Source organism: Salvia hispanica, chromosome 6, assembly GCF_029641045.1.
Source record: "Salvia hispanica isolate PSC_SH4W2 chromosome 6, Shi_PSC_v1, whole genome shotgun sequence".
Taxonomy (NCBI): Eukaryota; Viridiplantae; Streptophyta; class Magnoliopsida; order Lamiales; family Lamiaceae; genus Salvia; species Salvia hispanica.
Genome location: NC_142697.1, coordinates 37473577 through 37617358, shown reverse-complemented (window position 1 = coordinate 37617358; position 143782 = coordinate 37473577). Strand labels below are relative to the sequence as shown.

Sequence of the window (143782 nt, the reverse complement as noted above, 5' to 3'; positions counted from 1 at the left end):
AATGAGACTCCCAAATAACAATATATAGTATATTTTTTGAAATTATTTAGTATATGAAAAATGAAAATGATAAAAATAAACCACATACCATTCTTATAATATTTTATTAAATTGTTGTATATTTTTGAAAAATGAGAATGATTTGATTTCACCAAACAGAATAATAATTTTTATTATCATGGGCTAAAGGTCCAATTCTCTTAGTGCTCAATCAGAATAATAATTTTTATTGGAATCGTGTCTTGACACGCTTTGAATCTCAAATAAAAACTCTCTTAATAGTGTTTCTAAAAGTAGTGCGTTAGTAATTATTTTCCTAAATATAGTACTTAATTAACTCAATCCAAATAAATCAGGACTCCAAATCAAAAGCCAAAAGGAATACTCCTTCCCAAGTAAATCGATATAATTGTTTAAAACCCGGTATTAAGAAAATCGTGTTTTGCCAGTTAAGTTGTGAGATACTACTATGTTTGCGAGAAAATAATTAGGGGTGGGTAGGTACGGTATACCTTACCGAAACCATCATACCGTATACCTTACCGTAAATACGGTATGCGAAAAAGTCATACCTTTACCTTACCAAAGTTTTCGGTATACCGAACTTCGATATACCTTATTTTCGGTATGACGAATTTCCATACCAATACCGTATTTCATTTTCGGTATACCGTAGCGAAGTTCGGTATACCTTACTTTTACAGTATACCTGACTTTCAACATCAATTAAAATAAAAAATTAAAGTTTCTAGAATATTATTTATATTTTATAATTTTAAAAATAAATTAAATATAATGTATTCATAATTATATTTATATTTTATGATAGATTTTATAATTTAAAAATATATAAAATATATTTTATATAATTGTGTTTATATTTTTGTGGTATATACCTTAGTTTACGGTATATACCTTAATTTACGGTATATACCGAATTTCGGTATGCAGCGGTATACCGGCGTATTTGAAAATTCATACCGTTACCTTACCGGAATCTTTCGGTAAGGTATCATGCCGTACCGAAAGTCACGGTATACCGAAAATTCGGTATTTTCGGTATTTTTTCGGTACGATAAGGCCGGTATTTCGGTATTTCGGTATTTTTCCCCAACCCTAAAAATAATGTATGAGTGAAAAACATCTTTTAATTAAAATAAGTTAACTCAACGTGCGTTTTATAATTATTTTTCCATATAAGCAGACACACTCACGTTGAGCATCCAATTAAATCAGAACTACAAACCACACGGAATATTTTTTAGTACAAAAATTAAACAATTATAAGGTGTAATATCACCTCCATTATTCAAATCTCAAAGACAAACAAAGAAAGTGATAAAACCCTAAAATTTCTCAAAATCCATCGTCATTATAACATACAACTTAGAAATTCAATTAACATTGCAATATCATAACCTAAGTACTATACTACTAGTATAAATTAATAAAAATCACAAAGAAAAAAATACAGGGACTAATTAACGCCCTCCACAAAAACGAGACTGCATAATAACTCTTGTTTGTATATATATAATTAAAACTAACATAAATAGCAAAATTTAGTACAAATAAAAAAGAGTGCATGAAATCAATGAAGAAAAATACTCATGGAGTATGCAACTTGGAAAGAATCTGCAAAACACTAATCTTGAGCTTGAGAAGCAATATATATAATCCGTCGTTCTAACAAAAAGCTCGTCCGAATCCAACCCTTCGCCACCGGGAATGATTTTCTGCAGCTTCTTCACCTTCATTTGCACCTCCACGCCTTCCATTTTCCGACCACGTGCACCACTTCTTTTACTCGATGATGAACTCAATATTCCTCGTCCATGTCTCATGATTATGCAAAGAAAAGATGAAAATCAATATGAGAATGAAAATATTGGAGGAAAATTGAGGTATAAATGAGTGTGGAGTTGGGGGGTGGGAGGGGGGAGGGGTCATGTGGGCTTATCCAAATTTGGTTATGTGACTTTTCGAACACTTGAACTGTTTCAGTTGATAAACCATTTTGTCGTTTAAATTAGGCCTATTCTATTTAAATTAATTTTTGAATATTTGGTGTTAATATAAAAGTATATAATAATTCTTATTTTCAAATAGTATCGAGGAGTAGTATTTATTTTTTATTAGACAAATTTTTTGTTATTAATGAATTGGATTTGTATGATAACTAACAAATGGGGCTGAAACTTGATTTTATGCTCATATTTCTATTTGTTATGCGCATATATACCATATGCATGTAAGCAATGACGGACGCAGAAATTGAAACTCGTGGGGTCGAATATAATTAATAGTATAATATATATATATATATATATACATATAATATTTAATTTATTGTTTAAAAATATGACTCTCTTCACTTCTAATTTGAAATCGTTTATTTTTCAGCTACAATTGAAATCGTTTATTTTTCAGCTACAACTGTATGATACGTGAGTTGAATTAAATAACATAACCTAATTCCCATTTTAAAATAATAGAGTATTAATTAATAATAATATATGGTTTTATAAAACCTTAGAATATAAGGTGATTCTAAGGTCTGCTTATTGTTTTTAACTTTTAATAATAATAAAATGAGACTCCTATTAGTAAAAATATATAAATGATAAAATAATTTTTTGGATGGAGATTGTAGAATTTTAGTTGTTTATCTTTTAACTTAAATATGTATTGATAAAACACTTTTAAATAATCATTTGATGATTTATCATAAATTAGAATAAAATAAAATAGAATGGAACTATTGTTTATAAAATGATATTATAAACATAACTATACTTAATTAATTTATAATCAAATCTACCACTTATTTAATAGAGGAAGCCCACAAACTTATGGCCCATATCATTAATAAGCAAAGAAGTAGAAACGTGTCTTCTTCTTCCTCAGTGAGAATCTGAATTCGGTTCTTCTTCCCGGCTTCCCCTCCCTATGACCTTCCCAATGATTTTCTCCATCACTCCTTTTATTTTCCAGCAAACTCTACTGCGTGAGGTCAAGACAAAGTTGCATGGGGTCGGAAGGTGAAGTTGCAGAGGGTCGGAGGTCTATGAATGAACTTTTCGGCGACGCTCTCGTCGGACGACGGTGGGGTCGGTCGACCCCACCTGGGTCCGTCAGTGCATGTAAGATTCAACCACAGCAGGATTTTATATCTATGGATGTAATTATTATTAGTACTACTAGACATTAGAGCATCCACAGTGCCGGCTAGCCGATTCGCGGCGCTGGCCGAACCATTGCAATCGGCCAGCGACGAATCGGCTAGAAAATCGGCGTGGGCTAGCCGATCCAGGGGCGCTAGCCGATGCGCTGGCCGCCATTGTGGCGTGCCGATCGGTCAGCGCCTATTTTCTTCTCTTTTTTTTTTTCAAAACCTATATATACGCGATTTTAGTTTCATTTTCATTTGCATCACTTGTTTTAACGAGTTTTCTCTCTCTAACTTTCTGCACAAGAGCATCATCGAGGGATGAGTCACGCGGGTGGTAGTGGTGGGGATGCTGAGGAGTAAGAACGACAGATGAACGAGGCTATGGAGGCCTACATGAACCGCGAGATGGAGCGGTACATGCGAAGGGTGGAACAACAGGCGGTCCCCCGCCCTCCACCGGTTGTCCACCGCCGAGCAGTGATTGATCGGGATCACGTAGCTGCACATCAGCGGCTATATGACGACTACTTCGCTCCGGACCCGCGGTTTCCAGCAACCATGTTCAGGAGGCATTTTAGAATGCGCAGGGAGTTGTTTATGCGTATCGTTGACGCTTTGGAGCGTCGATATCTTTATTTCCGCTTCAGGCACGATGCGGCTGGCAGACCCGGCCACACCCCTATCCAAAAGTGCACGGCAGCAATCAAACAGTTGGCCTACGGAGGCGCGGCAGACATGTGGGATGAGTACCTCCACATCGGTGAGACGACTTCTCTGCAATGTCTGAAGTATTTCTGTCAGGGCGTGATAAACATTTTCGGTGAGCAGTACCTTCGAAGCCCTACTCCCCAAGATTGTCAGAATTTGATGCAGATGCACGGGGAGCAACATGGGTTCCCCGGGATGTTAGGAAGCATAGATTGTATGCATTGGGAGTGGAAGAACTGTCCGACTGCCTGGAAGGGGGCTTACACGACCGACTACAAGGGAAAGAATCCCACGATGATCCTCGAGGCCGTAGCTGATTACCGGCTGTGGATCTGACATGCGTATTTTGGGGTATCCGGGTCGAACAACGACCTCAACGTCCTCAACTCGTCGCCCCTCTTCAACGAGAAGTGTCAGGGCATCGGTCCAGCCGTCTCATTTGTGGCCAACGGCAACCGGCATGATATGGGCTACTACTTGGCGGATGAGATATACCCTAGGTTGCCTGTCTTTGTGAAGACGATCAGGCACGCAAGTGATGAAAGGAAGGCCTACTTTGCGGAACGACAGGAGTCGGCGCGCAAGGATGTGGAGCGCGCATTTGGTGTGCTCCAGTCTCGATGGGCGGCAATTAAGGGTCCAACGCGTTTGTGGGATGTCAAATGCGTTTCCCAAATAATGTACGCCTGCATTATCATGCACAACATGATCGTCGAAGACGAAGGCGTACAACTGACTAGTTGGGCCAATGACGATGAAGCCGGCCCAAGCCACGGAACTGCCACCCCTAGCGTACGGCGTGGGGTACCTCTCGATGAAGTCGGCCGCCTCAAGGAATTTGCCGACATGCGCCAAGTGGATGCTCATATTCAACTCCAAAATGATATAATTGAAGAGTTGTGGGCACAGAAGACATTGCAGAGACGATAAGTTTTTTTCCTTTATTATGTAATCTATTTTTTTAAATGAATGTAATTTTTTTAATGCAATTAATGAATTTTCCTGTATATGTCTCGTACATTTAATTCCGCAATTTAATCGCAAATTTAATTCCGTAAATGTAGTTGTTTTTGAATTATTTTTATTGCGGCTGGCCTATGGCTGGCCTAAATCTGATATGGCAGGTGGATTTTTAGTGCTGCTAACGTGGCAGGGAGAGAGAGTGGCTGGCCTATGGCTGACCGATTTCTATTGTGGATGCTCTTATAGACATGTTTATGTATTATTAGTAACGCAATTGGTAACATCACAAGTTTATAATTAATGTCAATTAATAGATTATAAATTAAATTTTTTAGAGTAGATATACAAATTTTATAATTAATGTCAATTAACCATCTTTTGTTTATTTAATCAAGATATAACCTAACAAATTAATTTGTTTTTTTGGCATTCGATCCCATTTTAGACTGATTTTGTGTAAATGTTATGCTATGTAATGCTTTGTGTGAGCATTGTAAGCGAGCTCCGTACTCGTTTAGTTCACATCCGCATCAGTTTTTCGTTTTTATTAATTTAATTTATTTCTAATACTTTTTAAAAGTCATTATCGATCGGTGTTACTAATTACATAAAAACCAAAGCTCAATCCGTCAATTTTTTTTATAATTTCAGAAAAAAGAATAAAAGAACAGATTGACCTTTAATTTCACGTCATTTGTAAATTAATGACTCCAATATTTTTTTTGGTTTTAAATCAAATCAAATTTATAAGACAAAAAAATAATAACAACATGGATTAAAAGAGAACTGTGGTCACATATAATACTCACATAAAGCATAATATTTGTCTTGATTTAGTACAAAATATCCTTATATACAAACAAATTAATAACACCAGAGCACCACTCATAATCTCAAATAGTACAAACAAATAAAGAGATAATATCATATATACCATTTTCCTTCTAAAGACAAAAGAAGAGATAAAAGTAGTAACATACATAAATCTTAGTAATTCCAATTAACAAACAACATAATGTTCTAAATAATAATACCAGCACCACTCATATCTCCAATACAAACAAAGAAAGAGAAGAAGAGATAAAACCGTAAAAGATCTCATAATTCATGGTTACAAGTTACAACATAAGTAAATCTTAGTAAATCCAATAAACAATGAAACAAAACAGCATAATATTCAAAGTAACTCAAACACAGTAAATTAGGGTTCATACAATGAAACAAGCTTGATAACGCAATATAATGCATGAGATGAATATGGTAGAGCTAATGTGTTACAGACGTTGTCCGCAACGTGACCGGTTAACTAACTTCTCGTGAGACGCTCGAAGGAGATTTCACGGACGTCTTCCGTTGGAAAGCAAGAAAGAGCGTGAAAAATATTCTTGTTGCACAAGTTAAGTTTAGGGAAAATATTTCATTGAAAAATAGTAACGGCGATGAAATACCCTATTTTATATGACTAGGGTGGTTCGACTTAGCCTAGACATTCGGGAAAGAACCACAAAGAAAACCCGAACGGTGGCCCGACTAAACAATATTTAAATAAAAGTCTCAAAATAAAAATAAAGTTATTGATCCTTTAGTTCCTGGATTTGCTCGGCTGCTTCAACTTGTCTCCCTGATCAACCCCTGCTTCACAATCACCTGCATCCACCTCTCCGTGTATATGCTGCTTCGCTTCAGTTACTGGGGTGCTCGTATCATTCTGCTGCTTCTGGAAGTACTCTATTATCTGGTTGATGTAGCAGCATGCAAAGCAGAGGAGGACGATAAAGACACCCCCGACAGGTAAGCCTACCATGGCAGCATGTGGAAGAGCCCCTTCAGGTATAGGAGGCATTTTGGATTTGTTTTGCTGAATCTAATATGTATATATTGGATTGGACTGAGTTTTTAGAAATGCGATCACTCGCCCCTTTAAAAGCCCATTTCTAATATGGGATGGATGGTAGTTTCCATGAAAGTTTGATTTTCTTAATTTCTTAGATAGTAATGTTTTGTGTTTGGTTCAATAATCTGAAAAATAGATAGTGATGTTACCATGATTTTTGTTGGATTTTAGTGATGGGCTTAGCTATCACCGGGTCATTTCTCTTAACCGGTTGGAAGACAAAAGACTTTTCTGCAACCAAACAATGTGATAGTTCTAAAGAATATTTGTGTATAGCAATTTTGTTATTTTAAATTAACAAAATCAGTTTAAAAATTATGTTTTAGACCGTTAGAAAATGTCAGCAGATGACAAAATAACTGATGAAAGAAGAAGAAGAGCTAGGAGGAGATAAAACCCTAAAAACTTTATAATTAATCGTCTCAACATACATACTACTACATCTCAGTAAATTCCAATTAATAATGAAATAGGAGAAAGAAACAACATAGTAATATCCAAAGTAATTATAGTAAATTAGCTAGGGTTGGTACGTTGAAGCAACATCTCTAGATCTAAGTAAGGCAATGTATGAGATGAATGAAGCAGTGAATGCAGAGGTGGATCGAAGAGCTACTGCTGCCTCGCGTCTAGTATTGATATGAGGTATATGAAAAACAACGACAACGAGAATTGCACCAACGACAACTCCAACGATATATTATGAGAATTTCTACTTTATAATTTGTTTTCTGAATCTGAATTGAAGAGAGAGAGATAGAGATTGACTGAGTTTTTGTTGAATATTTTGAAATTAAACAAGTGGCATAGTAATTTCCATGAAACTTTGATTTTCTTTATTTCTTATATATATAGGAGGAGTTAATGTTTTCTACTCTTTAATCTGAAAAATAGATAGTGATGTTACCTCCATTTTTGTTGGATTTGAGTGATGGTTAGCTATCAAGAGAAGGAGCCCACCGGGTTCCTCGTATACCGAGTGCAAGAAAAAAAGAAAAAGAAAAAGAAAAGACTTTTTTGCAACCAAACAATGTTGAGCTTTCTCTATTCTATTTCTACCATTCCATACGAGTACCACTACATCATATCGGCCGTATTTCACACTTTAACTAATTTATTAATGCTGGAGAAAACAAAAACGTACTAAGAATAAAAAGGTTTTTTTTTTATATTTCTTCATATAATCCAAGTAATTTAAACTAACTACGTATTTTTATTAGAGCATCTCCATCCGTGCTCCTAGCTAAGAGTACGGAGGTGGGCCCGGACACACTTTTACTCCTTGTCCTTAACTAAGAGCACAATACCCACATCCGTACTCTTAGCTAAGGACAAGCTCAAGAGTCCCACTATTCTATGATTCAATTTAAATACTCTAATTATTAAAAACATTTCTACATTATAAAAATACATTAAAAAATAAAAATTACATAATTAAAATCCTAAAAAATAAAAATTACATAATTAAAATACTAAAAAATAAAAATACATAATTAAAATCCTAGAAAATAAAAAAATATATAATTAAAATCCTACAAATTAAAAATTACACACGTGGAAGACTACTCATCTAACCCCAATTGCCTCTTGAGACCCCGGATCATTTGCTCATGTGTTGCAAATTGCTCCGGAGTCATCTTAGACGTATCGTTCAAATAGAGTTGGCCCAAGAGGGTCCACAACGAGTTGTTCAGGGGTGGAGGAGGCACAAAGGGAGCGGGAGCGGGGGCGGATGGAGTCGAGGCGCGGCGGCGGGTGGTCGTCGCCTTCTTCTTTCCGACCGGCCGGCGGGAACTGCTCGGGCCAGCATCGGGGCTACCCAAGTTAGCTCCGGCAAGCTGGGTAGCCACATCATCGGAGGCGCTGTCGGATAGGGCTACCGACCTGTACCGTTTGCTGGAGGAGCTGGAGGAGGATGCTACTATGCCGCCCCTATACTTCGGATGTAGGCGCCCCTCCTGCCAACAATCGAGGTACTTGAACGGTTTGAACTCCTCCCGTTGGTAGGTCACCAAGGCGGCAGTGATGATGTCGAGCTCGCTCGTGCCGCTCCCCACCGACCGCTCTTCATGGAGGTAAATCCCCTGGAACTTCTCGATTGCCTCGTTGCATCTGAAGATGCAATTGCGAACCATACTATCATTGCAATAGATGGTTCCCCCGGGCCGGGTTTCATTGTAAAGACGAGTGATGCGCCACCAATAAGTTTCCCCAATCTGGTTCGTGCCAACTTCCGGATCTTTGGAGACTGCCAAGTAGGCTTTGAACATCGCCATCATCTCACCCGGAGTGTACGGGGTGCGGGTGCCACGAACAGGAGGAGTAAGAGCAGAAGTAGGAGTAGGAGTAGAGCTGCTGCTCCCTCCCGATCCGGGTTCAGGTGCCCACCCGAACCCGGAGGCGTTTAGGTCGTGCACCGGGTAAGGACGGTAGCCACCCGGAGCTTGCGAACCTTGGGTTTGAGGAGGGGCCGTAAATTACATTTCCGGACTAAATCCGGCCTCGGAGTCGAACCAATCATGGTTCAACCGCGATTGCCAGAGGGGTGATCGCCGGAGCCGGACATTGTGTAGTGTGGTGAGAATTTAGATGAGAGAGTATGAGGAAAAAAGATGAGAGAATGTAGATGATGATAGAATAGATGAGAATGCGATTTTTTGTGTTGAAATGGGGGTATTTATAGATGAATATGTGAATTTTGGGGAAAAAAATTGAAAAATAAATTAAAAGTGGGTAGAAAAACGGATATAATTTTTTGGGAAGTGGGAACATATTTTTTTAAATAAATTTTGAATTTTTAAAAAAAATAATAAAAAAACGAATTTGCCAACAGTTATGCCGTTGGCCAATCAGGGCGTGCCACGTAGGGCTGCTCAGCGGTACGGACGTGCTCTTAGCTAAGAGCAGCGCCATGCCGCTGGCAAGGACGGACGAGCTCCATCAGCGGACGGACGGCATCGTGCTCAGCGGCACGGACGGACGAGCACCGTCCTCTTCACCGCTGCGGATGCTCTTATAGTATAAATAGAGAATAAGAGAGAAAAGAGATGTTGTATTCAAAGGGTTTTTTTATGCCAAATATACTACACTTGTTGTCATCTTTGTAGTGGTATATTAGGAAATACTATTGTACTAGGTGATTCATTTAATTCCCAGTTTCGATTTGATATGTACTCCCTTCGTTCCATAATAGATGTCACACATTCCTTTTCAGTTTGTCCCATAATAAATATCATATTTTCATTTTTAAGAAAAAGTTCTCTCTTACATTAATATAAAAATTACTCCCTCCGTCCCACTCAATATGGCCACAAGAATTGGCACGAGATTTTAGGAAGTGTGTTAGGTGGAAAAAAGTAGAGAGGAAAAAAGTAGTTGAATATTTTAATGAAGAGAGAGGAGGGGGGAGGTTATTTCTAAAATTGGAAAGTGGTCATCTTGATTGAGACAAACGAAAAAGGAAAGATGACCATCTTGAATGAGACGGGGGATTATATTTTCTCTCGCTATTTAACACACAAAACAAAACCTCCTAAAATCTCGTGTCGTCCCACAAATATGTCATCTTTTATATAACGGAGAGAGTACTTGATTTCTTTAAAAAATAAGAATTCTCATTTTACCAAATTAATACATTTAGTGCTCAATCAGAATTGGGCCTTTAGCCCATCATTCTTGCCAGCTCGTCTCCTTCATTTTCCAGTCTTAGAGTGTCCACAATATGGAGCCGCAGTTCCCGCCTAAGGGCTTGGCTGAGCCGCGGCTTCCTATAGCTGCGGAAACGGAAGGCCGCGGCGGAGGGGACGGACATGGGCACGCCACCAACTCGGCGCGGACACGGCTCGGGGGAGCAGCGGCTCTGCCCGTGGCTCTCTATCGCAGGGCACTCGGAGCCGCGGCTCTGCCCATCGATTTTTTTTTTGTTTTCAAAGTTTTCTATAAATACTACTCTTTCCGTCCCATAATAGATATCACACTTTCCTTTTTAATTTGTTCTTTTGGAAAAAGTACCCTCTCACATCAATTATAAAATTATATATTCTCTCACCACACAAAATAAAATCTCCTAAAATCCTGTTCCATCTCCCAAGTGTGACATCTACTATGGGATTGAGAGAGTACATTTTGCACATTTTCACCTCACACACATTTTACACCCTAATTTTCACTCTCTATATTTTCATTTCTATGAAATATACCAACAATTGAAAAAATAATTAGATTTGTGGTTGTGGCTTGTCCACTATTTGGCTAGACAAGTTTTTTTGTGGCTTTTGTGGCTTGGCCTTGGGCCTGGGCTAGCTATTGTGGACACTCTTATTAGTCATCTATATGGGCGAATTGTTTTCTACTTAGTGCCGACACTAAAAAAAACTTAGAATGTCCACAATAGAGTGGACATGGTGTTAGAGTTTGTATACTAGAAATCACGTTTCGAGTGATTGAATACTGTAAAACTCTTATTTTATTTTCCAATGAATAAAACAGATTATTTTTGTCATAATGTTGTTATGTTTTACATTTAATGGATGTTAATGCATGTTTAAATGTATAAGTTAACTTAACAAAGTCTAAGTCTTTGTTTTAGTAGACCGGTTGTGGGCGTCGTCCACTTTAAGGTAATACGGTCAGTTCTAAACAAAGAAAAATATGAATTTCACAACCTAGATGGAATTAGACTACCCATCGAGAAAGGTTGCAATGTCAGTCCGTATATTTCTAAGCCTTACTGAAATAAGATGACATTGGTGTGGTATAGCACTGAACGGATCTAACAGCAAGACTTGCCTTGGGCTATCTACTGAAAGGCGAGGTCTTGATAAATATTTATTTCTTAATCAATGTAGGTTAGCATTGAGCATACGGTATTGATTATGCATTGCTTTGACTTATCAAATGGTGCGGGTTTTTCGTAACCCAATTATCCTGATATATTGGGCAGTGGTGATCGATATCTAGCGGTGCTAGGATTGCTATTATATTGAATCGTGCACGAGCTGAGTCTCGTTTGATAATGTCCTCAAGAGGAGCGCGAAACAAGGTTTTATTATTCGGAACCTAGCTAGTTGGAGTTTGATTACTCTATGAATAATAAATAAGTGTTTCATGCTGAGTCCACTCTTGGAATTAATAAGAAGTTAATTAATTAAGTCAATAGCAGACATTAATTAATTAATGGACATTTTAATCTTAAGCGCGGGAAATGAAAGATAAACGGAAACCCGGATTACTTGTAATTTCGGATTTGGATGGGGAGAGTTCAATATTACTTCTGTAGTGGCTGCTCGTAATATTCCAATTATAACTTATATTAAATTGTGGGTTCAATTTAATTAGTAAAAGTAAATTGGATGAGCCCATATCCAAAGCCTTCCATAGATCCCTGTCTGGGCCCAAAAGGAACTTAATATAAATAGGAGAATAAAGGAGACAGAAATAACACAATTTTATTTGCTAAAATTTTCGAAAATTTCAGCTCTCACAAGCTGTAGGAATTTTCGAATTCCTCTCCTGTTTCAAAAAGGATTTCTTCTGTCTTCTTTATTTAAGTCCTAGTATTCTAGTAAGATCAGCCCACACTGATATTAGAGTACAGTTCGGGAACCAGAGAGAAGATTTGTGGTCTAGTACTCAAAGCATCACGTGGAGAAGTCGCTAGCCATCTTCAATTCTTTGGAGAATTAAACAAGGTATTTTTCCTGCTCCGTAGAAAAGCATGTTTTAGGTTTTCAATATTCTTAAAGCATGATTGATTCAAGTTATGAGCATGATACATGTGAAATTTGCGCGAATAGCTTTTGTCTAAATAATCTGCTAAATAGATCTGATAATTATGTGATTTGTTTTATGCACCCGCTTCCGCTGCCAGCTCCATCAATTGGTATCAGAGCCAGTCTTTGGCTCTGATTATTTGGATTTAAATTTCGCGAAATTCATGTATGCATGTCTTATTTGATTACGAAGCGTGTTCTTGTTTTATTATTTATGTTTATGCATGTTGAACTCAAGAACATTCGAATCATAGAACTTGAATTATTCGAACGTACGAGATGTGCGATTCGTCGGCGCTTGCGCCGGGACGAATCGCACTACGTGCAATCGAAGTAGGGTTGTCGAATTGAGTGGGAGCCGAGGGAGTCGGGCATCGGGCGACGCGCCGGCGAGCAAGGGCTCGCGCGCGCCGCCGGCGAAACCCGTGCAAACCCTAGCCGGCCCCGATTGAACTCGACGCGACAGAAAAAGGAGCCGAAGGGATACGATCAAGCGGCGACGCGCTGACGAGCAAGGGCTCGTGCGCGCCGCCGGTCTCGACCGCATGCCCAGGCCGGAATCGACTTCGTCGCTGGAGAGGAGATGAGGCACGGTGGCTCGTCCGAGAACCACCGAGGTGCCGAAGCTCTACCGGATAAACCCTAACCCTAGAATCCCTAACCCTAGTCGCCCGTCACCGGCGATGCACGACCGAGAGCAGCTGCGCCTAGCGCCGCAGCTGCTGGTTCGCGCGAGGCCGTCGGTTGAGTGGAAGCTCGCCGGAGCATGGCGGTCAGTGGCCGCGGGATGCTCGGCAAGACGGAGGGAGTCGCGGCATACGCTCGCCGCGAGGGAAGGAGGAAGCGCGCGCCTTCGGGCGCGGCCTGCCGGCGGCGGTCGGGCGGCGAACTTGCCGCTCCGGCGAGCGTCTCCGGTGGGAGTCTTCAAATCTTCGTCGTGTTGATTCGTGCGAACCTCGAATCACTAGATATCGACGAAAGATTATTTTAATGATTATTTAATTTATTAATTAATAGATATCATTAAAAATAATATTATTTAATGAAATAAAATATTTTGGGAAGATTTCCCTAGATTTTAGGAATATTTGGATTATTTTCTATATCTATGAATATTTTATATCCTAGATGATATAGATAAGAATAATTTAATAGTTTCCTAAATATATAATATATCTTGAATCTATAATAAGATAAGATATATGTAAGATTACATTAAATAATATAATTAATCATCTTCCTAATCTTGAACTTGGAAATTATATGAATTTAATTTTTCATGTCTAATTAAGATTATAAATAATGTACTTTATTTTAGATATATCTTATAGTATGACATGAATAAGAATTAAATTCTAGAATAATAATTCCTAAACTAAGATACTAAAGATAATGAAAGATTTAATTATCCAGTCAATTAAATGCCAACAGAATTTAATTAGTCTTAATCTGCCTTAAGGCTAAAGGATAATTAATGAAAAACCATAACTAAAATATCTAAGCGATAATTATGAACTAAATGTTTATATATGGTCTCCATCGGTTGGACTGCCAAATTTTGTGAAGCTGATTTTCTAATATTATCGCCACCTACAGAGTAGGGACAATAATCCTACGAAAACAGTAAATTCATAAGGGCGGACTTCTCAAATAATAAATAGAATGAACTAGAAAGTGATTCCTAATATTATCGCCACCTACAGAGTAGGGACAATAATCCTAAGGAATTACAAGTTTCAGGGTTCAATCAGAATTTATGAGATAGCTTGGTTTTATTATCAGCACATAAACATTGTTATGGGAGTGTGTTGTAGAAATAAAATTCTGTAATGCTAAATCTGATGGTCATGCTTAGGCAACATTAGGCGTGTTGACCTCCAGAGGAGGAAGATATTGATGCGTCGGTGCTGTGACCAGTAAAATTGTCAAAATTTTAATGCGTATTTACCTCCAGAGGAGGGTACAATTTATTAATTTGGCTGTTGTAAGATTTTGAAAAGTTTTATGGTTAATCTACTCAATTTCCTTACATAAGTTTATGACAAATAGTAAAATCTTCTGTTTGCAGTGCAATAAAATTCGTCAAGATGTCTTTTAATCCTCTTTCTGCCATTCTCAAAGAAAACAAACTCGAAGGCCAAAATTACATCGAATGGAAACAAAACTTGGATATCGTTCTCACAGCAGAAGAGTACAAGTTCGTACTCACTACTCCACGCCCAGCTGTCCCGGCTGCTAGTGCCAGCCAAGCATTGCGAGATGCGCATAGACGGTGGCATAAGGCGAATGAGATGGCTAAGTGCTACATGTTGGCTTCTATGTCATCAGTACTCAAGCATCAGCATTCTGCCATGGAAACTGCCGCCGAGATCATGACAAATCTCGCAAATCTTTTTGGTACTCAGAATCGAACGGCTAAGTCTCAAGCCTTTCGGAGTATCATGACGAAGTCTATGAAGGAAGGCTCGTCTGTGAGGCAACACGTCCTCGAGATGATGAGTCACCTCAACCAGATTGAGGTATTGGGAGGGACGATCGATCCCGAGTCCCAGGTTACTATAATCCTTCAGAGTCTTCCCCCTAGCTTCCAGCAGTTCAAGCTCAACTTTGAGATGAACAAACGGAATTATACTTTAGCAGAGTTGCTGACTGAACTTCAGTCGGCGGAGGACCTTATGGTTCAAGCTAAAGTAGCTATGATGAGTATCGCGCCTAATTCCTCTGGCTCTAAGGCTAGAAGAGGAAAGAAAAAGGCACCGAACCAAGTAGCAGTCAACAATGCTAAGGGAAAGAAGAAACAGCGGGGTGACAAGAAGCAAACTGGAAAATGCTTCAAGTGTGGAGAGAAAGGTCATTGGAAGCCAGATTGTCCTAAAAAGGGCAAGGCTACAGGTATGCACCATGCTCTAGTAGTCGAGTCATGTTTGGCTTTGACATCTACTCATACTTGGGTTATTGATACTGGAGCAACTGATCATATATGTTTTGATCCTGACTTGATGCAGGTGACAAGACGGCTACATGATCGTGAGATAGAGGTCCAGCTGGGCGACGCTACGAAAGTGGCGGCCGTTGCAGTGGGAGACGTTTATTTACGTTTTTCTAGTGATAGATTTTTGATTTTGAAGAATGTTTTGTTGATACCCTCTTTTAGAAGAAATTTAATTTCAGTTTCTAAATTGTCTTATGATGGATATTCGATTTCTTTTAATGACAATTGCGTTATTAAGAAAGATGGTTCTTATATCTGTCGCGGTATCATGGAAAACAATCTGTACACGATCACTTCTACACAATTTAATCAACGTAAATCAGAACTCAATGCTACATCGAAAATTTCTAAGAAAAGAAAAGAACCTTCAACTTCAATGAATGAAACGTACTTATGGCACCTTAGACTTGGTCATGCCAACGAAAGAAGGATTCATGCGATGGTTGATCAAGATCTTATTAAAGGTCTTGAGAAGGAACCGTTTTCGAAGTGTGAGTCCTGTCTCGAAGGCAAGATGACTAAGAGATCTTTTAGATCAAAGGGGAATAGGGCCAAAGAAGTACTTGAGCTCATTCATACTGATGTGTGTGGACCAATGTCAACCGAGGCAAAGGGCGGTTTTCGATATTTCGTCACCTTTACAGATGACTACTCGAAAATCGGATACATCTATTTGATGCGCTACAAGTCTGAAACTTTTGACAAGTTCAAGGAGTTTAAGGCTAAAGTAGAGACGCAACATGGTAAGAGTATCAAATGCCTGCGATCTGATCGCGGAGGCGAATACCTAAGTGCCGAGTTTTTGGACTATTTATCGGTAGCTGGGATTGAATCCCAAACGACTGCGCCGGGCACACCCCAGCAGAATGGCGTGGCTGAAAGAAGGAATAGGACCTTATTAAATATGGTCAGATCGATGATGAGTTATGCACGGTTACCTGTTTCGTTTTGGGGTCATGCTTTGCTTTCTGCAAACTATCTCTTAGACGTCTTACCTTCTAAATCTGTTCCTACTACCCCATATGAGTTGTGGAATGGGCGTAAGCCCAATCTAGAACATCTCAGAGTATGGGGGTGTCCGGCTCATGTATTGGAAAAGGATCCAACTAAGCTGGAATCAAGGACTGAGGTTTGCGTGTTTATAGGATACCCTAGAGGAACGAAAGCTTATGAATTCTATAGTCTCAGAGATCAGAAAGTGATTGTGAGCACTCATGCCACATTCTTAGAGGAAGACTATGTAATGAATCATAAGTCCAGCAGTGAGATTGCTCTAGAAGAGCTAACTCAAGTTTCAACTTCCATTAACCAAGAACAATTACCAAGTGTAACAACAATTCCAGAAACTTCAACTAATACTCCAGATATTGTAGTGCCGCGCCGCAGTGGGAGGGTCTCTCATGAGCCCGATAGATACATTGGTTTGGGAGAGTGCATGGATCACTCCTCGGACAGCAATGTACTCGATCCCTGGAATTTTGCAGAGGCGCAGGCTGATGTCGATCATTGCGAATGGGTGAAAGCAATGGATTCGGAACTACAATCTATGTTAGACAAAGACGTCTACGATTTGTCTGTCCTACCCGAAGGCTGTACTGCCATTGGGAGCAAGTGGATATACAAACGTAAACGTGGACCCGATGGACGAGTTAAAGTCTTCAAGGCAAGACTAGTGGCTAAGGGGTATACCCAAAAGGAAGGTATCGATTACGATGAGACCTTCTCCCCAGTGGCCATGCTCAAATCGATCCGTATACTTTTGTCTATAGCAGCTTACATGGATTGGGAAGTATGGCAGATGGACGTTAAGACTGCGTTTCTAAACGGGAGTCTTGAGGAGACCATCTACATGGAACAACCCGAAGGCTATGTAGTGAAGGGCAAGGAACACATGGTTTGGAAGCTTAAGAAGGCCATTTATGGTCTCAAGCAAGCATCTAGATCATGGAACCAGTGTTTCGATCAAACTGTTCAAAAGTTTGGATTCGAAAAATGCCCTAATGAAAGCTGCGTGTATAAGAAGGTTGAAAAAGGAAATGTTGTGTTCTTAGTTTTGTATGTAGATGACATTCTTCTAATTGGAAACAATAAAAAGATGTTGTCATCAGTGCGAACTTGGTTGTCCAGCCAGTTCGAGATGAAAGATATGGGTGATGCGGGACACATTCTCGGTATCAAGGTTCTTAGGAACCGAGGTAAGAAAATGTTGTGCTTATCCCAAGAATCTTACATCGAAACGGTACTTAGACGCTTTAGCATGCAAGATGCCAAGAAAGGTTTCCTACCTTTTAGACATGGCATCCAGTTGTCTCAAGAGATGTGTCCTAAGACAGCATCTGAGATAGCAGAGATGAGAAGAATACCATATGCCTCGGCAGTTGGTAGTCTCATGTATGCTATGCTTTGTACTAGACCCGATATCTGCTTTGCTGTTGGCATGGTAGCAAGATATCAATCAAATCCCGGCCAAGGACATTGGACTGCCGTAAAGAACATACTCAAGTACCTTAATCGGACTAAGGACTATGTTCTAGTTTACAATGCAGCCGAGCTCTGTCCTTTAGGATATACAGATTCAGACTTTCAGGCTGATCTAGATTCGAGAAAATCAACTTCCGGATATGTGTTTACCTTAGGAGGTGGAGCCGTAATTTGGAAGAGTGTAAAGCAGAAATGCATTGCAGACTCTACCATGGAAGCCGAATATGTGGCCGCTTCGGAGGCTGCAAAAGAGGCTGTTTGGCTTAAGAATTTCCTTCTGGACTTAGGTGTGGTTTCGAATATGCCCAAGAGCATCACCATTTATTGCGATAATTCTGGTGCTGTGGCAAATTCGAGAGAACCACGGGCTCATAAGGCGAGCAAGCACATAGAGAGGAAGTATCATATCATTCGAGATATAGTGCAGAGAGGAGACATACAAGTGGTCAAGATTGAGTCAGAAAACAACCTGGCAGATCCTTTCACGAAGGCGTTAGCGGTAAAGCCGTATGAAAGCCATGTTGAAGGAATGGGAGTTCGACTAATTCAAGACCTCAATCCGCTTTCAGTATAAGTGGGAGATTTAGACGTTAGCACATTTTGTATACTCGAAAGTGTTTTGAGTATAAGTGGGAGATTGTTAGAGTTTGTATACTAGAAATCACGTTTCGAGTGATTGAATACTGTAAAACTCTTATTTTATTTTCCAATGAATAAAACAGATTATTTTTGTCATAATGTTGTTATGTTTTACATTTAATGGATGTTAATGCATGTTTAAATGTATAAGTTAACTTAACAAAGTCTAAGTCTTTGTTTTAGTAGACCGGTTGTGGGCGTCGTCCACTTTAAGGTAATACGGTCAGTTCTAAACAAAGAAAAATATGAATTTCACAACCTAGATGGAATTAGACTACCCATCGAGAAAGGTTGCAATGTCAGTCCGTATATTTCTAAGCCTTACTGAAATAAGATGACATTGGTGTGGTATAGCACTGAACGGATCTAACAGCAAGACTTGCCTTGGGCTATCTACTGAAAGGCGAGGTCTTGATAAATATTTATTTCTTAATCAATGTAGGTTAGCATTGAGCATACGGTATTGATTATGCATTGCTTTGACTTATCAAATGGTGCGGGTTTTTCGTAACCCAATTATCCTGATATATTGGGCAGTGGTGATCGATATCTAGCGGTGCTAGGATTGCTATTATATTGAATCGTGCACGAGCTGAGTCTCGTTTGATAATGTCCTCAAGAGGAGCGCGAAACAAGGTTTTATTATTCGGAACCTAGCTAGTTGGAGTTTGATTACTCTATGAATAATAAATAAGTGTTTCATGCTGAGTCCACTCTTGGAATTAATAAGAAGTTAATTAATTAAGTCAATAGCAGACATTAATTAATTAATGGACATTTTAATCTTAAGCGCGGGAAATGAAAGATAAACGGAAACCCGGATTACTTGTAATTTCGGATTTGGATGGGGAGAGTTCAATATTACTTCTGTAGTGGCTGCTCGTAATATTCCAATTATAACTTATATTAAATTGTGGGTTCAATTTAATTAGTAAAAGTAAATTGGATGAGCCCATATCCAAAGCCTTCCATAGATCCCTGTCTGGGCCCAAAAGGAACTTAATATAAATAGGAGAATAAAGGAGACAGAAATAACACAATTTTATTTGCTAAAATTTTCGAAAATTTCAGCTCTCACAAGCTGTAGGAATTTTCGAATTCCTCTCCTGTTTCAAAAAGGATTTCTTCTGTCTTCTTTATTTAAGTCCTAGTATTCTAGTAAGATCAGCCCACACTGATATTAGAGTACAGTTCGGGAACCAGAGAGAAGATTTGTGGTCTAGTACTCAAAGCATCACGTGGAGAAGTCGCTAGCCATCTTCAATTCTTTGGAGAATTAAACAAGGTATTTTTCCTGCTCCGTAGAAAAGCATGTTTTAGGTTTTCAATATTCTTAAAGCATGATTGATTCAAGTTATGAGCATGATACATGTGAAATTTGCGCGAATAGCTTTTGTCTAAATAATCTGCTAAATAGATCTGATAATTATGTGATTTGTTTTATGCACCCGCTTCCGCTGCCAGCTCCATCACATGGCTGGTGGCACAACCACAAAAAGTTGTCCACAACCATAAAAAAAAGTTGTCTGGCCCAATAGTGGACTTGTCCACAGCCACAAATCACATTATTTTATCAATTGTTGTTATATTTTTGTTCAATTGAATAAAAATTATAGGACGATAATAATTAGAAAGAACACATAATTTAATTTTAAAAAAATTAAAACCAAATCATCATTGTATTATAGATACAGGAAAATTATAGAGAGTGGAATAAGGCCGGTGTAGATGTGTGCGAATGGGCGTGAAATGAGAGTGAAATAGGGAGTATTTATATATATAAAAAAAGCGGTGTCCACGTGCCGCAGCCCTCCCGGTCGTGCTATAGGCAGCCGCGGCTGTGAGTCCACAGCCTCGTCCCCGCCACCGACTTGGCCCGCCCATGTCGTACCCTCCTCCCCTCGGCTGCCCATGTCCAGCATTATAGAAGGCCGCGGCCGCCGAGGCTCCCCTATAGTTGAGTGTTCATAATAATGTGGACACAGCCGGTGGCACAACCACAAAAAAGTTGTCCAGCCCAATAGTGGACTTGTCCACAGTCGTAAATCACATTTTATTTATCAATTGTTGGTATATTTTTATTCAATTCGAATAAAAATTATCAGACGAAAATAATTAAAAAATATATAATTTAATTAAGAAAAATTAAAACTAAATCTTCGTTGTATTATAAAAAGATACAAATTATACAATGAAGGGTGGAGATTGGAGTGGTGTGAAAATAATGAGGGAAAATTCCGTTGCCGCCGCGGGCATAACTGCGGCCTCGGAACCACCGCCCCGTCCCCGCCACCTACATGGTGCGCCCCCGTCATCATCCATGCGTCGCGGCTGGAGGTCTCCATGAAGGAACTGACAGCGGAAGCGTGCGTCGAGTTATCATAATTTAAAAATTATTAATCGAACAAATAAATCACATGATAATCTATTTAGCAGATTATTTAGACAAAATCTATTCACGTAATTCTCACATGTATCATGCTCATAACCTGAATTAATCATACTTTAAGAATATTGAAACCTAAAACATGCTTTTCTACGGAGCAGAAATAATACCTAATTAATTCTCCAAAGAATTGATGATGGCTAGCGACTTCTCCACGTGACGCTTTGAATACTAGACCACGGATCTTCTCTCTGGTTCCCGAACTGTACTCCAATATCAGTGTGGGCTGATCTCACGGGAATACTAGGACTTAAATAAAGAAGACAGAAGAAATCCTTTTCCGATTTGGAGAGAAATTCGAACTCCTCTTACTAGAGGGGGACAAAAATTTTAACTGTAAAAACTTATGATTTCTGTCTCCTTTATTCTCCTATTTATATTAAGTTACTTTTGGGCCCAGACATGGATCTATGGAAGGTTTTGGATATGAGCTCATCCAATTTACTTTTTACTAATTAAATTGAACCCACAATTTAATATAAGCTTTAATTGGAATATTACGAGCAGCCACTACAGAAGTAATATTGAACTCTCCTCATCCAAATCCGAAATTATAAGTAATCCGGGTTTTCGTTTTAACTTTCATTTCCCGCGCTTAGCATAAAAATATCTATTAATTAATTAATGTTTGCTATGGACTTAATTAATTAACTTCTTATTAATTCCAAGAGTGGACTTAGCATGAAACGCTTATTTATTATTCATAGAGTAATCAAACTCCAACTAGCTAGGTACCGAATAATAAAACCTTGTTTCGCGCTCCTCTTGAGGACATTATCAAACGAGACTCACCTCGCGCACGATTCAATATAATAGCAATCCTAGCATCGCTAGATATTAATCACCAATACCCAATATATCAGGATTATTGGGTTACGAAAAACCCGCACCATTTGATAAGTCAAAGTAATGCATAATTAATACCGTATGCTCAATGCTAACCTACATTGATTAAAAAACAAATATTTATCAAGACCTCGCCTTTCAGTAGATAGCCCAAGGACAGCCTTGTTGTTAGATCTGTTCAGTGCTTTACCACACTAATGTCATCTTATTTCAGTAAAGCTTAGAAATATGCGGACTAACATTGCAACCTTTCACGATGGATAGTCTAATTCCATCTAGGTCGTGAAATTCTTCTTTTTCTTTGTTTAGGACTGACCGTGTTACCTTAAAGTGGACGGCGCCCACAACCGGTCTACTAAAACAAAGACTTAGACTTTGTTAAGTTAACTTATACATTTAAACATGCAATTAACATCCATTAAATGTAAAACATAACAACATTATGACAAAAATAATCTGTTTTATTCCTTGGAAAATAAAAATAAGAGTTTTACAGTATTCAATCACTCGAAACGTGATTTCTAGTATACAAACTCTAACACTCCATCACTATAGGGAGCCACGGCGGCCGTCGAGGCTCCCCTCTAGTGGACACTCTTAAGGCTATGTGTGAGAACATGGAATTGGAGGTGTGGAATTGGAATTAAAACCTTCAAATCCAAATCCAATGTTTTGTTCCACAAAAATGTTTGGATTTGGAACTGAATTGCAATTCCAAATCTTTCAATTTCACAATTTGAATTCAATATCAAAAGTAGAAAATTAGAATTCCAAATAGTTACTTATAAAATTACATATTTTCACTATATATCCACAACACATACTTCACACAATGCACACATTTCACACAATACACACACTGCACGCATTTCACAGACTTCACACACTATACTCATTTCACACACACTATGCATATTTCACACACTTCACACAATACACGCATTTCACACACGCTACACAAATTTCACACACTACACAAATTTCACACATACTTCACACACTTCACATATTACACACGCTACACGCATTTCACACGATGCACACGTTTCACACACACTACATACAATTCACACACTTCGCACACACTACACTCATTTCAAGCATTCGAAATAGTGAGTCTGTAATGTGTGTATTTTGTGTGTGTAGTGTGTGTATTTTGTGTGCAGTGTGTTTATTTTGTGTATAGCGTGTGTATTTTGTGTGTAGTATGTGTATTTTGTATATAATGTGTACTCCCTCCGTCCGTGAATAGGAGTCCTGTTTTTCCATTTTAGTCCGTCTGCGAATAGGAGTCCCGGTTCACTTTTACCATAAATGGTAATAGGGTCTCACCTTCACCTAACTCATTCAACTCACATTTCATTTAAAACTAATATATACAAGTGAGACCTCTATTCCACTAACTTTTTTTCCACCCACTTTTCTTAACATTTCTTAAAACCCGTGCCGCCAAGGAATGAGACTCTTAATGGCGGACGGAGGGAGTATATTTTTTGTAAAATGAGTGTAGTGTGTGTTTTGTGTGCAATGTGTGTATTTTTTGTATAGTGTGTGCAATGTGTACTTTGTGTATAGTGTGCGTATTTTGTGTATAGTGAGTGCATGAGTGTATTGTGGGTAGTGTGTGGATTGTGTGTATTTTGTGTATGGTATGTGTGGTGTGTGTATAGTGTTTTTGTAATGTGTGTAGTGTGTTTATAGCATGCATTGTGTGAAGTAAGTATTTTGTGTATTTGTGTGTATAGTATGTGCATTTTGTGTATAATGTGTGCACACAATTTCTTCAAGTTCAATTCAATATTATTTCATTTTACCCAACATAGGATTTGGAATTGAATTAGAATTCAATTACTTCCAAATCAATTCCGTAGAATTTGAATTCCATTCAATTTCAATTTCGTGTACCAACGGATCCTAAGAGTATTTTTTAAATATACAAAATTGAGTTCTAATTGTTTGTGTTGAATTTTTTCAAAAATAATACTCTCTCCGTCCTTGATAATTTGTCACTTACTTCCATTTTTGTTTGTCCCAAAAAATTTGTCACCTTTTATTTTTACCATTTTTTATAGTGGACCCTATATTCCACTAACTCATTCTCATTCTCATTCTCATTCTCATTCTCATTCTGTTATAAAACTAATATATAAATATATGATCCACATGTGACTAACTTTTTCAACCCACTTTTTATTACACTTCTTAAAATTCATGCCGGGTCAAATGGTGACAAATTATAAGGGACGTAGGTAGTAACAATTAGCATGTAAAAGAAATAATTTTTAAATTAAAGACAAATTAACTTAATCTTTTACTCCTTGTTAATACGCTTTCTTTTGTGTCCTCTAATTTTTGTTGGAAAACCAACAATAAGAATGCATTTTTAAGCATTGGCGGTATATTTAGAAACACAAATTAGTGTTCTTAATTAACGTGTTTTTTAATTTATTGCAGCGCGATTTGTATCCAACCTACTCACGTTTATTAATTTTTAGTAAATAGTACTCCCTCCGTCCCACTTTAGGAGTCCCGGTTGAGTTCGGCACGGGTTTTAAGAAATGTAAGGGAAAGTTGGTGAAAAAATATTGTGGAATGTGGGTTCTACTTTTTTATATTAGTTTTATAATAAAATGTGAGCGGAAAAATGTTAGTGGAATGTGGGGCCTAATACCATTTATGGAATATTCCAACCGAGACTCCTAAGACTACGTTTATCTGCAACCACTCAACCCAACCCAACCATTCACTTTTACAATATTTAATTAATTTCTATCTCCTCCACATCATCTTCCATATCATCAATATTCATCCAACCCAACATACATTTTTTATGGTTTATCAATGACCATCCAACCACACCATTATATATTTATTTCTATATTGATTTTAGATAATAATATTATTATGGAAATTATTTAAATATTGCACAATAAAGTTCATAAAAATAAGACATTAGTATATCAGAGAAAAAGAATTATATGCAGTGTGAAGATGATATTTTTTTGTGTTCAAACTATAACAAATGTGGTCTTTATTTGTAGAGGATGAAAAATTAAAAAATTTGATATAATTTTTAATATAATATATAAAAGTATATATTAACTTTTAAATAAAATATTTATCAGCCAATGAGATTGTGCCATTTGGCACAATCTCATTGGTTGATGTAATAAATGAGAAGAGAAACCTTGGGTCGGTGGTCTTGCTGCAGGTGACCGATGGTTGAAGAGAGGGGGAGACCTTCGTTTAATTTTTTTTTTTATAAATTCTCAATATGACATGGTAGGAGACTGGATCGCCGATAAATGTAGTCTAAAGTAAGACACCTAAAAATGGTAAACCGAGACTCTTAAAGTGGAACAGATGGAATACTAATTAATTATTGTTATATTTTTCAGAATAATAATTTTTATTGGAATCGTGCATCTGCACGCTAATAGAGTTTGAATCTCAAATAAAAAATCTCTTAATAGTATTTCTAAAAGTAATGCGTTAAAACATCTCCAAGAAAAAGGGTAAATGCAGAGGTAAAGAGAAATAACTATCATATTTACTTCTTCTTAGGAGGTATTATACCTTCTTTCATTTTGAGAAGATATCTTTATCTCTTCTTGATAGAAAAGGTAAAAAGTTAGTTATTTTGTTTGTCTTTTTAATTTACTTTCTTTCCTTGGAGTCCATCGCATTTTAAGAAGGTAACATTACCTTTTTGGGAAGATAAATGAGAAATATATCTTCTCAATATATCTTTTCCCCTTGGAGATTATCTCAGTAATTATTTTCCTAAATAGAGTTCTTAATCAACACATACTGAACAACATCCAAATAAATCAGGACTCCAAATCAAAAGCCAAAATCGATATAATTGTTTTAGACCCGCGGGTATTATAAGAAAATCGTGTTCGGTTAAGTAATTATGAGACGCGAGAAAATAATTTATGAGTGAAAAAAAATTCTTTTAATTAAAACAAATTAACTCAACGTGCGTTTAATAATTATTTTTCCATATACGCAGACACACTCACATTGAGCATCCACTTAATCAGATCAAACCACACGGAATATTTTTTAGGACAAAAATAAAAAAATTATAAGGTGTAATATCACCTCCATTAATTCAAATCTCAATGACAAACAAAGAAAGTGATAAAACCCTAAAATTTCTCAAACTCCATCTTATAACATACAACTTAGAAATTCAATTAACATTGCAATATCATAACCTAAGTACTATACTACTAGTATAAATTAATAAAAATCACAGAGAAAAAAATACAGGGACTAATTAACATCCTCCACAAAACTAATTAACGAGACTGCATAATAACTCTTGTTTGTATATAGTATATAATTAAAACTAGCATAAATAGCAAAATATATAAATAAAAAAGAGTGCATGAAATCAATGAAGAAAAATACTCATGGAGTATGCAACTTGGAAAGAATCTGCAAAACACTAATCTTGAGCTTGAGAAGCAATATATAATCCGCCGTTCTAACAAAAAGCTCGTCCGAATCCAACCCTTCGCCACCGGGAATGATTTTCTGCAGCTTCTTCACCTTCATTTGCAGCGCCACGCCTTCCATTTTCCGACCACGTGCACCACTTCTTTTACTCGATGATGAACTCAATATTCCTCGTCCACGTCTCATGATTCTGCAAAAAAAGATGAAAATGAATATGAGAATGAAAATATTGGAGGAAATATGAGGTATAAATGAGTGTGGAGTTGGGGGGTGGGAGGGGGGAGGGGTCATGTGGGCTTATCCAAATTTGGTTATGTGACTTTTCGAACACTTGAACTGTTTCAGTTGATAAACCATTGTGTCGTTTAAATTAGGACTATTTTATTTATATTTGTTTTTGAATATTTGGTGTTATTATAAAACTCCATTTGTATAGTGATGGTGTATATCTGACAGCTATATTTGTGGGATGACAACGATGTCTTAAACTGCAACTAGTTTGGGGTGTTGTAAAGCTATGAACATGGCTGCAGCTGTTAAGATCAGCCGACGTTACAATCAGTTTCGATAGTGTCCCACACTTTAATTTCGTCGGCAATATAAATAATCAAATTTAGTGCCAATCACAGGAGTAAGATTTTAAATGAAATATTAAATCACGATTTTCAATTTTTGTAAAATTATTTTATACTCGATATATATGTAAACAATGTATTTAATGGCACTCAGTACAACACAAGTATTGTTTAATTCAAATAAGTATTTAAGTTAATGAAACAATGTTGTTTTGTATATTATCAAAAAATATTGTTCAAAGAACTGAGAACAATGAAAGTTCTTGATTTATATTCTATTTTTCAAAGTTATGGAACTAACCATAATCTAACTAAATCAAATTTAGTGATTTAAGTAGCTACTAGTATTATTCTTATAGTATGCGCATACTTTACGGAGTATTAAATTCAAGATTGGTCATTATAAACCAATCCAAGAAATTATGAAACCATGGAAACATTATATGATTTTATCAATCTATATTGTTAACCTATATACCTGAAATAATAGACAAACTTTTCTTTTTGAAAGATCATAATAATATAGTAAAAAAATGAGAAAAACAATTATCGGCAAGAGTGTTTATGCATTTGTCCCGTGATAAATACTGTGCGTGTGTATCATTAATATATATACTACTCCATATACTTTACCATCGATGCAAAGCAATAGATAGTGTTTATATAGGGGGTGTTCGGTTTGCAAGATTGTATCACGTGATTAAATATGTAGTGTGTTTGATTCATGAGATTCAATTCCACAACTCAATCATAGATGGATAATCATAAGATAATTAGTCATAACTTAACTCCCTACAACTAAAATAATCTCACAACTCAATTCTAGATTGTTTCTTGGTACTATTTTATCTAGGAAATCGAACACTATCGTAATGAACTAAATTAGAATACTAAAATTGAAAGTTAGACGACACCGTAATTTCAATAAAACTTAGTCGATTTTGACTAAAAAGGCACAAAAATATCTTAAATTTTTCTCTTCCATTTTCAAATCATTCCTCTTTCTAAAGTGTTCATCAATTTGAATATACTACTATACCATTTCTAAAAATGTAAATGCAATTTTATTCCCAATACATAATTTATTGAAAGTAAGTTGTTGGCCAATTTTCAGTGTCTTAAATTGTTCAAAGAGAGATAGGGCCAATGATTTAATGTAGGTGGCAACACCACATGTCACAGCTAAGAGCTAAGTGCGTAACATATTTGTAATGCTTTTTGTATTCTGTTTTTCAAAAGATCACATTTCTATATCACAATTCGATTAATATAGCAAATCTTGCAAATTAGCTGGCATACAAATTCGAGCTCCGAATTCCAAAATCTTGATATACTATTAATCAGCAACTATTTAAATTGCAGTACTAGATATTGCTTCTTCTTTTTTTATATATCAAACATTAATCAGTATAGACGCTTTACTTAAATAAAGCAATAATACCACGTTGTGTATTCTTAAATTATCTTATATAATTCTCTATAATCTTTTTACAACAATTTAAACATTTAATATATATGGAGTACTATGTTTTACCTTTTTCATAAGAAAACTTCTTATCTTAATGCGTAAAAACACCAAGGAATAGAAGCTTTAACGTAAATGCAAGTAGAGAAGTATGGTTCGTAGATTAGTTAGTAACATAGTAAATTAGAATGTTTCAACATGATGACTCATTCCTGAATAAATATTGTGAGAATGAGAATAATTATTTTTTATCGTTGATTTCCTTTATAGGCGAAAACCCTATTTTTTTAGTGCAATGAATTTCACTATGAATGCAATAACGTTATACGTATATATTCAGTATTACTAATGTCGGATATACGAAGGAGATTAATTGCATGAATGGAAGATGATGAGATTGTTATGAAAGCGATGAACAACGTGGAGTGATAATAAGGAAAGAGATTGGTGATAGAGTTATGTGAGCATGTGCATGCATTGCATTGTGTGGTGAAAAATGAGAAGAAAAAGAATCAAAGATCCCCACACCAAAGAGTTGCTAGACATTCCAACACAATCCCATGTGACTCTTCATTTCAGGTTTTCATAGTTGGTCCAGCATGTTAAGAATAATTTAATTCCATCGACTCATATAAATTCTATAAATTCACTAATGTGTACCTCATTAACACCTTAATATCAAACTCATATAGAGATAATTAAAGGTCACATGATTTTTCGAAATCACATACAATAACATATTCTATTTTGAGCCCTCAATTAATTTTTTTTTAATGGTACGTGTCTCTTTCCAAAAATGAAATGTCATTAAAAAAAAGAGAGAATATTGATGAAAGTAGGACATTTATAAAGAGTTAGGGCAAACACATTAAATGGTAATAATAGGAAAGTAGTGCGTCCATGCGTGCGTGTTTTTTCTATCTTAATAATTGATAAAAGCGCACCCCTCGTGAACACGTTTAATGCGTAGCGGTGACAATCAACACCACCACCTCATCCCAAAATAATTGGTCTATGTTTCATCCAAAATAAGAAAAAAGACTAGTTCTACATTTCAAATCACATAAAATTTTATGTATTTATATTTTCTAAGCTGCTCAAATACCGATATTTAATTGTTGTTCATCATTCTTGATGTTCATGCTATACAATTAGCTCGATAAAATAAGTTCAATTTACTTAAAATTCACATACCATGATAACTAGAAATTAAAAAGGAATGATATTGAAGAATAATAAGTACCCTTAGCTAGACATAGGTAGTAAATAGTAAATAGTTTATAGTATTAAATTATTTTATTGCTTGAATCAATCACTATTATTTTTGGGATGGATTATTTGTGGGTCACACTTTCCGCATTGCACGCACACACACTAGTTCTACTCTACTCTATATAGTGGTTATATTGATCAAATCATGTCAATTCAAATCTTGCACTAGTATATTTTATAACTCAAGATAATATAAGAAAGAGGTGCAAAGACTTCAATCTTGATTCTTGATTGATATTACAATTATGATAAATCCCTTAAAAAATTGGCCCATGCACGAACAATAATTCCTCTTCACAACTATGTATTGATTGAAGCATTTAGGAGGCGTAAGTTTGAGGTTATAAATTTTTATGTGATAGTTTCAGTCCATAAAATTTTAAAGAATTCATAGTCATGACATTAATTATTCTAATTAAGGAGTTCACATTCTAATTTGTTTGTTGCTGAACTTGAAGTCACTCTTTTCTTTGCATTGACCCACTATTCAATTATGTTGATTTACACCCGTCAGCCCATACCCAAGCATGTGGTATGCCAACTATCTCATCATCATATATACTTAAGTTCCTCAATATTAATATTTTTATACTACCTCCGTCCTTAATGATAGAAACTTTTGAAACGATACGAATTTTAATGCACAATTGATGAACTAATTAAGAAAGAGGAAAAGAAAAATGGATAAAGTAAGAGAGAAAAAGAGAAAAAATAGTAGAAGTAGTGTTAATGGAGTCCACATCCTAAAATAGAAAGATTCAAAAGTTTCTAATCTTAAGGGACAGACCAAAATGGAAAAGGTTTCTATTTTTAAAGGACGGGTGTAGCATATAAATGAATCCACATATATACTGTTAAAATGAAAATAATCTCTTCGTCTCGACTAAGATGACACATATTTTAGTAGGCACGAGATTTTATGAGTTGTTGGTTAATATAGTTAATTAAAAAGAAAAATAATGAGTGTAACTATTAAATAGAGAGAAAGAGAGTTGAATATTTAATTAAGAGAGAAATAACAGAAAAGAGTGATATAAAAATAAATTAGATATGGTCAATTTGCCTTTTAGGACAGTAAAATTGTAAAATGGGACAAAAAAAGTCCTCAAAAATGAAAATTTACTTCAAAGGAATTAAAATCTTAGTCCCAATTTATTTTCAAATGAAAATGAAAATGCAATTTATTATGGTTCTCAAATGAAAATGTACTTCAAATGAACTAGTCCTCAAAAATGAAGATGTACTTCAAATGAAAATGCAATTTGTTTTCATAAAGTACTACAAATAAGATTGTATTTGTTCATTAAATACCAATTTGCATTTCACTCTTTTAACTATTATGGTCCAATTTTTTTTTTTTAGCTATGATAATTTACATACGTATAGGGGGGTTTATATAATGTATGGGCCACTGCAAGATATGGTTTGTCTGTGACTAATGGGCCAAATCGGTTCTACATATTTCAGTTGATAGGTTTCTGTAGCTTCGTTTTTTTTTGTGGTATTTATAACGGCCTGATACACAGCAACAAAAATATGAATATTTGGGCCGCCATTTTTTTTTTCGAATTTTGTAGCCCACATTTCTCTACTAATTTCTACTCGTTATATCATCAATTTTGTAAAAGGCAAAATAAAATATGATTTTTACGTTATTTTATGAAAGCATATGCACTAAGAGTATCCGCATCGCGTCTCGATGCGGACCCGATCTCGTCTCAAGCATATGCACTAAGAGCATCCATATCGCGTCTCGATTCACTCCGAGACGAGACCGCATCAAGACAACGATGCAACTCCCATCTCGTCGCGCGGCTCGTTCGGGAGAGGAAGCTGGCGAGCCAGCTCGCCACGCGCATTGGCCACGTGGCGAGCTCCCATTCGTCCGTGATGCCCACTCGCCGGCCCGCGAGTGGACGTCGTTTATATCCGTTGAAAATATTTTTTTTTTGTTTTTTTTAAAAATTCCGAAATATATAAAAAATTAATAAAAAAAATTCCAAAAATTACTAGCCGTTTATAGCCGTTTTTTTCAAATTTTTAATTTTTTTAAATCCCCCAATCACTTCTATAAATACCAAATCATTCCCACAAATTATCCACCATAAAATAATTCTCTATTCTCACTCAAACACTCTACATTCTTCATCTTAAAACATTATGTCTTTTTTTTAAAAAAATTTTTAAAAGATTTTAATTATGTGTTTTTTTATTTTTTTAGGATTTTAAATTTTAATTTTCATTTATTTAATAAAGTGTGTTTTTATTAATTGAATTTGTTGGAAATAAAAATAAAAAATGAAATTGAATGAATAGTTAAGGGATGAGATGGTTAAGAGATGGAGGGATACATGTGTTGTCTCTTAGTTAAGAGATGAGGTGAAAAGTATAATGTGGCTCATGAATAATGAAGAGATGAGACGGTATTGAGACGGTTAAGAGACAGGGATGCGGATGGCTTAACGCTGCAAAATGACATCATTTGCAGCCTTAGTGCGAGGAAAAGTTATGGCCCCCACAACACCAGCAGCTGCTGCCTAACCTGATGGCTGAATTTTGCTACTAAAAATGCGGCCTTACTGCATGTTGCATTTTGCGTTCAGTTCTATTTTTGTTATGGAGTGAACTATAAAAATGGTCCATGAACTATGGATTTATCTAATCAATAATATCTGAACTTTTAAAATATCTACAACAAGGGTTTATTTCAAAATCGGTCTGTTTGCATTTTTTCACCCGAAAATACCCTTTTGGGGCTGGGTAATTTCGTCTTACACAATTTTCACTTTTTCATTCTGATATCATTTCAACGATGTATTAAATCTGATATTATTTCAAATTATCTTCTTCTTCTATTTGTCATCCTTCATTTTATATCTTTATTTAAATATCAAATTTAATTTTATAAGATTAAATTTAAAATTTAGATTTTTAAATATTAATAAAATATTTAAATTAAAATTATTAATATTTTTTTAATTTAATTTCACTTTGCATATACTTTGTTGTGGGGATCTTTGATTCTTTTCCTTCTCATTTTTGTTAAGTAGTGCAAAAAAGAAAGGGGTATGAATTGAGTCAACGCGAGTCAACAGCAGCAGATAGTATGGCTCGCAGTCAAAATTCCGGCAGTGGAGAGCGGAGGCGCCGGAGCATTCCGTGGCGCCGTATTTGGGAATGTTGCTGGCTTCAACGGCGCAAGTACGGCTGATTATCATCAGCAACTCCAGCTTCCGGGATGATTAATTACATCTTCGTCGCTTACTCCAATGCCCTAGCCGCCCTGATCCTTCTTCCTTTATCTCTCCTCGTTCACAGTTACCTCTCTCTCTCAATTGATCAGTTCTTTTATTCAGGGCTGGGTGAAAAAGGGATTTTTTTGCAGGTTAGCGAATCGCCCGCCGCTGACATTCTTGATTTTCTGTGGGTATCTTTAGGAGCTATTGCGCAAGTTTATTGATCCCTTATTCGCCTTAATTTGAAATAACTGACAATGAATTAATTTATGAAGTAAAGATTGTATCTTTGATAGATTTTCTTCAAAATAGATGCATGCAGAGAGAGATTCTAGTTCAAGACTTCCATGAGTCCATCCAATTGGGAAAGAATGATGTTGTAATGAGGCTTTTGGTTTTGCATATCTCTGTTTTCAGATGACATTGTGTGTTATTTCTTGATGTGGATTGAGATTCTAGTTTAGGGTTGTATTTAATTTTGATTAAGTTGGATTTGAGGAAAAATCTTGATTTGTGTTTATTTGTTGTGTTTTATAATAAAAATGTCTAGTTGTTTTGTTCAGCTGACTGGACACACTGTAATCAGTTACAGTTTTGCTGAATTTTTATCAGCCATGCTTAATCTCATTCCCGGATTTACCTTCGTGTTTGCTGTTGTTTTCAGGCTCTTGATTATGCCAAATGTCGTGCTTAAATTGATCAGTGGCTTCTCTTTCATAAGAAGGAAATGGCAATTTCTTAAACTTTGATTGTGCGGTGTTTCAACTTTCAAATGGCAGTGCTAAACTGTAGGAATTCAAAATTATTAGGAACGCTGGTCTTCATTTCTGGTGCCTTTGTTGTCACTCTCTACAAAGGCCCCGAGAGCCTGACTAATCTGTTGTCTCCTAAGTTGCATTATGAGTATATTGGTGTAGTAGCAGTCAAGTTGGATTTTAGGAGGGTTATTCCTTGCTGAAAACTGTGTCGTTGCTTCAGCCTGCATAATTGGACAGATATAACTCCACTTATAGAAATGAAGAGAAACCAGACAAGTTAGGAATGGAATCTTTTCATATTTATATTCATTTTGCAATTGTCGATTCTCTAGAAATACCCAGCAGAGCTGGTTATAGTATTCCTTTACTGCTTCTCTGCTGCCATTCTGTCCACATTTGAATCTGTGATCTCTGATTGAGACCTTAGTGCTTGACGGTTGCAACCATGAACCTGACTGATTGTTGTTCTGTATTCAGTAGGTGATAGATGAGCTGTTTCATATCGAAAGTCACAGTTGATACTGAACTTCTATCTCAATGCTAGACAATGGTTGGATCAAAACCAGTTTGTTATGTTGAAAACTATGTTTGGAAAATCACCTTATCCATATTTGGCTGTATAATTTGCGCAACCTCGCTTCTTCATAGGGAGTAAATGGCTCTGCATTCCAAGTGTAACTGCATGGTGCCTGCACAAAAAAGGTTCCCTTTTCATTCCAATGTTTCATCCGTTAGGGTTCATGATATCTGCTGTTATTGGTATTATCTTCTTGGGAGATATTCTGTATCTTGGAAGGTGGGGTGCGTTCACTTTGTTTGAAGTTATTCAATTGAAAATGAGTTATTTCTGTCACTAATTATGTCATAGCGATGACTAAAATTTTGAGTTTGCACAAAAGCTTGGATTCTTTTATAGCTGTTATTATTCTTATGGTATTTGTTTTTGTTCATAGATTTGAATTTTGTGCAGTTTGCTAGGGTCAGTTAATATCGTTGTCGGGTTGTACTCAGTGATGTGGGGAAAGGCAAAAGAAGTTAAGGTGATTGAGAACAGCAACAACCGACTTTCTGCAACCATTAGTGTGAATGCTCCCATTGAGGATGAGCAGACTGTGTCATTAGACAAGAGCATGACGCCATTCACTTGCTAATATACGGAGGTTTGTCGCTTTCTTTTGAGATGGAAGTCAATAAAAATTCATTTTCTAGGTTCAAGAGCTACTACGTCTATTCAACTCCCGCCTCACTATGCTGCTCAAAGATCATATTCCTATCTATTTTCTTAAATTTATTTATTTTTCCTGGCTCTTTTATTTGACTTTGCGCTACAAATAAACTAACTGTTGCTGATAAATGTTCAATAGATGCTAAAAAGAACTGTTGACGCTTAGCGCATAACTTATTATCATCTGAAAAAGTCAGTCATATTGGCTCAAGGAATGATGACCCAAGACCTATGATAGTAACTTCTAGCAAGAATTCTTTGCATATACTTTGTAGGAATCGAAAGGTCAACAATGTTCTTTGTATATTTTTATGTCTGCAAGCTTAGGCAAAACATAGAATGACCAGAATTTATAATTATGTAGTAAATGGAAAAACAAAGTTTGTTTCTGAGACAAGTTGATAAATTTTTTTCTGGTTACAACAATTCATGATGATGATTACACAGCATATTTCGTACTGTTTCTATTGTTCTCTACATTACTTAATCCTCTATTATCATAGTTTCCTTGTTATTATTGTGATATTTTTTAAAATTGAGCTCAAGAAAATCTCTGATACATTAACATTAGATGTCACAATTATCCTCTACTCTTAACATCATCAGTGCGTGGTATATAATTTAATTCGACTTTTATCCTTGTCAATGCCATCACTAAGACAGTGAAATCAGTGTTATATCCTGGAGATAGGAATATAGGATACAATATGGTTAGAATATATGAAGAAATTTAGCTTCAAAGTTTGGCCTCTGGAATTTTGAGTTGAAGATGAAGTTGTTCTTTTAGGCACCGCGGAAGCCATATCCATTTTCTGGCCTTTCTTGTAGAGGTCAACAGTCTAATGCTGGAGAGGATCGACGTCTCTTTGAAGGAGGAGACATGTTTGACAAGTATCTTCCTTCCTATCCTTTCACACACATGAAGTGTACATGCCTCCTCATCCTATACTATATGTTTTTTTCTTGTACAATGTCAAATCTCACTCATTCTTTCTCTTTATTATCCGTTGACACTCGTGCATGAGCTGCATCCTGTTTTATACAATATGACTATTTTTGGTGAATAGCTGACCAGTCTTGGCTGCAGGTGGAAGAAGTCAGAATAGTGAGACATTGTCTAAACATGGGAGGCATGACCTTCAAATTCTAAGTTTTGAATGGATTCAAATGTTGTATATTATTCTTATTTTGTAAAATACAGCACAGAAACTACTGCTGAATTTTACACATGCATATGTTACTACCTATGACTGTAAAAGTTGAGCATTGTTGGTGATGAGAAGTTTATCACTTCAAATGTGTGTAATGCATAATTGGATTTTCCATCCTCTGAAATATGTATTGATATTGCCTGGGGCATTTTTCTTAGTTGTTTTGACTGTTCTCTTTGACAGATGGTGTTTTGTTTTTTGATTTTTCACTGCAAGAGATGTCTTGTAATGGCTTGATTTAGTGTGGTGAGCTTTGTTGAAGAATGCCAGAGAATTGGAGTACATTTAATTGTTCAATTTTTATACAGTTTTCACTATTATTGAATATTTGACCAGTGTATTATTGGATGACATATGTGACATAAATTGGTTGAATGAAAGCAAAATTAGAAAACATTTTAAAATACTCTAAAATTGTACTCTACACTTATATTAGACGAAGAGCTTTAATTTGTTTTACAAAAGTTTAGATTTTTCTATTACACACTTTTCAGTTTTCAATGATCATTTTAGTAATTAGAGAAGTGTGTGTGTATTATAATTTGATTCTACCTGATAAAAATGATAAGAACTACATCTTATTTTGACAGACAAATTAATAAATTACCTAAATGGAATACTTATACGTGCGTTCTCACGTATCTTGAAATTTTAAATTCTAGACAAAATTGAGCTTACTTCGCTTATTATAAGTCTAAAGAGAGTGACTAATGAGGATATAATGTGGAGTATAATAATACTTGACGTAATTTACCAAACATGATCAAACTTTTCTTCAATAATTAAAATATTCTCCCCGTTCTATCTACAGTACTTATTATAAAAGGATTCCAAGAAAAGAGACAAAAGATTAGATCATCAAAAAAACATTAAATTAAACACAAATCCACGTACTTACTAATCCCGATCGCCAGCCAAGGACGTGACAGGAACCAATTCCGCTGATGCAAAACAAAACAAAAGGGCATAAGACTAATTAACTAATTAATTAATCAGCACTAATTAAGTCTCAAGAATTTTATAAACTAAACAATCAGATTACCAATCAAGAGGCAGAAACAAATTGCGATTGCGTACTTAGTTATTTAATTAGACACTAGATTACCCATACATGGTTGAAATTAATTAACAGTAGGAAGTTGCGATTTGTGAGACACATAATCATAATTAGAGGGACCCTTAGTATTAATTATGGTTGATGGTGGGGCCTCAATTAATATAAACCACGAGGTTGAACATCAGATTGCTCTAACGTCATTATTCATGAAAATATCTTTTTTTTAATAAGTATATTTACATATTAAAAAAAAAAAGATATTTTTACTAATAATGACGTTTATGTATGTATATACGAACAAACCCTATTTGTACTTAACATAAAAACTACCCTAGTGGGCCACACATACAATATATTTATGACTTATAACACATCATATAAATATAAATGTATAGCATTTATTAAAAATATAAATAAAATGTGAATATATGGTCTTCCCTTAGTATGCATGGGGCAGCACCCGAGTTGCTTAGTCCACTATAAGTAGCTTCACACTTTCTTGAAAGGTTACGCTCCATTTTTTCTTCTCTCCCATCCTATCATTAGAATCACCAAATTTTCAATAATAAATATACAGGAAGAGATCAAAAGAGACCAAAATTAATCACAAAACTATCTAGAAGAGAGAGAGATGGGCGGCAACGGAAGCGTGAAGGCGGCTATGGTGGAGGCGGCTCCCTGTGCCGCTATGGTGTTGGTGGAGGGTTCGATTATAGGATTGACGATAATGGCTAGCACGGCCATGGCTAGAGGAATGAGCCCTTTTGTGTTTGTAGTCTACACAAATATTCTTGGATCAATTCTCCTACTCCCTTATTGCTTCTTCTATCAAAGAGAAAGGTTTCTATTTTTCATGTTCACACCAACAAATATGACTTCTTTTGTAATTGCGACATTAATTAAAGACCGTGTCACGATATACTGATGTTATGATTTTTTTCTTTTGGTAGATCGGAAGATGCGGTATTTACCTTGAAGTTTATGGTGCGAGTGTTCTTGCTTGGTTTGATAGGGTTTGTTTTCTTTCTTGTGATTGTGATTATCAAAATCTCAGAAATTTTCTGTAATAATATTTATTGGTGTAATTTGCAGGATAACTATAGCTCAGAATCTAGCATTTGTTGGATTGAGTTACAGTTCTCCAATAGTGGCATGTGGAATGGCAAACCAGATTCCTGCTTTCTCTTTCATTCTAGGAATCATCCTCAGGTTCTCTTGATTCTTCTCTCTCTCTCAAATTATAAACTTGAGATTCTTGATTTTTTTATATTATAATAATTTAAGAGTTTAGTTATTGTTATCTTAGTCATCCCACTTGCACCAAATATATGTAGCCAGCTAACATGATATGACTCAAAAAGTTTAAGTCCAACCAAATCATCAATGATTCATTCATTGATTCTCTATGCTTGAAATGAAATATACGTATACGCGCTTATATTCGACGTTTATTATTTTTGTTAATTGTATATATAAATTGATCATCAGATAGTGTTAGAAAAATAACCAGATCTTAATGCATAATCAAGTAATTAAACATGGAGGTTATTTTTAAATACTCCAAGATAGGTCAGTTTTATATCGTTTTATGGGTTCATACCCGGCCCCTTGTATATATGAACTAAAATGGTCTTAAAATGACTTTCGTGTTTTAATCGCATCCTTCCATTTCTGTCTAATGGTTGAGAGTTGATTTCTAGTTATACAGTTATTTTTTATAAACTCATACCTATTAAGTTTTTTAACCAATTACTAAGTTTTTGTGTATATTATTTTCCATCTAATAAAAAGAATTGGAATCTGTAGAGTAACTAGAAGCACAAGAGGGAATCAGTTTTTTATTCCAATTGTCCAAATTAAGTGTGTGCCACACATAAATTCTTGGGCCATGTTAGGTTGGAATCTGGTCCACTCGTATCTATTGGATCTTGGATTTTCTATTTATTTTTAAATAAATTAATAGTACACAGCTACCATATATTGACGGTCCTATTTCGAACATCGGCACGTCCTAATAATGCGAAATAGAAAATTTTTTATTTTACCACAATTCCAATATTCTACTGTTTTTGGGCTTTCTGTAATTAGGAGCCACTAGTTGAATAATACTACTAAAGACTAATTGATTTCCAAAGGGTCCACATATTTTGATTGCAAGTTGAAAAATCTATATCTATCTTGGTTGTGGATGCTTTTGTTTTCTTAACTTTTTCTAGTCATTATTTTTTTCTAGATTTATTATACTCAACATAAATATGTGATCTGAATTGTAACGCTATTTGATTTGTTGTCACTTTCACTACGCCTGCCTCTATTAATAATTTCAATGTATGAGTTGGATATTTTTCACGTAATTTATTGATGCTTGACGATTCATGTATTATTATTCCAGTATAGTAGTACATGGTAAAACCCTCAGGTTTATCTGTTGTCTATTTTGTTTGGTTCACGTCTAGTTAAAAAAAAAGGGGACATATCCTCTTTCTTTTAAGAAGTTATATAACTCGACCAATTATTTTTATGAAAAATTTATCTTACTAAAATTAGGCTACTATACAATCATGGATTCAGAAAAGGTTGTTTGACTAAGTTAATAAATTTGTATGGTGTCGGTGAGTGCGTGTGTGGAGTGGATGTAAGAATTAAAAAATTAATTAATTAAAATATAATTATAAATGATTTGATATTGTATATTGTTTCCATATTAAAAGGGCCAGTTATCCTTTTTCTAGACTTATATGAACTATTCTTGGAAGCTTATTTTATGTCATCAATTAAATCCGGCTCCTTATCAATCTGCTTTCTTGACTTCAACGTTTACTAAATGTGAAGTAGGTTTCCATTTCTATTAAAGAGGCCAATTTACAAATTATTTTAATCCAAAACTTTTCATTGATTGATCACTTTATACTAATAAATATTTGTAAATAAATTTCAGGACGATAAAATTCGATTGGAAAAGGTCAGGCAGCCAAGCAAGAGTAATAGGCACCTTGATATCTTTCGCCGGAGCAATTTCAGTCACTCTCTATAGGGGGCCCACCATCAGAAGCCACTCCTCCCCTTCTCTGTCGGCCGCGCCGCCGCGCCTATTCGTGTTCTTAGCACCACATGAAAACTGGGTTCTTGGCTGCTTGCTATTTGCAGCTTCTTCTTTCACTCTTGCCATTTGGAACATCCTTCAGGTACCAAAAATCTTCCACTAATAATTACTTACTACAAAATTATTGGAATATTAATTTGTATTTTATTAAATATATATGGTCTAAAAACAGATATTGAATATTCTTTTTATTTGCATTGTTATTCTATTTTTGAGTCAGGTGGGAACAGTGAAAATGTGCTCCAACGTTATGAAAATAATCTCTTTTTATAGCTTATTTGGGACGATGCAATCAGCTGTGGTTGCCCTTTTCTTCGAGAAAAATCCTAGTGCGTGGAGGCTCGAGCTCAATTTTGAACTCTTAGTCATCGTGCTCACGGTAAATTTATTTATAAAATCACAAATTTTGTTTTTTAGTGGACACTAATTATAATTTGTTTAAATTACATAGGCAATTTTCAGCAGTTTGATACGTACAAAAGTATTGATATGGTGCACGAGATGGAAGGGCCCTTATTTTGTGCCCGCATTCAAACCATTTGGAATTCCGTATGCAAGTACCTTCGGTTGTTTGCTCTTTGCGGACACTTTCCATATTGGGAGGTACGTTTCTCGATCCAATTTTATAATGAATTAACTATATACGAGTATATCGGTATGTCAAATAAAAAATCATCACCTTTTCATTATTTCTTTTGTTTTTGACATTTTTTATCAATAAATGAACAAAATTTTAAAGTCTTAATGCATATCAAAGGATTCATTTTTTTTTAAAAATCTTAATAAATGGCGTAAGACTGTATAATGCAATTTAATTGGGGGAGGTAATTGAAATTGTGGTAACTAATTAATGTAGCATGATTGGAGCATTCCTGTGTGGTATGGGGTATTACACCGTTTTATGGGGAGAGATCAAAGAGAATGAAGCACAGCGGTTGGATGATAGTCGCAATGGCTCATCAACGGCCGAGAAGGTCCCTCTTCTTCACGATAAAGATTCCGGCGAAGTATGAGATTATGAAGATGAAGATTTTTTCTTTTCCTTTATTTGTGAATTAATTTTCACATAACTTTCTGTGATTGGATTGAGAAGGATTAGTTTTTTAGGATCCTCCATATTTTTATATGAAATCCTTTTGTATTGTTTTGTATGTGTATAATATCATATCGTAAGTCTTGTTGTAGTGCTTGAAATTAATTTTCAATCACAAGTTGTATATAGAGCTATTGTTTGTAGCAAATCAGATCGACTATTGTACTTTTGAATAATATACTAAATCATTGTGAGTTGCAAAGTTGTTGTTATTATTATTATTATTATTATTATCATTATTATTATTATTATTATTATTATTATTATTATTATTATTATTATTATTATTATTATTATTATTATTATTATATTCAGATATGAGCGATAGAAAAACATGACAAATAAATGTTCAAACAAATACTGCAAGATTGTCCACTACTTTTACATTATTTTCAGAAAATTCTTGTAACACAACAACAAGGTTTGTCAAACACAAATTATTACTATTTCCTTTATTTTAGTAAAGCAATACATATATGGAGTCATGGGCTACACCACAATCAAAAAACATCTATATTGAGATATGTAATCTACATTGGCAATTTTTTATTTAATTTTATTTCTCTTAAATATCATAACTTATGACCGGACCACCAAACTCACAAAATTAAAGTCTATATTTTTCTCCCTCATTAATTCAAAGAGGAGGAATTAAAAAGCTATAGACTAGAGTTTGATTGTAAAATTGGTGATTCTGGTCACATAATCAATGAGACATAAGAAAAAAAGAATACCAACATAATTATATTATATATCAACGATAGATGCTCAACCTTAATCTTGAAGAAATCATGCCTTGAGAAGATAAGCATCAACATCCATGTAAAGTTTAACCACAAAAGCCTTGTAGATATCAAGATTAACAACCACATTTTCATTTGCCTTGTTAAACTCACCTGTATATTTAACCAAAGCACCATCACTTTTAGGGCTGCTGCCAACATATACTACCACCTTGAAATTCTTGTAATATTCCAAGATATCACCTTCCAAAATACTATAACCCAGTATCTTCTTCTCGTCGTCAACAATATCAATCCTCTCCTTGATGGTCGAAACCACGGGGACCATCTCTACATATAGAGGATATCAAATAAACGACGTAGTTGATAGGGTAATTAGTTACAAAATAAGTGAACTAATAGAGTGGAGCCTTTTTATATACCTGTGGCCTTCGGAGTAGACAAATACACTGTTCCGACCGATCTTCCATCGCCCTCGATCACATCGATCCTTTCGATTGCATCGGGCATGGCTTTGGGAAAGAGTGTGATGAATTCTTTTAGGTTTTTCCATAGCTTTTCTGGAGAGGTTTTCAACTCAATGTCTATCTCAAACTTGTGAGTAGCCATTGTTGCAATGCTTAATTAGTGTGATGTTTGTGTTCATGTAAAAACATCTATATATAGGCCAATAATCGAGTTTGGGAATTGATGAAAAATAGGTAGATTGTTTTATTTTCTAGTAGTACTATTTATTAATTGTTAGGTTAGACAGCTCTAAGCTATCTCTAGTGCTGACAACTTAATTTTTTTTTGTTTGATCATATATAGCTGTTTCGAATCCGTTTTTGGCGGAATCCGACTAATCGTGCTCGACCAGGTTTACAGATTAAGGCCGAGAGTTTCTCAGCGGATGGCGGGGTTTGAACCTATGACCTCAAGTCACACAGGCTGTGGCAGATCCAGGATTCATAAATGGAGGGGGCGAAATATATATTAGTAGGTTGGTTTAGGCGAAAATGACAATTTTTTTATTTTTGGGGCGACGTCGGGGCAAACGGAGGGGGTGGACATGATAATTTTACGTCGGATAAGAGAAAATTAGTCGCACGGAGGAGGCGACCGCCGCCTCCTAGATCCGCCACTGACCACAGCTCTACACTACCAGCTACACTACAACTCTAGTTGATTTGGTAAGATAATTAATAGAGATGACATCCAAAACTCCAAATTAACTCTCTCTTGGCCTAATCCTAATCCTATCCTCCTCCATCCTCTCAAACACAAACCAACTTTCTCATTCAACGCTTCTAGAAACTTCTCCCCTACCCTAAAGGCATACCACACCGAACTTTCCAAATCACATCCATTTCACTCTCTCTATCCATTATAGTACGCAGTCTTAAATGTTTTATAGTATAATTGTGGCAATATTGACAACTCAAAACGACTTCGTTTAGTGATAAATCGCCTGAGTGTAAGAGCATCCGCAATGGTGATCTCGGGTCACCGATGGATGTTGTTGTAGTGAGTTCGTCGTAGAGGGCCGCCCTCCGCAGAGGACCTATCCCGATCTAGCGGGACACGTGTCTGGGGTGACGTGGCAGTCCCACTGCCCCCCAGTAGGCATCGTTTTGACCATTGGGAATTTTGATTTTTGATTTAAACAAAAAAACAAAAATAATCGAAAAAATTATAAAAAATGAAATTTTAACACTTCCTCAAATATTGTCATTCTATTATCTCCTTTTTTACTTTTTAATTTATTTTTTAACTTCTAGTTCATCCATAAATCATTTATAAATAACTCATTCATCCTCCTTTTTTTTTTTTTAATTTTAGAAAAACTATCCCTCACTCATTCTTGTCTCCCAAAATATTTATTCATACTATTTCAATTATGTAATTTCGATTGTTATTTTAATTTAATGTTTAATAATTTAATATTATTTTTAAAATTAATTTCCTTTTTATAATTTTGAATATAATGTTTAGTTGAAATTAAATTGATTGAGAAATAAAATAAAATTAAATGTGTAGGTGATTGGGTTTGTATCTGTCAAGGTTCTAGTTAAAGTAATCGCGAGATAGTTAACTTTCCCGACGAGTCCCTGAGTATACATTCAGCGAGTCGTTGGGACTCTTCTGTATTCCATTTCGTCTTGTACATCTTCTCACTCGTTTTTCACCTATTTAAGCTTATTTTTTTCTACACATCTCAAACTAAACAGTCAAAATACCGAAATAGTAGAGAACATGATATAATCATGTGGATTCTTGGCCAAATATAAACAATTACAATCAAATGTCGTCTCTAAACATGAGCAAAAGCGCGAGCATATCAGTAGCTAAGGTTTCTTTGTACCTTGTGCTTATAATTGAGTTATTATTTTGTACTTGGTATATTATTTTCTAGAGACTGACCATCTCTTAGTGTTTGACCAAACAAAGTCTTGATAATTAGTGAATCTTCGACGGTCTTAACCATTTTACATATGGAGTGAGCAAGACCCTCCAATATTACCGAATACACCACCATTATTGTCTATCACTCTCTACTCCCGCCGATTACACCACCACTCAAATCGACGACCTTGGACCTGGAGTGACTAACCAGCTTTAGATGAAAATAAATGTTATAGTGATCAATTGTGCATTAAAACATGCGATATTTCGAACTTTCTATTTTTATTTAAACGTCTCGAATTTTTAAGTGGAATAGTTGAGCGTGAGACAACTTGAATAATGGTCAATAAGCATTCTTTAATTTAATCAATAATCATTCAAACCCTTATTATTAAACGAAGGAGAAGAATATTAAAAATTGAGTTGTATTTTATTCTTATCGTTGTTTGTTATTTGATGTTACAAATATTCCCATTAACATTAACTATAGTGTCGCTACAACGTTTAGAGCATCCGCAACGATGTTGAAAACGGCGTCCATCCGTCCGTGCCAACGGTAAGGACGAGCTCGTCCGCCGCTGCAAGCCGTCCATCCGTGCCAGTGGCACGACGCTGCTCTTAGCTAAGAGTACGTCCGTGCCGCTCTTTGATTCGCCAACGACATAGCCGTTGGCATATTCAAATTTTTTAATTTTTTTTAAATTTGAAATTAATTTTTAAAAAAGTTTTTAAATAAAAAAAAATATTTTCCCACTTCCCAAAAAATTATATCCGTTTTCTACCCACTTTTAATTTATTTATCAATTTTTTTCCCCAAAATTCACATTTTCATCTATAAATACCCCTACTTCAACAAAAAAAAAAATCATATTCTCATCTATTCTATCATCTACATTCTCTCATCTTTTTTCTCATATTCGCTCATCTAAATTCCTACCACACTACACTACACAATGTCCGGCTCCGGCGATCACCCCTCCGGCAATCGCGGTTGGAACTACGATTGGTTCAACTCCGACTCATTCCCTAGTCTGGAAACGCAATTTATGGCCCCTCCTCAAACCCAAGGTTCGCAAGTTGCGGGTGGCTACCGCCCTTACCCGGTGGACGACCAAAATGCCTCCGGGTTCGGGTGGGCACCCGAACCCGGATCGGGAGGGAGCAGCAACTCTACTCCAACTCCTACTTCTATTCCTACTCCTACTCCTCCTACTCGTGGCACCCGCACCCCGTACACTCCGGGTGAGATGATGGCGATGTTCAAAGCCTACTTGGCAGTCTCCGAAGATTGGGACGTTGGCACGAACCAATCCGGAGAAACGTATTGGTGGCGCATCACTCTTCTTTACAATGAAACCCGGCCAGGGGAACCATCTATCGCAATGATAGTATGATGCACAATTGCATCTTTAGATGCAACGAGGCAATTGGTAAGTTCCAAGGGTACTTCCAACAGGAAGAGCGGGCGGCGGGGAGCGGCAAGAGCGAGAGCGAGCTCGACATCATCAGTGCCGCCTTGGCGACCTACCAAAGCTTGGAGTTCAAAGCGTTCAAGTACCTCGCTTGTTGGTAGGAGGGGCGCCTTCATCCGAAGTATAAGGGCGGCATAGTAGCATACTCCTCCAGTTCCTTTAGCAAACGGTCGAGGTCGGTAGCCCTATCCGATGGCGCCTCCGATGATGTGGCTACCCAACTTGCCGGAACTAACTTGGGTAGCCCCGACGCTGGCCGGAGCAGTTCCCGCCGGCCGCAAGGAAAGAAGAAGGGCCGTCGCGCCCCGACTCCATCCGCCCCCACCCCCGCTCCCGCTCACGCTCACTTTGTGCCTCCTCCACCCCCCGAACAACTCGTTGTGGGCCCTCTTGGGTCAACTCTATATGAACGATACATCTAAGATGACTCTGGAGCAACTTGCAACACATGAGGGAATGATCCGGGATCTCAAGAGGCAATTGGGGATAGAGGACTAGTCTTCTACGTGTGTAATTTTTAATTTGTAGGATTTTAATTATATATTTTTTTATTTTCTAGGATTCTAATTATGTATTTTCTGGGGTGGTGAGGGTATAATGAGAAATTCTGGATGAAATCAGCTCTGGTCTGTAAACTATAGATGAATCTTCTTGCGGTTCACTCAAATCCGGCTGATTGAATGCAGAAGAGTGAATTTCTCTGATCTTTATGCCAAGTATAAACAACCAGGATCTGTTTGCGGACTTGTAGTATCTGCTGATAGAAGAAAATCTTATTTTTATCATTTAGAGAGATTTTTGTTTGGTTTCGAGAAATCAAATGAAATTCTATTACAGATATGTATTCTTTGTTTTCCTTTGGACATACGGACATGTGCACACTTCCCCCTTATATAGTCCATGTTGATCTCTGCAAACACAACCTGCGAGATCGTACCTTGGCACCCTTTTGTCATATAATCACCATCAACTTCGCGCCTATCACACTCTTCTACTTTTCCTATCAACCTGTTTCTTCGCAAAATATTAATGTTGTTTTTATGCATCCAGGCTCCCTGTTCGCTGGGATAAAAGCACGATTGTTGTTATGAACGAGGTCAGAGTTAGCAGCCCTCATCTCCCTGATCAGTTACCGGAGGAACTCCTGCTGCCAATGAACGTGTGCCACAATTTCTGCACCGCCTCCCCCGCTTCCTGCTCTCCCGAAGCGCCTGCATTCCTTTTTCTTGAACAGCCGCGTCGCCGGCGTCAGCTCTCTTTCTCTTTCCTCTGATGTTCTTCTCCGGCGGTATAGATCGGATCTTTGAAGTGGCTGCTGGAGATGCCATGTTAGGGAGGCTGAGAGGACGCGAAGGACGGATATGACAGGAGGAAATCAGAGCTATCGCCTGCACTGCCTAGCCGCCGCCACCCGTCGGAGCTATTGCCTGATTCCAAGAGCTCTGCAGTGCAGCAATCAACAATCAAAAATCAAAATAATCAGTCCACAACAATGCACATTCACTCTTTAGTCAATGGTTTGTTAATATAAGTGTTTAATCTTTCTTTGAGAAGCCAATGTTTCATTACATCAATTTTTTGTCCAATCATATTTGCCTCCCTCTCTGTCTAACTTGTCTCCATCTCTCTCTTTGTTTAGAATCTCCACAATTTTATTAAAACAGGTACAATAACAATAAAAAAAAATATTACACATCAGCTTCTCATTTTCCCTCCAAAAAGGTTATTGCAGTAATTTTAACAAAATGCCACTTTTAAGTAGTATAGATATAGATATAGATGAAGTAGGTTTCCATTTCTATAAAAGTGAGCCAATTTACAAATTATTTTAATCCAAAACTTTTATCACTTTATACTAATATATTACTAATAAATAAATTTCAGGACAATAAAATTCGATTGGAAAAGTTCGGGCACCCAAGCAAGAATAATGGGCACCTCGTGATCTTTCGCCGGCGCAATTTCAATCACTCTCTACAGGAGGCCCACCGTCAAGAGCCACTCCTCCCCTTCTCTTTCGGCGCTGCCGCCGCGTCTATTCGTATACTTAGGACCACATGAAAACCTGGTTCTTGGCTGCATGCTATTTGCAGCTTCTTATTTCACTCTTGCCATTTGGAACATCTTTCAGCCTAAGTTTAATATGTTAAAGTATTATCTATATATATAGATATATGCATACAACGGACGGAAGGTTTGTTTTAGGCAGTAGAACTTGTCTCCAAGAAACAGAAATAAAGAAAATGATAGAGTATTAAGAAAAAGAAAATATCAGAGAAAAGAAAGAAAGAAAAATTGAAAGAGCAGTTGATGATGGAGAAGGGGAAGTTAGAAGAAATACATGGAGATATTACCGCAGAAGATTTTAGCGGAAGAAATAAAAGGATTAAGGAGGTAGCTAGTGGAACCTGGAATTCAATTAAACTACTTAGTATAAATCACACTTTTAATTTTACACGTGTTATGTGCTTCTTTGCTAGGTGTTAAATAAAGTGAATAATTTGATTGTATGATGTGACTCTGATATAATTATGTGTTATTTGATATAAATGGTGGAATATGGTATGGATATGTGAAATGATTATATGATAGAAATATGTGATTAGTGCAATTGATATGTTTGCACATGGTTTTGGAATTATTTGAATCATTGGATTACAAAGGATCTGTGACAGTCATGCCCTGGGTCTGATATCAATGGCAATGGACCTACGGGTCATATACAATGGCAATTACCTACGGATCTTATATACAATGGCAATGGACCTCCAGGTCATATATATGTATACAATGGCAATGAGATCTACGGGTCACATATACAATGACAATGGACCTTCGGGTCATTTATATATGTACAATGGCAATGAGACCTTCGGGTCAGATACAATGGAATCCCGGGCAGATGGCAGACTTGATTTGTCACAGAATAATAAACTGAACAAAGTGGCATATGCATATCTACATTAAATTGTTTCTAATATTTGTTGGTTATTGTTATATATATTGGTTAAAGAATGTGTTTGATATCTGGGATGTGGAATTAAAGGTAAGGTTTATATACACTGAGTTGTGGCTCATATAAACCACTAATAATTTTCAGGAATAAAATATCAGTGAAGTTTTTTATTGACATGGGTCGTAGGAACTCCACATGTTATCAGGGTCGGCGGCTGACGCATTTTTGGCAATCTTCTCCTCCTCATCATTTTTGCATGTAGATAAATGTATAACATATAGAGTGGTGAGAGAGTCCCACTACAGTTTAGAATGTTTGAAATATGTACTTGATAAATAGTGGGTTTTGAAATGGTATAATATGTGCGTTTTATGTACTTGAAGCGTGGGTTAATTTATTTAATATTTAAAATTTATATATAGTAAGTGCATATGTCATAAGAGTTGAGGTGTGACAGTGCTCAAGGTAAATTTATTTATAAAATCACAAATTTTGTTTTTTAGTGGACACTAATTATAATTTGTTTAAATTACATATATAGGAAATTTTCAGCAATTTGATACGTACAAAAGTATTGATTTGGTGCACAAGATGGAAGGGCACTTATTTTGTGCCCGCATTCAAACCATTTGGAATTCCGTATGCAAGTACCTTCGGTTGTTTGCTCTTTGCGGACACTTTTCATATTGGGAGGTACATTTCTCGATCCAATTTAATTTAAAATGAATTAACTATATATCGGTACGTCAAATAAAAAATCATCACCTTTTCATGATTTCTTTTGTTTTTGACAATTTTTTTTTATCAATAAATGAACAAAAATTTAAAGTCTTAATGCATATCAGAGGATTAAAAAAAAAATTTAATCTTAATAAATGGCCTAAGACGGTAAATGGAGGATGATTATTTATTTGTCTATTGAGGGAAATAATTGAAATTGTGGTAACTAATGTAGCATGATGGGAGCATTCGTGTGTGGTATAGGCTATTGAAAACTATTTTTTTTTTCTCTTTTCACAAGTAAATTTTAAAGCACGTAGCCTGATCAAGTTAGAGGACCTGTTCAAGCTGAGCGACTTCCACGATCGTTGTGTGTGAACAAAGACGAAGAGATTGTTCAAAACCTAAACCCCACTACACTATTAAGCTAGCAAAGGGAAGTAAGGGTCGAATCCCTCAGAGATGGATGCGGGTGGAGTTGAGAACGTGTAACACCCCGACTTTTTTTTCTAGTTTCTTAGCTGTTCTCGCAACAATGTCGATTGTGTAGCCAAAATTTTTATTCAATAGCTCGAGTTCTTTTTACATTTGAAGGACTCAATTAGGTGATCATTTTTTTTTTTTGACGATGCAACCCGAATGAAGAAACGAATGTGTTTTATTGAAGATAGAAAGAAATTTTAGATTTTGTAGATGGTGTACCAAGTCTCAAAGTTTACAAATAAATTAACATCTCTCTTTGGAAGCCCAAATTCTTTTGTTGAGAAATTATTTTGTTTAAGAGCCCAATCCATTTATCAATATGTCTGTTGAGCCCAATTTTGTATCTATAGCACAAATAAGATCAATCTGATCAGCATCACGTTCTTCCCCCACTTTTATTTTGTTACCGGGAAAAGAGGAAACCGAATTATTTTATACACTCACAAATCACTGCCAAATACTGAAACAACCTCAGCCTATATGTACGCTTACCATTACTCAGTTCAGTTATGCACATCATAATTGACAAACCAAGAGCAAAAAGAAGAGAAGAAATGCGTTTACTTTGTTTCTGGAATTGGTAGCTGCAAAAGAAGAGAAATCAATACAACATATACTTTCATCAGTGCAGCAAGCATCGTTGGAATTCACGAAAATCGAGCGGCACCGACAGAGCAGAATTTATCGGGAAGGCGGCAGCACTGCTAGGCTGCTCGACGAGCAGCGGAGTCTAGGCAACGGAAATTTGCAGCAACCGAACAACGAACGGATTGACGGCACCCTGTGCTGAAACTGATTGAGAAGGAGAGTCTGATGAGACGGCAGCAATCTTGAGACCGGGCTGGAGCACGGTGGTCTCAAATTGAAGACAGAGCGAGCTTGATGCTGAACGGAGAAGTCGGTGGTTGGGATGCGAATCGAAAGTGGCAGCGGCGAGGGACATTGAGAGAGGGAGAGAGAGATAAAGCTGCTTTGAGAATTTGAGAGATGAAGATAGAGGCAGTTTTTGAATTGTGGAAGGAAGAAGGAGAGAGGATGAAGGAGACAGAGGCAGCGGCAGACTTCCGAGCAGGCCCAACCAGCGACGGTGACGGGAGCAAGGAAGGAGACGGCGGCGTGTGAACGACGGCGCTGCGGGAAAATTCAAAGCAGCGGCGAACTTCCTTTGAGAGGCCGAGATGGAAGAGGATGAGAGATATCTAGAAGAGGGAGACATAGTTGGGTTTCTCTGATTTTGGAACAGCAAATGGCGGTGGCTCGGCGAGTGCAGGGCAGCACTGAATCGCCACGGAAATGAACAGAGCAGACGTCGTTGAACCGTCTGGAGAGAAGAGGAGTGAAATACCGGCGAGGAGAGAGAAAGAGAAATAGTGTGATATGAATTTGGGATCCCATGATTTTACGCAAGAAAGTGAAGAGAGAAGAGAGGGATTGGAGTTTCTGATTTTGAAATTTCAAATGGGCGACTCCTGTTTTGGCATTTGCTATTGAGGTTGAGGGAGAAGCAGTAGAGGAGAGAAGTAGTAATTGAGAACTGAGAGAAAATGGAGATATGCATTGATCGAGCATTCCTTTCCTCTAGGAATGGGGCTAATTTAATGGATTGCTGGAGCATCTAATTCATTGTTGAGCACATGGAAATGGAGTGGATGAGTTCTCTTTTAGATTTTCGAGCTCGTTTGATAAGAATATTTATTTTATTACTCTCAAGCAGTATGGATTTGAAATGAGGGCAAAGGGAATTAGTCTTAGACATAATTTATATTTGCAAGTGTTGGGCTGGTGTAGTTTGTTGGGCTAAGGATTTAATATATATATTGATGATCTAGTATAGCTTTTTGGGCAGCGAGCTTAGCTCTTGAAGTGAGTTGGGCAGGTTGTTTGATCGCTAGGCTGTTTAACGAAATTAATTAAACCTCCCTTCTAACTAAAATACGAGAGCTTCACAAATTTATGCTAAGGATGAGCGAGGATTAAATGAACTCCATGTAGAACGCATGCACTATTTTAAATATATTTTCTTTTTGCAAAGTCTAATTTTAGCATTCTATGTTCTTTTGAAAAGGGTAAATTTTGTGCACATCTTTTGAGATCGGAACGGAAAGTTGTTTTGAGGAGATAAGCAAATGAGGTGGGCTTTCTTTTTAAATAAGAACTATGTCCTAAGCATGTTATTTTTGAAATGATGGAAGATTGGGAGATATGTTTGTCATGCCATATTTTCTTTTTGTGATGCCGTGGGACCTATCTGAAGTGGCTTTTGCCATGTATGGTTAACGAATTCGGGTCTGACTAGGGAGTAAGTCCCTACTCAGGCCGGTGTACACCCAGTAGATCGTGCGCTATCTCTTTGAGTTGGCCGGTCTAGTGACTTGGAATGTGGCCACATTCCATGTCATGTAGTTCAGATATGGTATGGTGATGTTGATGATGTTGAGGTTGATGGTGCTGATGATGTTGGTGAAATGTTTTAGTGACTCGGGCCCTTTCAAAGTTAAAACCCCGAGGCCACTCGTTAATGGAATGTTAAACAATTTTTTATAAAAATGTTTTCGGCATGAGTCCACTGAGTGCATCAAGTACTCAGCCCTGCATTTGTTTTAAAAAATGTGCAGGTTGAGCTGTGACGAGCGTGGTGGGTGTTGAGCATAAAAGTGGAGAATGTTTATCAAATGTCCAGAATATGTTGTGTCTTCATACATAGCAGTATTCTACTCTCGAAATGCTTCCGCTGAGTTATTGTCTTTCTTTTGAGTTCTTGTATTGTTGAGATAATATTCTTTTGAGTTGTTGATTGTTGAGATACTCTGATTTTATTCAAGCTATAACTATTATTTCGAGCTTTGGTCGAGTTGTGTCTTTTTCCCCTTTCTTCCCCGCTTCTTTAACCCTCCCCTAGTTGCGATTCACCGTGTTTTCTATCCTTAGAAAATGCGGGCGTGACAGAACGAGACATTTGGAAAGGGTCGGCTGCGGCCACGCTTTAATTGTGGGGGTTTTGGACTAAACTAGAGTGAACACATCTTCTAAACTAGGGACTTGAATGGATCAACTAAACCAAAAACGGCAAAGAATAAAAGTATGCGGGATCACTGACACATCCGCGCGCACTCTCGGAAAAGCTGACAATAAAGGAAGAGGTGACGACGACGGCGGTTGCAACTAACTACCTTCTACGTCTAATCTAAGCTACTGAACGGAAAGCATAAACTTAAATCAAAACAGAGCATCAACGTGAAACATGAAAACAAAGCAAAGTAACAGAGATCCATGAGAATTGCACTCAACTAAAGCAGATCTAAGCTAAATGAAAGTAAATCATGCAAGTTAAAGAACATAAACGTAAATCTACCTACGGGAAAGCAGTAAAAGAGCAGATCCGAAGGTAACAAAAGCAATCAATACTTAAAACACTTGATCTAACCAAACTTGCATCAAAAACTCCATTTCATTCAAGATCTTCGGTAAAAACAAAGGAACAGAATTCTTGCGCAAATCTAAAGCGATATGAACTAAACTAAGTAGCGACTAAGAGAAGAACATGATTAAACTTAAGAACTACGAAAGCGATGAAAATAACATAAAGTAAATTGTTCAAAATCCTCAAAAGACTACACAGATAATGAGCTAAAAGGATTTCTTCACGGATCTGGCCTCGTCTCCCTTGGTGAGGAAGAAGAGCTGAGAGCTTGAAAGTGGAATGGTGACTCCTCGGCAGCTACTAAACTACTCCGTGACTAAGCTAAAACTTGAGTTATCGAAAATGGTGAGTGGTGACAAAGGGAGCGGAATCCTTAATCCATGCAATCTCTTTATATTTATAGAGCACATGTTGGGCTCAAATCTCTAGGTTAAGCCTATTTTGCCTTTGACATTTCTGCTCCTTCTAGAATGGCCTTTGCTCTTTCTCTCTCCTAAGACTCATCATTGCAGATGGAAGATTCCACTGGATCAGTTCGGCCACTTCAATGGATCAACTCATCTCTTTTCCATGCTTTTTTTACTCCCTTTCTTGAGTTGATCCGGTTGACCCTACACTGTTTACTTCATCGTTTTCTGGCTCCTGGACACTCAAAATTGTCACTCTTTTGCACATTATTAGCCCTGTTAGTATAATAAACCCACTAAAACCATGGATGTATTGAGCCCGATAAGCTATTACATCTTTTTATAGGGAGAGATTAAAGAGGGTGAAGCACAGCGGTTGGATGATGGTCACAATGACTCATCAATGCCCGAGAAGTTCCCTCTTCTTCAAGATAAATATTCCGGCGAAGTATGAGATAAAGAAGATGAAGATTTTTTCTTTTCCTTTATTTGTGAATTAAATTTCACATAACTTTTTGTGATTGGATTAAGAAGGATTAGTTTTATAGGATCCTCCAAAATTTTATATGAAATCCTTTTTTATTGTTTTGTATGTGCATAATATCATATTGCAAGTCTTGTTGTGGTGCTTGAAATTAATTTTTCAATCCAAAGTTGTATATAGAGCTATTGTAGCAAATCAGATCGACTATTGTACTTTTGAATAATATACTAAATCAATGTGAGTTGAAAAGTTATTTCATACTACTATTATATCATCATCATCATCATCATCATCATCATCATCATCATCATCACCACCACCATCACCATCATCACCATCACCATCACCATCACCATCACCATCACCATCACCATCACCATCATCATCATCATCATCATCATCATCATCATCATCATCATCATCATTATTATTAGTAAAGCAATACATATATGGAGTGACGGCCTACACCACAATCATAAACACCTATATTGAGATATGTAATCTACTTTGACGATTTGTAATTTAATTTTTTTCTCTCTTAAATCTCATAACTTTATGACCGAATCACCAAACTTACAAAATTTAAGTCTGATTTTTTTTCTCCCTCATTAATTCAAAGAGAGGAATTAAAAAGCTATAGAATAGAGTTTGATTGTAAAATTGGTGATTCTGGTCACATAATCAATGAGACATAAGAAAAAAAATACCAACATAAACTATATATCAACAATAGATGCTTAATAAAACATACCTTTAGAAGATAAGCATCAACAGCCATGTAAACTTTAACAACAAAAGCCTTGTAGACATCAAGATCAACAACGACATTTTCATTTGCCTTGTTAAACTCGGCTGCATATTTAACCAAAGCACCATCACTTTTTGGGTTGCTGCCAACATTTATTACCGCCTTGAAATTCTTGTAATATTCCAAGATATCGCCTTCCAGAATACTATAACCCCATATCTTCTTCTCATTGTCCACAATTTCAAGCCTCTCCTTGTTGATCGAACCCACGGGGATCATCTCTACATATAGAAGAAATCAAATAAACGACGTCGTTGATAGGTTAATTAGTTACAAAATAAGTGAACTAATAGAGTGGAGCCTTTTTATATACTTGTGGGCTTCGAAGTAGACACATAGACTGTTCCGACCAATCTTCCATCGCCCTCGATCACATCGACCGTTTCGATTGCATCAGACATTGCTTTGAGAAAGAGTGTGATGAATTCTTTTAGGTTTTTCCATAGCTTTTCTGAAGAGGTTTTCAACTCAATTTCTATCTTAACCTTGTTAGTAGCCATTGTTGCAATGCTTAATGTGATGTTTGTTGGTCATGTAGAAACATTTATATATAGTCCAATGATCGAGTTTGGGAATTGATGAAAAGTAGATAGATAGTTTTATTTACTAGTACTATTATTTATAGGAATTGTTAGGTTAGAGCTGTCTAACCTATCTCTAGTGCTGCCAACTTAATTTATTTTTGTTTGATCATATAAAGGTGTTCCGAATCCGTTTTTGGCCGAATCCGACTAATTGTGCTCGACCGGGTTTGCGGATTAAGGTCGAGAGTCTCCCTGTCACGCCCGCATTTTCTAAGGATAGAAAACATGGCTGATCGCGACCAGGGGAGGGTTAAAGAAGTGGGGAAGAAGGGGGAAAACAACAAAACCTAACCATAGCTCAAAATAAATGGGAATAGCTCAAAGGAATAATATCTCAACAATACATGAACTCGAAGAAACAACATTCAACGGAAGCATCCGAGAGAAGAATAATATTATGTATGAAGACATAATATATTCGGAATATTTAAAAGCAAACACAAATCTTCACCAGTTCTGCTCAACACCCACCGCGCTCGTCACAGCTCAGCTTGCACATTTTTTTAAAACAAATGAAGGGCTGAGTACTTGGTCCACTCAGTGGACTCATGCCGAAAATATTTTATAAAAAGTAATTTATCATGCCACCATTGAGTGCCCTCGGGGTTTAACAAAATGCCCGAGACACTAAAATCATTTACATTGTAAAATTCAACTAGGCAGTCATTTCCCCATAGATGTCTACCATATCTGATCCATTGATGACAATGAATGTAGCCACATTCCAAGTCACTAGACCGGCCGATCCAAAAGACCGCTCACGATCCCCATTGGTATAAACTAGCCTGAGTAGGGACTCACTCCCTAGTCAGACCCGAATTCGATTATCCATAGATGGCAAAAGTTACATCATATAGGTTCCATAGAATAAAACAAAACACGGCATGAAAAATGTACATATCATTTTCACATAAAATTATACTTAGGGCATTGCCCTTATTTAAAAAGAAAGCTCACCTTGTTCTCTTAAATCCTTCACTTGTCAATCCTTTATGTTCTCAAATAGCATGCAAAAATCACCCTTTTTAAAAGAACATAATATTCAAAAATTAGACTTTAAGAAAATAATTTAATTTCACAATGCATGCATGTGCAAATCTTACCTTCGGTCTCTCTTAGGAATTTCTAAAATACCTGTTATATTAGCACATCGTATTCATCCTTCTATTGACTCCGTCCGATCTCTCGTCATTCTTGTATTCAAATTCCAGCCAACTCAAATAAACAAGCGGCCTAAGTCTCCTACTTAACTCATTGACATCTGTAAATATAACTCCATCTCATACTACTATTTATCAATATTGCTTGAAATCATGGCCATATATATTAAATAAGTAAAAGGGGCCATACTTATCTCTCTTTTTCTTATTACGTAAATTCCAAAAATGGCATTTGAAAAGATGTCCAGTTCCTTCTTCTGTCATCCAATTCCATCTGCCTTCACTCCCGCCGTCTCCGTCGCTCAGCTCTACCAAGTCTGATGATTCCCTCGGCCTCTCAGTCTCTCATCTATCTTCGTCACTCCAACTCGGCTTTCGTCATCGCCATTCAGCCGAGCAGCCGCTTGTTAGAAATAATGGGATAAAATTCGCCGTGTACAGGCGGTACTATAACTATTACAATCGAAGGAAGAAAACATGGAATGAAAATTACAACGAAAATAATAAAACAAATCAAACTAAGTCGAGACAAGGGAAGCCCTCTTCCCGCAAAATAAATTACGCCCCGGCTAGTGCTCACGGAATGGCGTATTGCCCCCAAAGATAAAACGACTTCCTCCTAGCGTGTAGAAGCACCTCAAACCCGCTAGGCACCGGCGAACTTGATGGAGTTCCGAGAATCAAGCTATGCAATGCTTCTATGAATGCACACTATGATGTGGAGAGCTAGAGAAAGTAGAGAGTGTATGTTGTGGTGTATTCTCCACTCCAAGATCAAGCCTATTTATAGGCAAGAGAAAGCACTTGAAAGGCCTTGCAATCAAGATTTTCTCTTAATGCATTTGGGGGTTACCTAAGATGAAAGGCCATCCTCCTTGGTGTATACCGAGACAATAATATTGACACAATACTATTTACAAACTCATCAGTTCTCACGTTTGTGTCCTTTACTGGCCATGGAACACCACTTTGGATTCATAAGTGATTCACATGTTGAAGTGGCCCACACTTCTTCACTTACATAGGTAATTCTTTTCCAGGTATCCTGCAATACCCACCTCCTCGAGGTTTCTAAGAATCATTAAAAGTCAAAAATTAGCCTCTTATCACATGTAGGTTACAACACTCAATGATTTCTAAAGAATGGGCGAAGATTAAAATTTTTTTTACGAGTGTTACAGCTAGAGTCATATAGCTTTGTTTTCCCATTGAACCAAGCCCATAGGACCTCCAATCGTATGGTTGGGTTACCACTATAATCATCTTTTAAAATGTGGTTTTCACTCCCATTCCTTTTAGCAATTTATGCATTTGATCACGGTTCAAACTTTTCATTAACGGATCTGCTAAGTTATCCACTGACCTTACATAGTCAACTGCGATAACACCACTTGTGATCAATTGCCTCACGGTATTATGTCGTCGATGAATATGTCGAGACTTACCATTGTATAAGCCACTATGTGCTCTCCCTATAGTCGCTTGGCTATTACAGTGTATCACTATTGCCGACACTGGCTTATTCCAACATGGGATATCTTCTAGGAAGTTTCTAAATCACTCCGCTTCTTCCCCTGCTTTGTCTAAAGCGATAAACTCAGATTCCATGGTGGATCGAGCTATACACGTCTGCTTCGTTGACTTCCACGAAACAGCTCCACCCCCCACAGTGAACACATACCCACTCGTCGAAAATGAGTCTTTTGAATCAGAGATCCAATTCGCATCACAGGACCCTTCAAGTGCTTGGGGATAGTTTGTGTACTGTAGCTCAAAGTTAAGAGTATACTTCAAGATCTGGCCGGGTGCAGTTTGTGATAAATATCAAATTCCCTATGATCCTTGCATATTCTTCTTGAGCTACAGGCTCACCCGTGTGCTTACTCAAATGCACGTTGGGTTCCAATGGAGTCTTAGCTGGCTCACAGTCAAAGGAGTGAAACTTTTTAAGCACTTTCTCAATGTAATGAGACTGTGTCAGTGCAATTCCCTCATGATTCCTTTTAATCTTGATTCCGAGAATCACATCAGCTAGACCTGTCTTTCATGTTGAAATTTCTGTTCAACACATTTTTGGTCTCGTTGATAATGGCACTATTGTTTCCCATAATCAACATATCATCCACATAAAGATACACAATAACGAACCCATTATTTGTGTTCTTAATGTATACACACTTATCACACTCGTTGATAGTGAACCCATTTGACAACATCACATTGTCAAAGTTCAAGTGACATAGCAAATGTGCTTGTTTTAATCCATATAGAGACCTCACTAGCTTGCATACCTTCCTTTCTTGGCCAGGTACTACAAACCCTTCAGGTTACTCCATATAAATTTCTTCCTCCAATTCACCATTCAGAAATGCAGTTTTCACATCCATTTGGTGAATTTCAAGATTGTGCAAAGCAGCAATCGCAAGAAGCACCTGAATGGAAGTGATTCTCGTAACGGGTAAAAATGTGTCGAAGAAGTCATATCCTTCTTGCTGCTTAAAGCCTTTCACAACTAGACGAGCCTTGTACTTTTCAATAGTACCATCAGTTTTATATTTCCTTCTCAGGATCTACTTGCACTCTAAGGTCTTACAATCTTCTGGCAAGTCTACTAACACCCATGTGTTATTTCTCATAATTGATTCAATTTCGCTATTGATTGCTTCTTGCCAGAATGGTACATCTGGGCTAGACAGTGCTTCTACCAATGACTTTGGTTCGTCATCCAACATAAAAGTTATGAAGTCGGGACCAAATGTTTTAGCAATTTTAACTCTTTTACCACGTCTTGGTTCTACATCCTTAGGACTTGACCTCGTCCTTTTTGGAGGATTAGAGCTAGTGGATTCATCCATTATTCTTTCACTAGAACGATCCTCCTGCCACTTGCAAGGGTAAACATTCTCAAAGAATATAGCATTCCTTGACTCAATCGTTGTTCCTTCAGTCACGCCAGGCACAACTGACTTATGGACTAGGAAACGATAGGCATTACTATTAAGTGTGTGGCCAATAAAGATACAATCAACTGTTTTAGGGCCTATTGCAACTTGCTTCGGAGGTGACACTTCTACCTTCGCTAAGCACCCCCACACTTTAAGGTATGAATACGAAGGTTTCTTGCCTTTCCACAACTCATAGGGAGTCACATCCCTACTTTTAGTGGAATCTTATTCAGGATATAATTTTCCGTTAACACAGCCTCCCCCCACATGTTCTGGGGTAAACCTGAATTAATCAACAGAGCATTCATCATCTCTTTAAGTGTTCGATTTTTGCGTTCAGCAACACCATTTGACTGAGGAGAATATGGAGCCGTGGTTTGGTGAATTATACCATTTACATGGCATGACTCTGCAAATGGCGCTACATACTCGCCAGCTCTATCACTTCGAACACACTTAATTCGACAATTAAGTTGATTTTCGGCTTCATTTTTTAAGTCTTTAAACGCTTCAATTACCTCATCTTTACTTCTTAATAAGTAAATGTAACAATACCTTGTGCAATCATCTATGAACGTGATGAAATATTTTTTACCACCTCTTGTTTGCACAAATTTCAAATCACATACATCTGTACGGATTAACTCAAGAGGTTTTGTGCTTCGCTCTACCGAATGGAACGACAGCTTAGCCATTTTGGCTTCAACACACACTTCATATCTTTCTTGTGAGTTAAACTTATAAACTTTTAGTAAATTAAGATTTACTAATCTTTTTATAGCATTTAGATTTACATGTCCCAATCTATTGTGCCATCAATCAAAGCTCTCAAGCAAATAAGAGGATGTGTCATCTTCCTTATTGCTTATTCCTTTTCCACGATGAATGACTGTAACATTTAACTCAAAAAGCTCATTCACTAGGTGACCTTCACCTATGAACTTTCCATACTTGGTTAATATAACCTTTTCACACTCAAATTCTAGTGAAAATCCATGATTTACTAGAAGTGAGCCTGACACCAAATTATTTCGGATGTCTGAGACATGCAGCACATCCTTGAGAGTAAGAACCTTTCCAGATCCTAGTTTTAGGAACACATTACCCACACCAACCACCTTAGGAGAGGCTTGGTTTCCCATGCGTACTTTTCTACCTCCAACAGATTTATAAGTAGAAAAAACACTTCTCTCGGCGCACACATGACATGTGGCACCCATATCAACAAACCATTCATTTGGATTGTTACCATGGTTCACGTCGGAAATCATTGCGACCACCTCGTGATCTTTATTGTTTATAACAACACGTTCAAATAATTTGTACAATATTGTCTCCATCAATAAGTACACAATAATATTAAACCATATGTGCATTGGTATATTCAACACCACATGCATCCCAATTATTACTACCAAGTCTAAATTGGTCTTGCTTGTCAAATGACAAACGATAAACACAATTCTCAAGAGAATAGTGATGGAACTGGCAGCGGAAGCGGGCGCATAAATAACAATCACATAATAATCAGATCTATTTAGCAGATTATTTAGACAAAACCTATTCGCGTAATTTTCACATGTATCATGCTCATAACTTGAATTAATCATGCTTTAAGAATATTGAAACCTAAAACATGCTTTTCTACGGAGCAGAAAAATACCTAAATAATTCTCCAAAGAATTGAAGATGGCTAGCTTCTTCTCCACGTGATGCTTTGAGTACTAGACCACAAATCTTCTCTCTGGTTCCCGAACTGTATCCCAATACCAGTGTGGGCTGATCTTACTAGAATACTAGGACTTAAATAAAGAAGACAGAAGAAATTCTTTTTGAAACAGGAGAGGAATTCGAAAATTCCTTCAGCTTAGGGGCTGAAAATTTTCGAAAATTTTAATGATAAAAATTGTGTTATATCTGTCTCCTTTATTCTCCTATTTATATTAAGTTCTTTTTTGGGCCCAGACAGGGATCTATGGAAGGTTTTGGATATGGGCTCATCCAATTTACTTTTTACTAATTAAATTGAACCCACAATTTAATATAAGTTATAATTGGAATATTACGATCAGCCACTACAGAAGTAATATTGAACTCTCCCCATCCAAATCTGAAATTACAAGTAATCCGGGTTTCCGTTTAACTTTCATTTCCCGCGCTTAAGATTAAAATGTCCATTAATTAATTAATGTCTGCTATTGACTTAATTAATTAACTTATTAATTCCAAGAGTGGACTTAACATGAAACGCTTATTTATTATTCATAGAGTAATTACACTCCAACTAGCTAGGTTCCGAATAATAAAACCTTGTTTCGCGCTCCTCTTGAGGACATTATCAAATGAGACTCAGCTCGCGCACGATTCAATATAATAGCAATCCTAGTACCGCTAGATATTGATCACCACTACCCAATATATCAGGATAACTGGGTTACGAAAAACCCGCACCATTTGATAAGTCAAAGCAGTGCATAATCAATACCGTATGCTCAATGCTAACCTACATTGATTAAGAAATAAATATTTATCAAGACCTCGCCTTTCGGTAGATAGCCTAAGGCAAGTCTTGCTGTTAGATCCGTTCAGTGCTATACCACACCAATGTCATCTTATTTCAGTAAGGCTTAGAAATATGCGGATTGACATTGCAACCTTTCTCGTTGGATAGTCAAATTCCAACTAGGTTGTGAAATTCATCTTTTTCTTTGTTTAGAACTGACCGTATTACCTTAAAGTGGACGACGCCCACAACCGGTCTACTAAAGCAAAGACTTAGACTTTGTTAAGTTAACTTATACATTTAAACATGCATTAACATCCATTAAATGTAAAACATAACAACATTATGACAAAAAATAATTTGTTTTATTTATTGGAAAATAAAATAAGAGTTTTACAGTATTCAATCACTCGAAACGTGATTTCTAGTATTCAAACTCTAACAAATAGATCTCAAGGAATTAACCACTTCATTGCGCATCAACATTGTGACTGTTCGTTGCTTCATTCCATCTTTGAATTTCATGATTCCTCCAACTTCGATCGGCATAATCCTGAAGAGTACACTAATTGATCTTGCGATTGTTAGAAATAATTGGATAAAATTCTCAAGCCATGTACAGGCGGCACTCTAACTATTACAATCGAAGGAAGATAACAACAATAAGTGGAATGAAAATTACAACGAAAATAATAAAACAAACCAAACTAAGTCGAGTCGAGGGAAGCCCTCTTTCTGCAAGACAAATTACGCCCCGGCTAGTGCTCACGGAATGACGTATTGCCCCTAAAGATAAAACGACTTACTCCTAGTGTGTAGAAGCACCTCAAACCCGCTAGGCTCCGGTGAACTTGATGGAGTTCCGAGAATCGAACTATGCAATGCTTCTATGAATACACACTATGATGTAGAGAGCTAGAGAAAGTAGAGAGTGTGTTGTGGTGTATTTTCCACTCCAAGATCAAGCCTATTTATAGGCTAGAGATTGTCTCTTAATGCATTTGGGGGTTATCTAAGATGAAAGGCCATAGGTCTTGGCCACCTCAAAGGTCTCCCATATTTTTCACATGTTTATTCCACACCGCTGTCCACCATTCGCTGCTGCTATCATCTCCCTTCCTCAGCTCGCAGCCTCTCTGCCGGTCAGAACGTAGCGTTGTTGCTGTCACGGTGTAGTTGAAGCCTCCGGCCCCGTCTGTCTCCATCGCGTGGTTTCACACTGTCATCTCCAGCTGCTGCGTCTTTCTCTCGTTTACGGCACTACAGCGCCCTCACTGCTCGCCGAAATTAGCCCCTCGCGTATCTCTTAAATCTTTCACCAACAAGCACCCTCATATTTCTCTTTCAAACTCTCGTCGTCTCCATTGTTCCTCAGCATCGATCGCTCTACATCTCCCAATTCAAGAAACAGTTCTAAATCCAAATTATTACCCCAGAACTCGCGCCACTCCAAAATATCGCCTCATGCTCTCAATTTTTTTTCTCTTCCGTCGCTTCCCCTCTCTTTTTCTCCCCTCGTCTCTCGGTTTCTCCTCCCGAAAAATTGGATGTGTGGAACGTGGAAATATATAGATTGTTGCTAGGGTTTTGCTAAAACTAACTTGGTTTCTATTTTTCAAATAGTGTCAATCGTGGTAGATTTCTTTGTATCAGATTTGAGTGGAAGAAAATCTTATGAGTTAAATATCAGAGATAGTGTAACAGCCCGCCCTCCTAGGGTACAATAAATGCGGCGACTGCTACCAAAACTGACTTAAAAGAGTTTAACATAGGCTAGGGTTCCATTTAAAGAGGCTTGACCTAAGTATAAAACGGACTATCAGAGTCGCAAGTCAAAGGTTTAATCAAGAGAAATAAATGAAGGATAAGTACTATAAAGTATGATCAAACTAAAGGGTTCAATAAATCCCAATAATATCACAAGATGTCTCAAGATTCTAAAACGAAAGGAACAAGTGCAAAATATCCAAATAATACTAAAGTGTTTCGAAGAAAATTCAGCGGAAACGACCAAGAGAAAGTGCAGCTATGTATAGAGACACAACTACGCTTGAAGTTCAAAACACCCATCTTAATTAGTTAATATGCTCAACACCCGCCACCGCTCGTCGTCGTTCAACCTGAACATAAGGAAAACACAGGGCTGAGTATTTTGAAATACTCAGTGAACTCGTTGTCAAAACATTTTATAAGTTATGCCACCCTTACTAGTGAACTCAAGGTTTTACACTTTTCAAGATAAATATTCAACGAGTATCACAAAAATATTTCCATAGATTGGCCAATCAAAAAACTCCCCAATTTCCTCATCACTTTCCACAATCTCATCATTTCCATAGTGCGACGAAAGTGTGGCCACACTTTTCGCCCATGAGACCGGCCGACTAGCAAGGACGGCTCCCGATCCCACCGTGTACACAGCCTGGTAGGGTTTGTGGCCCGTACTCAGACCCGAATTCGTTTAAACATATCCATAGCCACTGTAGCCTAATGGAGCGTACTCACAAACTAGGCATCAGGCACACAATATCATAAAAAACAATCACAGGCATGGCATAACGTTTCAAACCACCCTTATCTCTCCACATTCATAAATTTGCAACATAAAAGAGAGTTTAAGAATAAAGCCCACCTCGACTGCTTAGATTTCAAGTATGCTCTTTCCTTTGTTATCCTGCTTCGCAACCGAGGTTTCACCTTTTAATCACATAGGCATATATCACAAATCAGATTCAACACAAACTCCTAACTCATGCATGTCTCAACGCTTTTCCCTTTTCCCATCGATTTATTTTAACGTCATCAATCAAGGCCATGTTCATCACATAAGTTCCATTTGCATCTCAACTCTAGATCTAACATCAACATATGTCACACAAGAGTATTTTGCCAACATACACACAACACACACACACACAATGCGCACACACACTCGCCACACCCACACGCACACACGCCACACACATGCATACATATTTCCATATCCCCTTTATCCCACTTTCACTCAACAAGATGCATGAGGGTTCAAGAATACCGATTAATCGGTTAGAAAGAAGAGGAATCGAGTAGAAAGAAGAAGATTAATATGAGAATACCTTTTTTAGAATAACGAACGGTAGAAACAAAGTAAAGACTTGGTTCTTCAAAAATTTTGAGGCTCAAACTCTAATTCTTCTCAAAGGATGAAGGATTATTGGAGTAAAGTAGAAAAAAATTGAGAGAGAAGGAAAAGAGGGAGGGGGCGAAAATTGTGATGGCTAGGGTTAGGGGTTTCTCTTATTTATAGTGCTCAATAAGATCTTTAGGTAAATAATATAGAATATTTGGTAAGATTTGATTCTCCATAATTAATTAAAAACAAATATTGTGGAGTAGGGAGGAAGAAAAAGATCTAGGGTTCAAGCATGGGGATTTTTGAAATATATGGCTTTTAATTAGCCAAGATTTTGTTTTGTATATTTTACGGAGTAGAATAAAATATCACGGAGCAAAATAAAAATAAAAATCCTCCCCATTGGGAAAAGAAATAGGCGTGTATTTGCTCCTTTAAATAAGGAATGGATCTTTAATATTAAATAAAATAAGATATGGCAAGATCTCCTTGAGGTATGGAAAGATTTGGTTAAATATTTAAATTCTAGATATGGAAGGAAATCAATAAGGGATCAATTAAAAATAAAATAATTCTTCCTTCCCAAATATAGGTGATTTTCGAAAATCACCTTAAAACAATAGGGTTCGATTTTTCTTATTAGGAAATAGAAAATAATTGGGTTTTGGATTTAATTTGGATAAATATCCCAAGAATTAAATTAAATCCGGAAAAATGGGATTTTCTCCACTAAACAGCGGCGGAGCTACGGTGGGTCCAAGGGGGCCCTTGGGCCCCTCAACAATTTAAACTTTACCAATATATAATATATTTAAACACAATATTTGCTGTACATGACTCAGCTCATTTGGTATTTGAACTGGCCTACCACAATCAAGGTCGGAGTTTGATTCCCATAGCCTCCATTTATTCAATTTCTATTTACTGTTTTGGTGATTAAATCCATTTTATGTTTATTTTCTTTTATTTTAAATTTAATTTATACGTATCTAACTCTATTTACTGTTTTGGTGATTAAATCCATTTTATGTTTATTTTCTTTTATTTTAAATTTAATTTATACATATCTAAGAAAAAATATACAGTATTTTTTAATAGATTAGTATAGTATCATTGAATACTTTCATTTTAAAACTTTAATTAGTGTACGATATAAAGAGTAGCTCTAATTTTTAAATCTCAAAGATATTAGTACTCCATATAGTATTACTATTTCTTTTCGTTTAAGGGTTTGGTGATTTTGTTGATTTCTCATAACTAGTAATTTTAATGTAAATTTTTTAATTAGTGAATTTTACATTCTAAGGATAAAAATTAATTTATATTTACTTTGTCTCCATATATTAATAGTTTCTATTGTCTGTCTTTTAATTTTTCCATTATCCATATCCCCCGCAGCTATTTTTGACGACGTTGACAAAAAAAGTAGAACAACTATTTAAAGAAATTTGGACCCTCCATCGTCAAATTTCTGGCTCCGCCACTGCCACTAAGGCTATGATTTTCAAAAATTCCAAGGAAAAGGTTATGGAATAGTATCCTAAAAATCTCACTCACCCTTAAACAATTAAATCATCACATAATTTCACCTTTAATTCAAATATTCGCATGTCACGTCATATAATCAACAAGTTTGACTTTTCAAACTTCCAACGCAACCCTAAACCCGACTCAGTCATAACTTCGTTCCTCAATTAATTCACGTCTCCTAAGTCATAAATTAGGAAATTAAATTTTCGGCTCTAAACTTAGGGTTCGAAAAAGTGGGGTGTTACAGATAGGCTTCTCCAACAATGGGGCTCCGAAGAATAGTTTCAAAAATGGAATTGGCTCGAAAATAATAAATAAATTGGGGTAGAAAAAGAATGATTATTTAAGCCCAAATTTATAAAATAATTCTCTCCACAAAGGAAACAAAGGCGAAAAAATTTTCGGGTCCGCAAACGACGTTCTTTCAAGAACAAATAAAAAGGTAGAAAAAGTCGGGGTGTTAAACTCCCAGCGGGTGGCGGGGTTCGAACCTTTTACCTCAAGCCACCACAGCTCAGCACTGCCAACTACACTACAACTCTAGTTGATTTGGTAAATTAATTAATAGAGATGACATCCATAACTCCAAACTAACCATTTCTTGTCCTAACCCTAATCCTACCCTCGTCGATCCCCTTAAACCAAAACCAACTTCCTCATTCAACGCTTCTTGAAACTTCTCCCCTACCCTAAAGGCATACCGCACCGAACCTGCCAAATCACATCCATTTCACTCTCTCTCTAGCTATCCATTATAGTCCCAAACGACTTCGTTTAGTAATAAAGCGTAAGAGCATCGGCAATGGTGATCTCGGGTTGCCGATGGATGTAGTTGTAGTGAGTTCGTCGTAGAGGGCCGCCCTCCACGGAGTACCTATCCCGGTCTAGCGGGACACGCGCCTGGGGTGACATGGCACTCCCCAGTGCTGTGATGGTGACGCCCCACTACCCCTCCCCCCCGAATGTGCGTTGTTTTGACCATTGGGAATTTTGATTTTTGATTTTTTAAGAAAATAAAAAGAAATAAAAAAAAAATATAAAATATGAAATTTTCACACTTCCGCAAATATTGTCGTTTTATTACCTTTTTTTCAAATTGGAGAAAGGTAAATGTAATCGGAAAAAACGTAATGTGCCTTTTTTCAGTAATATTGCCGTTTTCATATTACCTTTTTCACGCCCCACTCCCCCCCTGATGTTTTGTCCAAAACGTAATGAGCCCTTTTCCCCTCCTTTTTCAAATTTAACTTTTAATTTGCTCTATTGTCGTAGATTAGTGTGTTTCTGCAGTTGATTTCATTACCCTTTTCTTAACCAATGTTGTTATTTTTGGTTGGAATGATATCCCAATTTCTATCATTACTTTAATTTTCTTAAAAATTTTCTAGTCAAATCTATATTTATCTTGGTTGTGACTGCTCGACCGGATTTACGAATTAAGGCCTAGAGTCTCGCAGCGAGTGACGGGATTTGAACCTGTGACCTCAAGTCACCATAGCTCTGCACTGCCAATTACACTACAACTCTCGTTGATTTGGTAAATTAATTAATAGAGATGATATCCAAAACTCCAAACTAACCCTCTCTTGTCCTAACCCTAATCCTACCCTCCTCCATCCTTTCAAACCCAAACCAACTTTCTCATTCAACACTTCTAGAAACTTCTCCCCTACCTACCCTAAAGGCATACCGCACCAAACTTGTCAAATCACATCCATTTCACAATCTCTATCCATTAAAGTCTCAAACACAGTTATAAATGTTTTATAGCATAATTGTAGCAATATTGACAACTCAAAACGACTTCGTTTAGTAATAAATCACCTGAGTGTAAGAGCATCTACAATGGTGATCTCGGGTCACCGATGGATGTTGTTGTAGTGACTTCATTGTAGAGGGCTGCCCTCCACGGAGGACCTATCCCGGTCTAGCAGGACACGCGCCTGGGGTGAAGTGGCAAATAGTTTCATTTAATCAATAATAATTTAAACCCTTATTATTAAACGGAGGAGAAGAATAATAATGAACAAAAATTTAAAGCCGCATCTCAAAGGATTCAATTATTTTAAATCTTAATAAATGGCCTAAGACTGTATAATGCAATTTAACTAGGCGAAGTAATTGAAATTGTGGTAACTAATTAATGTATCATGATGAGAACATTCGTTTGTGGTATGGTATTACACCGTTTTAAGGGGAGAGATCAAAGAGAATGAAACACAACGGTTGGATGATGGTTGCAATGACTCATCAACAGTCGAGAAGGTACCTCTTCTTCAAGATAAAGATTCCGGCGAAGTATGAGATTACGAAGATGGAGATTTTTGTTGAAAACGTGTGATAAATAAGAGGCTTTTGGCCTTTCATATGGCTAAGTCCTTTGGCCTTTCATGTTCTTGTAACCTCCATTTGGTTTATGATGTCCCTTAATGCTAAGACCTTTGATGTGGTCTCTCCTATCCTATAAATAGGTGGAGTTTGGAAGAGGGAAAACACAACAACAAAATGCATTACATCTTCTCTATAGTTCTCTACATCATAGTAGCATTGCATAGCTCGATTCTCAAAACTCCATTAAGTTCGCCAGTGCCTAGCGTGTTTGAGGTGCTTCTACACGCTAGGAGGAAGTCGTTTTATCTTTGGGGACCATTCCGTGAGCACTAGCCGGGGCGTAATTTGTCTTGCGGAAAGAGGGCTTCCCTCGACTCGACTTATAGTTCGGTTTGTTTTATTATTTCCGTTGTAATTTTCATTCCACTTATTGTTATTATCTTCATTCGATTGTAATAGTTAGAGTACCGCCTGTAACGGCTTGGGAATTTCATCCCTTTATTTCTAACAATCGCAAGACAAATTAGTGTACTCTTCTAAGACAGGATTATACCAATCGAAGTTGGAGGAAACATGAGCTCCAAACTGGAATGAAGAAACGAACAGTCGCAATGTCGATGCGCAATGAAGTGGTTAATTCCTTGAGATCTATTCTCTTGAGAATTGTGTTTTATCATTTGTCATTTGACAAGCAAGACCAATTTAGACTTGGTAGTAATAATTGGGATGCATGTGGTGTTGAATATACCAATGCAAATATGGTTCAATATAATTTTGTACTTATTGATGGAGACAATATTGTGCAAATTATTTGAACGTATTGTTATAAACAACAAAGATCACGAGGTGGTCGCAATGGTCTCCGACGTGGACCATGGTAATAATCCAAATAAATGGTTTGTTAATATGGGTGCCACATGTCATGGGTGCTCCGAGAGAAGCGTTTTTTCTACTTACAAATCTGTTGGAGGTAGAAAAGTACGCATGGGAAACCAAGCCTCTTCTGAGGTAGTTGGTGTGGGTAATGTGTTCCTAAAACTAGGATCTGGAAAGGTTCTTACTCTCAAGGATGTGCTGCATGTCTCAGACATCCGAAATAATTTGGTGTCAGGCTCACTTCTAGTAAATCATGGATTTTCACTAGAATTTGAATGTGAAAAGGTTATATTGACCAAGAATGGAAAATTCATAGGTGAAGGCCACCTAGTGAATTGGCTTTTTGAGCTGAATGTTACGGTCATTCACCGTGGAAAAGGAAAATGCAATAAGGAAGATGACACATCCTCTTATTTGCTTGAGAGCTCTGATTTATGGCATAATAGATTGGGACATATAAATCTAAATGCTATAAAAAGATTAGTAAATCTTAATTTACTAAAAGTTGATAAGTTTAACTCACAAGAAAGATGTGAAGTGTGTGTTGAAGCCAAAATGGCTAAGCTGCCGTTCCATTCGGTAGAGCGGAGCACAAAACCTCTTGAGTTGATCCATACAGACGTATGTTATTTGAAATTTGTGCAAACAAGAGGTGGTAAAAAGTATTTCATCACATTTATAGATGATTGCACAAGGTATTGTTACCTTTACTTATTAAGAAGTAAAGATGAGGCAATTGAAGCGTTTAAAGACTTCAAAAATGAAGCCGAAAATCAACTTAATTGTCGAATTAAGTGTGTTCGAAGTGATAGAGGTGGTGAATATGTGGCAACGTTTGCAGAATTATGTCATGCAAGTGGTTTAATTCACCAAACCACGACTCCATATTCTTCTCAATCGAATGGTGTTGCTGAACGCAAAAATCGAACACTGAAAGAGATGATGAATGCTCTATTGATTAATTCAGGTTTACCCCAGAACATGTGGGGGGAGGCTGTTAATTATATCCTGAATAAGATTCCACTAAAAAGTAGGGTTGTGACTCCCTATGAGTTGTGGAAAGGCAAGAAACCTTCTTATTCATACCTCAAAGTGTGGGGGTGTTTAGCAAAGGTAGAAGTGCCGCCTGCGAAACAAGTTGTTATTGGCCCTAAAACAGTCGATTGCATCTTTATTGGCCATGCACTTAATAGTAGTGCATATCGTTTCCTAGTCCATAAGTCAGTTGTGCCTGGCGTGGCTGAAGGATCAACGATAGAGTCAAGGAATGCTATATTCTTTGAGAATGTTTACCCTTGCAAGAGGCAGGAGGATCTTTCTAGTGAAAGAATGATGGATGAATCCACTAGTTCTAATCCTCCAAAAAGGACGAGGTTAAGTCCTGAGGATGTAGAACCAAGACGTGGTGAAAGAGTTAAAATTGCTAAGACTTTTGGTCCCGACTCTATAACCTTTATGTTGGATGATGAACCAAAGTCATTGGCGGAAGCGCTGTCTGGCCCAGATGCGCCATTCTGGCAAGAAGCAATCAATAGTGAAATTGAATCAATTATGAGAAATAACACATGGGTGTTAGTAGACTTGTCAGAAGGTTGTAAGACCTTAGGGTGCAAGTGGATCCTGAGAAGGAAATATAAAACTGATGGTACTATTGAAAACTACAACACTCGCCTAGTTGTAAAAGGCTTTAAGCAGCAAGAAGGATATGACTTTTTCGACACGTATTCACCCGTTACGAGAATCACTTCCATTCGGGTGCTTCATACGATTGCTGCTTTGCACAATCTTGAAATTAACCAAATGGATGTGAAAAATGCATTTCTGAATGGTGAATTGGAGGAAGAAATTTATATGGAGCAACCTGAAGGGTTTGTAGTACCTGGCCAAGAAAGGAAGGTATGCAAACTAGTGAGGTCTCTATATGGATTAAAACAAGCGCCTTTGCAATGACACTTGAAGTTTGACAATGTGATGTTGTCAAATGGGTTCACTATCAACGAGTATGATAAGTTTTTTTACATTAAGAACACAAATAATGGCTTCGTTATTGTGTGTCTTTATGTGGATGATATGTTGATTATGGGCAGCAATAGTGCAATTATCAACGAGACCAAAAATATGTTAAATAGAAATTTCGACATGAAAGATATGGGTCTAGCTGATGTGATTCTCGTAATCAAGATTAAAAGGAATCCTGAGGGAATAGCTTTGACACAATCTCATTACATTGAGAAAGTGCTTAAAAAGTTTCACTCCTTTGACTGTGAGCCAGCTAAGACTCCATTGGAACCCAACGTGCATTTGAGTAAGCACACGGATGAGCCAGTAGCTCAAGAAGAATATGCAAGGATCATAGGGAGTTTGATGTTTATCACAAACTGCACCCGATCAGATCTTGCGTGTACGGTGAATAAGCTAAGCCAATTTACGAGCAACCCAAGCAAGGAATATTGGAAAGCTCTGCGTAGGGTTTTGAGATACTTGAAGTATACTCTTAACTTTGAGCTGCAGTACACAAACTATCCCCAAGTACTTGAAGGGTACTGTGATGCAAATTGGATCTCTGATTCAAAAGACTCGTTTTCGACGAGTGGGTATGTGTTCACTGTGGGGGGTGGAGCTGTTTCGTGGAAGTCAACGAAGCAGACGTGTATAGCTCGATCCACCATGGAATCTGAGTTTATCGCTTTAGACAAAGCAGGGGAAGAAGCTGAGTGATTTAGAAACTTCCTAGAAGATATTCCATGTTGGAATAAGCCAGTGTCGGCAATAGTGATACACTGTGATAGCCAAGCGACTATAGGGAGAGCACATAGTGGCTTATACAATGGTAAGTCTCGACATATTCGTCGGCGACATAATACCGTGAGGCAGTTGATCACAAGTGGTGTTATCGCAGTTGACTATGTAAGGTCAGTGGATAACTTAGCGGATCCGTTAACGAAAAGTTTAAACCGTGATCAAATGCATAAATTGCTAAAAGGAATGGGACTGAAAACCACATCTTAAAAGATGATTATAGTGGTAACCCAACCATACGATTGGAGATCCCATGGGCTTGGTTCAATGGGAAAACAAAGCTATATGACTCTAGTTGTAACACTCGGAAAATATTTTATCTTCGCCCATTCTTTAGAAAGCATTGAGTGTTGTAACCTGCATGTGGTAAGAGGCTAAGTTTTGACTTTTAATGATTCTTAGAAGCCTCGAGGAGGTGGGTATTGCAGGATACCCGGAAAAGAATCACCTATGTAAGTGAAGAATTGTAGGCCGCTTCAACATGTGAATCACTTATGAATCCAAAGTGGTGTTCCATGGCCAGTAAAGGACACAAACGTGAGAACTGATGAGTTTGTAAATAGTATTGTGTCAATATTATTGTCTCGGTATACACCAAGGAGGAATGGTTCAAGGCATCACGTCCACCAGGCCGCCGGTATGCCCGATAGTATTGACTATGGAAAGTTCAAAGCCCCAACCTACTATTCCAAATGCAATATTGTTTCTCGAGGATTGAGCGAAGAGTCTGCATGCATGCATACACGTCTTGTGTTGGTTTGAGCTAGCAGTGCAGTAACCAATGTGGGGGATTGTTGAAAACGTGTGATAAATAAGAGGCTTTTGGCCTTTCATGTGGCTAAGTCCTTTGGCCTTTCATGTTCTTGTAACCTCCATTTGGTTTATGATGTCCCTTAATGATAAGACCTTTGATGTGGCCTCTCCTATCCTATAAATAGGTGGAGTTTGGAAGAGGGAAAACACAACAACAAAACGCATTACATCTTCTCTATAGTTCTCTACATCATAGTAGCATTGCATAGCTCGATTCTCAAAACTCCATCAAGTTCGCCGGTGCCTAGCGTGTTTGAGGTGCTTCTACACGCTAGGAGGAAGTCGTTTTATCTTTGGGGACAATACGCCATTCCGTGAGCACTAGCCGGGGCTTAATTTGTCTTGCGGAAAGAGGGCTTCCCTCGACTCGACTTATAGTTCGGTTTGTTTTATTATTTCCGTTGTAATTTTCATTCCACTTATTGTTATTATCTTCATTCGATTGTAATAGTTAGAGTACCGCCTGTAACGGCTTGGGAATTTCATCCCTTTATTTCTAACAATTTTTTCTTTTCCTTTATTTGTGAATTAATTTTCACATAACTTTATGTGATTGGATTGAGAAGGATTAGTTTTTTAGGATCCTCCATATTTTTATATGAAATCCTTTTGTATTGTTTTGTATGTGTATAATATCATATCACAAGTCTTGTTGTGGTGCTTGAAATTAATTTTTCAATCACATGTTGTATATAGAGCTATTGTAGCAAATCAGATCGACTATTGTACTTTTGAATAATATACTAAATCATTGTGAGTTGCAAAGTTATTTCATACTACTATTATATCATTATCATCATCATCATCATCATCATCATCATTATTATTATTATATTCAGATATGAGCGACAGAAAACATGACAAATATATATTCAGACAAATACTGCAAGATTGTCCTCTACTTACATTATTTTCAGAAAATTCTTGTAACACAACAGCAAGGTTTGTCAAACACAAATTATTACTATTTCTTTTATTTTAGTAAAGCAATACATATATGGAGTGATGGGGTACACCACAACCATAAACATCTATATTGAGATATGTAATCTACATTGGCAATTTTTTATTTAATTTTATTTTTTTCAAATCTCATAACTTATGACTGGACCACCAAACTTACAAAATTAAAGTCTATATTTTTCTCCCTCATTAATTCAAAGAGAGGAATTAAAAAACTATAGACATTGTAAAATTGGTGATTCTAGTCACATAATCAATGAGACATAAGAAAAAAAATACCAGACACAATTAAATTATATATCAACAATAGATGCTCAACCTTAATCTTGAAGAAATCATGCCTTGAGAAGATAAGCATCAACTGCCATGTAAACTTTAACCACAAAAGGCTTGTAGATATCAAGATTAACAACCACATTTTCATTTGCCTTGTTAAACTCAGTTGTATGTTTAACCAAAGCACCATCACTATTAGGGCTGTTGCCAACATATACTACCACCTTGTAATTCTTGTAATATCCCAAGATATCACCTTCCAGAATACTATAACCCAGTATCTTCTTCTCGTTGTCAACAATATCAATCCTCTCCTTGATGGTCGAAACCACGGGGACCATCTCTACATATAGAGGAAATCAAATCAACGTCATAGTTAATAAGGTAATTGGTAATTAGTTACAAAATAAGTGAACTAATAGAGTGGAGCCTTTTTATATACCTGTGGGCTTCAGAGTAGACACATAGACTGATCCGACCGATCTTCCATCCCCCTCGATCACATCAATCCTTTCAACTTCATCGGGCATGGCTTTGGGAAAGAGTGTGATGAATTCTTTTAGGTTTTTCCATAGCTTTTCTGGAGAGGTTTTCAACTCAATGTCTATCTCAAACTTGTGAGTAGCCATTGTTGCAATGCTTAATTAATGTGATGTTTGTGATCATGTAGAAACATCTATATATAGGCCAATAATCGAGTTTAGGAATTGATAAAAAATAGGTAGATTGTTTTATTTTCTAGTAGTACTATTTATTAATTGTTAGGTTAGACAATCTCTAGTGTTGGAAACTTAATTATTTTTTGTTTGATCACATATAGGTGTTCTGGATCCGTTTTTGGCGGAAGGCGGGGTTTGAACCTATGACCTAAAGTCACCACAGCTCTACACTGCCGGCTACACTACAACTCTAGTTGATTTGGTAAAATAATTAATAGAGATGACATCCAAAACTCCAAATTAACTCTCTCTTGGCCTAATCCTAATCCTACCCTCCTCCATCCTTTCAAACCCAAACCAACTTCCTCATTCAACGCTTCTAGAAATTTCTCCACTACCCTAAAGGCATACCACACCGAACTTGCCAAATCACATCCATTTCGCTCTCTCTATCCATTAAAGTCTCAAACGTAGTCTTAAATGTTTCATAGTATAATTGTGGCAATATTGACAACGCAAAACGACTTCGTTTAGTGATAAATCGCCTGAGTGAAGAGCATCCGCAATGGTGATCTCGGGTCACCGATGGATGTTGTTGCGCCCTCTGCGGAGGACCTATCCCGGTGCGTCCAGGGTGATGTGGTAGTCCCCAGCGCGGTGACGCCCCACTGCCCCTAGTGGGCGTGGTTTTGACCATTGGGAATTTTGATTTTTGATTTTTAAAAATAAAAATAAAAAGAAATCAAAAAAAATATAAAAAATGCAATTTTAATACTTCCTCAAATATTGTCGTTCTATTACCTCTTTTTTTACTCTTAAATTTTTTTTTAACTTCTAGTTCATCCATAAATCATCTATAAATACCTCATTCATCCTCCTTTTTTTTATTTTAGAAAAACTATCCCTCACTCATTCTTCTCTCCCAAAAATATTTATTTATACTATTTCAATTATGTAATTTCGATTGTTATTTTAATTTAATGTTTAATAGTTTAATGTTATTTTTAAAATTAATTTCCTTTTTATAATTTTGAATATAATGTTTAGTTGAAATCAAATTGATTGAGAAATAAAATAAAATTAAATGTGTAGGTGATTGGATTTGTATCTGTGAAGGTTCTAGTTAAAGTAATCACGAGATAGTTAGCTTTCCCAGCGAGTCCCTGAGTATAAGTTGGGACTCTTTTGTATTCCATTTCGTCTTGTACATCTTCTCACTCGTTTTTCACCTAATTAAGCTTATTTCGTTATACACATCTCAAACAAAACGGTCAAATACCAAAATAGTAGAGAACATGATATAATCATATGGATTCTTGGCCAAATATGATCAATTACAATCAAATTTCGTTACTAAACTCATGCAAAAGCCCGAGCATATCAGTAGCTAAGGTTTCTTTGTATCTTGTGCTTATAGTCGAGTTATTATTTTGTACTTGGTACTCCCTGATACGCCCGGATTTTGCACTGTTTTAAGGCCATTATTTGGTCCGTTTTTGTCATCAAAATCACTCTACATGTCCATTATTTGCATATTCTATACATTTTGGTATTTTGACGTGTTTTGTGAGAAATGTGCATATTTGAGCCGAAAAGGGGAGTAAAAACGCATAGTCTGGAAATCTGGAGTCAGACGGCGACCAGCGACCGCCGCGAAGTTGTACGGCGACCGCCGGCGCCCGGCGGTCAGAGCTATGTGGCGGCCCGCCTCGGAAATTTACGCTAGGAGAAGAGTCTCGCCCGGCGACCGCCGGAGGACATGTGGCGGTCCGCCACCGAAGGGTCAGAATCTCTGGACTCCAACGCGGCGACCGCCGGCCAAGGTGCGGCGGCCCGCCGGAGAAAGGCGGCGAATCCGACCAGCCCTAGATTTGCTCCAAGATTTACCAAATTTTGAAGATCTTTTCCTTCTATGATGAGGAATAATCTTCCCCTATAAATAGGACCTCAAGCTTCATCAAAACGAAGTTTTTTTTCCGACACACAACAAGAACACATTCATAGAGATCAAAAGCTAGAGTACTTCAATTGTGCAAGGAGTTGAAGAAGGATTTCAAGAACATCAAGAACGACAAGGATTCAACCTACGGGTTTTATTTGCTTTAGTTTTATGTTCAGATTGCTTTCCCTTCAATCTATGTTTTTAGTTTATTCAGTCATGTGTAACTAAACTCATAGGATTCTAGGGATGTGTTAGTAGCAACTTTGGTTATACAATTCCGTTTTCTATTTAATATCCGTTTTGTTTTTACTTTGTTTCTTCCCTAAGTTAATCATGATGCTTCATAATTGAGTGACACAATTATGTATGATTCAATACAACTTGCTTCATAACTATGACAGAGTTCTAGCGAGTTAGATCCACTTAGTAGACACTACAGTTAGCTTCCTTTAATACGGCACTGTTAATTGAGAGTGAGGACTTTTCAAGGGTCTTAGGAGCTTTTTGGAGTTATGTGTTAGGATTGACAACCCTAATGTTAGTAATCAACGTTTGTATCGCATGAGCATAAGCTAGGTGACTCGTCCTTTCAAAGTATTAACTGTGCTAGGGTATTGTAGTTTGGAATTTGTATAACCATAAAAGTGAACGCACATCCCTGGAATTCCCCTTATCTCTATACTTTTCTCTCCGTGATTTGCTTGTTTTTAATTGTTTACTGTTTTTAATATTTACTGTTTTCAAAAAGTTTCCAATAATTCTTGTTTCTCCAGATAGTAATTGAGTTCTAGTAGAAGATAGACACTTTGTGTACATCTTCCCCGTGTTCGATACCCGGTACTAACCTTTTGCTATACTATACCTACTCTGTATACTTGCAGGTATTTATAGTGCAAATAAAAAGTGCATCACTCCCTCCATCCGGCATTAGGAGTCCCGATTGAGTTGGGTGCCGGTTTTAAGAAATGTTTGAGTATATAATAATTGGAGTGTGTCATAATAGAATGTGAGACCCATTTGCATTATTAAATGCTTTATTCTTTGGATGTGTTTTTACTTGAGCATTTTAGTGTTTTATTTTATAATATTTTTATTTCATTTTTTATGGAAATCACAAACCAAGACTCCTAATGCCGGACGAAAATGGTCAACCGGGACTCCTAATGCCGGACGGTGGGAGTATATTATTTTCTAGAGACTGACCATCTCTTAGTGTTCGACCAAACAAAGTCTCGATAATTAGTGATTCTTCGACGGTCTTAACCATTTCACATATGGAGTGAACAAGACCCTCCATTATAACAAAATACACCACCATTATCGTCTATCACTCTCTACTACCGCCGATTACACCACCACTCAAATCGACAACCTTGGACCTGGAGTGACTAACCAACTTTAGATCAAAATAAATGTTATAGTGATCAATTGTGCATTAAAACATGCGATATTTCGAAACTTTCTATTTTTATTTAAATGTCTCGATTTTTTAATTGGAATAGTTGAACGTGAGACAACTTGAATAATGGTCAATAAGCATTCTTTAATTTAATCAATAATCATTCAAACCCTTATTATTAAACGAAGGAGAAGAATATTAAAAATTGAGTTTGTATTTTATTTTTATCGTTGTTTGTTATTTGATATTACAAATATTCCCATTGACATTAAGTATAGTGTCGATACAACATTATAGTGTCTCCGTTGGCGCCCCTCCCACTAGGACCTCCACTTGCCCTTCCCACAAAAACTGTCTGCCACGTCAGCACTAGCCCTTCCCATTCCACTGCCACATCACTAGCCCTTCCCACTGCACTAGGACTTCCCACTGGGACTTCCACTAGCCCTTCCCACAATTATTCAATTTACAGACTTAAAATTTATGAAACTAAAACATCGTCACGGAATACGGGAAAATTCGAAAACTTCATTAAAAAAAATTACATAATTTTTTTAAAAAAAACATAATTTAAAAATAAAATTACATAATACCCTCGGCTCTCACTCCTCCTCCTCGTCCCCGTCGCCCGTGCCGCCGCCGCCTCCGACGTCCCCGTCCCCGATCTCGACGCCATAATCATCAATGGGTGGCATCCCTAAATCGCGCCGACATTGGTCGATCACATCCTTGCACAGACTTTTAAACACTGGATCCTGCGCGCTATACCACCTACTCGTGCTCTGCATCAGGGTCTTCGTGAGCTGCGCGCGGGCGAGGTGGTCGTTCTCTGGGCCTCCTAGGGCCTCCGATTCGACCTCGTAGGACCCTCTGCCGCTGCCGTTACCGCTTCCCCTCGCCATCCGCTGCGCAGCCTGTTGCCCCATCGGGCAACGACGACGGCGAGAGTCTGTTCGTGGTAGCGGGGCCACTTCCTCGGCTTCGGGGAGCTCATGCGAACCAGCACCGCTGCTGTACTCATCGGAAGAGTTGATCTTCATCCGATTCCAGCCCGATTCGACACCAATCGCAAACTTTTGCGATTCCCCGACCACGAGAAAGGCCTCCCATTGGTCAAAGTCTTTGAACTTCAACTGTTTGTCGAGGTACTCAGCCAAGGCTCGTTTCCTCACATCATCCTCAGACATGCCGCTGGTTGCCATGCGCATGTTTTTTTGGTAGAGGACGGAAAAATGACTGAGCTTAGGCTTCAACCGAAGCCACTGTTTCCGGCATTGTTCGGGAATACGAGGCTTCGCCCCAGACGGTTTGACTATGAGGTAAGCGGCACTAATGCGATGCCATATTCGGTCAACATACTGGTTCGCCCCGACATAGGGATCCTCTACAACACCGAGCCATGCCTTCGCAAGCGCGGCATTTTCCCACACGGACCAGATCATCCTCCTCTCAGTCTCATCCTCACCCTCCTCCTCATCTGCCCCCGTGTGCGATGAAGAGCTCGGGACTTTGTTCTTGCCTCTGCCCCCGCCCCTTCCCCCGGCCTTGGCCTTGGCCTTGCCTCTGCTCCCGCCCCTTGCAGCAGGCTCTGCCTCATTGGGAGTCTCACGGATCGGCGATAGCCCCAGATCCTCAAAAGAGAAAGTCTCGATGCCGGTGTACTGAGTCTCCGGAACAGTACAACGGGAATCATCGGCCAACAAATCTATATATGGCCGATAGACAGATTCCCTAGGCGTCCTCGGGCTCGGGCTCCTGTGCTGCATCGATCCACCCACCGACATATTTGGCGGCGTACCACCCATCCCCACTGCCCCGGGCATCATCCCACCCACCCCCGCCATATTTGGCGGCATACCGCCCATCCCCACTGCCCCTGGCATCATCCCACCCATCCCCGAAATATTTGGCGGCATACCCGCTGCCCATGGCATCATCTGACCCATCTGACTCATCTGACCTCGACATATAGATATAGATATAGATATAGATGAAGTAGGTTTCCATTTCTATAAAAGTGAGCTAATTTACAAATTATTTTAATCCAAAACTTTTATCACTTTATACTAATATGTTACTAATAAATAAATTTCAAGACAATAAATTCGATTGGAAAAGGTCGGGCAGCCAAGCAAGAGTAATAGGCACCTTGTGATCTTTCATCAGCGCAATTTCAATCACTCTCTACAGGGGGCCCACCATCAAGAGCCACTCCTCCCCTTCTCTTTCGACGGCGCCGCCGCGTCTATTCGTGTACTTTAGGACCACATGAAAACTGGGTTCTTGGCTGCATGCTATTTGCAGCTTCTTCTTTCACTCTTGCCATTTAGAACATCTTTCAGGCACCAAAAATCTTCTAATAATTACTTACAAAATTATTGGAATATTAATTTGTAAGTACTATTTTATTAAATATATATGGTCTTAAAACATTCTTTTTATTTGTATTGTTATCTATTGTTGAGTCAAGTTGGTACAGTGAAAATGTGCTCAAACGTTATGAAAATAATCTCTTTTTATAGCTTATTTGTGACGATGCAATCATCTGTGGTTGCCCTTTTCTTCGAGAAAAATCCAAGTGCGTGGAGGCTCGACCTCAATTTTGAACTCTTAGTCATCGTGCTCATGGTAAATTTATTTATGAAATCACAAATTTTGTTTTTTTTGTACACTAATTATAATTTGTTTAAATTACGTAGGCCATTTTCAGCAGTTTGATATGTACAAAAGTATTATTATGGTGCACGAGATGGAAGGGCCCTTATTTTGTGCCCGCATTCAAACCATTTGGAATTCTGTATGCAAGTACCTTCGGTTGTTTGCTCTTTGCGGACACTTTCCATATTGGGAGGTATGTTTCTCATTCAAATTTTATAATGAATTATTTAATACTATATCAGTACGTCAAATAAAAAATCATCACCTTTTCATTATTTCTTTTGTTTATGACATTTTTTTTATCAATAAATGAACAAAAATTTAAAGTCTTAATGCATATCAAAGGATTCAATTTTTTTTTAATCTCAATAAATGGCCTAAGACTGTAATTGGAGGGTGATTATTTATTTTTCTATTGACTCTATTAACTATAACTCTATAATTGAAATTGTGGTAACTAATGTAGCATGATGGGAGCATTCGTGTGTGGTATGGGGTATTACACCGTTTTATGGGGAGAGATCAAAGAGGGTGTAGCACAACGGTTGGATGATAGTCGCAATGACTCATCAATGCCTGAGAAGGTCCCTCTTCTTCAAGATAAAGATTCCGGCGGAGTATGAGATAAAGAAGATGAAGATTTTTTCTTTTCCTTTATTTGTGAATTAATCTCCACTTAACTTTCTGTGATTGGATTAAGAAGGATTAGTTTTATAGGATCCTCCATAATTTTATAGGAAATCCTTTTGTATTGTTTTGTATGTGTATAATATCATATCGCAAGTCTTGTTGTGGTGCTTCAAATTAATTTTTCAATCACGTGTTGTATATAGAGCTATTCGACTATTGTACTTTTGAATAATATACTAAATCATTGTGAGTTGCAAAGTTATTTGATAAGGCTCATTTCATGCATCGGTTTAGGGTTAAAATTCTGTGCATTTGGGGCGCTAATGTGCGTTTATGAGTTCAGGTGCGTAGTAAATCTGCCGGACCCAGGAGTTGCTGTTACCTGACCTGGCAGATGCAAAAGAGATGGAATTGAAGTAAAAATCAGACGTCGTCGTTCGGACCTGGGAGAATCAAAAGTTGGCGACAGGAGCAGAATGGAGCGAGAGCAGATTATTTTAAAGAGTCTTACTCAAGGGCAAGAGCGTCAAATCACCAGAGGGATACCCTAGGGATCAGAGCCTCACATTTAAAGAGCTCAACCTTGAAGAACAAGACATCCGTGAACAGCCACTTCTACACTTTCCTAACTCTAGCTTTCGTTCTATGCTTTAGTTCCACACTTCAAATTTCTCATTTCGTCTGCTGCTGCGCACTTGGATATGGAAGATTCTGGCCACCGTGGATCTCATCATCATCGTTATTTTGTTGTGTAACACCGCCTTGTGAAGGCGAAGAAACAATCTTATTTGCTTTCGTTTAGTACTTTGTGGTTTTTAAGTTCGCAACTCTAGTTTCAGACTTTGATCGACTGGATTCAGACTTATTTCGAGTTATTATGGAAGTTTATGTTTATCTCTTGCTTTTAGTTTTCATTCTTGTTTGTTATTGGATGTTTGGAGCTGAAATACGTTGGTTTGTTGATGGAGGTTGGGGATTTGCGTATGGAGATGTTTGGATTTGTTGAATCTTGGTGTTTTTGAGTTGGAGTTTCGCGTATTTGGTGTTTGCTGTTTACGTTGTGCATGATCATGGCTGTTTACTTTCTGTCTCTTCATCCCTTAGGTCCAGTAGCGTAGATCTGTTAGTTTAGGCTTTAATTTCTCATTTTAAGTCTAGATCCATGGTGTTTAATACTCTGTTTTATCTGCTATTCTCGTTTGATTCCCGAAGAAGATGAAGTTGTTGGTAGTTAGAACCGGATCTGCTTTATGTCAGCACTTTTCAGCATGTACTTTGCTTTTTCTGCATGTCCCCTAGACCCTGTCAGTACGATCTGCTTTGTCTTTTTACTTTTCTGCATACTTTTCCAGACCCTGGTAGTTTAAGGAAATTTGTCTTTACTTTTCGCTTTATGCTTGTCTGTCCAAATTAGGAAAGTCTGTCTAATTAAGTTTACTCCAGTTGTCTTAGAACTTTAAAATATCTCAGTTTCTCTAAGTCATGTATGTTCCGTACGTTCTTAGTTCTTAGACCCAGTAGGTAGAGTAAAGTTTTTCTATCTCTCAGACCCAGTAGTTTTAAGTTCTCGACCCACAAAATCGCGTGGCAGCAGCCAATACCTTTTTCCCAAAACATCCTCAAATGCAGTTTCGTAACACCTTCGTTCTCGTGGGATCGATCCTTTACTTCCCTGTGCTAAGTTGTAGTATAGTGGGTTGAGGTTTTTGAAGGAATAGAGTGCACCCAACGACCCCTTTCTGATAGTTTCATGATCTTCTAGCCTCTGAAGTCTAGTCGAGTCCTCTGGATCTGTTAGATCGAGTGACACATATCACACCGCACGCACTGCACTTCTACCACACTTCATTATTTCGTACTAGTATTATATCATCATCATCATTATTATTATTATTATTATTATTATTATTATTATTATTATTATTATTATTATATTCAGACATGAGCGAGACAAAAATATGACAAATATACAGCAAGATTGTTGTATATTATATTTAGAAAATTCTTGTAACATAATAGCAAGGTTTGTCAAACACAAATTGTTACTATTTCCTTTAATTTAGTAAAGCAATACATATGTGGAGTGATGAGCTACACCACAATCATAAACACCTATATTGAGATATGTAATCTACTTTGGCGATTTGTAATTTAATTTTTTTCTCTCTTAAATCTCATAACTTATGACCGAATCACCAAACTTACAAAATTTAAGTCTCATTTTTTTCTCCCTCGTTAATTCAAAGAGAGGAATTAAAAAGCTATAGAATAGAGTTTGATTGTAAAATTGGTGATTCTGGTCACATAATCAATGAGACATAAGCAAAAAAATACCAACATAAACTATATATCAACAATAGATGCTTAATAAATCATACCTTGAGAAGATAAGCATCAACAGCCATGTAAACTTTAATAACAAAAGCCTTGTAGATATCAAGATCAACAATGACATTTTCATTTGCCTTGTTAAACTCAGCTGTATATTTAACCAAAGCACCATCACTTTTAGGGCTGCTGCCAACATATATTACCGCCTTGTAATTTTTTGAAAATTCCAAGCCTTCCAGAATACTTTAACCCCATATCTTCTTCTCGTCGTCCACAATTTCAATCCTCTCATTGGTGATCGAACCCATGGGGCTCATCTCTACATATAGAGGAAATCAAATAAACGACGTCGTTGATAGGTTAATTAGTTACAAAATAAGTGAACTAATAGAGTTGAGCCTTTTTATATACCCGTGGGCTTCGAAGTAGCCACAAAGATGTTCCGACCGATCTTCCATCGCCCTCGATCACATCGACCCTTTCGATTACATCGGGCATGGCTTTGGGCAAGAGTGTGACGAATTCTTTTATGTTTTTCCATAGCTTTTCTGGAGAGGCTTTCAACTCAATTTCTACCTCAACCTTATTAGTAGTCATTGTTGCAATGCTTAATGTGATGTTTGTTGGTCATGTAGAAACATCTATATATGCCAATAATCGAGTTTGGGAATTGATGAAAAATAGGTAGATTGTTTTATTTTCTAGTACTATTTATTAATTGTTAGGTTAGACAGCGCTAACCTATCTCTAGTGCTGGCAACTTAAATTTTTTTTTTTTTTTATCATATATAGGTGTTCTGAGTCTGTTTTTGGCAGAATTCGACTAATTGTGCTCGATCGGATTTACGGATTAAGGTCTAGAGTCTCGCAGCGGGTGACGGGGTTTGAACCTGTTACCTCAAGTCACCATAGCTCTGCACTACCAATTACACTACAACTCTCGTTGATTTGGTACATTAATTAATAGAGATGACATCCAAAACTCCAAACTAACCCTCTCTTGTCCTAACCCTAATCCTACCCTCCTCCATCCTCTCAAATCCAAACCAACTTTCTCATTCAACGCTTCTAGAAACTTCTCTCCTACCCTAAAGGATAACCGCACCGAACTTGCCAAATCACATCCATTTCACTTTCTCTATCCATTATAGTCTCAAACACAGTCATAAATGTTTTATAGCATAATTGTAGCAATATTGACAACTCAAAACGACTTCGTTTAGTAATAAATCACCTGAGTGTAAGAGCATCTACAATGGTGATCTCGGGTCACCGATGGATGTTGTTGTAGTGACTTCATTGTAGAGGGCCGCCCTCCACGGAGGACCTATCCCGGTCTAGCAGGACACGCGCCTGGGGTGAAGTGGCAAATAGTTTCATTTAATCAATAATAATTTAAACGGAGGAGAAGAATAATAACAATTGAGTTGTATTTTATCGTTGTTGATTGTTATTTGATGTTACAAATATTCCCACTGATATTAACTATAGTGTCGCTACAACATAAGAGCGCTTTTCACTTCTTTCAAAACCACCATAAAGAATTAAATCTCCAAAATCATTGCAAAATAACCAGTCGTGCAGCAATGGAAGCTCAAGGTCAAGGCGACGAATTTGCAATTGGATGCCTACTTTCAATCAAAACGACTCTCGGCGAAGAATTCCAGTCCCAAGTCATCTCCTTTGACCGCCCTTCTAATCTCCTCATCCTTCATATCCTTGCAAGAGATCCAATCTATTTATTCATCTGTACATTTTTTTTATTTCTATCGTTAGATTTTTGCCTTGCCAAAGTTCTTTAACTTTGTGATTACAAGAGGAATCAAAATCTGGGGCAGGCCCAAAGAGGAATATTAGGTTGCTCAAGGCTAATTACATTAAAGAATTCACTTTTTTAGGGCAAGGTGAAGACCCCCTTGATGTAAACAAGTGTTTTCTCGATCTCAATACTCTTCAGTCCAAAGAAGAGTCTGCTATTAGGTGAATTTTTTAATTCAGTTTCTTGGTATGCAGGTTTTGTGATTTTCTTGAATTTTGGAGATTTTTAGGTCTTGTTGTGCAATGATTTGGGGGTTTTTAATTTTGATGTTGTTTTTGGTTATTTTTTAGTTTATTTTTTTGTGGGTGATTGTAGACAAGCTGAGGCTGAGGCAGAGAGGATTGGTGTGGGAGTTACACCACAAGCTCAAAGTCTTTTTGATGCTTTGTCCAAAACGTAATGTGCCCTTTTTCCCTCATTTTTTGACTTTTGATTTGCTGTGTTTCTTCAGTTGATTTCATTACCCTTTTCTTGACCAATGTTGTTATTTTTGGTTGGAATGGTATCCCAAAATTCTGTTATACTATTGATTTGCACACACTGTTTATGAATGACACAGTTCCATGTAAGCACATTTGATATATGCTATTGGTTATGATTACGTTGAATTCTCTGATTTGTGGTTTAATATGTTTTCTCGGCTAATGTAATTTGACGTAGCTACAATTTGGTATTTACATGGGCGTCGACAAACATGTATTTGATTGAGATGAGTCGCTAGTTGATCTAAGATGTTAACTGTTTCTTCATGTTGGTTCCCTTGTGATCTTCCTTAGCAATAGTTATTTGGGAAATAGGGAAAGTGTGCCGAGACTGTAGGTCATGAGGACCTATTTGAATATGTATAAAGAAGGAACACAATATTAGCTGGGGTGGTGAGGGTATAATGAGAAATTCTGGATGAAATCAGCTCTGGTCTGTTAACTATAGATGAATCTTCTTGCGGTTCACTCAAATCCGGCTGATTGAATGCAGACGAGTGAATTTCTCTGATCTTTATGCCAAGTATAAACAACCAGGATCTGTTTGCAGACTTGTAGTATCTGCTGATAGAAGAAAATCTTATTTTTATCATTTAGAGAGATTTTTGTGTGGTTTCGAGAAATCAAATGAAATTCTATTACAGATATGTATTCTTTGTTTTCCTTTGGACATACGGACATGTGCACACTTCCCCCTTATATAGTCCATGTTGATCTCTGCAAACACAACCTGCGAGATCGTATCTTGGCACCCTTTTGTCATATAGTCACCATCAACTTCGCGCCTATCACACTCTTCTACTTTTCCTATCAACCTGTTTCTTCGCAAAATAGTAATGTTGTTTTTATGCATCCAGGCTCCCTGTTCGCTGGGATAAAAGCACGATTGTTGTTATGAACGAGGTCAGAGTTAGCAGCCCTTATCTCCCTGAATCAGTTAGCGGAGGAACCCCTGCTGCCAATGAACGTGTGCGAAAAGTGGTAAGGAGCTTTGGAATATGTTTAAATCTTGATTTTGGGAACGCCTTTTTGGTTGTTTTATGCTACATGCCATTCACCTCTCTTATCCCACATATCGTTCCATTCAGGTCGAGTTTGAGAAGAAGAGATTGCAATCTCGCTATGGCGGTCAATGAAGAAATTAGCAAAAATTTCGTGGAGGTAGTTTCTCTGAACTTAATGAAGAGAGAGAGCATGACATATGAGGTAAGATGGTCACCTTCACTTGTAACACCTCATTGGATGAGTAAATTATAATCTCTGATACATTAGATTTTACTTAAAAAGATTTTGTCGTACTTGTTTGTCCCAAATCAACAGTCATTGCAATTAATTGTGCATAAAATCTCTCTCATTAGCTCAAACTCAAACGAGATAGCTCTCGTTCCTCATTAGTAAACGGGCTGACTGTCCTTGGCCATGCTCGCCCAAGCAAAACTCTTGGTATTGAGGGGGAAATCTCACAAAATTACTGATGTTAGGTTAATTCATCTTTCCAGATTTTTGTTCAAATTTGTGCCAGCAGTTTTGAAGCTTTTACATTGCTGCTGATTTTAGTTTCTTGAACTCAACTGTGTTCAAGTGCTTATTTTTTGGTTTCTAAATCGGGACTTTAAAGGCCGTGGGATAATTCGGGCCCAAGCCCAACCTTTGTGGAAACCCAAATAAGTGGGCTTTGGCCCAAATGCATATCAGCCAAATCTTAAGTTTTTGCAAGGGAAATTTATTCAGTTTAATGGGATCATGGGCCGTGGGGAGATGGTTTGGCCCAATAATTGATAAGTCACGATTTATTGGGTCAAATTGTATATTTGAAATTGTAATTACTAGTAATATAGTTAGTCACATATATGCCATGGAAATATTGGTTTAGATTTGAAATTCTGAGTGAAGATTGAAACAGAGTTGTATTCAAATTATTACTACTATACAATAGTTTCTCTTGATCCAGATCCAAATCCAAATTATCCAAGGCCAAGCATGCAATAATTGATTAGAATGGGGCGAATCAATGACAACGACACCAACTTGTTGCTTGAAAGTGACGTTATGGCTACATTAGGCAAATAACAAAAATTCCATTAAATCATCCTCGTCATTTAGCAGGCAAGGAAACAGAGTGTCCACGTGTCATCTCTCAATTAGTTATGTTGATAGTCATGTCCCTTGCCTAACCATTACTTTGGTTCCTCAAAATCACTTTATCATCTACATGTAATTGGAATATCAATGTCACGCATCGAAAAAGTGATAAAGATGTTTGGCCGTTCAATTTTCATTTTGTAATTACAATTATATTATGGTTATTTGTATTACATGACTGAAAATGTAGCGATGGATTCGTTCCCCGATAATTGGCCACTACAAGTTTACAAGGCAATAATACTATATATATATCAATGTTATTTGTACGATATACTCGAGTGTAAAAGTTTGTGGTGCCTATTTGGCCTCTAGAAGCCATTGTTGTCAATGTGGAATGGTGCTTTATGAGTCGGTAAGTAGGGTGAAAAGTTCAAAAAGAGGTGTCGTGTTGTTCCCATGCTTTTTTACGCTTTTGCAAATGTGGTTGATGGACTATGTTTTCAACATGAGCTTGTGTCTATCGCAACATACGACATGTGGATAGGTTCGTGTTGTTGTCTTATCAAGTTTGCTTAGAGTGATCATTTCAATATTTGTCATCACATACAATAGATGTAGAAAGAAAAGGGCTAATGAAGTGTGTAAAACCCTCCTAAATGCATTATACTATTTATATTTTGATATATGTGAGTTTGAATACAATATGCATGGGTGTGGTTCATAAAATTTGTTTACTTGGGATAATGATTGAGTTTTGGATCTCTTTCTCGAGCTTGTCACCTGCTAGTTGACCACTAACACAATGATTACAAAGTAATGGTTACATAATTTTTCTTACTATATCAGATATAATCATCACTTGGTCAAAAGAAATCGAAGAAGAATTCCATGAACATATACGATTTTTATATAATTTAACTTAATTAATGGACCTAAGTCTCTTTCCAATAATTTTTCAATTATTCTATGTCACGCGAGAGATGATCCACATAATTAAAGTTAGATTCTTTATGGATTAGTTTAAATATTGATTTTTCTCATCAGCAAGAAACAAAAACATACTGTATTTTTATATATTTCTTGGCATATGCATGGGTAGTTTACGGCAAAAAATAGTAGTGATTATTTTATTTTTATAAGTTCAAATTATTTACTGTTTACATGTATATATTTACCATTGGAAGCCATGATATGAAATGGGAGGGGGACTACAATTATTTTGGAAATTTTTACTATATAATTTTGTGATAATTTGGATATTTGATTATAATTAGGTATGCATACATTACATTTCAAGTTTTAACTATAATTTTCATAAAAATAACCAATTAATTCCACATAAATGCATCAACAACTTTTTCATACATATATACATTAGATATATATGTATTGCCATATTGGTATTTATAAAGTTTGGTATGATGTCACTTTCTTGATTATGGTTATACCTTTTTAAAAATTCCATTTGCAATTTCATTGAATTAATTAGATAGAGTTGAGAAACTAAGATATTTATAAAAAGTTAACAGAAAGCAATTTAAATAAATATATATTGGTATTATTGTACGTCACGTATCGGAAAGAAAATAAAACCATGTTTTTACTTAGTCCAAATACACATAATTTTTTCTTTTCAACAAATCCACATGATACCAAACTTCTTGTCATCTACTTTGTCGTAAACAAACAATTTGAATTTATTAATGTTTTGTGTTTGGGCATTCATTGAGATATACTGAACTAATTAATATGATTTCCGAACAAAAAGAGAGAGAATGTAAAGAAAGCTACTTTGAAAACCCATCTCAAAATAGCCATCAACCTCCATTTGTTAGGTGCAAGTTACAAACCATAATTTTAATGTTTTTTTTTTAATTCCACTAACTAACAAACAAACAGGTCCTAACAAATTATGTTTTCCCTATATCCATTGAACAAAATTAGTTTGTGAGATCTTGAGTACACATGCCTCATATTCGAATCTCATCGATGTCTTTTGAGTAGAGTTTATCACATCATATTCTCTTAATGAAAAGTAAACATAAGAGTTTTTTTGGGGGGAACCCCCCTACAATTTATAATTGTGTCCCCAACAGTTAGAAAAATGAGGCTCTCAGCATTTAATAAAAAATTTTATGGCCAAAAGAAATTAAGAATATTTCATTGAATATCAAATGTTTGTTGTCCCAATTAAGGCCATGTTTGGACCATAGATAGTCAAATTCACCATTTAATGTTTTTGGAAGTGAGATCCCAACATCCCACATGGCTTACATATTCAGTATTCATCCAATTTATTTGTTAAGAGTAATTGTTCACACATGTGGCTAGCACACACAAACCAATATATGTATACACATACTACTTTGAGGAATTTAAATGGTAACATGCAATCTCACTAAAAGTGTGAGAAATTGTATCTCAACAGTATGAGTTATGACCTTCAATTACATAAATAATAGTGATCCATAATTCTATGTATGTGTAGAGAATATTCAGAGATCAATTCTATATGTTTTGTGTCTGTGAGAATAGTCGAAGATATCTCTTAATTTGATACTCCTTTCTTGGATTTCAACTATTTGCTAGTTGAAGACAAAATAGTTGAAGATTAATTATATATACATTGATATGTCGTCACTGTCTGTGAGAATAGTCCTATATACTAAAAATAAATTGACTTATGAATCATGATAGAAAAATATTCATGAATTTGGATTATTATTAAAAAACTCTAGACTTTTCTCTATAAATTGTAAGTATTTTTTTTCAAAATTATATCCACTATGGATATTGCGTCTGAAATAAAAAAAAAATGTTCAAAATATAAAACCTTATAAATATAACGTTAAATTTGACCCCATTAAATCTTATAGGTGATGAGTTGATACTCAGCAAAAATAACAGGATTCATTTTAGCGTTTGGTACAAAGCTGGGGGCTAATTGTTATACCGATTTTTAAATACTCTTTCTATTCCAATAAATATGAAACGTTTGCTTTTCAGTACGAGATTTTATGTAGTGTTGTTTTGTAGGTTAATAAAGAGAATGTATAGTAAGAGGGGAAAAAAATAAAGATAATGTTATTTCTATTTTAGAAAAAATTCATTAAAAACTTTAATGGAACAAAAGGAGTACTAATTAGATAAGGATTGTGTATTAATTAATATACCAAGGATAATAAACATTAGTAAATTAAACTAGTACATTTTTGTACGCTACCATCTTAACCTTTTTTTTCAACGTATAACTACATGTATAATACTACTAATATTTTTAAGTTTGCAATTGCAACCATAAGCGTTGTAGTAATAATTTATAGTTTGGGCCGCATATACGAAGTTTCAACTTCTAAAAAAAAGAACAAATAAATGAATAGATGATTAAAATATATCTCGATTAGTTAACACAGACAATAAACATATAGTTATTTGTAAATTTCGAAGCTGTAGACTTTATGTGAACTCAAATAATAAAAGAGTACTCTTTATAGTTAATCCCAATTATGACAACTGCAGAGGTTTTGCTTTGCGTTTAAGCTCTCTTAAGTACTGGAATTAGGGCTTAATTACCTAAAAACGGAAAGAGGAATTAACTGAGATTGGTGGCCGACATCAGAGTTTATTCTCCACAATATAGGCAAATTATATATTAACATCAACTCTTTAAATAATTATTCCACACATAAAAAGGAGTATTAATGGAGCATGTTAATAAAGTGAAAATCTTTTAATTATGTTTAATATTTTAGTAGAGCATCTTCTCAAAAATCTATATACGGATTATAGATCCCACTTTTTAGCTTATCACAGATCTCACTTTAATGTTTAATTCATGTTAATATTACAGACTTTAAAGGAAATAAAATGGGAAAAGCTATCGGTAGGCAATGATAATTGTGAAAGTATTGAAATCTGAATTAACAATTATGCAGTGCATATACCACTAGATGTTGCTGTTATTGGCCTACATTTGGACAGCTAAGTGTATGTCTTTTTTAATAATTGGCTCAAATAATATAAATCAAATTAATACTCCCCAATTTAAAATTATACTACTATCTCGAATTTGATCAATTATCAATAAACTTATTAGCACAAACTATACGGTAATACCTGAAAGCTGAATAAGATCATACACAAATTTGACATAATACAAATGCACTTTATATTTGGTTGTATAAAATTGATGTTATTTCAATGAGTAGTTGAGCCCCAATATTTGTATGGACATCCCAACAACTTGTAACTACTAGGAGTACTAGTATTTATCTCTTACGTATATTTTTCAGTATTTTAAAAATAAAAAATAACGAGTTTAAATCACATCAATGCATTTTCATTTTAAGTTAGGTGGGTAGTGAAAACAGTACATCAAAGAGTTGACTTAGTTGTTTCCAATGTCTAGAACTAAGATTTTATTATGGGAAATCAGCATTAATTATTTGAAAAAACAAAATAAACATACGTATAGAACACAACTATTAGGCCGGTTGTAAACTAATGTAAAAAAAAACCCATCTCTTTAAATACAATCCAATTTGTCAACACCATGTTTTCAGCTAAATAATTTAGTATTTCCTCCATTTGCAAAGGCGATAAAAATTAAATTAAAATAAAGCGAGTGGGCTTCAAAGAGAGTCATTTCTTTGACTACGACTAATGTTGATGAAGCCAAGAAAGAAACTGATCCCTCAAAAATAATCTAGATTTATTAAATCAATGAGTATTCACCTAAATCTGAATCTTGATTCTTGACCAAAACCAAGGAACCCCCTTTAAGACCGATCACCACCGTTCACGGCCAGCCACGTGGCGGCCTTGCAAGAATCTTAATTAAAATCATTGCCGGCGCTTATGATCATTATAGCATGTACTATAATAACAATAATTAAAGCATTATACTACAAATTTTAAATTCTATCAAGTATAAAGTCGCATATATAAGTCACCTATGAAGGGTTTAGAATTTGAGCAAAAACCATATTTGAAGAGTGGTGGGTGCTAAGAAAGGGGCCTCTTCCTTCTGTCACTTCCTAGCTTCTCTCCCTTATCTCTCTATCTCTTCATACTTGCTCACAAACATTGCAAACTGAGAAAGGGCGATGGGGAATTGCCAAGCAGTAGATGCAGCAGCATTGGTGATACAACATCCTAGTGGGAAGCAGGAGAGGATGTACTGGCCAATCCCAGCCAGTGAAGTAATGAAGACCAACCCGGGCCACTACGTGTCTCTCATAATCCCTCTACCATCCCCCGATGAGGGTTCAGATGAGCAGAGGACCGTTAGGTATACGCGTGTTAAGCTTCTCCGCCCGACTGATACTCTAGTATTGGGCAGAGCTTACCGGCTCGTCACTACTCAAGGTTGGTTTTTTCTTGCTTTCTACATAGTTTTCGAAAATTTTGAAGTCTAGTCTCTTTTCCTAAATGTGGCAAGATTTTTGTTGCAGAGGTTGTGAAAGTGATCAGAGCAAAGAAGCACGCACGGAGCAAGAGAAACCAGTCGGATTCAGATCAAAACACAGAGGCAAATTTAGATAAGGATGCTACCAATTCTGAGCACGAGGCGAGAGCATCTTCAATGTCCAAGAACAATCAGGTAATCTTGATTCTTGAACTTGTCCACTTCTGCAATATATCAAAGCAAAGTATATAAGCTACCAATAAAAAAAAGTTGGACACGATAGCATTCCTCATTTTTTGACATGGGTAGATAAGAAAACACGATAACATGAATCAACTAGATTCTTATTTTTCCATCCATAACTTTTGTACATTGATACTTTTTCAGGGAAGAAGATCCGACAGACACAAACAAAGATCAGGGTCGACAAATCCTGCTGCAGGACGACTCAAATCATGGCAACCATCTCTACAGAGCATTTCTGAGTTCGGAAGCTAAAGTAATAATCCACATAAGATGACAAGGACACATTTCTGCAGACGCCGTCAATGATGAAATCTTGAAACCTTAAAACAATTGTGGAGCAATAATCCCTTTGTATAGTTAAAAGATACTGTTGAAGTAGAGCCTCTTTCTTGACTAGTACAGTTTAAGTAGCGAACAATTTCAACATCCCGATTCACGGTTTTTTGCATTTTCAACTAACCAAACATCATGTACCAAAAAATGGTATAAATGGGGAAGATTTGCAAACTCATTTGTGCTGTTTGGAGTTCCAATCTTCCCAATCACGATCAACATAGCTCTGTGCCCACAGCAACGAGGCTCGAGCAGCCAATGCTGCTCCAGCCAGTTTTCTATCCTTGATTGCCAACATCATATCTGTGAAAGGCTCAATCAATAATGTTCCAGGTCCTCCATAATCCTTATGTAGGAATTCACTGAATATCTGATAACATGATAAGCACACTGACTTCAGACAATCAACAAACGATAGCTTATACTGTTTTTATTGGCCCTAATTTGACACAAAGCATCAAAGTATAGAATCAAATGCATTAACATAAAATAAAGATGAAATCAGCCTTTTTCCAAGTTAAGGAATACAAACACCTTCTCTGATTTCACATGATCTTCTAATGCAGACTAGGTAGCACAAAAAAAAAAAAAAAAAATACTCGTCGCCTTATACACCAAAATTTGCTAAGAAACAAAGATTATACACTCAAGCAATACAGAAAAAGGCAGCAACACAACACACACACTATTGCCATATTGCTGCCAGTTTAATGCAGCATTAGCTAGGATTTCAAAATACACTAATCAAGTGGAGTAGTAATTAATAGTGATGATTTAATCCTAAAACTTCATAATTAAGACTATTGCATAGTTTCACATCGAAATTCAACAATAATCGCAAAAAAAAAATCTCAGAAATGCCACAAATTTACCTCTGCACAAACATCGACAACCATACGAAGATCGTTTCCGAAGGTTTCTCTTTGCTTCGACAGTTCCTTCAGCAATTCAGCTTTGAACTTCTCCGACTCCTATTATTTCCCCCAATCGAACGCATTCAGTTACAAAAATAGCACTCAAATTGAAAATGAGAAAATGAAAAAAATGCAATCTACGATAAAATTATTTATCGAGAGAGAGAGATAGAGCAATGTTTGGACTTACGGCAGCTGCGAATTCAGGGATGGGATCGGGATAGACGCAATTTTTGTGACTCTGAGATTGGATAGCTTTCCGAATAACGGAAGGAGTTTTCCTCTGCGGTGGGGTGCGTATGAAAACGGAGGTCTGGCGCAGGATAGCAGCGCAGTCGGAGACTGGTTTTATGGCGGGAAACGACGAGGGCGGTAGGAAGTGGAGACTTCCTATGGACGCCATATGGATTTCTGAGTTGGTTGTGGCTATGGGAGAGATTTTTTAGTGGAGTGCATGTAGTTGGGCCTCATAATTGGGGCCCATTTTAAACTGATGAAGTATATTGGGCTAGATAATGGACTGGGCCTAATTTGAGTAAAAATGTTTGCATATTATGATTCAAGCACAATGCAATAATAAAGAAGAATAAAAGCATTGCATTTGGAGTTGGAGGCTCCCTCCCCATTTCTTTCTAAGAGAAAATTGTGAGTTGGAAAGGTAATTTATTTTATTGGTATTGGGGTTGAACGATGGTCACGTATATGCTTGTAATTATTGGCCATAAAGAAAATTAATAGTATCCACTAGTTGGGATATAATGATAAACTCTTGATGGCTTATTCTATCTTTCTTGGTTAAAAATGATTAACATTTTTCTTTCACTTCACAACTTGCATTCAAAATCATCAAGTGCCATATATAACAGTACCATGATCGTTTAATTTGTGTGTCTACAATGTTTGTACACCCTTTTACTATATTTTAATAAAAAAATATTCTACTCAAAGAAAATGGGAAGTGGTTCAGAATAGATGATATATGGTGTGAGGGAACTAAGGACTGTGTTGCTGTCTTGCATTCAGCATAAAATCTCAGATATATCTGCAATTTGAATTGAATGGTTCCAACTTTTGAATTCTTTATAAGTGGAGATAGGGTCCAGCCAATACTCTTTTTGGGTTTTTTTACAACACAAAAATTGGGATCAAAAGCTGAGTTCATGTGTTATCTTTTTTCTCTTTAGAGCACATGCCCAAAGCTGTGAAAATTGATCTTTTCTTCTGTTTCATCAATTCAAGAAATTATTTATTCCTTTTGGCCTTTTACTAGCTAGATTTCATTCTTGAATTCATAACATGTATATACTCAGTGGCTATAAGTGGTTTTAAAATGTGTGATAATGCTCATCATATATACAGTAAAAATGAACATGTTTGATTCATGTGCAAAGTGAAGTACATTATTTTCTAGCATTTGTCTGTGTTTAGTTTATTCATGTAGTAGTATTAGGTTTAAGTCCCTTTCTCTTACACACCATCGTGCAAAGCACAAGCAGAGTTACTATTCATGTACATTGTCTCATTTTGACTTCCAAACAGCATAGGTATGTACAAAAAGTACATCCATAATACAAAAATGAATGATGATTGAACAATACACAAGCAATATGATAAAGCTGATCAACCATTTTCAGTGATCGAAATTTGCCCATCTCATCTCCCTCATAACAAATCAACAACAAAACCCAAATTAATTAAGCTCCTTCACTTGGCATCTGGTCTGATTATAAAAGACAAATGTCACTTTAATTGGTGGTTACTAATGAAACTCTAACAAACGCAAATTAATCTATTTGATGCACCCTTAGAATAAGGGAGCTTAGTTAGTAGTAGTAAACTAAATAGCTAAACAAATTTTTTTGGAGTACTATTTAATTGAAGGAAGCACATGATATATTTGAATATGAATATTGAATATCTTAAATGAAAAAATTATACGCTGATCTGATGTTAAGCAAATGAATAGTCGAGGATCTTATTAATTAATTTGATTTTTTTAGAAGATAAAACAGTAGCATTAAGTAGCAGTTACCAGTCCAAGACGTAATAAACAAATTGAACTGATTAAGAATATGGAGTAGTACTTATGTCACAATCTATTTTAATCGTTTTCGAAGTGAACCAGAAAACCAGTTATTGATGTCCAAAACTCACTTGAATATGATTGGCTAATCTCCAAAGAGACTCGTAGGTAGTAGTACTAAAATTCCAGCTGTTTGATGTCCAAATTCACATGAATATATATGCTTAGCTAATCTCCAAAACTCATAGTACTAAAATTACAGTGATTTGTTGTGACATATACTAAATGACACGGGTTTTATATATAAAGTATAGTAGTACTACTATTTAGAAAGTGCCAGTGTTTTAACTTTATATTTTGGCATACTAGATGCATATTAATGGGGTAAAGTCCATGTGTATATATAGAGAAGTTGTATATAAATATAAGAGGGAACATCTTTTTAAGTCCACGAATTTTGCCAAAGTATTATTTTAGGTCCGTAAACTTTGAAAATATTATTTTAGGTCCATTAACTACGGGTTAATATCATTTGAGGTATTTTGAAAAAAAAAATTGGACGAAAATGCCCTTAAGACCTTCAAAGGTCAATTTGGACAATTCTTTCGCCAATTATCTTGCGTCAGAGACATAGAATCCAATAATTTTTAACGGTAAATTTTTATATTTAAATTCAATTTAGATGTTAATTGATCTCCATTTTGAAATTCATCTCCGAATGACAATCCAAATTAATAGCTATCTAATTTCAAAACAAATAAACTAAATAGAATTCACACATCACCTATAGTAAGTTATTAAAATCCAGTTTAGATTGAAAAAATAAAATAAAGTTTCAATTCCCAATTCACTATCATTAAATAATTAGTCATCTAATAATTGAAAACTAACACATATTTTTTACGGCAAATTTAAATTCAATTTGGATGGTAATTGAATTAAATAGTAGTTAAAAAAAATTGTTGGACTCTAGGTCTTTGACGCAAGATGAGTAGCGAAAGAATTGTCCAAATTGCACTTTGAAGGCCTCAAGGACATTTTCATCTGGAAAAAGTTCAAAATACCTCAAATGATATTAATTTGTAGTTCACGGACTTAAAATGATATTTTTAAAGTTCACAAACCTAAAATGATATTTTGGCAAAGTTCGTGGACCTAAAAAGATGTTCCCCTCTAAATATAAAAAAATTGAACTGTTTAATGATGTTTTATGAAGCTATATTGATATGCATTTTAATTAAATTTAAGTGTTTCAGATTTAATTTGACATTTAATCTTATTTATGTGTGTGATTTCATCCAATCATAATTATTTTTAATATATCAATAAAGTTAAGAAAAATATTACTCCATTTAATGCATTGTAGTACATAGCCTACTTAAATGTATTAGCATATACGTTTCCAAAGACACGAGTATAAGCAATATATTTTGAATAATATAATTCCATGTTAATTTATTATGATACTGACAATTAATCAATTCTACTCCCTCAGTCCCTTTATAATTGAGTCGTATTCCTTTTTTGTTGTCCCATGTAGCTGAGTCATTTTCTCTTTTGACAAAAAATACTTTACTCTCTCTTCATCTCTTTACATTTTTCCTTTTCACTTTTTCTCCTTTTACTTAATTCATTTAAAATAATTTTTTTAAAATTCCGTGCCAAAATACAGAGGGACAGATGGAGTATATAATGTAGTCCAGTAGCTTGTAGTGATTCATCACTTTTAATTATGCAATAGAATGTCCATATATAGTTGATTGAGAGACGCAATACGATGCAAATCCCCACACAATAATTAAAAGTAGTTTAGCCTTTACTGAGGTTGGGGTGGCAATGGGTCCGTATCGCTGAGATCCTTTATTAATCACAAAACCATAGATTTCCAACGAGAACGCTTCAACTCAATCTAAATCATATAGTCACGCCCACTTGTATACCTAATTAAATATGACACCCCATCTCTATGCCGCTATGCGAGGGAGGAGGCATAACTGTCTCAAATCTATCCAAGACCAGACATGCCATGGGATGGGGTCGCATGTGGCTCACCTTCACTCATTCAATCACTCTTCACAAAGTAGTAGTAATTCTTTTGTAATGAAAACAAATGGGAATGCTACAAAATCCTCATTGTCAATCACATGCACTTGCAGTCCCGCGAATATGGGGTCTCAAACAGACTCATCCCAATCTTATTAAAAATTCATAAACAAAACCTATACGCATATTCATTTCATACAATGACACGTCGCTGTCGTCTGAAACAAAAATAAATAGAAAAAGAGAAATCCAAATATGACACCCCGCGCCAGTCCGTGAGGACTTTGTTCCCGCCAAAACATTCACACGTGGACACTCACAAAAATATGGAAAAATAAAAAGAGTACATAAAATTCTTCAATTAAAGGAGTTGCAGCATCCTTCAAATTTCTGGCATCTCCATTGATTCCTCACACCCATTTTTGGTCCCACCAATCTCTCTTTCAATTGCATTCAATTCATTCATACCCCATCACTCCCACTCCACCAAAGTACTACTAAAACAGTTTCATAAGCTCAAACACCTTCCAATCATCTTGCTCACTCACTCACATATATTATGCGGCTAATTAATTTTAATTAAATTCCCATCGCTAATCATTCTTGTGTAGTTGTGAACACAAATGATTGACTATTACCACCCCCCGACCAAGAAGGGGTTAGAATTAAATCTCACAAGACATCTTTTTCTTTGTACACATTAATGCTAATCTATGCACTCTTCAGACTTTCTGAGAAAAAAATACCCGGCCCCATTGAGGTTTCTAGACGAATTATTTCTATTAAACTATTTAATTATGCAAGTCTTCATATTTAACCCTCTTAATCAAAGTCTCTTCATTTTCATCTACCCCATCACTCTTTCTCTTATAAGATGGAGATGGAGAAGACAGTAATGAACTGGTGCTGCCTATACTTGCTCTGTTTGTGACTCGAAGGTCTGGGAATACCTTTGGCTGCTTCTTTGGCCTTATTTTGAAAACGTCTTGCCGAATCAGCTGCTGACAACTCGTTATTTCATCCTGCATGAGTATTAATCAATTACTACTACCATATACTAATTTGTAATTTTTGGTTATAATTAAGTAATCTTTTCAAAAATTACTTTGTGGAGTCCATCACACCATGACTCAGCATGTTGAGCAGTGATGAGTGAGAATTTTGGCAAATCATTTGCTGCACACAGTATTGCTGCAGCAGCAATGCAAGATGGCCTACACCCAAGGAAGCTGGTCTCTGTTAATACGGAAACACGGAATTAATCAAACCTATTTTCGGTTACAAAATTAACTTGTATTGTATTACTCCATTAAATAAATACCTTCAAATGTAGAGAAGATGATTTCTTTGGCCCTTGTAGTGAGGAAGTCGGTGTAAGTTCCAGAGGGGTCAATCTTGAGCGCGAAAAATGGGAGATAACAAAATGGGGAAATAGATCGAAGTCTCCAATCCAACACACTTAAAACTAGAAGTTCCATTCTTTGAATAGTTCTTGCTTCAAAACTAAATTTTGGGTCTTCAACCTAATAATCAAATGAATTATGATATATTCCAAGAAAAATTTACTAATAATTTCAGAGTTTATAAAAATAAATAAATTAGCTTGCAAAAAGATAAATGTATAAGTAGGAGTAGTAGTTTATAAATCGATAGCGAAAAAAGATCAAACATATTTTCAACTTAATTAATAAAATTAAAATTGAATAAAAAATTAAGAATTTACAGGCTACTAGTATTATTATTTGTAAAATCAATAATAGTACCTGAAGATCCAATAGACAAGGAACAAGTCGTTCCTCCATCTTTGCAGCTAAAGACAAACATGCAACAGAGAGTAGTTGCAGCGGCCATCCACTCATTTTCTGCCACAAAATATAAAAGTGAAAATATCAAAAATTAGAGAGTAGTTAGTACTACGACTTGTCTACTAGGAGTAGTAAAAGTAAATAGTAGTATTAGTAGTAATTAATATTGTGCACGACACATATGGGCCTTCCTACTAAATATTTCTTGAAATATAGGCATACATGCCAATAGTTCTTCTCGTCATCATTTAAAATTATTATCATATGAAACAGGTTTCAAAAAGCAAAACCTTTAATGCGTCATTTCAATAATTGGATTTGGAACCGATAAGTATTTGGGAGATTACGTCAACTTAGTTAGGAGTAGTATTTAGTGAAGAAGCAATTCTCAGCGCTGATCTTGTTTTATTGCTTTATGTTGTAAATGGGTAGATAGATTATATTTATTGAGTTACCAATTAAAGCGAACGTCTATTAATAGCCAATAAAATGACTTTCCATATAATATTTTTTCCGAAAACACACATATAATAATAATTTGTAATTAACAAGTCAAATGCAAAAAAGTAGCAACTTCCGAATTTCGAACGAGATTAAAACACTTGGATATAAAATTATACTAGTACCAAATAAACGTCCTTATCGTTTGTTCTTAAAAGTCAAATTCCGATAAAATTTAAGAATAAGAAACTGTAAAATCAATAATAGTATTAGTCTATTAAGAAGACTGGATCTGACTGTGACATGCATTTTGAGGAGATAAGCCAAGTGGAGTAGTATTTTCTAATCATGAAGAAAAAAGAGATTAAACTACTTAACGGAGACGGTGTTTTTACCGGTAGCTGATGGCAGCAAACGAAACGATCAAAATAGTTGACGGAGAGATACGCCGTTAACGGCTGAAACCCGTAATATCGTTGCACCTGCACAATGAACCAAGCATCGGTCAAACAAACCATACGCAAAGGATAATATGCGCCTCGAGTGCGCACTGTTCCATCGCTTCCTACGACGCCGGCGCATACTAGCTACATTTCTAAAAGTGCGCCGCCGCCATTTACAGTCGATACCCATCGGCGCACGATAGCAGGAATTGCGAACCTGAATCTGGAAAAGGGAGAAGATATAGATATATACCTTGAGAATCCATGCAACAAATTCAGCTCTAACCGACGCATCGATCGGCTGATCGACGGCGCGGCAGCTACTGATTCCGGCTACATCTCTCTCGTCTTCCAACATCCCGGAGATGGACTCCGCCGGCTGAGAATCGAAGTTCGATGAGTATTCCGGCGAGAAAGAGGAGATAATACTACTGGAGGCCTCGCCGCAGAGGAGGTCGGAGAAGCAGTCTGAGCACGACGACAGTGACATGGCGAAATCGAGCTCGTCATTCTCTTCGAATCATATTTTGTAGAAATTGAGCTTTGTGTGGCCGGATTGGCCGGTTTATCCGCCGGAAAACGTGAGAGAGAGAAGAGGGAAAGTGAGTGAAGAAGAGAGAGTGAGATATGGAAAGACTGTAGGTTTTGGTCAGTTGAGACTTGAGATTCTCTAAGTCATGCTTTCAACATATAAATAGCTAAAAATTAACAATTCCTAGACGAGTTATCACCTTTACCAAACATGTGGTTTAATTTCATCGATTGCATTTTTGTATGCTGAAATATCAGGATATAGTAGTTGAGAAAAAGGCTTTTTGCATACAAAAAATTAGCATCTCCTATATTTTCCAAATAATAAATAATTCAGACTAAACATAATGAACATAATGCACCACCCTAATATTCTTAAGTAGAGTATACCACGCATTTCGAATAATAAAATAATTACATTATACCACTTATTTTCTTTATTTCACTTTTTTATATAGTGAAGTATGGATATGGTACATATCAATATATCATCCTATTAATTTTCAACTCATACGGTATTCATATTAAACTGCAAATAAAGAAGTATATACTAATTACCAAATAATTTCAAAAGTTGCAATCATATATTAACACTATCTAACCTACTTTTCTGTCTCTTCATAATTGACGTTTGAACAAAAACTGCAAAAATAGAATACAATTAATTTGTTTTAGGTCCAAAGAGGATTAACTGAAGCTGCTGAAATCGCCCTATTAGTACACCATCAAAGTTTCAATCTATATAATTTTTTGTTTCATGTGTAAGAAATAGATCTAATAATTATGAAAAAATTAAAAAAAATTTACGAATTAATTTGGATAGCGATTTTTTATGATCTCAACTTGTACCTAAGTTGCGACACTACCTCCAGGCTCCAGATAAATATAGTCAAGACAAAAGTAGAATAATTTTTTCATTATTATATTAACAGCAGCCGTAGCTTGGGGCAACTACAAAGCATATAATAGCGATATAATTAATGAAGCATCCACACATATTGCTACACCTCTTTGGTGGAGCGTGGACATGATTTGACTAATTGAACTCATTTCGACTAAATAAAATATTTAAATAAAGTTGTAAGTGTTGTTGATCGATTGAATTGATGAAACCTTACATTTGCGTAACAATTGTTGATGTGACTAGATTCTATTAGTTAAAATCCCAACTAGCTTTATAAATCCAAAATAACCTCTCACCCATTTGGCATTTCTTCCTATTTAAAGTATTGAAATGTCATTTTGTAACTTTATGAATATAATGATAATCGATTATTTATTCAAGTAGTAAAATTTATCGTTTACTTAATTTTTAATGCTCTATGATACTCCCTCCGTCCCGCTTTAGCAGTCCCATTGACTTTTCTGCCCTCTTTTTATAAAAATGATAAAAAATAGTTAAAGTGGAGAAATGGTAAAGTAAGAGACACAATAATGTAGATAAGACTCTTCTCTATATTATTCTCTCTCTTAATTCACCATTTCTCCTTTTTAACTATTTCTTATCATTTTTCCAAAAAGAGGGCAAAAAAGTCAATGAAACTGCTAAAGCGGGACGGAGGGAGTATTTTTGAATGCTAGAATGTAAAAGGAAGTAGTCGTGACAAATTAAAACCATTGACAAGGCGTTTGAGGTCCGTCAAATGGTACTTGTATTTATATTCATACCCAAAATTAAAACAACACTTGTGCATTTTTCTTGATTAACTCATTTAACTATACTATATTGTCATTCATATCTATGATGTTTCGTCATAAATTATCTTACAATTAAACATAGTGATGAGCCAAGAGACAAGTAAAGTAGATTGCAAAAGAAGTTCAACCAAACAGTTAAACAACCTCAAAATGAATTAAACTAGCAAAATCAATAAAAGTTGAAAATCAATTAAGCTAGCAAAATCAACAAAAGTTGACAGATAACACCCATGGCAAAGATAGAAGATCTAAATTATACGAATAAGCATATCCAAATAAAATAAAATGCCACAAAGAACTCAATAATTCAAGAGAAACATCAAATTTCTACTGCAAGATCTAAATTATACGAATAAGCATATCCAAATAAAAGAAAATGCCACAAAGAACTCAATAATTCAAGAGAAACATCAAATTTCTACTGAAAAAAACTTAGTAGTATTTTTTTAAGGACATAAAAATCGAGATACAATTACTAGCGTTGATTTTTTTTTTTTTTAAATAACAATAGTTTAGAACACAAAAAGAAAGCATACATAAATTAAAGATAAATTAATTTACTCTTTTGTTTTTTCAAGACACTTCCATTTGAATCCTCTAATTTCACTTGAGACACTATCAATAAGGACGATTTTTGAAGCGTTCGTAGTATATTTAGAAATACAAATTAGCTTCCTTAAGTACATTAAAATATTTCCTTAACGGTTTGTTTTATGTAGTGTTCTAATGTTGCTCAAGTTCAAATTTATCGCTTGCACTATCAAAATGTAATCTTTTCGAATAATTCATATCGACCCGGAGATGACTTCGAACATAGAAATCCATAACTTCTTGTTAAAATTTTAAGATAAGAGTGTTTAACCATTACAAAAAGATTGTATTCATTCCATTGATTAGAGTGCTAAGAAGGGATATTTCACGTATCAATCACGAGAAAGGTACCTGAAATTGCTGGAAATCTTTCATCGTCTATGATTCTTCAATCCAGTGCTACTATTTTTGCTTTTATCATTTTTATATATTCTTGGGCGGTTGGACTGTGTATTAATTGAATCGAATGAGATCGAATGTGAAATTGTTCTTAGGCATAATACTTGCTTATATTGTTTTATATATTAAAACGAGTTTTAGATTTCATCACACATAAAAGTTACTCCGTACATGAAATTGATCGTTTGGCCAAATACATATTATTAATATTAATAGTGCCCTTCCCACCAACAGCTATAATTAAGTTCATGTATCAACGATCCAACTATGAAATGTTGCCCCCTCAAATAGGTACACTATCCACAATTATTTATCATCATAAACTCCATTCATATATAAATAGTCAATGAAAATTTTATTTTAATTTGATGGTACAAAATACACATCTATGACAAATACATAAGAAAATAGGATCCTACTATATTAAAACGGCATCTTTCATGCAAACAATAAACTAAAATAATGATTATATTCATATATAAATATGACAAATAACATCAACAAAAATTATCAACTCAGTGTCAACCGATTGATATTGTATTAGTAATATTTTTTATTGACATTATTTGTCTTCGATAGTCATCAAATAATGAAAATCTAATGGTCTAGATTTTATTTTGTACTACTAGCTTTTAGGATCTCAATTGATTACATCTCTGTAAAATATTTATATCTTACAAATTAACCTACAAAATAGATTATGCAGTTCAAATATTTTAGTTCCTTAAGATCCGGCCTAGCCTAGTTCTTCAATTTAAACTATGCATCTATTTGTGCGAGAGAGAGTAAAAGATTATGAAAGTTGATTAGGATTGATGATTGATTTTACATTGACTCACTCCTAGCTATCTCTATGTAATAATTAAGATTGCAGGCTCGAGGTATCTGTCTCAGTATAGATGCATCATTTTTTTTTTACATACAACTAGCTAGATACATAGTAGTACATAAAAGAAATTACTATGTTTTTGGATCTTTATATTTTTGGATTTAGTTTCCTTAAAATGTGATCATGTGTTCATTGCTCATGTACAGACAACCTAAATCTTTTTAACAAATACAGTTGGCTCAAATTTCATACATATACTATATTTTTTCGCTTTGAGTAAAAATATAGTTACATACTTAGATCTTGTATAATATATATATATGGACCATATATATATAGGTACAAAAAGCAAATACGACGAGAACAAAATTTCAGTCTTGCATTTCTAAATTGCTGAATCATTAGTTATCTGTTTTGGCACAACACAACGTTGTTTTAAGTCTTAACCTCACGCAGAAAGTGTCAATCGAAGATATATATTTTTATTTATTTTTGTTGCTTAGTGTAGTATAATTTGGGGTCTTCATTTTGTAGCCGGTAGGAGGATGTGTTCTGAGTTAAGGAAAATTCCATGATTCTATATAATGACCTGTGACTAAAAGATGTTTATAATTAAATTGAAATTAAAACTACAATAGTAGTATATTTCTCTTTTTCCACCCTAATTAAGTAAAAATTCATAAATTTATAAATTTCAAATTTTGATATCTATAAATTTATTAATTTTTGGTTAGCCTTTTTCAAAACTGTATATTCATATACTATAAATATGTTATCTAATACTCCTATATCTTAAATTTAAATTGTGTTCTTCTATTTCTTAGTTCTAACTTTCATACTGTATAACTAAAAAAAAAGATAGAATCAAAGTTGTCTACGAGTCAACCAAAACTGAACTTTCCAAGACTGTTTGATACCTAACTAAAGATGGCCTGTGGAATGTTGGGTTTGAACTGTTTAAGTAAAATGTGATTTGTATGGACTTTTTATTAAAAAGTTCAATTACTTTCTATACACCAAACTTAATATACACGCATGATAAATCTGATGCTACTCAAATAAAACTATTGTAACATCTCGATTTCCCGAACCCTAATTTTAGAGCCCTGGAATTTATTTTGATGACGTAGAGACGTGAAATATTTATGAATGCATTTATTGCATGAGATGCTACGGCCGAGTCGAGTCTAGGGTTTGCGTTGGAAGTTTGAAAAGTCAAACTTATTTATTTTATGATGTGGCATGTGATTTATTAATTTATGAGATGAATTATTTGTTTAAGGGTGAGTGAGAATATTAGAGAAAATTTCCATACATACTAGCCACCCAATTCTTGAGATTTTCGAACCCCCTTGATTTTTAGAGGAGGAATTCTATTTTTCCGTATTTAATTTAATTCTTGGGATATTTATCCAAATTAAATCCAAGACCCAATTATTCCTTATTCTAAAGAGAGAGAAAAAAAAATCGTCCCCTTTGTTTCCTAGGTGATTTTCGAAAATCACCTATTGTGGGAAGGAAAGAATTATTTTATTTTAGTTAATCCCTTATTTGATTTCCTTCCATACCTAGAATTTAAATATTCTACCAAATCTTTTCATACCTCAAGAGATCTTGCCTTACCTTATTTTAGTTAATATTCAAAATATATTCCTTATGGGAGAACCCCAAAATACACGCCTACTACTCTTTATACTTGGAGGACTTTATTTTATTTTGCTCCGTGATATTTTATTCTACTCCGTAAAATATACCAAAACAAAATCTTGGCTACTGAAAAGCCATATATTTCGAAATTTACATGCTTGATACCCTAGTCTGTTTTTGTTAATTCTTCTTCCCTACTTTACAATATTTATTTATTTAATTGTGGAGAATGAGATCTTACCAAATATTCTATTTATTTACCTAAAGATTTTATTGAGCTCTATAAATAAGGAGCCAAAAACCTAACCCTAGCCATCACATAATTTTCGCCCCCTCCCTCTTTTCCTTCTCTCTCAATTTTCTTCTACTTTACTCCATTAATCCTTCATCCTTTGAGAAGAATTCGAGATTTAACCTCAAGATTTTGAAGAACCAAGTCTCTACTTCGTTTCTACCGTTTGTTTTTCTCATAAGGTATTTTTATATCCATCTTCTTGATTCTACTCGATCCCTCTTCTTTCTAACCGATTAATCGGTATTCTTGAACCCCCCATGCATCTTGTTTGAGTGAAAGTGAGATAAAAAGGGATATGGGAATATGTATGCATGTGTGCGCCGTGTGTGCGTGTGTGCGTGTCGTGTGTGTGTGTGTTGTGTTGTGTGGTGTGTGCTTGATGGCTAAATACCCTTGTGTAACTTATGTTGGTGTTAGATCTAGAGTTGAGATGTGAATGGAATTTATATGATGATCATGACTTAAGTTTGATTAGTGATAGTAAGATGAATGAATCAATGGGAAAAGGGAAAGCGTTGAGACATGCATAAATTAGGAGTTTGTCTTGAATCTGATTTGTGATATGTGCCTATGTGATTAAAAAGTTGAAACCTCAGTTGCGAAGCCGGATAACAAAGGAAAGAACATACTTGAAACCTAAGCAGTCGAGGTGGGCTTTACTCTTAAACTCTTTTATGTGAAAATCTGTGAATGTGGAGAAATAAGGGTGGTTTAACTGTTATGCCATGCCGATGTCTATTTTATTTTGATATTGCGCGCCTGATGCCTAGCTTGCGAGTTCACTCCATTGGGCTATAGGGCTATGGATATGTTTATACGAATTCGGGTCTGAGTATGGGCCGCAAACCCTACCAGGCTGTGTACACGAGGGGATCGGGAGCCGTCCTTGCTAGTCGGCCGGTCTCGTGGGCGAAAAGTGTGGCCACACTTTCGTCGCACCATGGAATGATTGTGATTGTTGAATTGTTAAGGAAAATGGGGAGTTATTTTGACTGGCCAGTCTATTGGAAAAATATATTTTGTGATACTCGTGATATTCTCTTATAACTGCTTAAAACTCGAGTTCACTTGGTAAGGGTGGCATAACTTATAAAATGTTTTGGCAACGAGCTCACTGAGTATTTCAAAATACTCAGCCCTGCATGTGTTTTCCTTATGTGCAAGTTGAACGATGACGAGCGGTGGCGGGTGTTGAGCATGATAATTAATTAAGATGGTTGTTATGAACTTCAAGCGTAGTTGTGTCTTCATACATAGCTATTCTTTCTCTTGGTCGCTTTCCGCTGAGTTTTTGCTACACTTATGTTTATTTTGAATACTTTGCACTCTCCTTTCGTTTTAGAGGCCTTAGACTATCTTGTGGTTTTATCTCGGAAACTATGTCATACTTTTGAGATTTTTGGTCGTTATTTATGATACCTTTCTTTCCTTATTCAAACTTCTAGGTTAAGTTATTGCTTTAAATACTCTGATAGTTCTTTCCAATACTTTGGTCAACACTCTTTAAATGAAACTCTAGCCTTTGTTCACTTCTTCGTGTCCGTTTGGTAGCAGTTGCCACATTTATTGTACCCTAGGAAGGCGGGCTGTTACAACTATAGTATTAAATATTGGTCGGTTCCGCATATATAAATTGATATAATGCTACTTAGAGGAGTGATCAAGGTCTAACTAATTTTAATTGTATAACTAGAGAACAAATTTCAGCCACACATCATAATAATCCATATTAATCTATATGTTGAACCAAACGTCTATATTTAATAAAGAAATAAGTGAATAGGGGCATTTTTGGAAATAATAATTTGTCTCATATTTCATATGAATCGTGATTTCCATAGGATATTCCAGATGATTCTGATATCATTCCAAATTTCACGATCAACTTCATCCTAGATTTCATGATGAGTTCTTCCTCATATTTTGATTTTTTTTCAACTAACAATCAATATTGCATTAGATTCCACTCAAATTGCGATCGATTCTACGTTAAATTTTCACATGAATCGCAATCAATTCTAATTTGTTCAACTTGCGATCAATTCTGAAACAGATTCAATCTCAAATTGAGATCGACTCTACCTCAAATTACGACCAGATTTTTAAATTTGATCAGAGTCTATGGCTAATAGATTTCACGTCTTCAATTGAATGTGGTCGATCATCCCAAAGCTGCCAGAATTGCGAACCCATTATGTAAACTCCATCACGATCATGTGTACTCAATACCAATTCCGGACAAATATTACTTCAATTCAGATTCATCATCTTCGAGAGAGGATGCAAAGAATAACTCTAAAGGAAAATTTTGAACTCTTATGAATTAATCATGAGATGATTGAAAGTGGTGCACTTATAGTGATGTATATTACCTTTACACTGAAGTATATTACCAGCACAGTGAACCATATTATGCTTATAGTGATGTAGTAAATCATATTGTTAAGCATACCACATAGTGAGTAAACATGATCATACAATTTATAATTAGATCACATTGAGGAAGCTGGAATTGCTACATATCAGACGTTGCCAAATCCATTAGGTAAAATAGAGTCGATTTCTTGGGATTTACCACCAGACCGGACCAATCAGGATATGAGAATATACTTCACTATATGAACAATATACATATTATATGCTCAGTATACTTCACTGAAATGAAAAAACGGTACATTATAAGGCATGCATAATATATTTCACTATAATCACAATATACATCACTATATGCACAATATATTTCACTGAAATGAAAAAAAGGGTACTGAAGCTACGTGTGGATGTGACAGTACAAGTGTGGTGTGTGTGCAGTGTTGCGATATTCAAATAAGGCAGGTTCCCCAGATCCAGCAAGTCCACTAGATTACTTGGTCTAGGAACTCGTAGGTTGTGCGGAATCCCGGTCGTCGGACACACAAGTACTTCCCCGCTTCAAAAACCCTCAACCACTTTACTAAACCTAGTATAGGGAAGTAGGGATAGATCCCACAGAGAAGGATGCGTAAGACTCGTAATCAAGGATTTGGGAGTATTTTTGGTGTTGGCTGCTGCCACGCATTTTCTTGGGTTGAGGAAAAATTAAAATTAACTTGACTTGGGAATATTAGAAAGGAACTTAACCTAACAGCTAGACCTAGGAAATAACTCTACGGTGGGACCACATCTAAGAAAAGCAGAGTACGACTGGAAAGTGGCAGAATAACTAACTCTCGTACTAACTGACGGTGACATCGTCTTCTAAAACCAAATTCGCATAAAACTTCTTGAGAAAACACATAAGCAAATCAAAAATAGGGCTACTAACTTGGAATCAAATCTATGCATAAATGACGAAGAACTTACAGATCTGCATACCTAGACGAAGGGAAATAGAAAACAAAGGAAATAAAACAAGTCTATCCACTACTGTTTCTTTCACATGCCAAAACCAACTTCAGACGCTAAATCCACTCCGGATCCAAGCGTCCGACACGGACTCCAAACAGAAGAAATTCTCCATCACGTCAGATTTACAAATTTAAGCTCCAAACACTCAATCAACCACAGATCTGTCACCCAATTCCACATCAAACACCTCAATAACGAAATAAGCAGAGATCGACATAGCAATTTAAGAATTACGCTAACAGTAGAGAGATCTAAGCAAAAGTAACTTGAAATTAAACAGCTAAACTCAGATCCATGAGCGATAAGCAGTTAAACATCATCAACATCAAAGTCGACTCCCAAAAGTGAAGTTCGACGGTGGAAACTAGCAAAAAACAACTGAAATTAAAACAAATGTATCTTCGCCCTCACTGGGACGGTGTTACCAAACTCGAGATCTTTAGAAAGTACCCCCCCTATCACGATTATCCCCAGAATGTTTCCCAAGTGTGTGTGTAAAATGTATGAGCTAAGAAGAGTGAAAACTCTCTCCATTACGCTGCATGCTCCTCTCTATTTATAGGCGCTTTAGTGGGTCCAGCGAGGTATTGATAATGACTTTGTTGCCCTCAGCTGTAGACTCCCCCGTCACGCCAATTTTCCTTGTAAATCCTACTCATTTCGTCCTTTTCTCTCGCTAGACCATCTCCTTCATTACTTCCTTGATCTAGCGATTTTCTTCACACACCTGGCTTAGGAAACGTGTTAGACCCAGCAATTTATAACATTTTTTTGCACATTACCGATGCATGAAATTAGCCTTATCAGGTACATTATAAGGCATGCAGAATATACTTCACTATAATCACAATATACATCACTATATGCACAATATACTTCACTGAAATGAAAAAATGGTACATTATAAGGAATTCAGAATATACTTCACTATAAGCACAATATACATCACTATATGCTCAATATACTTCACTGAAATGAAAAAACTGTACACTTTAAACTATATTCTTCACTGAAATATCAAACATCATATTTTTAGTTCACTGTGTACATGTTTTAGTCCACTAAACGTGAGTTTTATTTCATTATTAGCTTATTATTAGTTCAATTTTTACTAGTTTTTAGTTCAATGCGTACATGTTAAGTGAGTTTTATTTTGTTGCAAACTTGTTTTAGTTCACTTCTTACATATGTATAGTTCATTGCGTACTTGTTTTAGTTCACTACTATAGTTGTTCGCTTCATACCAAAACTTATCAGATCACAATTTTAAGTTGTGAACTATATTTTGTTAAATAATTAACAAGTATTCATATGTGTACTAAATAGATTGAACATAAAGTTAAGTATGTTGTGCATATAGTGAAGTATATTGTGCATGTCTTACAGTCTACTATATTTATCATTTTCAATGAAGTATATTGTGCATATATTGAAGTAAATTGAACATGCCTTATTGTTTACTACTCCATCCGTCCCAAGATAAGTGACCTACTTCTTTTGGGCACGAGATTTAAGAAATGGTATTTAAATAAGTTAAAGTAGAGAGAGTAACGTATGAGAGAGGGAAAAGTAGAGGAGAGAAGAGAGAATAAAGTAGGTGGAGAATAAAGTAAGAGAGATGACTTTTTGCTAAAAATGGAAATAGGTCACTTATAGTTGGACACCCCAAAAAGGAATACAAGTCACTTATCTTGGGACGGAGGGAGTATTTTTTTTCCCCTACAATGAAGTATATTGTGCATATAGTGAACTATTATATGCTTATAGTGAAGTATAATAACTTTACAGTGAATTACAGTGAAGTAAATATGTTCTATAGTGAAGCAAATATGCTCTGCAGTGAAGTAAATAGTCTAACATAATATTGAATTTAATTGAAACGAATGAGATTTATATTTAACTAAATGATACATATTATGAACCATATCAGTTTCATACAAATGGTCATGAACGCTTGAAGTTTAAAATCATTTTTCCACATCTATCTTCGTGTTGTTGCTACATTCTTGATAATGTTTTGATGTTGTCGCCAAGTTATTCAGTGACTCATGGTTTGTTTTCGACAACATTAATGCGATGCAATTCTGTGCTCTTAGCTTTTGGAGTATTCCCTTGCTGCTTCTTTTAGGCAATACATTTCCAATCTTGTTCCCGCTCACCATAGTAACAATCATCATATACTTCACTCTAAGGTCTATACACTTCACTGAAATCAGAAAACACAAAACACTATAAGACATACATTGTATACTTCACTCTAAGCATAAACTGAATCACTGCAAAGGTAAAATACTTCACTCTTAACATTTATTAGTGCACTATAAGCAAGGATAACAAACACTTCACTGAGATAAAAAAAATAGTGCACTATAAGCAAGGATCACAAACAGGGTAAAACACTTCACTTCACTCTAACCATGGAATACTTCACTCTATGCACATTTTACATCACTGAGATGAAAAAATAGTGCACTATAAGCAAGGATCACAAACACTTCACTCTAAGCATCGAATACTTCACTCTAAGCACGTTTTACTGCATTGAGATGAAAAAATAGTGCACTATAAGCAAGGATCACAAACACTTCACTCTAAGCACGTTTTACTTCACTGAAATGAAAAAATAGTGCACTATAAGCACATATCACAAACACTTCACTCTAATCATGTATTATTTTACTCTAAGCACGTTTTACTTCCCTGAAATGGAAAAATAGTGCACTGTAAGCAAGGATCACAAACACTTCACTCTAAGCATGGAATACTTCACTCTAAACACTTTTTACATCACTGAGATGAAAAAATAGATCGCTATAAGCATGCATCACAAACAATTCACTCTAACCATGAAATACTTCACTCTATGGACATTTTACTTCACTTAAATGAAAAAATAGATCGCTATAAGCATGCATCACAAACACTTCACTGTACATGAAATACTTCACTCTATGCACATTTTACTTCACTGAAATGAAAAATAGTGCACTACAAGCACGGATCACAAACACTTCACTCTAACTATGGAATACTTCACACTATGCACGTTTTACTTCACTGAAATGAAAAATAGTGCACTATAAGCAAGGATCACAAACACTTCACTTTAAGCACGTTTTACTTCACTTAAATGAAAAAACAGATCACTATAAACATGCATCACAAACACTTCACTCTAAGCATGAAATACTTCACTCTAAGCATGAAATACTTCACTCTATGCACATTTTATTTCACTGAGATGAAAAAATACTGCACTATAAGCACAGATCACAAACACTTCACTCTAACCATGAAATACTTCACCCTATGCATATTTTACTTCACTAAGATGAAAAAATAGTGCACTATAAGCACGAACCACAAACACTTCACTCTAAGCACGTTTTACTTCACTGAAATAAAAAAACAGTACACTATAAGCAGGGATCACAAACACTTCACTCTAAGCATGGAATATCGTAAATTAAAATTTTTTAAAAAAAAGTAGGAATGACTCATGATCGGAGCCATGGAGTATTCTGTAAGGACCTCCGGTTGCATTTTCTTCTGACGTTTAAAACCTTCAAAAAATGAAATTTAAAGCAGCTAAAGAAATGTTAATAAAAAAATGAATTCGAAATTGGTAGGACAACTTACATTTTGAAAAATCTTTCTGATTTGAGTCCATTATTCGACGACGGAATGAGAGAATTGGATGTTGAGGAAAACGAAATGAGGCGACGACGACGGCGGAGTGAATCGGTGTTGAGGGTGAGAATTTGAGGTTTAGATAAGAGGAGAAGAGCGATGGCAGGCAAAAGGAGAATTTGGAAATGAGAGAAATGAGCGTAGCAGCGCACACCGGCGGTACAGTCGCGGTGAGGAGCTGAGCGACAGAATTATTACAGAAACACCAAAGAGACGGAAGAGAAGAGTGAGAGTGAACGCAGTAGAGGAGGCGACGAAGACGAACGATTGAACCCTAGATTTTTGATTAGTGGATTGGCGAAATGATGAGAAGAGAAGGAGAAGAGTCGCGCGAGGATGAATTTTGAAAAATGATATGTTTTTCAAATTTAACTCAATTTTCATTTTGAAAAATGATATGTTTTTTAAATAACAATTTTACCCCATCATCTTATAATGAAGTAATTCATTCATATAGTGATGTAAAATCTGGATGAATTTCAAATATTACATAGAGTCTGCCCTTGATTTTCTTAATCTTATAGCTGATATTTGTTCTCTAGTTATGCACTTAATGAACACTTGTCCCATATCACTACTCATTTACTTATCCAATAATAAGTTGGTGTATTATTGAACTCCAAAAAAGTTTCATTAGTTTCAATTCAGTATTAATGGGCTTGACCTGAGGCCCAATCCAAACCATCCGTCTTCATTAATTTCATAATTGGGCCAATTTCGAGCTCAAAATGAAACCCCAAAACAAAAGCCCTAAAAAGAATGGAATTGATTTGAAGAGAGATGGAGGGAGTGGAGCTAATAATCTCACAGTAGGAGGAAGGGATTTCCAGGTGATTGGAGGTTTATGGTTAGTTTATGGTTTTAATTTATCATCTCTCTCCATGAATTGAGTTCTTCTGCTGATTGCTCTTCCGTTTTCACTATTATCCAACTGAGTGGTATGTGGATGTTGTCAATGGATTTTCCATATTTTAATTCGATTATTTACATCTATGGAGCTCTACTGATTCGAATCTTATATAGAATAACTGGAATTGAACATAATCTGCAGACATTCTCTATTGCTGAATGCATTTGTTCCGTGCAATTTCACCATTTCCTCTAGCATTTTATTTGTGATGGAGCTAATGTTGGTGGATGTGATCATCGATTATGTTTGAGGAGATGTGCATTTTTTAGGTGCAGTGCGTTTTTTCACGAATGCCTCAGTTTTATGCTTTGTGAGTGTGTGTTTCTCAGCTAGTGAGATTATATATGTAGGTATATTATCTTTTTGTGTTGATTATTGTATTGATTTCTGTCAATTCAGATTTGCCTGAAAATAGGGAGGATATTTACTCGGTAATGATCAGTTTGTTTCATGCACGTTGCTCAACACTCCTATCAAGGGCTGGCAATCTTGTTTCGCATAGCCATTCTTGCGGATATCTTGATCCTTCACGGATAGCAACCTTCCATTTTTCGGGTGTTAGAACAGTAAACTTCGTATATTTGGCGACGGGAAGTCAAGTTCAGTGCTACTCTTCGAAAAAGTCTGGGGGAACTAGCTCTCGTCGAAAAAGTAATCCTAAACTAGTGATGGACAAGGATGAGTTTTTTGTTGTCCGTAAAGGCGACCTTGTTGGTGTTTACAGAAGCTTAAGCGATTGCCAGGCTCAAGTTGGAACCTCGGTAGTCACTTGTTTCTAGTTTTGATATGTGATTTTCTTTGCATTGCTGACACAATAACTAGGTCGGCACTAGCATTTTGTTATTGATTATGTTATCTTGATTAATGCTGAAAATGTTGGTGTCAACCTTGTCATGTAGTTGTGCTTATTCATAACATTTTCTCAAACATGTGATGTTATTGGTTAATAACGTCACTTGACTGTTGTGTTTTATCCTGACAGATACGTGATCCTCCAGTCAGTGTGTATAAAGGCTGCTCCATGCCTAAGGATGCAGAGAATTATCTCCAAGCACACGGCCTAAAAAATGCCATGTACACTATCAGAGCTTCGGATCTCACTGATGATCTGTTTGGAACTCTTATGGCATGGCCTTTTCAGGTCATCTGTAGATTCTATACATAATCCTTTATTTCATATGTGCACTTTCTGTATATATTGGTTTTAGGGTAGAAATATAGGTTAATTGTTCCCTTGTTTTGAATCTCATGGTGATGATCTTTATAGGAATGACAGATTTTGTTCATAACTAGCAATTTTCATGTGTTGTTCTATTTGATAGTAGTTTGTTTAGTGGAAGTTAATTGTACTAAATTAGTGATGAAATTTAATTTGATGCCAGCCTTCTTCTAGAGGAGATGATGCACCTTGCCAGCCAGCAAAAACTAAATTAGACAAAGATTCACTAATACCATCAAATTATGGGGTAAGCTAATCTTTAGTCCCGTCTCTTTCATTTCGTTTGAATATAATTTTTCTCAGGAGATAGTTTCTAGATGCTTCAGAGTGACGATTAATGACATACGATGAACAAAATCGAAAATAACTTCACCTCAAGATAATTTAAGCTCAAAAAGTGAGGATGGGGGTGGATTTCCTAGTATTTCTTGTTTAGAATCATTCATCTTCAGGATTATTAATACTCCAGTGCAATTTTCCGTAGGAGAATATTTCTTCTGGAACTGTTAATTATCCAAAATCTAAGGAGCGGACCTGTACTCTTGAGTTTGATGGTGCTTCAAAAGGAAATCCTGGACAAGCTGGTGCTGGAGCTATACTCCGATATGATGATGGAAGTGTGGTGAGCAACCTATCACTATTGTTTCCTCCACCCGTAACATGAATCTATGGACTCTAATTTGTTGCGCAATATCAGATTTGTAGATTGTCTGAAGGTATTGGGATAGCCACCTGTAACTTTGCCGAATACCGTGGTGTTATATTAGGATTGAGATACGCAGCTGAAAAAGGTTTTACAAGTATTCGAGTTCAAGGTGACTCCAAGCTCGTGTGCATGCAGGTACATTTCTTGGCATCTTTCCTTTTCAAAAACTTTGCTTTCTGAATAACAACGACGTTTGCAGATTCAGGGTCTATGGAAGGTTAAGAGCGAGAACCTCATGAATTTGTACAAGGAGGCAAAGGAATTGGTGGGAAGATTTGATTCATTCCAAATTGCGCACGTCCTCAGGGTAAACTTATCCACAGCTTAACCAAATATATCATGTGTCTCTCTTGAGTTATCCGGGGCTGATTTACTATGTTATCATGTGGAAGCACTTGAATTCCGAGGCTGATGCTCAGGCTAACCTAGGCGCCCAACTTGCTGGTTAGGGCTTTTTCTCAATATTTGGTTATCAAATCTGTATGTATCAACTCATCTGCATATATATGCAACTCTGCAGAAGGAGAAGTTCAGGAGGATTTCGACTCATAGTTGGACGTGGTAGATTCTGAGGCTGATGAAGTTTTTGTTGTGAACCAGTTTGATTCTGGGATTCTCTAAGTTAAGTATATTACTATACATTAAGACGCATCTGTTAGTTCCAGCACGCGTTATATTTTGCGTTACACAATTCTTTTTAGCTGCGGAATTGGCAGGTTATATTTATACCTACTGAAATTAAAACTTGGGGATTTTTGTTACTGAATCTGGCTGTAAATTTGTAATTTTTTTTTATTCTCGTGCTGGAAATAGTGAATTCGAATTGAGTTTTGAATGATGTACACTAATTCACATTAGGCCATTTTCTGTGTTAAGTGGCTTCCCAGTTTCGTTTCGACTAAATTCAGGTGTATTTAATCTCATATTTTAGTATATTATACCATAAGTTATTCGAACAAATACTAAGAAATAGTACGAACCAAGGGGAACTTACAAAAGCATGAAACATGCAGTTTGTATTTGTATTATATTAATAATAGTTTGAAATGTTCTATTTGTGATATACTTCTACAGATGTTAAAAATAGTACTAGTATTCTATGAAAATGAATAAGTCAACCTCTCTTCCACCGGCCTCCGCCGCCCCTCTTATCTCAAATTTCGTTAAAAAAATAATTAAAATGAAATAATCATTGGGGACTTAAAGACAAGTCACTGGAGTAAAACATATAGTATAATTTAAATTTAAGTCTTTAAATTTCTGTCTATTTAATATAAATTCAAATCTTATTTTGTGTTGTATATGACAAAGGACTCGAATATATTTAAGGAATGAAGACATATTCAATATACGTACTTTAAAAAAATCCAAATTTCAACTATGCCAAAGTCTCCATAACAGCCACAATTTAACATAAAGAGCCCCTTTGACTTGGCACACACTTAAATTATAAAAAGCTAAAGTAAACGCGACGAGGGTGCTAGTACAAGATACAACTTGATTTTTGGATAGTACAATTGATAATTTAATTGCAAAAAATGCTAATAAATAGATCAATGCAACACTTGTGTCCCAAGGCAAGAAATACTGAAGAAGTGAAAAGCATATCAGTTTTCAATATATGGCTTTTCGATTCATCACATTCTTGGCTTGCTTTGTGACCCTTCTTGCTTTTGTCGCTGCCCATGAAGGCCACGACCACGGCCACGTCATGGGGCCCGGCATGGCTCCTATGGGTCCTATGGCACCGCATGACCCGTCTACACCAAACGGTGCCACCTCCGGCTCTGTGCAGTCAGTGGCGGTAGCAGTTGTGGCCGTGATATTTTCTTTCATGGCAGTGATGGAGAGGAGGGTTTGAGATTGAATTATTACTCTTCATGATTAATTTACGTTGTTATGGTTAATTCTTTTCACTCGATTTCTGTATTTTACAACCCACTTTCTATATAACTATATTGTGATCTTTGTTGTGTATTGTAATAAACGAGTACTACTTGATAAGTATTTATGATTTTTTTAAAAAAAAATTGTAATGCAAGACGTGGACGTGTGGGCAAAGAGTATTATTTCGATCGAGAAGATTCATGACTTTGGAGTTCTGAGTTCTGATTTAATATTATCCCTGCAGAATGTGTACTTTCTAAAGTTTTTTGCGGTGCTTATAATTATATAATTAACCAAAAAAAAAGGGGATAGTCATGACGTAGACTTTGAACGAGTAAGAGCATCCTCATCAGTGCTCTTAGCTAAGAGCACGGAGGTGTGCCCGGATCCACTTTTATACCTTGTCCTTAGCTAAGAGCACAGTGTTGTGCTCTTAGCTAAGGACAAGCTCAAGGGTCACACCATTCTATTATTCAATTTAAATACTTCAATTACTAAAAACATTTCTACATTATAAAAAATACATTAAAAAATAAAAATTACATAATTAAAATCCTAAAAAATAAAAATACATAATTAAAATCCTAGAAAATAAAAAAATACATAATTAAAATCCTACAAGTTAAAAATTCCCATAATTAAAGTGTTATTTATAGATGAAAATGTGAATTTTGGAGAAAAAATTGAAAAATAAATTAAAAGTAGATAGAAAACGGATAGAATTTTTTGGGAAGTGGGGATTTTTTTTTTAGTTTAAAACATTTTTTTAAATTAATTTTGAATTTTTTAAAAATAAAAAATTTGAATATGCCAACGGCTAAGCCGTTGGCCAATCAGAGAGCGCCACGTAAGGGTACTCAGCGGCACGGACGTGCTCTTAGCTAAGAGTAGCACCGTGCCAGCGGCACGGACGGACAGCTCCTATCAGCGGACAACCTCGTCCTTGCCAGCGGCAAGGACGGACGGACGAGTTTTTTTCAACCGATGCGGATGCTCTAATGAGTTCACGAAGGATGAAAAAGGCAAGCCAAACCTAATTGAAACTAATTTTATGAGGATTCTCTAATAAAGTCCTAATTGGATACCTACGTACATTATAAACATTGAATCTTCAAGATTATCACAATGAAAAGTAGTACTACATCATTTGAAGTTCTGCTCAAATTATGCCAAATCTTGCGAGAATTACAGGATTATCACAAGTGATTGTTGTATGAATGAATATAATTATCCTTAGCGGTTAGGATTAATCAAATTCGATTGTCATGTGACATCAATCCTAGTCATTTCAAATTTGAATATGTACATATGCCATTAAATTCGGACTAAAAATCTTGCTCTATATATGCCCTCCAACGAATCTGGACTCATCTCACATGCAGGTTTTTGTGACATAAAACACCATTTATATTTAAAAAAGAGGTAGCAATATGTAAGATTTCCTGCTACTAACAAACACTGGCATAATGAAAACGTGTTCAATAAATATAAGCTAAAGTGCGATAGTAAAAACATGTCCCCGGCGGTACAAGTTCTAGGCAAAACTGTCTTACACATGCATAGCTTCTAGTTTGAAAGACAAACTGCTGCTCAGACGACGACATCGATCCGTTCAAACTCGATCAACGATAGGTTGTTGCTCTCGTCCACAGAGAAGCTGGCAGCCTCCCCCACTTCAACACGACCACTGCGGTCCACAGCCAGCCTCATCGAACCCTTGAACATGTCAATCTTTGCATTCGAGAGGACGAGAGTGTTGCCCTCTTTTGCAAGATCCACTAACATAAACCAATGCATCAATGTAAGAAGAAGCGTAGTCTAAATTTTCAGTTTCCAAATCTAATAACAATAATCGTAATGCCCAGGGCACATGTCCATCACACGATCTTTAAAATTATTCAATCTTTCACCAAAAAACAATTCACAAAAGTAGTTTTAAGTGGAATGCCCAACAAAATAGAGTTGCATTCAAGTCAGAATTTCATTAGCAAACACACACAAACAATACATAGCATTATGTTAAATCAAATTTCATTAGCATTCTCATTCTTAAACATTGCGATAACACAAGAGTTAAATTACAAGGGCATGGGGAGTTTATGCAGTCATTGATGCAATCACATCAATGAACATGATCAGGATCACTAATGGCCCTGATCATGATCATTGAAACACATTTGCTTCAAACATTGTCATTATCAAACAAGTTTTGAGCCCACATAAATCTCCTCGTAATAAGAAGTTAAGAACCCATAAACAATCTATCCCCAAAGCCTAGATAGCATGTATATATTACATTAGGCAATCAACGAGCAATGAATTGTTAAAACGTAGACTTAAAGAGAATGGCACTAGGACATGCTCCACCACTACAAAATCATGACAAGAGAGAGGATTCTCTACTTCAGAAATTCAGATGTCAGATCCACATATAATCCAGTAAGAAAAAAGGGGAAAAAGTAATACTATGATTGTATTTGAAAGAAAGCCTCAACCTTTGTACAATAATAACATATCAAAAGAAAAATTGAAGGCATTTTGAATTATAATCTCACCCCCTATACCCATCATCTCAAAAGCAAGCTACAAATAAGCCATAGTCATAGAAAAACAATATGCTAAACTTGTACTCACATACTCTGCAAATTTACAACACAAAATGGTGAAGAGATGTTCACCTTGATCATTTCGTGCAGAAAAAATAATGATTCCTGTCTCATCTCCAACCAAGCACTCAGAGAACCGCCCTTGATTCCGACCTCTCTGTGCCACCATCTTAGCACTGACAACCTTTACAGTTAGATTGAGCCCGGCATCCAGCGGACGCAGCTGGTTGATCTTGGTGACTTGCTTTTTCTGGTCAGCCATTTAGAGTTTTTTGCTTCTGATAATCTCTTGATAGTTGAATCTGAATAATATCCAATCAAGCTAACAATGAAACACTCAATAAAATTCTATCAAACAGAAGATCTAAAATAACAAGCCAAAATTACAAACAAAAAACTAACAAGATTGCAGTACAAAGAGATAAAAGATCTCCAATTTCATGTCACATATACATCAAACAGCATAAAAGAACAGATTCAATTTATCTCGACCTAGTACCTAAAATCATCTGAATCTGCAATTTCACTTCACAAAGAGCATTATAGTCCAGATTTAATTTATCTCGTCCAAATCCCTAAAATCATCGGGATCTCAAACCTAATAACTAACAGTTCATACAGATAAACATCATAGATAAAATGGCTCAACCTAAAACTTCAAAAACGAAATCGAATGTGCTCTATATGAAAGGCCTAAATCATGTGCCCCTAAAAACAACAGAATAAAAAAATTAACACATACGGGCCACCACAAAACCAGATCTTTCCCCCAATTTGAATAAGACGGAAATCAGCTATCCAATCTATGCAAAGAACAAGCGATCCAATTCAGGCAGATCAAGACATTAGCAAAGGATTAAACATTAAGAAAACGCGGAAACTTAAAAATCAAAGTGTGAAATACCTCAATTCGTGCAGATCAAAGAATCTGCAGAGATTTTGAGTTTGGGAGGATTTGGTGTTGAAATTTTGGAGGGGGTTTTAGCTGCTAAAATAGTCTTCGAATGTGCGCCGTTAATGCCTAGGTGTGCATAATCCTCCTCCTCATTTTTAACTTCAACTTATTTTTCTCTCTTAATTTTATTGTTTTAATTTTCCAGTAACATGTAATTTGCGTGTATTTATTTATCCATAATATAAATAGCAATTTTTTGTTCTTTATCTACACGTAAATCTGAGTTTATGGCGTCATAAATTCTCTTTACCAAAAACCATTTTCTAAGGGACGAAAATTAAAAACGACTTTAAATTTCTTTCTCTTTCAGATTTCAGATATCTATTGGGCATAGTTGATAAGGTCTAACTACTTAAGCCCATTGGGTTCTACTACATCATTATTCGTAAGGGCTAATGGATTTAAAAAATTTATAGGTTGATTGGGTTTGAAATTATAAAAGTGATCAAATTCTTAGTAAGATATGTAATTTGCGTGTATTTATTTCTCCATAATATAAATACCAGTTTTTTTCTTTACTGGTAAGAGCATCCACAATGGATGTCCGATCTTGCGCCCGATCACCCGAGATCGGGCTCGGGCATCAATTATAGGCGCCCGATAAATCGGGCGACTGAGTGAGTCGACCGAAAGATCGGTCGTCCCCATCGGTGCCTGATCGGGAGCCCATTGCAACACAATGCCCGATCGAGCCCAAGCCCAATTTCACGTTTTCATATTTTTTTTTATTTTTTATTTAATTTCTATCTATAGATATACCTTATTTTCACTCATTTCTCACACATCTCTCAAACCTCACACATCTCTCTTTCACTCACTTTTCCAAAATATTTCCCGGAGAAGATATAAATGGGGCTATGGAAAGCGCAATGTTTGAACCAGATTCTCGCAGGTATTCGTGCAATACAAGAGCAAGAGCAGGCCGAAGAGCAGGTCCCGAGGCCCATCCACCACCGGACATCCGTCCGTCGAGAGCATGGCTTAGCTCATCAACATTTGTTCGAGGACTACCTCGCTGATGAGCCCCGGTGGGGACCGACGGTTTTTCGCCAACAGTTTAGGATGCGGCAAGAACTGTTTCTCCACATTGTTCACACAATGGAGGCCCGCGACGAGTACTTCCAGCAGCCACAAGATGCGGCCAACAGAATCGGTCTATCCCCGCTCACGAATTGCAGGGTTGCGCTTCGTCAGTTGGCATACAGCACCACAACGGACATGTTCGACGAGTATCTTCACGTCGGGGATACAACTGGACAAGAGTGTCTGATAAAATTTTGTGAGGGCATGATTGACGCTTTCAACGCCTCATATTTGCGCAAACCGAATGTCGAAGATTGCCAGTTCCTGATGAGGATTCACGATAGGGTGCACGACTTTCCTGGAATGTTATGGAGCATTAATTGTATGCACTGGGAGTGGAAGAATTGTCTGGCAGCGTGGAGAGGCCAATTCACCTGTGGGTATAAGGGTACCCACCGGACGATGATACTTGAAGCCATCGTTGACCATCGTCTTTGGATTTGGCATGCTTACTTTGGCGTGACGGGGTCAAACAACGACATCAACGTGCTGAACACGTTGAGTTTCTTCACCGAGCAATGCAATGGCAACGGTCCGGTTATCCAGTTCACTGCCAATGGCCGACAACATCATATGAGGTACTACTTAGCCAATGGCATATACCCGAGATGGTCAGTTTTCTTGACTGCCCAACGGATGCGAAGAGAGCCCTTTTTGCACAGTGGCAAGAGTCTGCACGGAAGGACGTGGAGCGAGGATTCGGTCTGCTTCAAGCACGTTGGGCAATAGTGAAAGGCTTGGCTCGTTCCTGGTACATGCATCATATCGTCAATGTCATATATGCATGCATCATCTTGCACAACATGATTATTCACGATGAAGATGCAAGAGCTAGCGATTGGTACTATGATGAAGCTGAACCGAGCGCAGGTCATGCAACCTCGCCGGTCATTCGAGGTTTACCCTATGGAGTCAGTGAGAGATTATAAGCTGGGGGAGAACATGCGCAACCGACAAGCTCATCTTCAACTCATAACTACATGGTTGAAGAAGTTTGGACACGTAGTGGTCGTTAAAATTGTACCTCTTTTTAAGTTTTTCCCTTGTAACTTTTTTTAATTAAGTAATGTATGTTTTTTGCTAGTTCTTTGATTTAGAGTCTAATTTTGCTATTTATAACGTGTAAACATAAAAATATAATATTAAAATTGAAATGAAAAATGAATAATTGATAGGGCACCCACTAGGGCCAATTGTCAAACTATTGCAGAAAAAAGGGGCATGTTGATGTAGCAACCACTAGGGCATCCATCGTGGATGCTCTTCTCTGAGTTTATGGCGTCATAAATTCTCTTTTCCAAAACCATTTTCTAAGGGAAGAAAATTGTAAACAACTTTTAAATTTTTTATCTTTCAGATTTCTGATATCTATTGGGCATATATAGTTGATAAGGTCTATCTACTTAAGCCCATTGGGTTCTACATAATTAGTCTTAAGGGTTAATGGATTTCAAAATTTTATAGGTTGATTGGGTTTGAAATTATAAAAATGATCAAATTCTTAGTAAGAGATATAAAATGTCCAACTAAAAGGCATGGTTTTGACTACGATAATATCTTTCCAATTAAGTTTGTTGGACACACTGATTATTTCTGTTTTTTTTAGTTTTAAATCACACACATGTACCAACCACACTTATATACTGCATATACTTTGAAATCTTTAGTCGAAGAGGAAACATCATATCAAAATTCAAACTCTCTTATCTACTGATTGAAGAGGAAACATCTTACCACAAGGTTGTTGACTCATTAAATTCTAGGAAACTTCATTGGTATATTAATTATGAAAATAAAAGCTGGTGTTAAAATAACTCTTCGCAGCATAGATGTGGAAGGGTTAGGGAATTAAAGGGGGGAGAATAAATATAATGATACTGTAAATTAATTTGTGCTATATAGAGCTAGAAAATCAACCCAACTCAAGCCCATTGATAAGGCTTTCTTAAGAATTGGCCCAGTTGAATCTTACAAACCAATTAATTTATTAGCTTAAAACTTTAATTTATTCCCATAGTTGCAAAACATAATTAATCCCTATTATAGAATAAAATCACCTCGTATCTTGTTTATTCCAGCTAGTGGTCGAATCGTAATTTAAATCACGTAATTAGTGGGGAGAGGGGAATCCATAACAAAGATTGAATATATAAAGAAAAATAAATAAACATTTTATAACTATATTACCTTTCTCCATACAGTTTGAAAACAGATTCGAATAAACTAATAAATAATTAAAATATCACAAACCTAACCCTAATTGAAGATCTAACTCTATTCCTTTTCTATTACAAATCCTCTTTGACTCAGGTGAAGAGGGAGACAAATTCCCTCTAGAATCATCCACTTGTATAAGACTAAACCTATGCTTATTATTTTGCTGCATATAATAATTATTAGTAATAATATTATTACATTTTACATCGTACCATCTCGACTCGTGATCGTAATTGATCATGTCTGAGCCAAAATTAATTTGAATCTCCTTGTTGTGCAAAGCAGGCTTAGACCCACAAAAAGTGACAAAATTCTCACTATTTTGGTCACTAAATTTGTTGAAAATTGGATTGATGTAATAATTGAGGTTTTTGGTGGCCTTTCTTGCTTGAAGTTGGAGCTGCAGCTTTTTCTGCCTCATTCTTTCATTTTTGTGGGCATTTTGATGGCCTCCCAATGCTTGTGAGTTTGCAAACACCTTGAAACAACAGGTGCACTTGAATTTCTTCGCCGCCTCGGACGGGGGAGGTGGCGGAGGTGGGTTTTTTCCATCAACGGGCGGCGGTTTCTCTATTAAGGTGGAGGAAGGCGACGATGAACTGACACTCTCGTCGCTTTCCTCCACCACAGAGGCTTGATCCTTCTTGTGAATTCGAGATGGATCAAGCTCGATTCCAAATAGCTTTAGCTTCTTCTCGGTGCCGGACTTTGCACTTTTTGAAATTGAAATACTATTTTCTCCCATTTTTTCTTGAATTTTGGATGTGATACAAAGATATGTGTTGTGCCACTTCTTTATATAGAAAATTTTGTTGGCCTTTTTGACTATGCATTGAAAGTTATAACAAGAATAGTGGTACGATCACAAACACCATAGCTGTACCTTAGAGTCAATAAAATATTTAAATAAAAATATAGAAAGAAAACTAATTAACCTCGTGCAGTAATATTAATTTTAATTTTAAACCACTTTCAAAATGTAGAAATGTCGTGGCTGAACAAAAAAAATTCGGTATACATCATAATCACACTCAATATCGATTATTTATAGTATTTAAGTATCATATTTTATTTCATAATATTGTAAGATCCCTATCACAATACGTGATAACGTACTATAACAAACACTATTGGAATGAGAATATAATTAAAAACAATATTTATTAAAGACTCGGATATCTAAATTCCGTCAAATTTCGCGATTAATTAATACCGTTCTACTTGAGAAATATTAGTATAATACAAATATTCATGCTTAGAGAAGGGGGAATGTGATATGTATCATTATATATTATAATGGGGGACGATAAAAGTCAAAAGTAAAAAATTAAAAAATATGGGTGTATCTGGAATCCGAAGGAAGATGATATAATTATAAAATTCATCTAATAATTGATTTAAGAAATAATGGTTACTTTAAGTTGAATGAACCAACTATAGTGGATTTATATAAATAAAAAAGGATATCTATATTATTGTGGCCCCATCTCGTACATTTCTTTAGATCATGTTCATACAATTTTTATTTAGTCTTGTTAGAATTCTGATTAATCTGCACTTAAATTAGAAGATTCGCCGCAATAACATGATTTGCATCAAAACCCCACATGAATTATTTAATTACCTTGCAAGAAAAAGAAAATTATTTATAATATATGTTATTGACCATGCTTTTGGGATTATTAAAAAACTAACTAGGGAGATTAGTTGCTAAACAACAAATATTAAGAAGTGGCCAATGCAAATATACTAATGGTAATTAGGGTTTTTAATCAGATCTTAGCATATCCTCTTAAAGCAAGGATTGTGTGCCACAAATGGTTATACTAATATATGTTGAAAGTGAAATTAAATTGAGTCACCATTTAATTTAATAAAAATTAAAAGGATCCATTTTTGGACCTTCTCAATATTTTTGCTTCACGTGATGTTCTATCTATTAGTCTATGTCATAATTGTATAATCTAAATACTAACAAAATATTAAATTCCAACTTTTGGAACATGATTAAATGATTTGATTCCTAGGGATAGAAAACTATAAATTCACGAAATACATACTCCACAAAATAAATTCACGAAATATAATCTACCCTCTTAAAAGATATAAAAGGTTGTAGTAGTATTCTATTGGTCTATTCTCTCACACGTGTTGAAGTGGTGGACTAAATTCCACCAATAGATTGCGTGTTTTTCTCCATAACATTCCTATATTTAATTCTTGATTTCTACTATTATTCTTATTATTTTCTTGCTTTTGAGAAAGGATTCCAATTTCCAATTAGGCATGCTAGCTATCCTCAACACTTCCTTTGAAAACAGTAATTTATTGATATATATTGTGGATAAACCAGGGGCACTTTGAATGGGTCTACTATACTTTGTGTAAAGTAAAAAAAAAAATGTGCCACTAGTGAGAGTACTATATATCTAATGCAATTAATTTTAATAAAAAAAAAATTCTCTTGTTCTATAAATTAATTAAGATCGGCATCGTTGATTTTACTAGGATTTCCATTTATCTTAGAAAAAATATAATAATACATTAAAAGTAGTATTGTCAATATATAAAAGTTTGTTGTTTCATGTTCAAACTATTATCATCCATTTAATAAAAATATAAGACCGTGGTTAGTAGAAAATGATGTTTTGCACCAACATTCATCCATAAATATATACAATGTTAACAATAATAAAAAGATCATTATATTGTGTAAGGTTGTGTGACGAGGGTCGCTTAAAATATACTACTATTAAATATTCAAAATAAAGTGATTGGATAAGCTAAAGAAGAAAGAAAAAGGAGTTGATGCCTATAGCAAAACGTGAAACTAAATTAATTCATATTATATTATTACAATCAAATGAGTTGGTGGGTGGTTTAATTAGTCCATTGATTTCTCATCAATTTAATTTCATCTTCCACCCACCATAGTCATAATCACACAACAAACTTGAGTAGATTAAAGATCAGATTTTCGATATTAACGGGAAATGACGGTAAATAGTTATTTGTTCATATGTTTATTATCTTAATTAGGCCAAGTAATATATAAAATCGATACGTAATTTAATTTTATCAAGCATGAAATCTCTAAAACCACGCTTATAAAACTATACAAATCTAACACAGAGAGCCAAATTTGACTTCATATTAGCTAAATGTACTTTTATTGTGAAAGGTCTGCGTTGATATCGACCTTAATTAAATAAATTATTTTATTATCGATCATTGTTGTTGAATTGAGTGCATAATTGTTGTTGAGCTGATCATATTAATGTGAATTAAGTACTGCTCTTTTGTTTAATATACAACTATCATATATTCAATTTAAACTGTAAATAAGAATATCTGATCAAATTGAAAATTAAAATTAGAGACCAACTGGGATCTTCTTCTTCCTCGACTTTTCGATAATTAAACTCAATTTGTACAATTAGGTAGAGTGTTATTTACGTTTCTACGCCCTTATTGTAATACTGTTTGCCGTATTAATTACTCCCTTCATGTGCAATTATATAGGAGTTCCGGTTTTTTCATTTTTGTCCGTCAGTGAATAGAAGTCTCGGTTCATATAATTACTATAATTGGTAAAGAGGTCTCACACTCCACTAACTCATTTTACTCACGTATCATTTAAAACTAACTATAAGTGGGACTCATATTCCAATAACTTTCTTCTATTCACTTTTCTTAAGTATCATTTTTTAAAACTCGTGCTGGAAATAAAAGGGACTCCTATTCGCGGACGCAAGGAGTAGATGCTATGTTAAATAAAAATATAGTACTATTAGATGTTCCCTTTGTTCCTGAGGTAGTTGAATTTCTGTTTTTTTATCCTTTTTTTTTTGCAAAAATGATAAAAAAAAAAATGGTACTTAAAGCGTAGAGAAAGTAATGTAGTAGAGAGGATAACGTAAATAAGAGTCTTTTCTATATTACTCTCTCTCCTCTTTAACTATAGTATCATTTTTGTAAAATGGGTGAAAAAAAATAATCTAACTTTCTTGGAACGGAGGAAGTATTTTAGGATTAGAATAGTGTGAATAAAATCGATCAAACTTAATAAAATCCATATAGATAATTAAACTGTGACTCGATCGATACGTATAGCACGACACAACTTCTTTACAATATTACTCCATTTTCTTGATAAATTCTACTCCATATTTGAACCCGATTCAACATTTTATAAATACAATACTATACTAGTACTATTAATTGCTAGCTCAAAATTGGTATTGGGTTTTTTTCTTCTTGCTATTTTTTGTCTATTGTCATATATATCAACATTTATAGTTTTGCAAATGTTAAAATCAAATATAAATTTGAGTCATTTTATGAGTGGGAGTCATGAAATCTAAAATAAATACTAATACTATAGTTGATGTCGTCCGAAACTGCTCGAGCAATGCAATATATTTTGATGTACTGTTTTATCATTTGAATTTAATATCGTATTGCATCTGACAAAAATAATAGCTCTAGATGACTTGATGCAACTAAATGAAATTCGATATTTCAGATATAAAATTAATACTTTTATTACCGCCTAGAAGAATTTTTTATTACAAAACACTCAACAACAGCAACATAAAACTAACTAAATTTGAAGAGATTGATGAATAAAATAAAGCCGGCAACAACTGACATTAAATAAGGTTTACCGATTTCACATTGATTACAACCGTCGTGTATATGCACAATGGTTATTAAACATTTAGTATTGGGACTATATACCGGCGGAAAACCATGAACCGATTTTAATATGGAATCGAAAAACTCTAGTCCTTACGTCCCTGAAAATTTATCAACTTATTTCCTTTCGTCCGTTCCTAAAAATTTGTCACTTTTCATTTTTACCATGTCTTGCTATGAACCCTACGTTCCACTAACTCTGTTACGCTCACATTTTATTATAAAACTAATATATAAAAGTAAGATTCACATGCCACCAACTTTTTGAATTCACTTTCTATTACTATATTTCTTAAAACCTGTGCCGGATTAAATGGTGACGAATTATTAGGGACGGAGAGAGTATTAAATTTGATTGTTGTGATATTAGGGCTTGGACGGGAACTATGAAACCACAAAGAATCTATTTTCGTTGAATCTATTGTGTTGTATGGTGTTTGTCGTTGTTGTGCATATTTTTGTTAGCTGAGGTTATCAGTTGATTTACTGTTTGTTATCTGTTTGTTTTTCTTTTCCCACCTATTCTAGGTTTGTGTGTACACTAAATGATCTTTTTTATTTAAAAATGAATAATAATTTGAAGGACTATTATGATAGACTCGAACCCGAGACCTTTGACATCGATTATTATCCAGGCTACACTAGTTTGGTTTGGGATGGGTTCATATGTTTTTGTATTTCATGTTTTAGCCCCAAACATTTTATTTATTGCAGAAAAAAATCTTGCAACCATATACATATATTATCTGAAACCTTCCATTCCTTCATAAGAGAGTGTTGTTATAAACCTAATTGTTCCGTGGACTATTCTGGAGGCAACTATTGGTATCGGCATACACAAAGAAGGGAGTACTCAAGGAGCTTGAGTATCTCATTTTTTGTTTTGTTTTTTTCTATAAAATCTTCAAATTTATCTAAAATTTGTGTAAATTGTTTTACAATATAGTACTCCTCTAGCAATGATATGAATTTATAACCGAAAAATATATTTTTACATAAAAGTAAAAACATAACAAAAGTTGTGCATTCTCTTGGTGAGAATAACTGGAAAAATAAATATTAGGAAGAAACTGATTCATTCACAAGCATGCATATTCCAAAAAACAAAATAAGTAGCATAAATATAGGAGGCACAATCATTTCGTCGTGGAAATTATAAGGGCCACTAACTGACCCTACAACATTATCAAAGAATCGACAACATTATTCACCATTTGAACTTAATTCTTAATTTTATAAGATGCATGCTTCTAGATAACCTCGCAAATTTCTGAAATAATCAAAACGAAAAAAAAAAAACTAATAAAATCTTCTCCAGATGCATTCCAAAAAATTGGAAAAGATGGACGCCATCATTGTTTTGCATAATCTTAAATTTAATTTGTTTCTACATATGTTTGATTCAAATTAATTTTGCCAAATTAACATACTTTCTAAATTAGCTCACAATCTCAAGTTCTTGACTGCAGGGTTTTGAATTGTCATCACAAATTAATTTCGTAATAAATGAAGAAAATCCGAAAGGAAGAAATTGAACCCTAGCTACCCAGATCCAAACCATAAATTAAACTCAACTAAAAAATATTAATTTCATATCATTGTGTCTAATTTCAAGATCCACAATCACATCATACAAAATAAAGCTCAAATAGTCCATATACTATATATGATTCACAAACTTTTCATTTAAAAACAATCAAACACACATGAATTGTTGGATCATATAGTATAAAAGAAAAATACCAAACAAAATCTTGATGAACTAAACTTGGATCAATGAGATGGCATGATCATCTCTGGAGCAAAGATCGGACCGTTTGCTTCGATTCCCCGAGAGCAAGAACAAGGAAGAAGATCACATTAAATTGCTTTTCAATGAGGAAGAAACCAGGGTTTTCTTCTTGGTTGATGAAGCTAGTAGATTGTGATTTATGTTTTTATTTTCCTTCTTTTTCTGGGTTTGATCTTGGTGATTGGTAGATAGAGAAAAAGAGCCATGTAGTGAGGTGATGATGAAGGTTAATTAGGGAGGTGAGGCAATCATCAACTTCTATTTGGGGTTTGTTTGAGGGTACTATATCATTGCAGCAACTCTAGCTGTGTTTTATATATGTACTTCTCACACGCGCACACAGTGAAAAATCATTGGGTTGGCATGAAAACCGAATATGAAAATCTTCTACTTTTTCTTGTTTCGAATTTCAAGAATTAAAAAATAGTACACCCTCCTTCGTCCCTGTAAAAATACGTGCATTTAAAATGACACAAAAATTAATACACAATTAAAAAGGTAAAGGAGAGGAGAAGAATGTTGGTGTTCGGTTTGCAAGATCAAATAATACCAAGATACAATCTAGAATTGAGTTGTGAGATTATTTTAGTCATAGGGGGTTAGCTATAACTAATCATCTCATGATTATCCATCTAGGATTGAGTTGTGGGGTTGAATCTCATGAACCAAACACATTACAAATTTTATTCTGGATACAATCTTGCAAACCGAATACCCCCTTAGTGAATAGCGAGACCCACATTATTATTAGTGTTTAATAAGTTGTTATGGCGGGTCATAGTAGTATAAGTTGTAAATAAATTGATGTATGTGAGTAATGAGTTGGGGAGAACTTTCGATAAATAGAAATGCTCATATTTTTATGATACGAATGGAAATGAAAAGTATAAATATTTTTATGGGACAGATGGAGTATGCCATTTCTCTCTTTAATTATTTATTTTTGGGAGTGTAAATATGCTGCAGTAGTTCTTTCTTATGGTAATGGCCAGTTATTTTCTTGTATGGTAACTTGGTTTATCATGTACTGTATTTTGATTGAAATCTTGCTATCAAAAGTCTTTGAAAAGTTTGACCTTTTCGATTTATCCCATAAAATATATAATCCCTTTTACAGTTTTACTCTATTTATCGGCTCCTCAAAAGTGTTCTTTGCGTATCTAAACATTCTCTTCACTTTTTGTTAATTCTCTGATAATTTTGGTTAAGTGAACACATCTAAACTAGATCCCTTATTTCACATTACTTGTTTAGAAATAGAGAAAATTATGTTTTTAAAAGTAAAATAGAGAAATAAAACATTTTTATTTATCTCCGATCCGATACTAAAATTAGGTTGAAAAATCCTAAAAGAATTCCAAGTATGATGGAATGAAGAATGGATCCGGATGATTTTACAATATCCACTGCATAATCTGCATTCATTTGGTTGGCACTATAGTAGTACTTACGGAGTACTATATTTTTTAAAGAATGAATTTTTTAAAGAATCGCCATTCTTGCATGAATACCAATTCCTTATATCTACTATAGGGATGCGATCAAATCAATAAATGATTCTGTAAAAAAAAATCAAAGTAAATTTCAATTATTGAATCTTGTGATGTAACTGTTAGATTAATGTCACATTCCATATAATAATGTAGATTGTGTAGTCTAATAATGTAACTCGGCTAATAATGTAACATGTTTTAATCTATTAATGTAGATTGTGTAGTCTAATAATGTAGTTCGGCTAATAATGTAACGCGTTTTAGTCTAGTAATGTAGATTGTGCAGCCTAATGATGTAGCTCGGCTAATAATGTAACGCTTTTTAGTCTAATAATATAGCTCGGATATTATTATCATAACAATCCAATCTAAGGATCCAAGAACTGAGATTTGCTTTGACTTTTTTTATAGAATTTCATTTATTCACCATAATGCGGCCCACTGTACTTATATATTATGACACCTATTAATGATTAGTCTATTTTAATTAGACCTATTATGCATAACTTAACAGATACGAAGACTCAATTTTTGATAAATTAAATAAAAATATTTCAGTAGTTACTAGCTAGTACTATATATAGGATTCAAATTGTAGCATGGAAATTCACATGACTTGATTAAATATTTTGATATTAGAAATTAATTCTTATAATATTATAAAAACATTTTTGAATAAAATCTCAAAATATTTCAAAATTATTATAGGTCCAAATTCTAGTATGAAAAAACAATACAACAATTGAACCCAAATTACCAATATTTTCTATTTTAATTATTAAGAATTGAAATATGGATGTGTACTCCTAGACAACTAATAATTTATAATTTTATGATAAATGTTTCCATTTAATTTCTAAACTTTAACCAGATTCTATTTTGCTTATTACCTTTAAAATTGGTATGTAAATAATGTTTTATTGATTTATTTTTCTGATTTTGTAAGCAATCAAGAATTTGACATAACATGGTTTGATAATTTGCTTACGTGCCCAATTAGACGTTAATCAAAATAATGTCACATTGTGGCTAGCAAAACGACATCTTATTATACAAACTTAAATATTTTAATTCGTTGGTTATTATTTACAATAAGAAATAATGAGATGGAAGGGAGAAAACAAGATACAAGAGATGAGAAACTAGATGGGAGAGAGTACAAAAGTTAAAATTATATAATGTGGCATTGTTTCGATACCAATAATGTTATAGCGTTTTGGTTGACGTCCAATAATGTTACGTAAGTAACTTATCAAATCATATCAACACCAAAATTTTGTTGTAAACCATAACAAATCAATAGTTTATATAAATTTTAAAATTAATATAGAAAACTAGAATTTGGTAATAATTTAAAAATATTTTGACAAGTTGGACAATTTCATATAAATGTCTTGTGGGGTTTAGTGAGGAGAAAATAGGGTCACATTTTACATATTTGTTGGGCATATAGAGACATGATTTACAAAGCATATTTCAGATAAGATATATAGACGTCATCTCTTATGGTGAAGGTGCTATTAATCAGTCATAAAAATAAACTTGCAATAGTGGTGTCTACTCAATTTCTCATTTCTCGTCAATTACATCAATCTTTTATGCTAAAAATTCATTACATTCTAAATTAATCTTTCTCGTGATAGTCCATATATTCATGATCACTATATAATTATAGCCACGATAAAGAAATTGTTTCGAGGGATCTCAGTTCTCACATTCAATGCATGCAGGATAATGATCAAATTATAAATAAACAAATATGGATATCCACTTGTAATGGGAGTTCCAAGAAATACTGATTATCTATTATCATTATTCCCCCATTTCATAGTAATGGAAGCAAAATTTTTTGGCATGAAGATTAAGAAAAATTGTATTAGGTGAGTTAAGTAGAGAGAATAAAATGGAAAATGAAAAAGATAGAGAGATAAAGAGAGAAAAAAGTAAGAGAGAGTACAGTAGGAATGGAAAATGTGTTGACTTTTACTAAAAAGAGAAATGACTCTATTACTATGGAATGAACGGAAATGGAAAAACATCCTAGTTACTATAGAATGGAGGGAGTAGAATTTATGGACCTGCATTTTCTCAATGATGTAAGTGGAATTTCGTTATTTTTGTTCTTTTGCATACTGTCTGCAACTATGGAATCATGTCATTTCCATTCATAGTTGTCGGAGGAATCACTTTGAACCTTTTAATTTCCTTTTTTTCTTTTCCATGATTTATTTCACATTTTGTGCATACTTGCATTAGCATTTCTACAATCTAAAGTTGCTAAAACATAGTAACACGGAAATTAGTGACACGGGAACTAATACATATTTATTGATAATATATTAATATTCACGAGTAATTGAAAAATTAAGCTGATATTTTTCCGTACTTCGAAATTATTCTGTATAAGATCGATTCCATGTGACTAATCTGTTTAATTGTCTCCAGCTTGACTAATTACTTTCGACGAATTCAAAAATTAACAATTGGGCCTTCTGTGGAGTATTGGGCCTTATGTAATGGGCTATAATTATTTTGAATATGGGCAATCGTTATGAGCCCATACAAGGAAAGTTATGACTATTGACCGTTTCCTAAAGATAATCACAATGAGTGAGAAAATACCACAAATTAATTAAATTAGGTATGAAGAAGTCAAATTCTTGACACAATTTATATTGAAAAAATAATTACTTGCATACTATTTAAAATTAAATATTGCAATTGTTCCTTTCCCATGAAACCATGATTTACTTTTTGCCTACCAAAAATAGTCCAACATCAACGCAACGTCAATTATTCTTTAGATATAAAAGTACTTAAGGTTAAATTGATGACGCAATTAGGCCCTTAACAAATAAAATTAATAGCTAGATAATAGATTAGGCAGTATATATAATGGACTTTTATCAAGGGACTTTTTAACTACCATACTTTTTTTTCGCGTGGCTACATTAACCCGATAACACGAGTCCCACAATGTAAAGAAACGTTAATTATCCTAATAATATGGGATTAATTTAATTTCATGAATTTGTCTTTTGTCTCCCATACTACAATGGATATCTTAATAAAATGCAATATATTTCGGAGATTAAATACGCGTAAAAAAAAAAGATGACATATGTGTGAATAATTTAATATGCAGTAGTGGATAGTGGTGACTTGTGATACGCTATGTTGGCAACCAAATTGAATTAATTAACTGAATAAAATCTAAGAAGGTAGGAATTAATTTAATGCCAGATATCATATCAATTCTACTGATTTAAGCTGACTACTATTGCCACGAGATCCAAGTGGAATTGATTTGAAAAAGTAATTAGAAAGCTCCAAAAAAATAAAGTAGTTTTATTTTAAATGAACAAAATGGATTTATCATTTGTGAAATAAGGCTACATTAAAACTTGAAAGTGTTTACAAATGATTAATTATGTATATATATCCAATGCACTAGTTAGATTGTTGGATTTTGAGTTTTATTAAGTGGTCTACTTTCCAATAAGGTTTTCTTTTGTCAGCTAAATACAGAGCCAGTTGATGTAATCAAACGACCAATAGCAATCCATTAATATCGATTCTAAAAGATTTTTTTTAATGGTTCAATTATTAGAAAAACTGAATTTAACCGTGGTAATTAATGTGTCATTATCACTCAATCACCATTTTATTTATATTCAGAAACGGAAATATTTGATCTTCTGGTTTAATTAATTGATTGTTCATTCCGAGATACTCTTCAATAATTCATCTACGTTAAAGCATGTCATCACCTAAATTAGTTTCAATAAATATAGAGAAACCTATAATCAATTTGCGTTCTTATAATAACACTCCATATAACATAAGGAATGAAAACACTATTTAAATAATAATCCCAAATTACAAGCCTCAAAGTCTCAAACTACACAATCAACTCTCAAATCCCTAAACCAAAAACATCATACAAAGAATCTCAAAAAAAAAAAGATTTCAAAAGCGCCTAAATTTTCACTCTCTGTATATATATTTACAAAAATATTCCCTCCCTAGTCCCTACCAATAAAATTTACAAAGGAACCCAAATTTTCCAAACCTTAATATCAAAATCCAATCCACCACTATAAACAAGGTAACTATTCCCTAACTCATCCCCATCTCTTTTCTTATCAACCTCACTACACCTCCGATCCAAACGCGCCACTAAACATTTCACCGGACATTTGTGCCCTTCCAATACCGCCAGGCAAGAATAGCTATTTCCACTCCCTCTCCTCCACACTCTCACACTCTTATCCGCCGATCCACTGCACAACACCTCCGCCACCACCGCCAAACACAGAATCGCCTTCCTATGCCCCCTCAGCGCCCCCGCCACCGCCATTCCGCCACCTCTCCCCTTCTCCCACACCACGATCGACCGATCGCAGGCGCCGGAGTAGAGCATGCTCCCATCGGTGCTCAGCGCCACCGCATTCACGGCGGATCTATGCTTCTCCAGCGTCGCGATCAGCGAGTGCCGCGACTCTCCGTCGCGGCGCCGCCACACCTTGATCAGCCGGTCGGCGGAGCCGGTGTAGACGCTGCCGTCGACGGACGCCGCGACCGCGTTGATCGCGTCGTCGTGGGCGGCCTGCACCGACTCCACGCACCGGAAGTCGGTGCTCCGCCACACCTTCATGCTCCGGTCCCACGACACAGAGTAGAGGAAGGCGCCGTCCGCGGAGGCCGCCAGGGCCGCCACCGCGTCGACGTGGTGGACCCACGTCTGCCTCCGGTGGCGGTGGACCTCCACGTAGCTCCCCGCCGAGAATAACCGCATGCAGCGGTCCACACCGGTGGGGAGTGTGGCTGTCAGTTTCAGCTTGGCAATAGCTGAAACTGATGAATTACTGTTTGATGTGACATTTGCTGACACATTAGTGTCATGGTCTTTGATCCGCCACACGCGGATCTTGTGGTCCGCGTGGGCGGTGATCAACTTGCCATTTATGAAGGTGGTGGATTTCACGGCGGAGCCCGTCTGGGCAGCGGTGTACATACTGGCTCCGCCGTGGGAGGGGGATGCGCGAATTTCTCCGTTGGAGGAGCCGCTAAAGAGGTATTTCCCGGCGAGGGCGAGGGAGAATATGTAGGAGGAGTGGCCCTTGAGGGTGGCTAGGCATTGGTGGTTGGCGACAGCGACGTGTTCAAGGGAAGGGACGGAAGGGAGGCTTAGTTGGGAAGTAAGGGATGAATTGGAAGATGAGGAGTCGGAAATATGGGTGGTTTGATATATTTGAGAATCTTTGTGTTTGTCGCAATTGCAAGGCATTGGGCATGGGACAAATCTACCCATAATTTCTGATATTTTGTTTGTATTTCGAGGGAGAAGCGTAGGGATTAATTTGAGGGAAATTTTGTTGGGGGAATGTGATGTTATGAGAGGTGAAAAAATGAATTCAAACATCAAGTTTATAAAGTACTCCATAGATTTCTTCAACTTGTTGTGAATCAAGGCGCATGTTAGCGAACCTTTTTGCTTTACTTTTGTGTAGGGTTGTTCCTTTTAGTTGGTTCATTTTCGTATTTTTTTGTATTATTTTAATTTTACTCCAGAAGAAAACGTATGAGAAGATACACCCTCACGTTCAACGCTGATAAAATGATAATAATTGTACTATAGTTAAATACTACTACTACAAAGCATATATATTAACGGTTTGATTTCACTATTATAGAAATTTTGTATTTTACTCTATGGAGTATTATCGAATAGCCTTGAGTATAGTACTACTAAATAATGAAAATCACTAAGAGTGGAACACGATTGCATTAACTATTCCTATAACAATATGCTGGTATACAAGATTCATAACATTTTAATTATTATTTGAATTGATATCATAATTTAAATTGTAGGCTGAGTTGTGCATTTTGCAAGCCTGACTAGCTAGGGGAACAAATTTATTTAGTAAATATAGTCAGACGTTGGTAAAAAGAATATTCTTTGATAATTTAGTTATTCATATTCGACTTTAACCCTAATTCTTACTATAACTAATAACCCTATAACCATACCTTCACGAGGGAAAAAATCAGAGGTTCCATGAAAGCACTGGATTCTACTTTAACCTTATTTAAATTTAATACTGATGAGATAAATAATTTTTTATTACTCTTCTATCTTGTTCACATTAAATTGGCAATGAGTTAGCCATTACATGTGTTAGACCTTGACCCTACCACTAGTTCTTTATAATTACCATTTTAAGTTTGAGAATTTAACCATGCTAGTTAATCTTTTCCTTTTAAAATATCCCTAGGAATAATTGAGATCTTTGGTGATAATTCTAGATTAGTTAATAGTAATTAAATAAAGTAGTTTTCTGTTTCTTGTAGTTAATGTGTTGTCGGACCGCCTTAGAATTTACTTGTCCAACATTTTGGTTTTGAATTTAACAATTTAGGATCACATATTTCTTAATTAATTTATAATTGTTGGATAAATAAATTAGAAGCATCAGATTTGGGTTTGGTATCTTTGGCAATTATTTTTTAAAAATAAATAAATTGTCCTTGTGATGTAAGCCCGGGGCCGATGCTACATATTGTGGATAAAGTTTGATTTATATATGAAATAATTTCAACAATTACAATTCGTAGAAATTAAGAAAAAATATAATGTAAGTGCAAATTGATGAGGTGACATGACATATAAATTAAATTTAAAGTGCAGAAATTGATAGCAGCACGAACAGATATAGATAATCGTTAATTTTTCTTTTAATTTTATGTTTAGTGGAAGGAAACATGGCTCTTTGTAGTTATGAAAACTCACGTAAGCCTACAGTAGCAGGCAAAATTAAAGGGGGCAATTGTTTCCTACTAAAAAGACATTGAATGATGAATTAATATCATTCTGAATAATCCAATCAATAACTACAGTAAAATACTACTTATCAATAAAATAGATTGCAAAACCACGATGAACTTTATTTTTTTTATTTAAATTTTAATTTGTGAATTAATATATAATCGACGTTCAATTAAACTCGACCTAAAATATATCTGTGGTTCGAACTTAAGATTAGTATGATATTGTCCGTTTTCACTGTTTTGTTTTTATATTATTCTCCGATTAAAAAATCTCATACTAGCTAATTGAACTGTAGAATCGTTTATATATTACTTGCAAATTTACTTATTTTCCGATGTGGCGTGGTTTGCACTCCAACAGACGCGCCCCGACGGTCCAACCACTCCATTCAATAAGGAATTTTGTTATGATATGATGTGGTCCAATTCTTGAAACTAAAAAGGCCATGGAAGGTTCCGTTTGAATAACCATTTTCTAATTTTCTGAAATAATAAGTCCAAAAGAATACCAAATATGGTGGACTAGTTAATCACAATGGCTACCTTCGGCCGAAAAAGTAGCCTTACTTCATGGAATATGAAAGGAAAATAATGCAGCACACTATCTAAATTACTTTACAGCCTCACAACCAATTGATTGCGATGCTTTTTTTAGGATTTAAGATATTGAAAAGTTGATGTGTTTTCTTTGTTTTAATACATAGATATTTTCAGTACTATTTATCCTATATTTGTCTATGGGAAATAATTAATCGATACTGATAAATATTTACCCCATTATTGATATCAATTAGTACTATAAACAACGACATATTGCAAAATTAATTTCTAGGAGTACGTATACTAATTAGTGAAAATGGATTTTATTATATGCAAATTGGGTTTGCTTTTTTGACATTTTCAATATGGTCCAAACTAATTTGGGCTTACTATTCCTGGAGATAGTTTCACTTACTCAACAACTTGACCAAGCCGAGCTATAATCTAAGTCACAAACATTGCAATCTTGTAATATGGTCCCCTACCTAAACTAAATTTGTGCGTCACGCACAACTGTATTGATGTTTGTATCGATTTAAATTTGGACTTGAATCGCCAAATATATATGATAAAAATTAAAAACTACTTATCCCTTCATGTTATAAATGACCTAGTCTACAAAATGAAACTTTGTGACACAAAAAAGTTAGTAGTAGCTAACTTTAGTGGATTTTACAACTTTACCATGATACCCAACTTTATTATTATAGACGACCAGTTCGTATAGGTTACTAATAGCGGGATGATGGCAGTTATATTTTTTTATAGAGAATATTGTATGTTATATACAAAACTCGTGATAATGAAGTGTTAAATATGTACTTGGAGAAGTAAATGCAATCAATGAATTATGATACAAGAATTGTGTTTTTATCTTTAGGAAATTTGTTGTTTTTGAATTTTTCTTCATGTTTTGATTATGTGATGGGTCTCCAACTTATGAATCTGCTATTGAAAGTATAAAACCAAA

General features: G+C 35.8%; 15 protein-coding genes, 2 long non-coding RNA genes and 1 pseudogene across 29 annotated transcripts; 7 read left to right on the top strand and 11 right to left on the bottom strand.

Moving 5' to 3' along the window:
- Nucleotides 1-26229: 26229 nt before the first annotated feature.
- On the bottom strand, nucleotides 26230-26625 carry LOC125208380 (uncharacterized). The gene has a single exon (XM_048107985.2). The coding sequence runs from the start codon at nucleotides 26563-26565 to the stop codon at nucleotides 26332-26334; it is 234 nt and encodes a 77-aa protein (XP_047963942.1). The 5' UTR covers nucleotides 26566-26625; the 3' UTR covers nucleotides 26230-26331.
- A 6101-nt stretch (nucleotides 26626-32726) lies between these two features.
- Nucleotides 32727-36303, top strand: LOC125203449 (uncharacterized). 4 transcript variants are annotated; one of them, XR_016132992.1, is made up of 3 exons: nucleotides 32727-33076; nucleotides 33592-34845; nucleotides 35698-36303. It is a non-coding gene; the product is annotated as an uncharacterized LOC125203449 (long non-coding RNA). The 4 variants fall into 4 exon arrangements; XR_007173372.2 differs by having other exon boundaries at nucleotides 32727-34387; nucleotides 34656-34845; XR_007173374.2 differs by having other exon boundaries at nucleotides 32727-34481; nucleotides 34656-34845.
- A 1358-nt stretch (nucleotides 36304-37661) lies between these two features.
- On the top strand, nucleotides 37662-41576 carry LOC125208574 (WAT1-related protein At1g70260-like). Its single transcript, XM_048108218.2, has 7 exons — nucleotides 37662-38018; nucleotides 38129-38191; nucleotides 38271-38387; nucleotides 40117-40363; nucleotides 40502-40660; nucleotides 40733-40884; nucleotides 41138-41576. Exons 1-7 carry the CDS (start codon nucleotides 37810-37812, stop codon nucleotides 41292-41294), a joined length of 1104 nt encoding a protein of 367 aa, XP_047964175.1. The 5' UTR covers nucleotides 37662-37809; the 3' UTR covers nucleotides 41295-41576.
- A 220-nt stretch (nucleotides 41577-41796) lies between these two features.
- Nucleotides 41797-42754, bottom strand: LOC125207842 (MLP-like protein 423). Its single transcript, XM_048107344.2, has 2 exons — nucleotides 42540-42754; nucleotides 41797-42447 (listed from the first exon to the last, which is right to left on the bottom strand). Exons 1-2 carry the CDS (start codon nucleotides 42724-42726, stop codon nucleotides 42164-42166), a joined length of 471 nt encoding a protein of 156 aa, XP_047963301.1. The 5' UTR covers nucleotides 42727-42754; the 3' UTR covers nucleotides 41797-42163.
- Nucleotides 42755-46397: 3643 nt separating this feature from the next.
- LOC125206787 (WAT1-related protein At1g70260-like) lies at nucleotides 46398-82458 on the top strand (annotated as a pseudogene).
- On the bottom strand, nucleotides 53575-55809 carry LOC125205047 (MLP-like protein 423). The gene is made up of 3 exons (XM_048103845.2): nucleotides 55567-55809; nucleotides 55197-55474; nucleotides 53575-54907 (listed from the first exon to the last, which is right to left on the bottom strand). The coding sequence occupies exons 1-3, from the start codon at nucleotides 55751-55753 to the stop codon at nucleotides 54701-54703; spliced, it is 672 nt and encodes a 223-aa protein (XP_047959802.1). The 5' UTR covers nucleotides 55754-55809; the 3' UTR covers nucleotides 53575-54700.
- On the bottom strand, nucleotides 62814-65761 carry LOC148923755 (uncharacterized). The gene is made up of 3 exons (XR_016132654.1): nucleotides 65541-65761; nucleotides 65078-65142; nucleotides 62814-64565 (listed from the first exon to the last, which is right to left on the bottom strand). It is a non-coding gene; the product is annotated as an uncharacterized LOC148923755 (long non-coding RNA).
- LOC125208224 (MLP-like protein 423) lies at nucleotides 74850-75805 on the bottom strand. Its single transcript, XM_048107803.2, has 2 exons — nucleotides 75588-75805; nucleotides 74850-75488 (listed from the first exon to the last, which is right to left on the bottom strand). Exons 1-2 carry the CDS (start codon nucleotides 75772-75774, stop codon nucleotides 75205-75207), a joined length of 471 nt encoding a protein of 156 aa, XP_047963760.1. The 5' UTR covers nucleotides 75775-75805; the 3' UTR covers nucleotides 74850-75204.
- A 2347-nt stretch (nucleotides 82459-84805) lies between the features above and the next one.
- Nucleotides 84806-85361, bottom strand: LOC125203308 (MLP-like protein 423). Its single transcript, XM_089061603.1, has 2 exons — nucleotides 85176-85361; nucleotides 84806-84970 (listed from the first exon to the last, which is right to left on the bottom strand). Exons 1-2 carry the CDS (start codon nucleotides 85359-85361, stop codon nucleotides 84806-84808), a joined length of 351 nt encoding a protein of 116 aa, XP_088917729.1.
- Nucleotides 85362-86300: 939 nt separating this feature from the next.
- On the top strand, nucleotides 86301-88410 carry LOC125203472 (uncharacterized). The gene is made up of 5 exons (XM_089060060.1): nucleotides 86301-86478; nucleotides 86580-86744; nucleotides 86899-86979; nucleotides 87923-88046; nucleotides 88154-88410. Exons 1-5 carry the CDS (start codon nucleotides 86351-86353, stop codon nucleotides 88199-88201), a joined length of 546 nt encoding a protein of 181 aa, XP_088916186.1. The 5' UTR covers nucleotides 86301-86350; the 3' UTR covers nucleotides 88202-88410.
- A 5679-nt stretch (nucleotides 88411-94089) lies between these two features.
- On the top strand, nucleotides 94090-95227 carry LOC125203556 (uncharacterized). Its single transcript, XM_048101934.2, has 3 exons — nucleotides 94090-94517; nucleotides 94604-94752; nucleotides 94945-95227. Exons 1-3 carry the CDS (start codon nucleotides 94256-94258, stop codon nucleotides 95053-95055), a joined length of 522 nt encoding a protein of 173 aa, XP_047957891.1. The 5' UTR covers nucleotides 94090-94255; the 3' UTR covers nucleotides 95056-95227.
- On the bottom strand, nucleotides 94868-96474 carry LOC125206786 (protein PLASTID REDOX INSENSITIVE 2, chloroplastic-like). The gene is made up of 3 exons (XM_048106010.2): nucleotides 96241-96474; nucleotides 96009-96107; nucleotides 94868-95506 (listed from the first exon to the last, which is right to left on the bottom strand). Exons 1-3 carry the CDS (start codon nucleotides 96451-96453, stop codon nucleotides 95312-95314), a joined length of 507 nt encoding a protein of 168 aa, XP_047961967.2. The 5' UTR covers nucleotides 96454-96474; the 3' UTR covers nucleotides 94868-95311.
- Nucleotides 96475-100238: 3764 nt separating this feature from the next.
- Nucleotides 100239-103475, bottom strand: LOC125204011 (cyclin-D1-1-like). Its single transcript, XM_048102548.2, has 6 exons — nucleotides 103059-103475; nucleotides 102758-102844; nucleotides 101880-101978; nucleotides 101438-101639; nucleotides 101222-101352; nucleotides 100239-101138 (listed from the first exon to the last, which is right to left on the bottom strand). The coding sequence occupies exons 1-6, from the start codon at nucleotides 103293-103295 to the stop codon at nucleotides 100908-100910; spliced, it is 987 nt and encodes a 328-aa protein (XP_047958505.1). The 5' UTR covers nucleotides 103296-103475; the 3' UTR covers nucleotides 100239-100907.
- Nucleotides 103476-116597: 13122 nt separating this feature from the next.
- Nucleotides 116598-119582, top strand: LOC125207546 (uncharacterized). 8 transcript variants are annotated; one of them, XM_089060399.1, is made up of 10 exons: nucleotides 116627-116719; nucleotides 116924-117092; nucleotides 117182-117543; nucleotides 117765-117923; nucleotides 118165-118248; nucleotides 118486-118623; nucleotides 118699-118842; nucleotides 118907-119014; nucleotides 119100-119151; nucleotides 119228-119582. In XM_089060399.1, exons 2-10 carry the CDS (start codon nucleotides 117086-117088, stop codon nucleotides 119257-119259), a joined length of 1086 nt encoding a protein of 361 aa, XP_088916525.1. In that variant the 5' UTR covers nucleotides 116627-116719; nucleotides 116924-117085; the 3' UTR covers nucleotides 119260-119582. The 8 variants fall into 8 exon arrangements, with proteins under 8 accessions (XP_047962894.1, XP_047962892.1, XP_088916525.1 ...); XM_048106932.2 differs by having other exon boundaries at nucleotides 116632-116702; XM_048106933.2 differs by having other exon boundaries at nucleotides 116673-116810; nucleotides 118913-119014.
- A 2476-nt stretch (nucleotides 119583-122058) lies between these two features.
- LOC125203489 (uncharacterized protein At4g28440-like) lies at nucleotides 122059-124273 on the bottom strand. Of its 3 annotated transcripts, none has more exons than XM_048101842.2 (3): nucleotides 124105-124273; nucleotides 123273-123522; nucleotides 122059-122372 (listed from the first exon to the last, which is right to left on the bottom strand). In XM_048101842.2, exons 2-3 carry the CDS (start codon nucleotides 123460-123462, stop codon nucleotides 122185-122187), a joined length of 378 nt encoding a protein of 125 aa, XP_047957799.1. In that variant the 5' UTR covers nucleotides 123463-123522; nucleotides 124105-124273; the 3' UTR covers nucleotides 122059-122184. The 3 variants fall into 3 exon arrangements, with proteins under 3 accessions (XP_047957799.1, XP_047957798.1, XP_088916226.1); XM_048101841.2 differs by having other exon boundaries at nucleotides 123273-123502; nucleotides 124105-124271; XM_089060100.1 differs by lacking the exon at nucleotides 124105-124273 and adding an exon at nucleotides 123943-123980 and having other exon boundaries at nucleotides 123273-123502.
- Nucleotides 124274-125004: 731 nt separating this feature from the next.
- On the top strand, nucleotides 125005-126167 carry LOC125206785 (uncharacterized). Its single transcript, XM_089061602.1, has 2 exons — nucleotides 125005-125543; nucleotides 125828-126167. Exons 1-2 carry the CDS (start codon nucleotides 125005-125007, stop codon nucleotides 126165-126167), a joined length of 879 nt encoding a protein of 292 aa, XP_088917728.1.
- A 1212-nt stretch (nucleotides 126168-127379) lies between these two features.
- On the bottom strand, nucleotides 127380-128210 carry LOC125208236 (uncharacterized). Its single transcript, XM_048107817.2, has one exon. It carries the CDS (start codon nucleotides 128198-128200, stop codon nucleotides 127481-127483), a length of 720 nt encoding a protein of 239 aa, XP_047963774.1. The 5' UTR covers nucleotides 128201-128210; the 3' UTR covers nucleotides 127380-127480.
- Nucleotides 128211-139254: 11044 nt separating this feature from the next.
- Nucleotides 139255-141021, bottom strand: LOC125204453 (protein JINGUBANG-like). Its single transcript, XM_048103116.2, has one exon. The coding sequence runs from the start codon at nucleotides 140882-140884 to the stop codon at nucleotides 139484-139486; it is 1401 nt and encodes a 466-aa protein (XP_047959073.2). The 5' UTR covers nucleotides 140885-141021; the 3' UTR covers nucleotides 139255-139483.
- Nucleotides 141022-143782: the final 2761 nt, after the last annotated feature.

Bases quoted from the DNA above. Each gene is read 5' to 3' on its own strand.
- LOC125208236 (XM_048107817.2), bottom strand. From the start codon at position 128,200: ATGGGAGAAAATAGTATTTCAATTTCAAAAAGTGCAAAGTCCGGCACC.
- LOC125207546 (XM_089060399.1), top strand. The intron at 117,544-117,764 runs GTAGTCACTTGT...TTATCCTGACAG, and splicing joins AGGCTCAAGTTGGAACCTCG to ATACGTGATCCTCCAGTCAG. The intron at 119,015-119,099 runs GTAAACTTATCC...ATCATGTGGAAG, and splicing joins AAATTGCGCACGTCCTCAGG to CACTTGAATTCCGAGGCTGA.
- LOC125203308 (XM_089061603.1), bottom strand. From the start codon at position 85,361: ATGACTACTAATAAGGTTGAGGTAGAAATTGAGTTGAAAGCCTCTCCA. The intron at 84,971-85,175 runs GTATATAAAAAG...AAAAATTACAAG, and splicing joins GGCTACTTCGAAGCCCACGG to GCGGTAATATATGTTGGCAG.
- LOC125206786 (XM_048106010.2), bottom strand. From the start codon at position 96,453: ATGGCGTCCATAGGAAGTCTCCACTTCCTACCGCCCTCGTCGTTTCCC. The intron at 96,108-96,240 runs GTAAGTCCAAAC...GGGAAATAATAG, and splicing joins TCCCTGAATTCGCAGCTGCC to GAGTCGGAGAAGTTCAAAGC. The intron at 95,507-96,008 runs GTAAATTTGTGG...TCATGTTATCAG, and splicing joins TTGTCGATGTTTGTGCAGAG to ATATTCAGTGAATTCCTACA.
- LOC125203556 (XM_048101934.2), top strand. From the start codon at position 94,256: ATGGGGAATTGCCAAGCAGTAGATGCAGCAGCATTGGTGATACAACAT. The intron at 94,518-94,603 runs GTTGGTTTTTTC...TTTTTGTTGCAG, and splicing joins CCGGCTCGTCACTACTCAAG to AGGTTGTGAAAGTGATCAGA. The intron at 94,753-94,944 runs GTAATCTTGATT...ATACTTTTTCAG, and splicing joins CAATGTCCAAGAACAATCAG to GGAAGAAGATCCGACAGACA.
- LOC125208380 (XM_048107985.2), bottom strand. From the start codon at position 26,565: ATGAGACGTGGACGAGGAATATTGAGTTCATCATCGAGTAAAAGAAGT.
- LOC125204011 (XM_048102548.2), bottom strand. From the start codon at position 103,295: ATGTCACTGTCGTCGTGCTCAGACTGCTTCTCCGACCTCCTCTGCGGC. The intron at 101,640-101,879 runs GTACTATTATTG...TTTGATTATTAG, and splicing joins CTTGTCTATTGGATCTTCAG to GTTGAAGACCCAAAATTTAG. The intron at 101,139-101,221 runs GTAATTTTTGAA...ATACTCATGCAG, and splicing joins GGTGTGATGGACTCCACAAA to GATGAAATAACGAGTTGTCA.
- LOC125204453 (XM_048103116.2), bottom strand. From the start codon at position 140,884: ATGGAGTACTTTATAAACTTGATGTTTGAATTCATTTTTTCACCTCTC.
- LOC125206785 (XM_089061602.1), top strand. From the start codon at position 125,005: ATGGGGCTATGGAAAGCGCAATGTTTGAACCAGATTCTCGCAGGTATT. The intron at 125,544-125,827 runs GTTATGGAGCAT...GGTACTACTTAG, and splicing joins GTGCACGACTTTCCTGGAAT to CCAATGGCATATACCCGAGA.
- LOC125203489 (XM_048101842.2), bottom strand. From the start codon at position 123,462: ATGGCTGACCAGAAAAAGCAAGTCACCAAGATCAACCAGCTGCGTCCG. The intron at 122,373-123,272 runs GTGAACATCTCT...GGTTTATGTTAG, and splicing joins TTCTGCACGAAATGATCAAG to TGGATCTTGCAAAAGAGGGC.
- LOC125205047 (XM_048103845.2), bottom strand. From the start codon at position 55,753: ATGGCTACTAACAAGGTTAAGATAGAAATTGAGTTGAAAACCTCTTCA. The intron at 55,475-55,566 runs GTATATAAAAAG...TTCTATATGTAG, and splicing joins GTCTACTTCGAAGCCCACAA to AGATGATCCCCGTGGGTTCG. The intron at 54,908-55,196 runs GTATGTTTTATT...ATTGTGGTGTAG, and splicing joins TTGATGCTTATCTTCTAAAG to GCCGTCACTCCATATATGTA.
- LOC125203472 (XM_089060060.1), top strand. From the start codon at position 86,351: ATGGAAGCTCAAGGTCAAGGCGACGAATTTGCAATTGGATGCCTACTT. The intron at 86,745-86,898 runs GTGAATTTTTTA...GGGTGATTGTAG, and splicing joins AAAGAAGAGTCTGCTATTAG to ACAAGCTGAGGCTGAGGCAG. The intron at 88,047-88,153 runs GTAAGGAGCTTT...CGTTCCATTCAG, and splicing joins ATGAACGTGTGCGAAAAGTG to GTCGAGTTTGAGAAGAAGAG.
- LOC125208224 (XM_048107803.2), bottom strand. From the start codon at position 75,774: ATGGCTACTCACAAGTTTGAGATAGACATTGAGTTGAAAACCTCTCCA. The intron at 75,489-75,587 runs GTATATAAAAAG...CTCTATATGTAG, and splicing joins GTCTACTCTGAAGCCCACAG to AGATGGTCCCCGTGGTTTCG.
- LOC125208574 (XM_048108218.2), top strand. From the start codon at position 37,810: ATGGGCGGCAACGGAAGCGTGAAGGCGGCTATGGTGGAGGCGGCTCCC. The intron at 38,192-38,270 runs GTTTGTTTTCTT...TGTAATTTGCAG, and splicing joins TTCTTGCTTGGTTTGATAGG to GATAACTATAGCTCAGAATC. The intron at 40,364-40,501 runs GTACCAAAAATC...TTTTTGAGTCAG, and splicing joins CCATTTGGAACATCCTTCAG to GTGGGAACAGTGAAAATGTG.
- LOC125207842 (XM_048107344.2), bottom strand. From the start codon at position 42,726: ATGGCTACTCACAAGTTTGAGATAGACATTGAGTTGAAAACCTCTCCA. The intron at 42,448-42,539 runs GTATATAAAAAG...CTCTATATGTAG, and splicing joins GTCTACTCCGAAGGCCACAG to AGATGGTCCCCGTGGTTTCG.